We start from the raw sequence: 144,179 nt of genomic DNA, 5'->3' as shown, positions 1-144,179 counted from the left end.
TAAATGTACAGATTAAAGGGAAACTTCGCAAAAAAATCAAAAATTGATATTATGTCCATTCTGTATAAAAATGCTCAAATTTATAGATATTAAAGTTTTATTCCGCTAAATAAGAGATCACCATCGATTTTAAATTTTGAGTATCAGTTCTCTACTCTCCGCCATCTTGTCACCTTCTCCGATGAAAAATCCCGATATGTCAATAAACCACAAAGGAACAAAACTACAGTAAACGATGTAGTCGTAATTGCGTGTCGATATCTTGTCAATCGTACGGTTGTTTTATCTGACTGACTAACTTGATACGGAAAATGGTCTTATATTTTTAAATAACCATATAGTCTGTTATTTTTAAACTGATAATATAGTAATTAGTTAAAAAGTCAAAGTTCAAATCATAAAATGATAAATAAGTGTTCCGTGGAAATTGTTTTCGAAAATCTAATTCGTTCATAATTCTTTCAAGTAATAAACTTTATTTAAATAAATTCGGATCTTCCCTTATCTGATCACCAGCATGGCTAAAGGTATTACTCCCAAAGGTATTGGAAGGGGTGTAAGGTGACACGTCAAGGTATTCAATCGATTTCCTATCCGGCGGGCTTGCAAGTTCATGCATCGTTTCACTTCTGTAGGTATTGATCAGTGTACACGACCGTTACTTATAACTTTCCATTTTGAACTATCAGGTGCATGTATAATATACATTTTTGTCTTGCGTGTCCGAAAGTGATATAATATACTAGTCATTACTCATACGCTTGTTTATAAATAACATTTCTGGTGTAAAGAATATTATTTATAAAAAAAAAATAATACAAAAAAAAATAATTGAAGAAATACAAATCTATTTACATATTTTTCCAAGGGTTAATTTGGGAAAATGTAATATATACTCGTTGTCAATAGTTTAGGACAGATTGGAACATACCAGAATTATTGGTAAAAAAATGTGCACTTGTCGACGATTCGTGTATACATACGCCTGGTAGAAAGTTACGGAACTATAGTCAGTAGCGCAATTTAAAATATGTATACATGTATACATTGCACATAAGAAAGAAACATACATTTTGTGTAAATTGTGGTAAAAGTTTTGTAAATAGACTAGTCCATGTATGCCAACAGTATGTAATCAACGAATTCGATAGACTATTGTATACCAAAAGAAGAAGAAGAAAAAAAAAGAAACAATTTGATTTAAATACAGGTCAATTTATAACTTGCCTTGGTTCATCGAAGTTAAGAACAAAGTAAACTCACAGATTTATATATCAATTAAATTGTTCTCGAATAAAGGACGAAATTCGTCATCATCACAATTGTTCCAACATTCATGTAAAATATATGCAACTGGACGTACACTAATAATCCCCAAGGAATGTGAATATTTTCTAGGAAAACTATTGAGTATCAATTTCGGGATTTATTTTCTTTCTTGATATTCAATGACAGCAATTTAAAGAATAAACTGCTTGTCGGATATTTGTCCGCTTTAGGGGTATTCTTGCAAGTTGAACAGACTTATAATAACATTCAAAAATAGGGAAAGATAACATTAAATTCGTTGTCTTTTAATTTTAAACCTCGTTGATCAAATAGTTATTTAAGTATATATATACGTTGGGAGACGACGATTATTATAGTTGTCTCAGATTTTAATAAGGACGTTCCCCATTATGAATAAATTTGGTTGACGTTTATCACACTTGAAAAGAATATCTATTCGTAATTTTTCGATTCCATTACAAAAATATTTTTTCTTTATTCGTACATATTATATTCCGCTTCGGTAGAGTTATCTTCAGATAGTTTCATATATGAATTAATACATGGCTTTCAAAAGTCTAAATGTAAGTGTTCTCGTACATTTTTTCGCCTAATAAAGACAAATAAAAATGATTTAGTAAAGCTATTTCTAATTTCTAAGTCCCCCTTTTTTTATGAGACATAAATCAAGGACAAGACTTGTATATCATTTCATTCTGACATATGAATTAAGTTTCCCGTCTTTAACCGAAAATTGTGTATTTCTTAGTAAATTAACTTATTTGAATTCAAATAAATAATAGCACCAAATATAATTAAATAATTCCACGGCGACCAATTTTTATTTGTCACCAACTTGAATATGTATTTTTAATGTGTGTATTAAATGCTACCACTGATCCGAATAGACAGTCACACCTGGCAAGGTGTGCCCTAGAGGCGTGGTTAAATACCGAAGTGCAAATAACAATTTACCTTTCAACAAGCCATCTACGAGTATTGCCACAGAACCGTGAATACACACATCGTATAAACCTAGCCATAGCAGAGATAGTAAAAGGTCAATAATAGTACACCAACATATTGTCTTTACAGATTATTGTACTTTAATTTGTTCACCTTATCAGTCCGAAAATGCATTTATTAAAAATAAATTTATAACTTTTTGTGTTGTCTACAAAAATAATTCGAATATATACGTTTAACATAGATAATTTATCTCACGAATGAGTACAATTGAACGTCTGTGCGTTTTATCTTCGTATTATCGGATGGTTATTAGATAAAGCATAAGTCATCGGCGCGCTTACGATTACGTTAAAATATGATTAAAAACCAAGACTTTTAATGATTGTATTTTAAATCCCGGCATGCAAAAATCAGGAGAAAACGTCACGACCTACAGGAAGTAGTTAATATTTTTTCATTAATTATTGAATTTCTCCTTTATTACTGCACATATAGCGATAAAACTTTGTGAATATATATATTATGTCATAATAAACATATTTAAACCATAAGTAAAATATCGTGAATTTTCCCTTTAATATCTTGGTCTCGATGTTATGCTTTTTTTCTAACAGTCAGTCGAATATTCCTGTCTAAAAAAGTCGCCGAAATGTTTGCTGTTAATGATATGAGATTATTTTATAAGTTTTCAAATTCTAGTAAAATAATAGTAGCAAATAGTCAATAATTGTATATTAAAGAAATAGTACACAGTGATCACTATATTTGTTAAACATCATAAGGTCTTTTTTCAGAAAAATAATCAGTAAGCTCAAATATAGACATCTGTGTTCGAATGCGTGTACGAGTAATTGTCTGAAATACGACGTTACCAATGTTATGTTAATTATACATATCTTTTTATAGAAATGCTTTTTTGTGTTTATTGCACAACTGTCACTAGTTTTTTTCTTTTTTAAAACTCTCCTAACAATAGAAAAACGTCATTTGTATTCGTAATTTCTTATAAATAATACTGTCTTACGTGGCTACTTTTTTAAGTTAATATGTTTATCAGAATTCAACCATATAACAGTGTGCCGTTATATAAGTTAACATAAATGTACAGTTAAATATCTTCATCTTAGTGTAATGTCGTTGTTCTAACAGTCAGTCGAATATTCATGTCTGAAAAACTCGCAGAAATTTTTGCGCTTTATCTTTTGAGAGTATTCTTCAAGTTTTTGGCATAATTTGTCAACAGCCTTGATGTGTTGTAAACTTCCCATGCAAGTGAAAAACGTCATTTTATTCGCAATTTCTTATAAATAAGAATGTCTTACGTGGCTTAATGTCTGGGTCAATGTGTTTATCAAAATTAAACCACATTACACTGGGCTGCTATATATAATGACATAAATGTACAGTTAAATATCATGATCTCAATGTAATGCTTTTTTTTCTAACAGTCAGTCGAATATTCTTGTCTAATAAAGTTGCCGAAATGTTTGCTGTTATTGTTATGAGATTATTTGACAAGTTTTCAAATTCTAGTAAAATTAATAATAGCAAATAGACAATAATTGTATAGTAAAGAAATATTACACAGTGATCACTAAATTTGTTAAAGTTCATAAAGTCTGTTTTACAAAAATATTCAGTAAGCTCAAATGTAGACATATGTGTTCGAATGCGTGTACGTCTAATTGTCTGAAATACGACGTTACCAATGTTATGTTAATTATAAACATCTTTTTATAAAAATGCTTATTTGTGTTTTATTGCACAATTGTCACTAGCTTTTTCTTTTGTAAAACTCTCCTCACAATAGAAACACGTCATTTTATTCGTAATTTCTTATAAATAATACTGTCTTACGTGGCTACTTTTTTGGTCAATATGTTTATTATAATTCTACCATATAACATTGTATTGTTATATAAGATAACTTAAATGTACAGTTAAATATCTTGATCTTGATGTAATGCTGTTTTGCTAACAGTCAGTCGAATATACATGTCTGAAAAAGTCGCCGAAATTTTTCGTCTTATTTTTTGAGAGTATTCCTCAAGTTTTGAAATTCTAGTGAAATTAGTAATTACAAATCGTAAATAATTGTTTATTAATGAAGTAAGGTATCAATGTACAATAGAAAATCGTGTATACTAAATTTGTTTGAGATCAATCTTATGTTTACAAAAATAATCAATATCCACGAATGCAGATACATGTGTTCGAATGCGTTTACGACTAAATGTCTAAAATATTACGTTACCAATTGTATGTTGATTTAAAGCATCTATTGATAGCAGTGCCTATTTATTTTTTGGCATTATTTGTCACCAGCTTTGATGTGTTGAAATCTTCCCTTGCAATTGAAAAACGTCATTTTATTCGCAATTTCTTATAAATAAGACTGTCTTACGTGGTTTAATGTTTTGGTCAATATGTTTATCAAAATTAAACCAGATTACACTGGGCCGTTATATAAGATAACATAAATGTACAGTTAAATATCTTCATCTTGATGTAATGCTGTTTTTGTAACAGTCAGTCGAATATTCATGTCTGAAAATGTCGCCGATATTTTTGCGTCTTGTCTTTTGAGAGAATTCCTCAAGTTTGAAATTCAAGTGAAATTAATAATTACAAATCGTAAATAATTCGATTTAAAGGGCTCGACCATTAAATCGCGTTATCAGAGGAAGACCAGCAATAGTTCATTAGCAGGTCAAAGCAGACGCGCATGTCTAAATTTATTACACTACATATAAATTAACTGCTCTTGCATTCTCATCACAAATATTGCAAACGCTATCTTCAAGGATTTATATTGATCTAAGGTCAGACGATTGTTTTAATTTATTATACACATGATTACTTGATATTAATTTTAATACATTCAATCGATTTTATTTGTTTATGTTTATTATATGTCTATATAACGAATTATGATGTTTAATTTAATTTAATTTTAGTTTCATTCACATTATTGCTTTGTCTTTTATTGAGGCATCTAATGTTGATGCTATCCATGCTAATTGCATTTTGTTATGAAGATTATTTTGGCAACTTCCTATGAGGTATGTAATTCATATTTAATATTCGATTCACACCGGGAGTCATCTAATATGGCTAGACAATACAATTATACATGGTACACCTAATTGCTATTTGATGTTGCAAATTATTTAAGAGAATTATAATTAACTAGGCTTACGTTAAGAAATATTTGGTAAATGCTTTAAATTGACATTTGATTTATTGATTTATCATCAATTCTTTTCCGTCACAGATATCGCGTTGTTTATTTCATGTTTAATTTTATATTTAGTTCAACATATATTTTAGGATTGGTAACTATTTTTTATTTTACACTGTGTTTATTTATTGGAAGGTTAGTGATGCGTAGGGGAAAAACTGTCGCGAGGGGAAAAGGAGTTAAAAGAAGGAGAACAGCCCGTGTTACTGATAATGGCAGGACAGCTGCACTGTCTCAAACAGAACATGATGTAGTGCCGCCACGGACGCAAATTACAACATCTAATGCATCAGGACCATCTACCACGTTTAACAGTTCAGTGGATTTACCGAAAAATGAAGAGTCGTATTCACAAACCATCAATGAACAAGGTACATTTCAAAATTTTGAATCTAATGTTAATTCTGTACATGAAATTGCCAGCATCAGCAATGATTTGGGTAATAATGTTCCTTGCAATATCAGACAAAAAATCTTAAATGGTGAATATATTGATCTGGGTTGTTTATTGTCGAACCCAGTACCTATTGATGATAATTCTAATACTTTAATAATTAAAGATGGTGTTCTACAATCTAAATTAAAAGCATCAACAGTCAAGATTAATAGTATTAGTCAGTGGACTGATGCATTTCTGATTTTCATTGATATTTACCTGTCAAGTCATTTGGGAGAGGCAAGAGGGCTTCTGAAATACATGAGTAACATACGACTGGGAGCTAGTAGGGTTCCCGGTTTAGGCTGGAAGAGGTATGACGAGCAATTCCGTTTAAAAAAATAAGAATGCCGTCTTGTAACTGGGGAACAGTTGATTTAGAGCTTTGGTTACTCTTCATGTATGATGATAACACACAATTTAATCCAAACCCTGTAACTAATGCGTATAAATGTTATGATTATTACAATGGATCCTGTACTAGGCCTAACTGTCATTATTCACATAGTTGTTTACGTTGTTCAGGTATTCACCCATCGGTAAACTGTACACGATATGGTGCTCAGACAAATTTTAATTTTAGGCGTGGTCCTAGATTCGCTGCTGGACAACCAAACAACAGTTCGCAACGAGGCTCGAGTGCTAATCCAAGGGCAGCTGTCAGATTCCAGCGACCACCTTTCCACGGTTCATTCAATCGCTAATACGCCAATTAAATTTGATGTTCTTTGCAAGTTTCTGGAAAATTATAGTAATAAAACAGTTGCTTCAGAATTATATTTGGGATTTTTGGAAGGTTTTCGTCTAAATTATACTGGACCTAGGATGACTACTGATTGTAGAAATCTAGTTTCTGTTTTTGGCAATGAAGTTGAAGTTGCAAAAAAATTATTGAAAGAAATTAATTTGGGAAGAATAGCTGGTCCATTTAACAATATACCACTTTTTAATCTAAGATTGTCTCCGATTGGCTTATGTCCTAAAAAGGATGGTTCTTGGAGGCTTATACAGCATTTATCATACCCACACGGTTTAAGCGTAAATGATTATATTGATAAGGGCTTGTGTTCTGTGACTTATACGCCTTTTGACCATGCACTAGATATGGTGGGTAGCCAAGGAAAGTTCGCCCTAATTGGAAAAAAAGATATCAGCTCGGCATTTAGGCTTTTACCAGTAAACCCGGATGATTTCGAGTTATTGGGTTTCAAATTTTTGGACTTTTACTTCGTGGACCGCTGTTTGCCTCAAGGTTGTAGTCTGTCTTGCACAACGTTTGGGAAATTCTCAACATTTCTAGAATGTATCTTTAAGGACAAAACGGGATCGGAAAGTGTTATACACTACTTATATGATTTTTTGTTTGCAGGCCCGGGGACTGATTCAACTTGCCTTAACCTGATGAGTGAATTTGATTGTTTATGTGATCGCTTAGGAGTTCCTTTGGCACATGACAAGACCGTCGGTCCAACTCATGTTCTTACTTTTTTGGGGCTTGAAATTAATACAATTGAAATGTCTGTAAAAATTCCCAAAGAGAAATTGCTGAAATTGAAAACAATAATTTCAAATTTGTTAGGCAAAAAAAGAACAACATTACGTGTTCTCCAGTCTTTTACAGGCATTTTGAATTTTTGTTCGAGAGTGATCCCTATGGGTAGGGCATTCAACAGACGTTTTTATGATGCAATGTCAGGAATATCAAATCCTCGGCACCATATAAGGCTCACTGCGTCAATTAAGGAAGTCATGAGGTTGTGGTCGTTATTTTTAGATTGTTTTAATGGCAAATTTTATTTTCCCGATTCCGATTGGATATCGAATGTTGATATGGAGTTATTTACTGATAGTGCTGGGAGTGCGTTTGGTGGTTGTGCTTCGTATTTACATCCTAATTGGGCTTTCTTTCCTTGGCCGTCATATTGGTTAGGTTGCGATGTATTAAAGGACATTACATTTTTATTGCCTATTGTTTTAGCCTTTCATTTGTGGTATGCGATCTTTGTGAATAAGAAAATTATCCTACACGTTGACAATAAAGCACTTGTTCATATCTTGAATTCTAAAACGTCTAGATCAAGAAGGGTAATGCATATTCTTCGTCCTTTAGTCTTAAAAGCTATGGTTTATAATATTCAGTTCAAGCAATGCAAATTACATCAAACAAAAACTGTATTGCGGATGCAATTTCTCGTCAACAGTGGCCACGGTTTCGTCGCATGTCACCAGAGGCGCTACAGGAACCAGAAAAGGTCCCACAGTCTTTTCTTCAAGTGATCTCAAATTTGAATCCAACAAGTTGTTAACGGCGTCAATCTCACCAAACACAAGTGACACTTATGAAACTGCTGTCAGGTCATTTGATCAATTTAGATCTTCACACGGACATGCCATTGTTTGGCCACCCTCACTTAATGTTATCTGTAACTTTATAGCATATTTATCTGTGCGAGGTTATGCTCCGTCTACTGTCAAGTCTTATATTTTTGGTATAGCCTTTAAATGTAAAATGTTAAATATTACTGATAACACTCACAATTTTATAATTAAGAAAATGTTAATTGGAATGGAAAGGCTTGACAAACGAGTGGATTCAAGATTGCCAATTACACCACAGATTTTAGATAAATTGATTTCACTATTACCATCTGTATGTCTCTCACAGTATGAGTCCTTATTGTTTTCGGGGTTGTTTAGTTTGGCGTATTTTGTTTTTTTCAGGATAAGGGAATTAGTAGTCAATAAATCACTGGCACATTCTCATTTTTACCCTTTCCCCCGCGATATTAACAAAGACTGTTCCTAAAAGGAAACCTGTTTGTCTTATCAAAGCGATATAGAAATATAGAGTATTTCCGAAAACCAGTAGGTTATTTCTAATAACTGAACCCAGTCGAATAGCTATGTTTTCAATCCGGAGTCACGATGTTGCATATAAATACCTTCTCTCTTTCCGCATGTTTTCTTAGTTCTGCTAAATTTTCTACGATAGTTTCATTATTGATCATTGTTTTCTATTTTACTGTTCAATAAGCATCGTGAAAGGGATGTTTTCTTATTGTCCTGTGAGTCATTACAAGCCTGTGTTAGACGGTAACTTGTCCCTGAATCGCTTTTTACAAAAATATTTAATAAGAAAACGAAATTTAAAATCTCGTAAATAAAAATCCCAATATCTAGTTTGATATCCTACCTTCATTAAAAACTTATTGAAAAATATATTTTGATCAACACTATAAGAGGATGGCTTGGATTGAGATAATATTTAATGTTCAAAGAAAGAGCCATATTGTCTAAAGGTCAACAGGAAGTTGAAAATTTGAAGGGAGATAATTTTGTTAGGAAATAACCTAAAATAAATATTGTCAAATCTTATGATACATTTCTGGTGGCAATAATTCAAATATTATAATGGTTACCACAGAAAACATTTTTAAGACTACAAGTAGGATTTCAAAATAAGGCTTCATTAGAAAAACTCTTTTGTTTCATACCATGAACATACATTTAAAGAAGAATCAAAGAAGTTTGTATTTGAACATATATGAAGACTACTTCCTGTTTTACTTCTTGTATTAATGATCCTCCTTACGTGGGAGCACTTAACAAATGTACAAGTTTGTTAACATAAACATCAAAATGATATGCTTTGCTTCATGGTATGATAATTTGATAAAAAAAATCTGACTGGAACCAACATCAAGAACATATTAATTTCTGAATAAGGTTTAAATACAGCTAATGTTCTCCAGCTGAGCCTATAGCTAGCAATATTCAAGGTAATTTATACAAAGTATCCTTACAATCCGGGTTATTGCGCTAAAGTGCCCTTTCAGAAAACTAGCACCCTTCTGCCCTGAGATTTAAGCTGGAACACTGTTAGTAAGTATATACTAAGTACTTTTCAGTTTTGTTTTATTTTAGTATAAAGATTAGTGGGCTCCTAAAATTTTAAGCGGGCCCCTGAAAAAAATATCTTAGGGGCCCAGCTGGCCCCTAGAGAAAAACAGTTAAGTTTAGTCCCTGCAAATACATGTGTTCGAATGCGTTTACGACTAAATGTCTAAAATATAACATTACCAATTGTATGTTGATTTAAAGCATCTATTGATAGCAGTGCCTTTGATGTGTTGAAAACTTCCCTTGCTATTGAAAAACGTCATTTTATTCGCAATTTCTTATAAATAAGACTATCTTACGTGGCTTAATGTTTTGGTCATTATATTTATCAAAATTAAACCATATTACACTGGGCCGTTATATAAGATAACATAAATGTACAGTTAAATATCTCGAGCTTGATGTTATGGTTTTTTTTCTAACAGTCAGTCGAGTATTCCTGTCTAAAAAAGTCGCCGAAATATTTGATGTTAATATTATGAAACTATTTTACAAGTTTTCGAATTTTAGTAAAATTAATAGTAGCAAATAGTCAATAATTGTATATATAAGAAATATTATACAGTGATCACTAAATTTGATCAAGTTCATTAATCCTTTTTTTACAAAAATAATCAGTAACCTCAAATGTAGACATATGTGTTCGAATGCGTGTACGTCTAATTGTCTGAAATACGACGTTACCAATGTTATGTTTATCATAAACATCTTTTTATAGAAATGCTTATTTGTGTTTTATTGCACAATTGTCACTAGCTTCTTGTTTTTTATAAACCCTCCTAATCATAGAAAAACGTCATTTTATTCGTAATTTCTTATAAATAATACTGTCTTACGTGGCTACTTTTTTTTGGTCAATATGTTTATTGAAATTCTACCATATAACATTGTATCTTTATATCAGATAACTTAAATGTACAGTTCAATATCTTGATTTTTATGTAATGCTGTTTGGCTAACAGTCAGTCGAATATACATGTCTGAAAAAGTCGCCGAAAATTTTCGTCTTATTTTTTAAGAGTATTCCTCAAGTTTTGAAATTCTAGTGAAATTAATAATTACAAATCGTAAATAATTGTATATTAATGAAGTAAGGTATCAATGTACAATAGAAAACCGTGTATACTAAATTTGTTTGAGATCAATCTTATGTTTACAAAAATAATCAATATCCACGAATGCAGATACATGTGTTCGAATGCGTTTACGACTAAATGTCTAAATTATTACGTTACCAATTGTATGTTGATTTAAAGCATCTATTGATAGCAGTGCCTATTTATTTTTTGGCATTATTTGTCACCAGCTTTGATGTGTTGAAATCTTCCCTTGCAATTGAAAAACGTCATTTTATTCGTAATTTCTTATAAATAATACTGTCTTACGTGGCTACTTTTTTTGGTCAATATGTTTATTGAAATTCTACCATATAACATTGTATCGTTATATAAGATAACTTAAATGTACAGGTAAATATCTTGATTTTGATGTAATGCTGTTTTGCTAACAGTCGAATATACATGTCTGAAAAAGTCGCCGAAAATTTTCGTCTTATTTTTTAAGAGTATTCCTCAAGTTTTGAAATTCTAGTGAAATTAATAATTACAAATCGTAAATAATTGTATATTAATGAAGTAAGGTATCAATGTACAATAGAAAACCGTGTATACTAAATTTGTTTGAGATCAATCTTATGTTGACAAAAATAATCAATATCCACGAATGCAGATACATGTGTTCGAATGCGTTTACGACTAAATGTCTAAATTATTACGTTACCAATTGTATGTTGATTTAAAACATCTATTGATAGCAGTGCCTATTTATTTTTTGGCATTATTTGTCACCAGCTTTGATGTGTTGAAATCTTCCCTTGCAATTGAAAAACGTCATTTTATTCGCAATTTATTATAAATAAGACTGTCTTACGTGGCTTAATGTTTTGGTCAATATGTTTATCAAAATTAAACCAGATTACACTGGGCCGTTATATAAGATAATATAAATGTACAGTTAAATATCTCGATCTTGATGTTATGCTTTTTTTCTAACAGTCAGTCGAATATTCCTGTGTACAAAAGTCGCCGAAATGTTTGATGTTTATACTATGAGATTATTTTACAAGTTTTCAAATTTTAGTCAAATTAATAGTAGCAAATAGTCAATAATTGTATATATAAAAAATATTATACAGTGATCACTAAATTTGATAAAGTTCATTAATCCTGTTTTTACAAAAATAGTCAGTAAGCTCAAATGTAGACATATGTGTTCGAATGCGTGTACGTCTAATTGTCTGAAACACGACGTTACCAATGTTCTGTTAATTATAAACATCTTTTTATAGAAATGCTTATTTGTGTTTTATTGCACAATTGTCACTAGCTTCTTGTTTTTTAAAACTCTCCTAATCATAGAAAAACGCCATTTTATTCGTAATTTCTTATAAATAATACTGTCTTACGTGGCTACTTTTTTTGGTCAATATGTTTATTGAAATTCTACCATATAACATTGTATCGTTATATAAGATAACTTAAATGTACAGTTCAATATCTTGATTTTTATGTAATGCTGTTTGGCTAACAGTCAGTCGAATATACATGTCTGAAAAAGTCGCCGAAATTTTTCGTCTTATTTTTTAAGAGTATTCCTCAAGTTTTGAAATTATAGTGAAATTAATAATTACAAATCGTAAATAATTGTATATTAATGAAGTAAGGTATCAATGTACAATAGAAAACCGTTTACACTAAATTTGTTTGAGATCAATCTTATGTTTACAAAAATAATCAATATACACGAATGCAGATACATGTGTTCGAATGCGTTGACGACTAAATGTCTGAAATATTACGTTACCAATTGTATGTTGATTTAAAGCATCTATTGATAGTAGTGCCTATTAATATTTTGGCATTATTTGTCACCAGCTTTGATGTGTTGAAATCTTCCCTTGCAATTGAAAAACGTCATTTTATTCGTAATTTCTTATAAATAATACTGTCTTACGTGGCTACATTTTTTGGTCAATATGTTTATTGAAATTCTACCATATAACATTGTATCGTTATATAAGATAACTTTAATGTACAGTTAAATATCTTGATTTTGATGTAATGCTGTTTTGCTAACAGTCAGTCGAATATACATGTCTGAAAAAGTCGCCGAAAATTTTCGTCTTATTTTTTAAGAGTATTCCTCAAGTTTTGAAATTCTAGTGAAATTAATAATTACAAATCGTAAATAATTGTATATTAATGAAGTAAGGTATCAATGTACAATAAAAAACCGTGTATACTAAATTTGTTTGAGATCAATCTTATGTTTACAAAAATAATCAATATCCACGAATGCAGATACATGTGTTCGAATGTGTTTACGACTAAATGTCTAAAATATTACGTTACCAATTGTATGTTGATTAAAAGCATCTATTGATAGCAGTGCCTATTTATTTTTTGGCATTATTTGTCACCAGCTTTGATGTATTGAAATCTTCCCTTGCAATTGAAAAACGTTATTTTATTCGCAATTTCTTATAAATAAGACTGTCTTACGTGGCTTAATGTTTTGGTCAATATGTTTATTAAAATTACACCAGATTACACTGGGCCGCTATATAAGATAACATAAATGTACAGTTAAATATCTGGAGCTTGATGTTATGCTTTTTTTCTAACAGTCAGTCGAATATTCCTGTCTAAAAAAATCGCCGAAATGTTTGATGTTAATACTTTGAGATTATTTTACAAGTTTTTAAACTTTAGTAAAATTAATAGTAGCAAATAGTCAATAATTGTATATATAAGAAATATTACACAGTGATCACTAAATTTGATAAAGTTCATTTATCCTTCTTTTACAAAAATAAACAGTAAGCTCAACTGTAGACAATTGGGTTCGAATGCGTGTACGACTAATTGTCTGAAATACGACGTTACCAATGTTATGTTAATTATAAACATCTTTTTATAGAAATGCTTATTTGTGTTTTATTGCACAATTGTCACTAGATTTTTTTTTTTAAAACTCCCCTAACAATAGAAAAACGTCATTTTATTCGTAATTTCTTATAAATAATACTGTCTTACGTGGCTACTTTTTTTGGTCAATATGTTTATTAAAATTCTACCATATAACATTGTATCGTTATATAAGATAACTTAAATGTACAGTTAAATATATTGATCTTGATGTAATGCTGTTTTGCTAACAGTCAGTCGAATAAACATGTCTGAAAAAGTCGCAGAAATTTTTCGTCTTAATTTTTGGGAGTATTCCTCAAGTTTTGAAATTCTAGTGAAATTAATAATTACAAATCGTAAATAATTGTTTATTAATGAAGTAAGGTATCAATGTACAATAGAAAACCGTGTATACTAAATTTGTTTGAAATCAATCTTATGTTTACAAAAATAATCAATATCCACGAATGCAGATACATGATTGTGTTCGAATGCGTTTACGACTAAATGTCTAAAATATTACGTTACCAATTGTATGTTGATTTAAAGCATCTATTGATAGCAGTGCCTATTTATTTTTTGGCATTATTTGTCACCAGCTTTGATGTGTTGAAATCTTCCCTTGCAATTGAAAAACGTCATTTTGTTCGCAATTTCTTATAAATAAGACTGTCTTACGTGGTTTAATGTTTTGGTCAATATGTTTATCAAAATTAAACCAGATTACACTGGGCCGTTATATAAGATAACATAAATGTACAGTTAAATATCTTGATCTTGATGTTATGCTTTTTTTCTAACAGTCAGTCGAATATTCCTGTGTACAAAAGTCGCCGAAATATTTGATGTTTATACTATGAGATTATTTTACAAGTTTTCAAATTTTAGTAAAATTGATAGTAGCAAATAGTCAATAATTGTATATATAAAAAATATTATACAGTGATCACTAAATTTGATAAAGTTCATTAATCCTCTTTTTACAAAAATAGTCAGTAAGCTCAAATGTAGACATATGTGTTCGAATGCGTGTACGTCTAATTGTCTGAAACACGACGCTATTAATGTTATGTTAATTATAAACATCTTTTTATAGAAATGCTTATTTGTGTTTTATTGCACAATTGTCACTAGCTTCTTGTTTTTTAAAACTCTCCTAATCATAGAAAAACGTCATTTTATTCGTAATTTCTTATAAATAATACTGTCTCACGTGGCTACTTATTTTGGTCAATATGTTTATTGAAATTCTACCATATAACATTGTATCGTTATATAAGATAACTTAAATGTACAGTTAAATATCTTGATTTTGATGTAATGCTGTTTTGCTAACAGTCAGTCGAATATACATGTCTGAAGAAGTCGCCGAAATTTTTCGTCTTATTTTTTAAGAGTATTCCTCAAGTTTTGAAATTTTAATGAAATTAATAATTACAAATCGTAAATAATTGTATATTAATGAAGTAAGGTATCAATGTACAATAGAAAACCGTGTATACTAAATTTGTTTGAAATCAATCTTATGTTTACAAAAATAATCAATATCCACGAATGCAGATACATGTGTTCGAATGTGTTTACGACTAAATGTCTAAATTATTACGTTACCAATTGTATGTTGATTTAAAGCATCTATTGATAGCAGTGCCTATTTATTTTTTGGCATTATTTGTCACCAGCTTTGATGTGTTGAATTCTTCTCTTGCAATTGAAAAACGTCATTTTATTTGCAATTTCTTATAAATAAGACTGTCTTACGTGGTTTAATGTTTTGGTCAATATGTTTATCAAAATTAAACCAGATTACACCGGGCATTTATATAAGATAACATAAATGTACAGTTAAATATCTTGATCTTGATGTTATGCTTTTATTCTAAGAGTCAGTCGAATATTCCTGTCTAAAAAAGTCGACGAAATATTTGATGTTAATACAATGAAACTATTTTACAAGTTTTCGAATTTTAGTAAAATTAATAGTAGCAAATAGTCAATAATTGTATATATAAGAAATATTATACAGTGATCACTAAATTTGATCAAGTTCATTAATCCTTTTTTTACAAAAATAATCAGTAACCTCAAATGTAGACATATGTGTTCGAATGCGTGTACGACTAATTGTCTGAAATACGACGTTACCAATGTTATGTTTATTATAAACATCTTTTTATAGAAATGCTTATTTGTGTTTTATTGCACAATTGTCACTAGCTTTTTGTTTTTTAAAACCCTCCTAATCATAGAAAAACGTCATTTTCTTCGTAATTTCTTATAAATAATACTGTCTTACGTGGCTACTTTTTTTTGTCAACATGTTTATTAAAATTCTACCATATAACATTGTATCGTTATATGAGATAACATAAATGTACAGTTAAATATCTTGATCTTGATGTAATGCTGTTTTGCTAACAGTCAGTCGAATATACATGTCTGAAAAAGTCGCCGAAATTTTTCGTCTTATTTTTTTAGAGTATTCCTCAAGTTTTAAAATTCTAGTGAAATTAATAATTACAAATCGTAAATAATTGTATATTAATGAAGTAAGGTATCAATGTACAATAGAAAACCGTGTATACTAAATTTGTTTGAGATCAATCTTATGTTTACAAAAATAATCAATATCCACGAATGCAGATACATGTGTTCGAATGTGTTTACGACTAAATGTCTAAAATATTACGTTACCAATTGTATGTTGATTAAAAGCATCTATTGATAGCAGTGCCTATTTATTTTTTGGCATTATTTGTCACCAGCTTTGATGTATTGAAATCTTCCCTTGCAATTGAAAAACGTTATTTTATTCGCAATTTCTTATAAATAAGACTGTCTTACGTGGCTTAATGTTTTGGTCAATATGTTTATCAAAATTAAACCAGATTACACTGGGCCGCTATATAAGATAACATAAATGTACAGTTAAATATCTCGAGCTTGATGTTATGTTTTTTTTTCTAACAGTCAGTCGAATATTCCTGTCTAAAAAAGTCGCCGAAATGTTTGATGTTAATACTTTGAGATTATTTTACAAGTTTTCAAATTTTAGTAAAATCAATAGTAGCAAATAGTCAATAATTGTATGTATATGAAATATTACACAGTGATCACTAAATTTGATAAAGTTCATTTATCCTTCTTTTACAAAAATAAACAGTAAGCTCAAATGTAGACAATTGGGTTCGAATGCGTGTACGACTAATTGTCTGAAATACGACGTTACCAATGTTATTTTAATTATAAACATCTTTTTATAGAAATGCTTATTTGTGTTTTATTACACAATTGTCACTAGCTTCTTGTTTTTTAAAACTCTCCTAACAATAGAAAAACGTCATTTTATTCGTAATTTCTTAAAAAAAATACTGTCTTACGTGGCTACTTTTTTTGGTCAATATGTTTATTGAAATTCTACCATATAACATTGTATCGTTATATAAGATAACTTAAATGTACAGTTAAATATCTTGATTTTGATGTAATGCTGTTTTGCTAACAGTCAGTCGAATATACATGTCTGAAAAAGCTCGCCGAAATTTTTCGTCTTATTTTTTAAGAGTATTCCTCAAGTTTTGAAATTCTAGTGAAATTTATAATTACAAATCGTAAATAATTGTATATTAATGAAGTAAGGTATCAATGTACAATAGAAAACCGTGTATACTAAATTTGTTTGAGATCAATCTTATGTTTACAAAAATAATCAATATCCACGAATGCAGATACATGTGTTCGAATGTGTTTACGACTAAATGTCTAAATTATTACGTTACCAATTGTATGTTGATTTAAAGCATCTATTGATAGCAGTGCCTATTTATTTTTTGGCATTATTTGTCACCAGCTTTGATGTGTTGAAATCTTCTCTTGCAATTGAAAAACGTCATTTTATTTGCAATTTCTTATAAATAAGACTGTCTTACGTGGTTTAATGTTTTGGTCAATATGTTTATCAAAATTAAACCAGATTACACTGGGCATTTATATAAGATAACATAAATGTACAGTTAAATATCTTGATCTTGATGTTATGCTTTTATTCTAAGAGTCAGTCGAATATTCCTGTCTAAAAAAGTCGCCGAAATATTTGATGTTAATACTATGAAACTATTTTACAAGTTTTCGAATTTTAGTAAAATTAATAGTAGCAAATAGTCAATAATTGTATATATAAGAAATATTATACAGTGATCACTAAATTTGATCAAGTTCATTAATCCTTTTTTTACAAAAATAATCAGTAACCTCAAATGTAGACATATGTGTTCGAATGCGTGTACGACTAATTGTCTGAAATACGACGTTACCAATGTTATGTTAATTATAAACATCTTTTTATAGAAATGCTTATTTGTGTTTTATTACACAATTGTCACTAGCTTTTTGTTTTTTAAAACCCTCCTAATCATAGAAAAACGTCATTTTATTCGTAATTTCTTATAAATAATACTGTCTTACGTGGCTACTTTTTTTGGTCAATATGTTTATTAAAATTCTACCATATAACATTGTATCGTTATATGAGATAACATAAATTTACAGTTAAATATCTTGATCTTGATGTAATGCTGTTTTGCTAACAGTCAGTCGAATATACATGTCTGAAAAAGTCGCCGAAATTTTTCGTCTTATTTTTTGAGAGTATTCCTTAAGTTTTGAAATTCTAGTGAAATTAATAATTACAAATCGTAAATAATTGTATATTAATATATCAACTTGTACGATTCGCTCGTGTATGTAACAATGTATTAGATTTTAGCGAGAGAAATTTATGTATTACTGAAAAATTATTACACCAGGGTTTTCGATATCACAAACTGGTCAAAACATTTACTAAATTTTATCACCGGTATAAGGAAATAATTCGTAAATATAACTCAACATGCAGACATCTTATACGTTCAGGTATTTCACATCCAAAATTTTATGGAAATATTCTTTATAAAGCACAAAAATGTCAGTATTCTCCTCAGAAACTAACAAAACCTTTAAATAGACTTATTAAAAGGGGATATAGTTACGATACTGTTGTCAGGTCATTAAAGATTGCATATTTTGGCTTTAACATTGATTCACTGATAGGGTCTTTGCATCGGAACTAAACACATTTACTTCTAAAAAAACAGTTGTTGGCATGACACGGGTTATGTTCTTCTCATATATTTTATGATAGTATGATACTAAACCCCTAACGGGAGGGATTGTACCTGATATTCATATGATGAAGATGTGTTGAAATCTTCCCTTGCAATTGAAAAACGTCATTTTATTCGCAATTTCTTATAAATAAGACTGTCTTACGTGGTTTAATGTTTTGGTCAATATGTTTATCAAAATTAAACCAGATTACACTGGGCCGTTATATAAGATAACATAAATGTACAGTTAAATATCTCGATCTTGATGTTATGCTTTTTTTCTTACAGTCAGTCGAATATTCCTGTGTAAAAAAGTCGCCGAAATGTTTGATGTTTATACTATGAGATTATTTTACAAGTTTTCAAATTTTAGTAAAATTAATAGTAGCAAATAGTCAATAATTGTATATATAAGAAATATTATACAGTGATCACTAAATTTGATAACGTTCATTAATCCTGTTTTTACAAAAATAGTCAGTAAGCTCAAATGTAGACATATGTGTTTGAATGCGTGTACGAGTAATTGTCTAAAATACGACGTTACCAATGTTATGTTAATTATAAACATCTTTTTATAGAAATGCTTATTTGTGTTTTATTGCACAATTGTCACTAGCTTTTTCTTTTTTATAAACCCTCCTAACAATAGAAAAACGTCATTTTATTCGTAATTTCTTATAAATAATACTGTCTTACGTGGCTACTTTTTTTGGTCAATATGTTTATTAAAATTCTACCATATAACATTGTATCGTTATATAAGATAACTTAAATGTACAGTTAAATATCTTGATCTTGATGTAATGCTGTTTTGCTAACAGTCAGTCGAATATACATGTCTGAAAAAGTCGCCGAAATTTTTCGTTTTATTTTTTGAGAGTATTCCTCGAGTTTTGAAATTCTAGTGAAATTAATAATTACAAATCGTCAATAATTGTTTATTAATGAAGTAAGGTATCAATGTACAATGGAAAACCGTGTATACTAAATTTGTTTGAGATCAATCTTATGTTTACAAAAATAATCAATATCCACGAATGCAGATACATGTGTTCGAATGCGTTTACGACTAAATGTCTAAAAAATTACGTTAGCAATTGTATATTGATTTAAAGCATCTATTGATAGCAGTGCCTATTTACTTTTTGGCATTATTTGTCACCAGCTTTGATGTGTTGAAATCTTCCCTTGCAATTGAAAAACGTCATTTTATTCGCAATTTCTTATAAATAAGACTGTTTTACGTGGCTTAATGTTTCGGTCAATATGTTTATCAAAATTAAAACAGATTACACTTGGCCGTTATACAAGATAACATAAATGTACCGTTAAATATCTCGATCTTGATGTAATGCTTTTTTTCTAACAGTTAGTCGAATATTCTTGTATAAAAAAGACGCCGAAATGTTTGATGTTAATATTATGAGATTATTTTACAAGTTTTCAAATTTTAGTAAAATTAATAGCAGCAAATAGTCATTAATTTTATATATAAGACATATTACACAGTGATCACTAAATTTGATAAAGTTCATTAATCTTTTCTTACAAAAATAATCAGTAAGAACAAATGTAGACATATGAGTTCGAATGCGTGTACGACTAATTGTCTGAAATACGACGTTACCAATGCTATGTTAATTATAAACATCTTTTTATAAAAATGCTTATTTGTGTTTTATTGCACAATTGTCACTAGCTTTTTGTTTTTTTAAACTCTCCTCACAATAGAAAAACGTCATTTTATTCGTAATTTCTTATAAATAATACTGTCTTACGTAGCTACTTTTTTTGGTCAATATATTTATTAAAATTCACCATATAACATTGTATCGTTATATAAGATAACATAAATGCACAGTTAAATATCTTGATCATGATGTAATGCTGTTTTGCTTACAGTCAGTCGAATATTAATGTCTGAAAAAGTCGCCGAAATTTCTTATCAATAAGACTTTCTTACGTGGCTTAATGTCTGGGTCAATATGTTTTTCAAAATTAAACCGCATTACACTGGGCCGTTATATATGATGTAATAAATGTACAGTTAAATATCTTGATCTCGATGTTATACTTTTTTTCTAACAGTAAGTCGAATATTCCTGTATAAAAAAGACGCCGAAATGTTTGTTGTTAATGTTATGAGATTATTTGACAATTTTTCTAAATCAAAATTAATAGAGCAAATAGTCAATAAATGTATATGAAAGAAATATTTAGGTTTATTATACACATTTTTTTATAGAAATGCCTATTTGTGTTTTATTGCAAAATTGTAACGAGCTTTTTCGTTTTTTAAACTCTCCAAACAATAGAAAAACGTCATTTTATTCGTAATTTCTTATAAATAATACTGTTTTACGTGGCTACTTTTTTAGGTTCATATGTTTATCAAAATTAAACCATATAACAGAGTGCCGTTATATAAGATAACATAAATGTACAGTTAAATATCTCTATCTTGGTGTAATGCTGTTTTTCTAACAGTCAGTCGAATATTCATGTCTAAAAAAGATGCCGAAATTTTTGCGTCTTATCTTTTGAGAGTATTTTTCAAGTTTTGAAATTCCAGTGAAATTAATAATTACAAATCGTAAATAATTGTATATTAATGAAGTAATTTATCAATGTACAATAGAAAACAGTGTATTTTAAATTTGTTTGAGATCAATCATATGTTTACAAAAATAATCAATATCCACGAATGCAAATACATGTGTTCGAATGCGTTTACGACTAATTGTCTAAAATATTACGTTAACAATTGTATGTTCATTTAAACCATCTATGTATGGCATAATGTGTCAACAGCTTTGATGTATTGAAAACTTCCCATGCAATTAGAAAAACGTCATTTTATTTGCAATTTCTTATAAATAAGACTGTCTTAAGTGGCTTAATGTCTGGGTCAATATGTTCATCAAAATTAAACCATATTACACTGGGCCGTTATATATGATGACATAAATGTACAGTTAAATATCTTGATCTCGATGTTATGCTTTTTTTCTAACAGTCAGTCGTATATTCATGTCTAACAAAGTCGCCGAAATTTTTGTGTCTTTTCTTTTGAGTGTATTCTTCAAGTGTTGAAATTCTAGTGAAATTAATAATTACAAATCGTAAATAGTTGTATATTTTTTAAGTAAGTTATCAATGTACAATAGAAAACAGTGTATACTAATTTTGTTTGAGATCAATCATATGTTTACAAAAATAATCAATATCCACGAATGCAGATACATGTGTTCGAATGCGTTTTCGACTAATTATCTAAAATATTACGTTACCAATTGTATGTTCATTTAAACCATCTATCGATATCAGTGCCTATTTATTTTTTGGCATAATGTGTCAACAGCTTTCATGTGATAAAAACTACCCATGCAATTGAAAAACGTCATTTTATTCGCAATTTCTTATTAATAAGACTGTCTTAGGTGGCTTAATGTCTTGGTCAATATGTTCATCTAAATCAAACCACATTACACTGGGCCGTTATATATTCTTACATAAATGTACAGTTAAATATCTGGGTCTCGATGTTATGCTTTTTTATTAACAGTCAGTCGAATATTCCTGTCTAAAAAAGTCGCAGAAATGTTTGCTGTTAATGTTATGAGATTATTTGACAAGTTCTCAAATTCTAGTGAAATAATAGTACCATTTGTCAATAACTGTATATGAAAGACATATTACACATTGATCACTAAATTTGTTAAAGTTCATAAAGTCTTTTTTTACAAAAAGAATCAGTCAGCTCAAATGTAGACATCTTTGTTCGAATGCGTGTACGAGTGATTGTCTGAAATACGACGTTACCAATGTTATGTTTATCATAAACATCTTTTTATAAAAATACCTATTTGTGTTTTACTGCACGATTGTCACTAGCTTTTTCTTTTTTGAAACTCTCCAAACAATAGAAAAACGTCATTTTATTCGTAATTTCTTATAAATAATACTGTTTTACGTGGCTACTTTTTTAGGTTCGTATGTTTATCAAAATTAAACCATATAACAGTGTGCCGTTATATAAGATAACATAAATGCACAGTTAAATATCTTCATCTTGGTGTAATGCTGTTTTTCTAACAGTCAGTCGAATATTCATGTCTGAAAAAGTCGCCAAAATGTTGCTGTTAATTTTTGAAATTATTTGCAAGTACTTATCAAAAAAGCTGTCTTAAGTGAGTTTTTTTTTTAGTAAATATTATTTACAAAACTAAACTACATACAAGAGCGCCGTTATAATAGGAAGAATAAATGTTCACTTGATTGTCATGGCCGTGGTGTTTTGCATGTTTACTAACAGTTATTCAAATATACCTGTTTACAAAAACTCGTCCAAAATGTATGCTTCTAATTTGAAGAAACTAACCCAAGAAATCAGAAAGTCTCCTGAAAATATAAATAAAAAATAGTCAATACTTGTATATTTATGTAGGAAGTAATAATTGTACAAAAGAAACAGTGTACATTAAAAAAAAATTGACGGAAAAAATCAGTTACTTTGGGTGCAGATATATGTTTTCGAATGTTTCTACGAATGATTGTCTGAACTGTTAAGTTACCATTGTTATTTGTTTTGAAAGCATTTTTTTATATATAAGAGAGCTTATTTGTATTTAATTGCACTCTATGTCACTAACTTTTTCTTTTTTAAAACTCTCCTAACAATAGAAAAACGTCATTTTATTCGTAATTTCTTATAAATAATACTGTCTTACGTGGATACTTTTTTGGGTCAATATGTTTATCGAAATTAAACCACATTAAACGGTGCCGTTATATAAGATGACATAGATGTACAGTTAAATATCTTGATCTTGATGTAAAGCTTTTTTTCTAACAGTCAGTCGAATATTACAGCCTAAAAAAATCGCAAGTGTTTGCTGTTTCTGTTGTGAGATTATTTCGCAAGTTTTTAAATTCTGGTGACATAAATAGTAACAAATGCTCAATAGTTTTTTACAACAATTATCAGTAAGCGGTAACACATATATGCGTTCGAGTGTATTTACGACTAATTATCTGAAATATTATGTAATTAATGTAATGTTCATTAAAAACATCTCTTTATAAAAGTGCTTATTTAAACTAGTGTTTAGTTTTCTGTAATTAGTTAATACTTCAGTTTCATTATCATGATTATGTATATCTCTTTCATATTCATTTGATAAAATTTACTGTTTGCAATAGCATGAATTGTTCTATATAATAAGAATGTTCTTATCCCGGGCATACAAACAATGCCGTATTTGGCAAAACCTTTTCAACTTTTGATCTTCAGTGCTGTACAACTTTGTACTTTTTTCACTTTCGATCTTTTATATCTGGGCGTCACTATTGAGTCTTGTGTGGACAAGACGCGTTTTTGGCGTATTGAATTTTAAACTTGATGCTTTTGTTGTCTATTAATCATGCTTTTCTTTGTCTAATATGGTCTCCTTTTTGTTTGTATTGTAGTCCTGTAATATTATGTTGTCATTTCAATGTTATATTTAACTTTGTCATTAAAGTGCGAGGTTTGGCATGCCATAAAACCAGGTTCAACCCACCACTTTTATTCCCCTTTAAAAGTGTCCTGTACCAAGTCAGGAAGATGGCCATTGTTATAATATTGTTCGTTTCTGTGTGTGTTGCATTTTAACGTTGAGTCGTTTGTGTTTTCTCTTATTTTTTAGATAAGACGTGGCACGGTACTTATCTATCCCAAATTTTTGTATTTGGTTTTATATTTGTTATTCTCGTGGTGTTTTGTCTGTTGCTTGGTCTGTTTCTGTGTGTGTTGCGTTTCGGTGTTGTGTCGTTGTTCTCCTCTTATATTTAATGCGTTTCCCTCGGTTTTAGTTTGTTACCCCGATTTTGTTTTTTGTCCATGGATTTATGAGTTTTGAACAGCGGTATACTACTGTTGCCTTTATTTATTTGTGTTTTTAATGCATATTTGTCATTAGTTTTGTCTTTTTGAAAACTCTCCTTACAATAGAAGTATGTCATTTTATTTGTAAATTCTTATAAATAATACTGTCTTACGTGGCTACTTTTCGGTCAATATGTTTATCAAAAATAAACCTCTTTACACGGTGCCGCGATATACGATAACATAATGTACAGTTAGATATCTTGATCTTGATGTTATGCTTTTTTTCTAACAGTCAGTCGAATTTTCCTGTCAAAAAAAGTCGCCGCAATTTTTGGGTCTTATCTTGTAAGAGTATTTATTAAGTTTTGAAATTCTAGTGAAACTAATAATTACAAATCGTCAATATTTGTATATTAATGAAATATTTAACAGTGATCACTAATCTTGTTTAAAGTTCATAAAGTTATTTTCTACCAAAACAAATGAACAAGCTCAAATTCAGATCTATGTGTCCGAAATGCGTTTACGACTAACTGTCTGAAATATGACATTACCAATATTATATTCATAAAAAGCATCTTTCTATAAAAGTGCTGATTAGTTTTTTTTATTGCAGATTATGTCACTAGCTTTGTCTTTTTTAGAAAAGAGTCATTTTATTCGAAATTTCTGATAAATGATACTGTCTTACGTGGCTTAATGTCTGGGTTAATATGTTTATCAAATCAAACCACATTACACTCTGTCGTTATATAAGATAACATAAATTTAAAGTTAGTTATCTGGATCTTGATGTTGTGCTTTTTTACTAATAATTATAAATAGTCAATAATTGAATATTAATGAAGTAAGTTATCAATGTACAATAGAAAACCGTATCTTCTGAATTTGTTTGAGATCAATAATTTTTTTATAAAAATAGTTAATATCCACGATTGCAGATACATGTGTTCGAATGCGATTACGACTTATTGTCTTGAATATTACGTAGCCAATTGTATGTTCATTTAGAGCATCTATTGATAGCAGTGCCTATTTTTTTCGGTATAATTTATCACCATCTTTGATGCGTTTAAGACTTCCCTTACAATTAAAAAAACGTATTATTATTTGCAATTACTTACAAATAAAGATGTTTTACGTGAGTTTTGTTTAGTAAATATTATTTACGGAACTAAACTACATGCAAGAGCGCCGTTATAATAGGTAGAATAAATGTTCAGTTGATTGTCTTGATCGTGGTGTTTTGCATGTTTAACAGCACTTATTTTAATATACCTGTTTACAAAAACTCGTCCAAAATGTATGCCTCTGATTGCAAGAAACTATTCGAAATAATCGGATAATCTCCTGAAAATATAAATAGAAAAAGTCAATACTTGTATATCTATGTAGTAAGTAATAATTGTACAAAAGAAAACAGTGTACACTGAAAAAAAATAAGTTCTTTTTTTTACAGAAATAATCAGTTACCTCGAGTGCAGATATATGTGTTCGAATGCGCTTACGACTGATTATCTGAACTGTTAAGTTACCATTGTTATGTGTTTTGAAAGCATCTTTTTATAATTGTGTTTTATTGCACACTATGTCACTAGCTTCGTCTTTTTAAAAACTCTTCTAACATAAAAAAAAAAAAGATGTCATTTTATTAGCTATTTCTTATAAATAAGACAGTCTTACACGGCTAAATGTATTACATGTATTTGTCAAAATATTGATGCCCTTGCGAACTTCATATTTTATCAAAATACCTAGGCCCCCATTGTATAGAATTACCTGATTGTGGTCTACAAATAGGACAATAGTTTAAACCCTTAATATCGACTGTAGTGTTATAACCTACATGGGACTCAGTTAATAGTACAACATCATAATTTCTTATCTATTGAAAAAAAGTGGATCTGTTATTTTATCATGGTTCTTTGAAATAAACCCACCTATGTTCCAGACACAAAATGTTATGTTGTGGAAAAACACATTCTCTTTTGACTGGTCATAATGGCTCTTTCAGTAAATCTGTTAAAATTCCTTCTGACCACTTAATTTGTTAGTTGTACAACAATCCATTATCATGATTGATAGGGTATTAGGCTTGATTATTCACAATGTCACTAATATATCACTATTCAACATACCTACGACACTTTATTACACAATTTCACCAATGGATTGCTATGCAATATGCATCATGAAATATCACACAAAATGTATGAACACGTTAGCATATATATACAACATATATTTACAATATCCACCAATTTATAATATCACCTTGAGATGTTCAATTATCCACAATAACACAATTACACAATGATGCGTGTACAATGCTTCAATGCACGATGAATTTATATAAACACAGCTAAACGCACTCACTATCCCTTCGTTTGATAGGTTTGAGCTCTTGATTTTGCCACTGTTTGTGGATTTATATATATAAATTGACTATGAGGGTCGGTTGGAAACAAAGTTTTACGACAAAAGAGTTGGTTTCAGCTTCCCAATAGTGAAGCATTGGGAAGCTGTAATCATCACTTCGTAATTTTAACGGACGTCATCACGAGTTAGTTGACCGTTATGAAATATTTGTTATATTAATGATATCGGATATGTTCCTTACATGTCGTAACTCCAATCCCGTTCTCTTTTCAGGAATGCGACCTTTCGAATGAGAGTTTTTACCTGTAATGTCTGTTTGTTAAGTTCACACATCATTATCAATATCATTAAATTTGATCCGACTGTCGTACAAGTTGGGGGTTTATCGCTTTAAAACAGGTTCAGTCCACCATTTTCAACATTTGTAAATTGCTTTACCAAGTCAGCAATATGATATTTGTTTTCCATTCGATTGATGTGTTTTAATTTTTGATTTTGTCATTTGATAAGGGACTTTCCGTTTTGAATTTTCCTCGGAGTTCATTAGTTATGTGATTTTACTTTACACTGATTATCACTATGAATCCGAACAAAATGAATATATTCCAAACTGGTAAGATTAAACACAGCTCACTTTCACTTATACACTTCCACAATATAACGACTTGCAACACCAGCAAGTATACAACATGTATTCTGACAAATACACTTCTATGAAGAATTCATATTTCCCCAATAGTACAATTTGCAACACCAGGAAGTATACACCTTGTATTATCACTAGTATACTACCACAATAGCAAAACTTGCAATAGCAGCAAGTATTACTTGATTTCTTTAACTTGACTGGGCAGAGTTTTATCGGTTCGCTCATCATAGACTATTTCATCTATATATTGGTGTTTTTGGATAAACTCATCAATGGACTGTCCACATCATAGACTCATTTTTTTGTAAATTCGTTTTAGTGATACGATAGATAAATAGAGATCAATAATAATTGTTACAACAATCATCCTTATCACACACATCTTCAAATAGACTGTCCTTATGCAAATCAAAACGTAAGCTCCGCCCAATCAGTTGAATTAACATTGGTAATATACACCTTGTATTCTCACTATTACAATAACTTAATATATAAGTTTCACTTTGTATCACACTCACTTTTGCAATATTCACATATAAATCCACACACTATATATATCATTTGGAATCACTCTACTTACCAGTTGGAAAATAATCCCTGATGTTATCACTTCAACGGTCCACATGAAACTTTGTCTATCTTAAGCTGGTTTGTATAAAAACCATCTGGATAAGTCTATTATACTTAAAGGGGTGAAAATCCAAACTATACCAATTTTAGACACTACAAACCAGTAACAGTCTGAAATGGCTTATGTTCGTACTCGACTGTACTGATTTCTACTCGACTAGTCTGAATTGGTCTGAATTTCACTAGACATTACTCGACCACAGTCTTAACCGTACTCGACTGTGCTGATTTGTACTTGACCCTTATCTTTGACATTGAAAATAGTCTGAACTATTACTCGACTAGTCTGAAACAGTCTTAACTCGTTCTCAACCTGTACTCGATCTATCTTTTTCAGTCTCAACCATACTCGACCAAGGGTCTGAACAACACTCTACCTGTCTGAACCATACTTGACCAAAAAAAAACTCTCCTTTTTTAATTTTAATTGTTTAAATAACTTTCTTTTTTTAAATGATATGACCACCGCCACAATAGAATAAAGATATAATATTAAATCAGATTTTTACATACTTACATGATTTTCAGATTTATCAAATAGAGCAGGTTAAATCAGATTATCGTATAAAATCATTTTATTTTTCTAATTTTAAAGTTTGAGAGTTTAGAAATATAAAAGAGTGTCTTTTACCTAAAACTACACTTATACTGAGGGTAACACAATCCTATTGAGGCGCTTCTTATTTGGCATGTATTTTTTTAATCTTAATGTTCAAAAATATATGATAAAAACTACATACTAGGTTTCATGGTTCCATACTATAGTAATATAATTATCTGTTTATTGAGGTACATGAAGCAACAGCCAACAAAATCACTTAAAATGTTCAACCTTATATTAGAAATATATATCTTTAAGGATGTTTGCTTGTCATGTTTTTGGGTTTTTGTCAGATTATTCGAAATCCTCTAGTTTTATCCATTTCAATGCCTAAAAAATTTTTGCCCATGAACCCCCGTATTTCTTTTTATAAATCTCTTCCATTTATAATTATCAGCAATTTGTAAAAGTTTTATAAATTTTTATTTATTTTTTGATAATTTTTGAGAACTTTAACTGGTCAATGATAAAGATATGAAAAGTCAAGAGAGAACATTTTCCCGCCAAAATTTCAATGGCTAATATCTCAAAAACAAGCACATTGACCCTTATATTTTTTTTTGCTTTTTTTATTCTTCAATTAATCCCCTATCAATATATATGGAAAGTTATTTATTATGAAACTGAGCAGCAAACATCCTTAATTATAATTTGGAATATATTATATGTGATACGACATGCATGTATAAATGAAATTGAAAAAAGAATGAAAAATTAAAATATATTAATAAAATTGTTCTTCTGATTAATGTATATATTAAAACCTCCTTCCTGGGGCAATCTCATTAAATAGATCACATCTGGTCAGAGAGTATTAAATTTTAAATAAATTCATTCAAACTTGCAACATCCTGTACAACTTAAATCGCAAGGCCTTTTGAATTCACTAGATAAGTAATACACGAGTTTAAGAAAAGTAGGGTTTCTTTTTACCTGTAAAACACACAAGTATTGAATTAATTAAATATGTTAAGTGCTTCCTGTATGCAATGTCTTTAAAATATTTAAATTAAAATGAACTAAACATATTTTTGTTTAATTACTCCAACTTTGGAACATATTTTCTTTTTTAAAAGGTAATCAATGATTGATAAGTTTATTTATAATAATTTTACAAATTCATGGTTTTACAAAAACAAAAGTGTCAATATTAAAAGTTGCTTTATATACTATTTTACAAGAATAATATGTATGTTATTATAAAAACGAAAATTAATTGCATTATTTACTTTACTTAGCTGACACCCTAAATCTATACTAGGCGAATTAAGTTTAAATGATTAAAATTGTCAAGTATTAAACCATAAAATATATCTGAAAGATTCAAATTTTGAATAACATTGAAAATATTAGCCACAACTCAGTTTTGAGATATTTTGATAAGCTTTTTTAATCATTATTTTAAAGATCATATATGATTGTGTAACTGTTAGTGTGAAATTGTGATATTAATGTGATCATGAATACATTTATAATTTGCAATTGTTGTTTAAATTTCCTTTTCCTGAATAGATAAAATACAATGTAAAGATACAACAAATAGGTCTAGGTTGGTTAAGACATGGTCGAGTATGGTTCAGACTTGTTTGAGTATGGTTCAGGCTAGCTGCTCGAGTAGGGTTTATACAAGGTCGAACATGGTTCGGACACATTTAAACAGGTTAAGTACAAGTTCCGACTATTAAGTATGGTTCAGCCTACAGTCGAGTAATATCTAGTAAATTTCAAACCAATTCAGACTGGTCAAATAAAATATAGTACAGTCGAATACAGATATAGGCCATTTCAGACTTTTACTGGTTTGTAGTGAGAGGTGTTTTAAGTGACATATGGTGCTCCGACTATGAAGAAATTTATAAACATATAGAAACCCAATTGATAAGAAAAGACAACTGGTAGTTTACATAAAAAAACAATGACCGATTTCCGTTACAATATGTTTAAATAAACAAATCCCGATTTTAAATTCCTACACGATTTGTGTGAATGATTTTTATAATGAGTAAAGGATATCCCTGCTTCTACATAGTTCGGCATTCAATGACGTCACTAGGTTGGATATATTTACAATTTTTTGTTATACTGAGGTTCGGTTGAAAACAAAACTTTACGACAAAAGAGATGATTTCAGCTTTCCAATTGTGAACTTTCCATTTCTAAGTAGCAACATTCCAGCAGCACCTGCATACGGGGTATATATCTCCCAATTGATACGATATTCCCGTGCTTGCATTTCCTATCAAGATTTTCTTGATAGAGGGTTACTGCTCACAAGGAAGCTATTAAACCAAGAGTTCCAAATGGTGAAGTTGAAATCATCCCTTCGTAAGTTTTACGGACGCCATCACGAGTTGGTTGACCGTTATGGAATAACCGTTTCAAAAATGATATCGGATATGTTCCTTACGTCGTAACTACAATCCCCTTCCCTTTCATGAATGTGACCTACCGAATTAGACTATTTACCGGATTTGTAATCACATAAGCAACACGACGGGTGGCACATGTGGAGCAGGATCTGCTTACCCTTCCGGAGCACCTGAGATCACCCATAGTTTTTGGTGGGGTTCGTGTTGTTTATTCTTTAGTTTTCTATGTTGTGTCATGTGTACTATTGTTTTTCTGTTTGTCTTTTTCATTTTTAGCCATGGCGTTGTCAGTTTGTTTTAGATTTATGAGTTTGACTGTCCCTTTGGTATCTTTCGTCCCTCTGTTAAGGGCCTAGTCACTTCCGTTCCCATGTTTAGCGATTGGTTGGAATCTATGATGCTATAGTGCACGATTTAAATTTGTTTTTGCTACTTAATTCTACACAATAACGATCCATAAGACGCTTGCTAAACGTTAATAGTGCAGTGATACATGTACAGGCGAGCTTCTCTCTCTGGTAAATGACGTCATGCAGGCGTATTATTGACGATTATTTTCCGGTGACAGAGGAACCCGAAATTGGTCTATCATTTTATCTTTATAGAAAAAACACCTTAAAATTTCATACTGAATTGATGAGGAAATATACGAATGAACAGATTGATTTTATACACTTTTTTACACATTTCGCTTCTATTTCTTGTGAAGTTATCGTAGCTTCAGCTCTCCCACACTCTATTTACGTTTCTTTTACAATCCGGAAAAATTGTAAATATATCCAACCTAGTGACGTCATGGAATGCCGAACTATGTAGAAGCAGGGATATCCTTTACTCATTATAAAAATCATTCACACAAATCGTGTAGGAATTTAAAATCGGGATTTGTTTATTTAAACATATTGTAACGGAAATCGGTCATTGTTTTTTTATGTAAACTACCAGTTGTCTTTTCTTATCAATTGGGTTTCTATATGTTTATAAGTTTCTTCATAGTCGGAGCACCATATGTCACTTAAAACACCTCTCACTACAAACCAGTAAAAGTCTGAAATTGCCTATATCTGTATTCGACTGTACTATATTTTATTTGACCAGTCTGAATTGGTTTGAAATTTACTAGATATTACTCGACTGTAGGCTGAACCATACTTAATAGTCGGAACTTGTACTTAACCTGTTTAAATGTGTCCGAACCATGCTCGACCTAGTATGAACCCTACTCGAGCTAGTCTGAACCATACTCAAACAAGTCTGAACCATACTCTAGTATAGATTTAGGGTACTAAGTAAAGTAATATAATGCAATTAATTTTCGTTTTTATATTAAATACATATTATTCATGTAAAATAGTATATAAAGCAACTTTTAATATTGACACTTTTGTTTTTGTAAAACCATGAATTTGTAAAATCATTATAAATAAACTTATCAATCATTGATTACCTTTTAAAAAAGAAAATATGTTCCAAAGTTGGAGTAATTAAACAAAAATATGTTTAGTTCATTTTAATTTAAATATTTTAAATACATTGCATACAGGAAGCACTTAACATATTTAATTAATTCAATACTTGTGTGTTTTACAGGTAAAAAGAAACCCTACTTTTCTTAAACTCGTGTATTACTTATCTAGGGAATTCAAAAGGCCTTGCGATTTAAGTTGTACAGGATGTTGCAAGTTTGAATGAATTTATTTAAAATTTAATACTCTCTGACCAGATGTGATCTGTTTAATGAGTTTGCCCCGTTTATATATACATTAATCAGAAGAACAATTTTATTAATATATTTAAATTTTTCATTCTTTTTTCAATTCATTTATACATGCATGTCGTATCACATAAACGCACAACTGATATTCACTAAAACTAAAGTATTTAACGGAAATGCATCGAACTCGAAAGTTGTCCATTGACGTGAGAGGCTTGGAAATCTGGCTAACTCTATATAAGGAATTGACGGCTTGAAGCCGTCCTGTCTCAAAAACGAACAATATGAACAAAAGTAACTTTTAAATTTCAACATTCTTTTCATTCCCGGGTGTCAAATGTGAAAATTGATCTGTTCACATTCTTGATCAACTGAGATCACCCACAATATTTTTCAAAGCGCTTCGAGTTGCTCAGCTTTAGTTTATATGTTGTGTTTTGTGTACTATTGTTTGTCTGATGTCTGTTTGTCTTTTGGTCATTTTGCTTCTTTTTAGTAAAAGCGTTGGCAGCATACTAACTTAGTGCCATTATTTGCAATCGTGAAATTATGAAATGATTTGATTTTGAGATATCACTTAAGGCAAGCGGCATGATATTTAAATCAGTATGGACAAATAGATTTTGACAACCCTTCACTAAGACATGACTACGACTAACTTGTTTAAGGCACTGTGTATATCGTATATCCCTTGTAGTCTACAAATATTACCAAACAATGTATTTCAGTATAGTAATCGGGTTAGATTGTTTTGTATAGTAAGTGATTTTGTCAATTTTGACATTAATATAAAGAGTATTCTGTTAGCCCTCCATTAGAAAAAATCATTATTTAAAAAAAAGAAGTCACTTTACTTATGTATCTAAGTGAATTAATCGACAAAGTTGACATTTTCTTATTGTTGACCCTTATTTTTCTTCAATATTCCGTTGCACTCCGATTTAAAGTACCAATGTGATAAATTATTTAGAAATTGGAAGATATATCATTCAGTATCGTATTAGTTCCTAAATACCAAACAGCGTACATGAGTATTGTATCGGGTGAGAAAGGCTTTGTATAGTGAGGGATTTTGTCAATTTTTATATAAAAATAAAGTGCATTCAAGTTTCTATTTCAATTCCCTGTTTTCTTCATCTGGTTGTCCATATATCATTTTCCCATTACGTAACCTAACGTCTTCCTTTCATTATACAAAACAAAGATACAACAAAAATCACCAATGAGAACAACGTAGCAAAATACACCAGGTCACTAATCTTGATTCACGGCAAGTAAAAAAGAATCAAAGAAAAAACGAGGAAAAACATTTCCTCTGACAAATTTTTATTACGAAACAGCCTATCTATAGATTTAAAGCCAATGTCCAGACTATACTGAATCGCATAAATGACATACGCATGAGCATTACCTTATCAAATATATTAAGAATATAGTCTCATCGTGTCACGGTACTACTAATTATTTAAATTTGTTAGGGGGAGCGTTGGGATTCAGCTAACATGTTCATTCCCGGCACATTCTGTATGTACATGCCAATCATGGTCAAAAGCCTGTAATTCAGTGGTTGTCGTTTGTTGATGTGTTACCTATTTGTTTTTCGTTCTTTTTTTTTGTAAATAAATTAAGCCGTTAAATTTCACGTTTGAATTTTTTAACATTTATCATTTCGGGGTCTTTTATAGCTGACTATGCAATATGGGTTTAGCTTATTGTTGACGGCGGTACGGTGATCTATAGTTGCAATTTAATGCCTGTGTCAGTTGGTCTCTTGTGTAAGGTTGTCTAATTTGCAATCATACCAAATCTTCTTGTTTTATATCTATGCTTTAAAATCATTGATTTCAAATGTATTCCTCTGTTTTTCTTCCATGTAAACATGGGTTATACATTATAAAACATCCCTTTGTAGATAAAAAGAAAAGATGTTAACTCTTTCTGTTCCACTTTCCGTTTCCCTGCCGTGTTTCGTTTAGTTTACCGTCTCCACCGGTAAGCAACATCCCATCCAAAATTTGGTACACACTAAATAAACAGCGAATAAACCAAGAAAACTCGTTACATTCAAAATTGAATTATTTCCCAGTAGATTGAGAAAAAATATTACAGTTGTTCCATTCATATCAAAATCTCAAACACATCAATGATAATAAAATAAACCATAAAGGACTCCATCGGGTATTTAAACAGAATGTAAAATGAAAAGCTTTCGGATTCCAATAAGAACATTTCTAACATGCGGAGTCTTTATTTCGATCAGATTGTATGATCCCTTTCAATCTTAAAGACAGTTTTTTTGAGAAAACGGAAGGATTAACAGTTCATTATTCTTTATTTTTAATATTCTGTGTTTGCTATTAACATACTGCAATCAATGATAAGTTGCAAATACACTGATTTCATGACGTGTATTAAAAGATAAAAAAAAACATGATGACATCTTTCTTTTATGTTGCTTTTTAAATAGCGTCTTTTTCAACTGATTTTTATAGTTCGTTCTTATGTTGAACTGTTATACCAATGTCCCAGGTTAGGGGATGGTTTGAATCCCGCTAACATGTTTAACCCCGTCCTATTATTTATGTATGTGCCTGTCCCAAGTCAGGAGCCTGTAATTCAGTGGTTGTCGTTTGTTTATGTGTTACATATTTGTTTTTCGTTCATTTTTTTAAACAAATAAGGCCGTTAGTTTTCTCGTTTAAATTGTTTTACATTGTCATATCGTGGCCTTTTATAGCTGACTATGTGGTATGGGCTTTGCTCATTGTTGAAGGCCGTTCTGTGACCTAAAGTTGTTAATGTCTGTGTCATTTTGGTTTCTTGTGGATAGTTGTATCATTGGCAATCATACCACGTCTTCTTTTTTATATGAAATAGTATAAAACATATACCTTGTAGTTTTAATCAAGTTATTTAGTTATAAAAACATTAAACTTTTATATTCTACAATGTTCAGTCGCAATTAATGGCATCATGTAACGTCTTTAAAAGCATGCAAAGTGTTTTGATTACCTTCATTTTTTGAATAACTTTAATGATTTTCTGGCGGTGGCGCTTTTTCTTCGTAAGTGACCTAAAAGCGATGTCGGCGTTTTAAAGTGTCTTCCACAACCACACATGACACCTTCCACAGGAAAATTATCGGGTAACCACTTTGTGAACGTAACTGTATTTGTTGGAGCAAACATTCCCTTTTTCCTAGTCCTTTTCTTCTTTTTCATAAAAGTATCTTTTAGTATGTTGATAGCCTCCTTCCATACTGCAATTAAAGTTTTTTGTTCATAGATAGTTCAATGGTGTAAATTTCTGTTTTCAGTCTTTTTTTTAATTTAGGTTATATCATGTATATTGTGCTATTTCTTATTATAAAAAAATATATTATTCTCAGGTCTTGTTCACCAAATGTATAATATGTATGTCTGAAATAAACAGAGTCCCTGGATCAATGGAATATTTTTTATTTCTACATAGCAAAACACCATCGTCTTCGAACCTAACCAATGGTATCAACAGTTGTAGTTGATTTTTTCCTACTCTATGGAGGAGATTAACATTTTTTTCATAATATGCCAAATCTATCTAATTTTGCATGTTTGGTGTTTGTTGAAAGAAAGCATATGATGGTACGTTAAGGGTGGACATGCAAATGCTTGTGTTTATTTCACGAACGCTAATTGAACACATGTGATCGTTTAAAACGATTATCGCTATTTCATTACATTGGTTTTTGTAGCCTAATCCTGCTCTGTGACTAACGTAGAATAAAAGACCCACTTCGTTTTTTAAAATCAGGTTGAAAAACAAATAATCTGATATTTTTAAAACATTGAACAGCCGTAAATATAATAAAACACGAAATTTTTAATATCAAAATGAAAAGTCCTTAACATGAATTGCATACTACTCTCTAAATTTGCACATTTCATTAAAGATTTAGACCGATTGATATCTGCTTTTTCAAAATCCAAGATGGAGTAGGACACCCTATCTACCATAAGAGAATATGACCACTTATAAACCAAGCTACAAAAAGATCTCAGAGAACAAACTTGTATTGGATAGACATGTTTGTGATATTGATCAGTAAAATGTCACGTATTTAAGTAGCCTTTTTTATCTAAATTGGGGTTTTTAATGTAAAATTAGAATAATAGGTGAGAAAGCCTTTGTGAGACCTTGAAATTGAAAGTATTATCATTATCCTTTATTTAACTATTGTTAATCAATAAAATAATCACAAAACAAATAAGTGTGCTTTGGTATTGGCTGTTATCAAAGGCAGACAATTCAATCTCAATCTCTATGTGTTTAAATCACAAGAGAGATAAATCTTGTTACACAAGGGGGCAGCTCATCAACTATAGTCTATTGTTAAAACATCTTCTACGATTAGATATTTATTTTGCTTACACATGTTTTATAATTAATTCCTAACTTTGGGCTCACAGAGTAAACTTTAATAAAACAACCCCTTTATATGTATTTGCTATGTAATCTTTGTGGTTTTGTGATAAGATAGTATGTATTGTGTGCGTTGAAGCTATATAGTTGATAGTAAAAAATACGCATGGGAGTTATAAACGAGATGTGTGAACAAAATGGCCTTTATTAAATCAAACAAATCTGACTCGTTATTTTGGCATATAGGTAACAAATCAGGTAGTATCATATAATTTGTCGCCTAATGATGGGTTGTTAATGGGTGCAAGTCATTCTGACACTGATTAAGGGGTAGACAGAATTTCAATTCCCCCTGTCCAACAAAAATCTGAAAGTCATTAAAGAAATAAGGAAATGGGGTCTGAAATGTATGTAAAAGGATCAATTATGCAGGGGATGCAGACCACACATTGGTCTAATTTGAAAACTGATAAACAAGAAAACGAATGTAATAGCGCTATCTAAATAAAAACAAATTAAAACAATATATAATTTATTCAATAGTACATGTTTTATAATGTAGACCAAAAGCAGAGAAATGTAGCATTGAATGACTTAAAAATTAAGAATGCATCAGAGGATTTGTTTTTGGTCGGTTATTTATTTTTGTAAACTAAGAGGACAGATTATTCATTTTCTGCACTATTGAAGCAAGATTCTTCATTTTCATTTTCATTAAAGCAAGGGACTTAATTTTCATTCTAGACTTGTTAAACTTCTTGATTGGTAACATTTTGATTTGTAACTTGTAGTTTTTTCGTTAGAAACGGAACTTCTCATTGGCTGGCAGCGGTAACAATTATACAGAGGCGATCTCACCAAACGTGACTCAAACAAAGTTTACAAATTAAAAAGTTTAGAATTTCATGTAACGAATGACGAAAATACGTGAACAAATTAAAAAATTGTAATTACCACATTAAGAATTTACATTTCACAAATCAAGAAATGTAAAAATTCATGTAACGGATGGAAAAAATACATGTTACAAATTAAGAAATAACATTTTACAAATTAACCCTCCATAATAATTGTTCCCATCTTATCTAATTCATTTTTATTCTTGGTCAATCAATATTGAGTAAAGGCACACAGTGTAATACTTATAGATAAATGATCAGTTAAAGTTTTCTAGCGTTAACTGGTCAAATGAGTTCAGTAATTATTTTAGTATTTTCAATAAAAAATAGACATACGATGTTTATGTTTCAATTTCATTTAACTTCTAAAACAATACCTGGTAGTCCTGGACTGTATACCTCATCCGCTACTGCGAGCTAAAACAAAACGATGAACCAAACTTATTTTCTATTAGGAAATTGCAAACACCTGATAATTTTTGTTTGAAGTGCAATAAAAAAAATAACAAACACAGATAAAATAAACAAATTAAAAGACTATCCATTTGAGTAAACTTGGTCACCAAAAATAGATTCCGAATATGGTACATAAAATTGTGAAGAGTCGTTCAGATCCGATCACAATGACTTTTTTGTAGTTTGAATAGCTATTTGTATTTATTACAATTATACGTCAAGCTCATATTGGTGCTTTTTTCAAAAATATAGTTTTCAACCAAAAAGCTAAATGTATTCCTATTTTTTTTTTTTCCTTCTTATTTCAATATCTGTCAATGTGGAAAACTTGCTATTGATTAAGTCAATTGTGATTAATATAGTAAAATGCATGACTTTGCTCATTGTTGAAGGCCGTACGGTGACCTATAGTTGTTAATGTCTGTGTCATTTTGGTCTTTTGTGGATAGTTGTCTCATTGGCAATCATACCACATCTTCTTTTTTAAACTTTGTCTCGATTCTTAAAAATACGTCTTTTCAAATTAAATACCACAGTGGGATAAAAAATAGATCGAGCGACATATAGAATACAAAAATGGAAGAATAATTGAAATAAGACAACTTGACTAACAAAGTAAAAAACATGGTACTGTTGAAGGATGCGCTCGTTATAAATAAAGTTTTCGTTTTTAAGTTCAGAAAGAGATGTACGAGCTCAATACATTAAACATATTTTTTCGAATCTGTGCCAATATTACTTGCACTAATAACTGCACGCTATTAACAAGATAGAAATAATGTTATGGCTTTCTGTTTATCTTGAAAAAAAGGGTGAGACATGTTAACCGTGCTCAGAAGTTCAATCTCGTAAGATACTTCTGTGAATATGTTTTAAAGTCATAGATGATTTCATATACTCAAGAAGGACGTTCAATATTTCACTAGTTACGTCTTATGCAACAACATAATCACTTTTTATAATGTAACCGTTATGAATATTTAAACAGCATAAATTATGCATATGCATATTTAGGAGGAATTACTCTTTTTAAACATTTTTGGTGATATATTTGTAAACTGTTGTTTATCTGTTGGGCCTTTTCTGTTATCATAACAGATCATAACATAATATACATGTATGTTCCTATGAATTGCATAATCTTTAATTGAGGTCAATATCTTGCATTCAAGTAATTGCAAGTAGTCCTTTGTTAATGTATGTACCATTGTCATTTTGCTAAGTTTCTTTTGTGACCTAATATGATGACTTCACTGCTTTCGACGAAACACAAGGAAGGCATTGAACGTTACAGACACATTCTCAGCCAAATCATCGACGTATTAATTTTTTGTGGTCGTCAGAAAATTGTCAGCAGGGGGAAAACTCCAGAAAAAATTTTATAGCAATTTTGAGCCATACAGCCTAACAAGACGAAATATTGAAATCTCATTTAGACAACTAATTTGCGAAAGTCAGGTACACTTCTCAGAACATACAAAATGAGATACTGGCCATGTGTGGCGAGATCGTACGAAATCGTATTGTTCGCGATTGTAATAAAGCAAATTTCTTTGCTTTGATTTGGGATGAGGAAACCGATGTTTCCACCCCCAAGAACAGTTGTCTGTTTGTGTAAGGTTTGTTGATAATATTGATAGTAAAATTTTGATGAAAGATGATTTTTATGGGTTTTTTTAGGGCATCAGCAACAACAGGCGAGGTTCTAGCGGATATTTTTATTTCCACGCTCAAACAGTATGGCATAAAATTGGAAATTGGAGGGCACAAGGGTATGACGGCGCGGTCAATTTGTCCGGCATACACAAAGGAGTACAAGCCAGGATTAAAGAAATCGTCCCGACGGCAAATTATGTTCACTGTAAAGCACACGTGTTGAACATTGCAATTTGCACATGCTTCTAAAGACCCCTTTGTCAGAAGGATGAAGGCTAAATACATGTAATAGCGTTCTCATTTCACTATTCTGCTAAAATAAGTTGAGAAAACCTCAAGACGAACTAGAATAGAACCATAATGTGAAAGATAAATTTGACGGAAAAAACAAAATTCAAACACTTTGTGAAACACGCTGGTTTAGTCGTGCCTCTACTATATCCACTTTAAAAGCCGAATTTCCTGTGATCGTAAGGTCGCTTGAGTATTTGCCAAAAAAGGGTGATGGAAAATCTGGTGTCAAACTTTCGGCTATTCAGTGATTTGAATTTATTCTTCCTCTAGTAATGTCAATCACATTTTAGAAGGTATTGTTCCGCTTACATCAATGGTTCAGGGCTGTTGTGATTTGGTGGAAGCGGTAAATGAACGTCAAACTTTCATCCGTGTTTTTGAAAATGAGAGAAACAAAACACCGGTATTTAATTTAACAAATTCGTTGAGTTAGTCGAACAATTTGAAATCCTTCTTAAAACAAACACTAACTTCCGGTCGTCAACGTAATCGGTCGAATCCCACTGTTGTTGGTATGCAGGATTACACACGCGTCACTGTTTTCTACAATTTTTAGACCATCTACAAACTACGAGATTGTCTTGTCAATTCGGAAGAACATGTTCTTGCCCAGATGAGTCTTCTGAACAATCTGAAAAATTTGAATCAAAACCATCTAATCCACATATTTCGCGCCTACGAGTTCGATCTTTAATCAGAAGATTAGTTTCTTCTCGAAATTGAAAGGTGGGTTGCGAGATGGGATATTTATCCATCTAAGAAACTAGACCAAGTCCGTGCAACATTGGAGATGACGCCGAAAGAACTTTACCCAAATATATTCTGTATTCTACAAATACTTCTCACCATGCTACCCTCATCCGCTACTGCTGAACTGTCTTTAAGCGCTCTGAAACGCAAAAAACGTATCTGAGATCGACCACGGGACAAGAAAGACTTTCTTCACTTGCACTGCTGCACGTTCATTCTAACTTTGACATTGATACTAAAGCAGTTGTTGACAAGCTTAACAATGCTAGACGAAGGTAAATGTTACTCTCCTAAAGGACATAAGATGTTTACTTCAGTCTTACATACGAACGTCACATTCATATATCACCAAATAAAAAATTGATTGTTCGAATTGCTTTGTTTTCGTATGTTAACTTATATATGTCATGGGATGACCCAGTTCTCTAGTCCTTTCTTTCTCTTAAGCATGATAAATTGGGGACATTGCAAAGTTTTTAGAATATTTATTCAGTTTTAGGTCTTTGATTTGATATATAGCAAAACACTAAACTATGCATACATCACTTCAAAATTAACCATATTACATCGAAAAATATACATTTTCTGCAAAAAAAGGATCCATAATCTGTTTTGCCTCGCTCCGCTCAGCATCTTCTGCATGCAACTCATTATAAGTCTAGCTACGCCATCTGGTTTCAAAAGGGGTACATCTAGTATTGGCTTACGAAAGGCTGAATTATTCAACAAATGAAGCTTAAAATAATTGTTTTTTATCATAACACATAAGAGAGATACAACCACAAACGGTTACTGAAGATCACACAGGCTATATCAGAACAGATGTATAAGTTTTAGTTTGCGGTAGATATAGGACACTATTGATTAGCGTATTTACAATTAATTAGGGTAATGTATTTTTTTGGCCGATTTTACCTAGCCTTTGAATCATTGGAATTGGATTTTATGTGAATCATCTTGAAATTGTGTGTATTTATAAAATGGATACAAACACGTACATTTTGTTTCAAATTTGTGTTAATAATGCTACCAGATGGATTTAAAAAGTATTTTGAAACTCAAGAGGACTAAGGTTAGGGTAGTCCTTAACAGCTCCAGTTCTTATTTTATCTGCGAAAATCACGGCTTATTACTTTAAAGAAAAACAAAGATATCAAGGGGTAGTAGTTAAATTAGGTAAACGAAATCATAATTTGAATTTTCAAATAAGCTGATTTTACGGCTTTTATTTTTTCAGTCATAGGAAAGAATTAAAAGTTGCAATGAACCAAATAACATTTTTTGTTAATTTCGAATAAAACAAAAGAGGAGGTATTTTTATGGAAAGCCTCAGCTGTCATATATTAGAGATTTACATAACGTTATGCTGAAGCTTCCAATGTAAAGTTAATACAGCGGGTTGATGAATTAAATCACCAAAATGAAAACTTTAGATAATAAAATGCTAAGTTGAATCTGCGTAGTGTTGACTTGCAATTTCAAGTGTTAATGTTGTTATAGCATCGTGGTAAGCGACGGCGTTATGGTGATATGCTTATAACACGTTACGTTGAGTTGAAACTACATATTGTTAAGTTGACATTACACGATGTTAACTTGATACTGGATAATATGGAAGCTTATAATAGTCACGAGTTGATCAGTTCTCAGCTCAATTTGTTGACATTAATAAGTGGTAAAGTTGCGTTATAACCAAGCTTGTGAACTTGATTTTGTGTACTTGTTTAGTTATTTTCTAAACTTTCACACTTTCAGATAGTGTACTTGTTAGCTTCTTCTGAACAAGTAGACTTTGACAAAGTGAACAAAAAGTAGACTCGCCTTGTGTACATGGTCTTTGTTCACTTGTAACATACAACTAGTCTGATAGTAGCATTGCAACACATCATGTTTACTTCATTTTGTGTAAGTGTTTCGTTGTTTTCTAAACTTTCCGACTTTCCGAAAGTGCACTTGTTAACTTCTTCTGAACAAGTTTATATTAACAAAGCGAACAAAATGTTTATTCTCATCTTGTGGTGTTGTTTTTATTCACTTTCCTTGCTAATAATGTTTACTTGTCGAGTTGTTTTTCACCTTTATCATTTACTGAAAGTATACTTGTATTGTTTGTATCTAACTAAGTGTATATTTCACAAATGCACTTGCTTTGGAAATGTTGCAAGTTAACTTGTTCAAAGTCAACTTGGTCTGAAATCTGTCGGCAGGGCTTGATATTTTAACCACGTGGTCTCAGTGGATATTTTGCGTACAACTCTATCCTGTCTGGAAGCATGGCACATAATTATATTTTAAATATAAATATTCAAATTTCTCTATTTTATTACACCTTATTTAGGTGATGCATGAATGTTACGTCCATCATCTGTCATCTTTTACATTCAATTTTTTAAATCAGAGCAATTGCTGAATAAATAGGGACAGAAATCATAGCCGATGTGCTTGTCAACGAAAACCTGGCGGCCATTGCTAAGCCACGTTCTACTTCTACTTCTACCGGATAATGGCCACAATCAACTTACTGAATATTCTGCCATGACTTCGGAGCGCATACAGACCCCTCCACCTCCCCCATATTGTTGAATTTAGTTCAACTTTTTATCTTTAGTCGTTAAATAAAACTTATTGTACAGCCGCTTTGCAAGGAAGACGGTATATATGGTTCACTTTCTAAATCCGTCCATATTCTAGTCCGGCTAACTTGTGAGAAAAATACGGCTGTATCATTATTTGAATTTTGCTGTCCTGCATATTGAAATGTAGATGTGTACATTCTACTACTTGCCGCTATGAAAAATAAGAAAATGGTACCCGGAGTTTCATGATAGTCGAGCTCAAAGCTGTAAAATAACCATATGGACAACATGTACCAAAAATACTAAACACTGTATCAAACAGACATCTTTTTAATCATTACAAACTCAAACAACTTTCTGTTTAAACAAATATGTCGAATGATATTAGGATCCTTTTCATAACAGCGTGGGCAAGACCAATTCTTGGCGCGCTCAGATTATCAATTTACTGGGTCGGATTAGGTGCACGTTCTTCTGTAACGCCCACTTGTCATATCGTTCGTATTGTAGACATTTAAATTGTAGGGTCACCAAAGGTTCTAAACGCGTAAATGAAAGAATGCGAATAACAAGTAGGGGACCAAACCTTGTGGGTTGATTTAAATGTTGAATACTTAAACTTTCCTTTTGTCTTCTCGCGCACCTGCATGTACTTTACTTTTTTTTTATTCTATTCAAATTCCCATTGGAAGTTCCGAACGACTCTGACAGACTGAGTAAGCGTAACATCACTATTATCGATAGCCGATGACAAACAAGTTAAAGGTAGTAAAAAGTATTAGCTACACCACGAGGATGTTAGCCCGAGTAAGTGTATCAAATTTACACCCCAAGATATATTTTTTTATGTAAAATGATAGGTTTCTCTAATTCAGTAGGGGGTCTTCAAGCAATTTTATCTTAATTCATGGGAAAGCATGATAAATACAGGGTATCAAACTACATTTAACGACATTCTGGTGTTAGTATTGTTGTTGTCGAGCCACGCTGTTATTGAAATGATTATATAAAGGCATTGCATAATAGTTGGCTATTGTTTCTGATTTATTTTATATGTTCAACTTGATAAGTGTCTTTGGTATTTTGTCAACTACATGTGAAATGAATACGTATTAGCTTACCAAATATACTTCTAATACCCCTTTTTTTAACCAGAAAGTGCCTCAGCATTCACTCTACATAACATGATTATAATATAAGCATAAAAAGATAACTCTTTTAAGTAAGTAAAGAGGTAGCCCCGTATATTTGTTTTTAACTTAGAATAAAGAATGAAAACGAAGAATGTATCAAATAGACAAATCCTCCAAAAGTACAAAACTACACAAGGCCATCAATGGGCCTTCAACACAGAGAGAAATTCCGCACCCAGAGACGGGATTGAATAGGCCCCGAAACACTAATAAATACTAGATCGGGAATATGAACGCCAATCTAAACTACGAAACATATAGATGAACTGAAATAAAAAAAGACATTGTACAAGTCTAGCAAAGAATATAGGGTCCTCACTTACGACAGGCTAAAAATATCCGGTAGGATTAAACATGTCCAAAGTCAGGAGCCTCTGGCCTTCGTTAGTCTTGTGTTATTTTTAATTTTAGTGTCTAGGGTATAATTTGGAGTTAAGTATGACGTCCATTATCACTGAACTAATATATATATATATAAATGGGCCAGCTGAAGGACGCCTCCGGGTGCGAGAATTTCACGCTGCATTGAAGACCTATTGGTGACCTTCTGCTGTTACCTGTTCTATGGTCGGGTTGTTGTTTCTTTGACACATTCCCCTTTTCCATTTTCAATTTTATTTGTTGGGTTCCACTTGGTTAAGGGAGTCGAAAGATACCAAAAGGACAATTAAACTCAAATGTGGGAACAAACTGAAAAAGGCTTGGCAAGAAATGGCAAACGACGTAAAGACAAACAGCAACACAAAATATCAAAATGGAAACTGAGCAACACGAATCCCACAAAAAACAGGGTTATCTCATGTTCTAAGGAAGGGTAAGGAGATCCTGCTCCTCAAGCAGAAACCGTCGTATTGCTGAACATACATAGCTACTTTTGCATAGGTACTATTTCTGTACTAAAAATTTGTAGTACTGGAAATCTACTTTTAATATTCACTACTATTTTGTTACTCTAAAATTATTGTAATATTTAGGTACCTGTATTTTACAGTACTTTATTTGTGTAAACAAGTTTCAGCAGATGTGGAAATTATAACAACGAGTTTTGAAAAATTATGACCCACTGATATATCACAATTGGTCAATTACTACCTATTGATATATTTACTCAGTAAAATTTCACCCCATTGATGTATTTGACGTATCAAAAAAGAGACACATTCCAGTGGCACATCTGTGCACATATTATACCTCATATCGGACCGGACCCCCTTTGTGCTTCGGTCAAATTATAAAATGAAACGCTCGACACAGTAATTGTTTGACTATTAAAATTGAGAACGGAAATGGGGAATGTGTCAAAGCGACAACAACCCGACCATAGAGCAGACAACAGCCGAAGGCCACCAATGGGTCTTTAATGTAGCGAGAAACTCCCGCACCCGTAGGCGTCCTTCAGCTGCCCCCTTAAAAATATATCTACTAGTATAGTCATAAAACTAAACTCCGAATTATACATGAGAAACTAATATTAAAAATAATACAAGACTAATAAAGGCCAGAGGCTCCTGACTTGGGACAGGCGCAAAATTGCGGCAGGGTTAAACATGTTTATGAGATCTCAACCCTCCCCCGATACCTCTAGCCAATGTAAAAAAGTATGCGCATAACAAAACGCACATTAAAATTCAGTTCAAGAGAAGTCCGAGTCCGATATCAGAAGATGTAATAAAAGAAAATAAATAAAATGACAATACTACATAAATAATAACACACTACTAGCAGTTACTAGTACATTTTGTAACTGACATGCCAGCTCCAGACCTCAATTAAACTGATTGAAAGATTATGTCTTCATCATATGAATATCAGGCACAATCCCTCTCGTTAGGGGTTTAGTATCATACTATTATAAAATATATGAGAAGAACATAACCCGTGTCATGCCAACAACTGCTTTTTTTGTGTTTAGTTCCGATGCAAAGACGCTATAAGTGAATCAATATTAAAGCCAAAATATGCAATCTTTAATGACCTGACAACAGTATCGTAACTATATCCCTTCTTAATAAGTCTGTTTAAAGGTTTTGTAAGCTTTTGAGGTGAATACTGACATTTTTGTGCTTTGTAAAGAATATTACCATAAAAGATTGGATGTTAAATACCTGAACGTATAAGATGTCTGTAGGCAGTAGGTCTACCGGATATTTTTAGCCTGTCGTAAGTGAGGACCCTATATTCTTTGCTAGACTTGTACAATGTCTTTTTTTATTTCAGTTCATCTATATGTTTCGTAGTGTAGATTGGCGTTCATATTCCCGTGTATGGAAGGACTGTAAGGTGTACATGTCTAGTTGGCAGGTATCATCTGACCTTGACCTCATTTTCATGGTTCTGAGGTTATAGTTAATTTTTGTGTTGAAATACATTGTCAAGTATGTTGAAATACATTGTCAAAACAAGGTCAGATGAACCATGCTAGACTGACATGTACAGCTAACAATTCTTCCACACAACAAATATAGTTGACCTATTGCTTATAAATTAAGAAAAAACAGACCAAAACACAATTAATTAACACTTAGCAATGAACCGTGAAAATAAGGTCATGGTCAAATAAAACCTGTGCGACTGACATATAAATCATAAAATATTTCCACACTCCAAATATAGTTGACCTAAATGTATTGCATATAGTATTAAATAAATAGACCAAAACTCAAAAACTTAACTTTGACCTCTGAACCGTGAAAATGGGGTCAAGGTAAGATGACACATGTCAGCTAGACATGTACACCTTACAACAATTTTATACACCACATACAGTAGACCTATTGCATATAGTATAAGAACAACAGACCAAAAACACAAAAATTAACTATAACCACAGAACCATGAAAATGAGGTCAAGGTCAGATGATACCTGCCAACTAGACATGTACACCTTACAGTCTTTCCATACACCGAATATACTAGACCTACTGCTTACAGTATCTGAGATATAGACTTGACCACAAAAATTTAACCTTGTTCACTGATCCATGAAATGGGGTCAAGGTCAAGTGAAAATTGTCTGACGGACTTGAGGACCTTACAAGGTACGCACATACCAAATATAGTTATCCTATTACTTATAAGAAGAGAGAATTTAACATTATGAAAAATCTTCACTTTTTATTCAAGTAATCACTGAACCATAAAATGAGGTCAAGGACATTGGACATGTGACTGACGGAAATTTCGTAACATGAGGCATCTATATACAAAGTATGAAGCATCCATGTCTTCCACCTTCTAAAATATAAAGCTTTTAAGAAGTTAGCTACCGCCGCCGCTGCCGCCGCCGGGTCACTATTCCTATGTTGCTGCAACGAAAGTTGCAGGCTCCACAAAAACACAGATCAAGTTCTAAATTGTGGGCTCTAACTTTTATTGTATTGAGTTATGCTCGTTTATACACATAATTGCTAAATCTGTTGTTTCCTTTCTCTAACTTCAGTTTGCTTCAGCCAAATTAATACATGTATTATGAAACTTGTATTCAATACTTATTACCATGAAAAAATATCAAGTTCGAAATTGGGGAGTGTCACTTTTACCGTTCCGGAGTTATGCCCCTTTTTAAACATTAAACCTTATTCAGACTGATTTTTATCTAATTTATACCCAATTATTATGATCAATGTAAAGGATATATTTCTATAATTCATGAGGGGGCCGGTCTTTCGCTAATTTTGTCCTTATTTTATTGAAAAACATGATAAATGCAGGATATCCAATTACATTTAACGACATTCTGTTGTCAGTAGTATAATAATGACATAAAAAATCATAACACTATGATATATACAATAAATTATTTCCAAACACAATTTCCCTGCCAGGTCGGAAAAATGTCGTGAGAATGAAATAAGTTTCTAAGGTATATCATGATAGCGTATTGTCTAACCAATGGTAAATTGGGTTAGGAAAACAATGATTTGTGTTATTGGGAAAAAACTCTAAAGTAAAAGGTTACCACATGTATTGCAAAAACAAGGTGCTTTATTATACCGTCTTATCATAATGAAAGGATACAATGTTTTAACTGTTGTGTCAAAAAATGATATAAAGATAAGAAGATGTGATATGATTGCCAATGAGAAAGTCCTCCATTCAAGACCTAAATTAGTAAGTATAAGCAATTATAGGCTACACCTGACGGTTTTCTAAGTGGCGCATGGACTCACACCGCAAAGTCATCTAAAATGACACTAAATGACTAGAGTAAAACAATTGAGACGGGAAAAACCAACGACCAGATTTATATTAACAAGAGTACATACACTGACATGTCTCGCCTTCTTTACTAGCCGTTGACATTATGTTGATAGCCCTAACTAGAAAGCTTTACTACAACTATTACATAAACTTATAATAACATGATCCAAGAAAATGAGGTCAAGGCCATAGAAACCAATATACATGCATGGACACCTTACAATCATTCAATACACTAAATATAGTTGACCTATTGTTTATAGTTTCTTAGAAACAGACTTAACCAAGAAAACTAAACATTGACCAATGAACCATGAAAATGAGGCCTAAAAGAACCAGACAGACATGCACAGCTTAAAATTCTTCCATAAACCACATTTCTTTGACCTATTGCATATAGTATTAGAAAAGAGACCAAAACCCAAAAACTTAACTTTGACCACTGAACCACGAAAATGGGATCATGGTCAGTTGACACCTGCTAGTTGGACATGCACACCTTACAATCAGTCCATACACAAAATATAATAGACCTACTGCTTATAGTATCTGAGATATGGACTTCACCACCAAAACTTAACCTTGTTCACTGATCCATGAAATCAGATCGAAGTCTAAAGAAAATTGTATGACGGGCATGAGGACCTTGCAAGGTACGCACATACCAAATATAGTTACCCTATTGCTAATAACAAAAGAGAAATTAACATTACAAAAAATCTGAACTTTTTTTTTGGCACCTGTCCTAAGTCAGGAATCTGATGTACAGTAGTTGTCGTTTGTTTATGTAATTTGTACGTGTTTCTCGTTTCTCGTTTTTTTTTATAGATTAGACTTAGTTGGTTTTCCCGTTTGAATGGTTTTACACTAGTAATTTTGGGGGCCCTTTATAGCTTGTTGTTCGGTGTGAGCCAAGGCTCCGTGTTGAAGGCCGTATATTGACCTATAATGGTTTACTTTTATAAATTGTTATTTGGATGGAGAGTTGTCTCATTGGCACTCACACCACATCTTCCTATATCTAAGTAATCACTGAACATTGAAAATGAGGTAAAGGACAATGGACATGTGACAGACGGAATCTTCGTTACATAAGGCATCTATATACAAGGTATGAAGCTTTCAGATCGTCCACCTTCTAAAATATAAAACTTCTAAGAAGTTTGATAACAAAGCCGCCGCCGTAGCAGCCGCCGACGCCGGATCACTTTCCCTATGTCGAGCTTTAAGCGACAAAAGGCGCAGACTCGAAACAAAAAACAAAAATGAAAAACCGGTGCAAGTCGAGGCTCACCGTTAAGATGTACTTTTACCTATATTTGCTTATATTTAATAATTTAGCCGTTTAGGTCTTGGATGCATGGAGTGTTGTCTCATTGGCATTCATACCAACTTTACACTGATGCATATTCTTTAAATAGTAACATCGATTTGTTGCGTGAACCCCTGAGGGTTCACGCATATTTATAAGTTAGAAATATGGTCTATGGAGGAATATTCGGAACCTTAATTATTGTTCATTCGGAACATTTATTCTTCTTATCTGTTTTAGCTTCCTGCAATTAAGAGCACCTCCATACGGAGCATTTAAGATATCTAAAACATGACAATAAAGAACTTTAGACAGATCTCTAACTCAGTTAAATGCTATATTTTCGATATCACAAACTAGTCAAAACATTTACTAAATTTTATCATTGGTATAAGGACATCATTCGTAAATATAGCTCAACATGCAGACTTCTTATACGTTCAGGTATTTCACATCCAATTTTTTATGGAAATATTCTTTATAAAGCACAAAGGTGTCAGTGTCAGTTTTATAAATTGTTACTCGGATTGAGAGTTGTCTAATTGACACTCGTAGCACATCCTCCTATATCTATTTATAAGCAGCAAAATGAATTATTTAACTGGATCCAAACCTATTTCTAATGTGGGACAGGATATTACGGCACAAAATAGAATGATAATCAAGTAGATTTTGTCTTATTTGTATTAACAAAACTTCCACATTTTATGAAACAAAATATCGTAATTGCTCTGAAATATGTATTTTGAAAAGAATAATAATTATATAAATTACTGAGGTATTCTAGGTGAAATATTACCTCTACCAATATTTACCATAGATGTTTCATGTATTGGTAGTAGTTTGACTATTCAAACTGGTAAAAATGAATGCTAACACCATCCAGAAAGAACTATTAAAAGAAAAACATTCCTTATCTCCCTACTTTATGTGTAACACCCCTCTCAACATGTCATATATAATTGTCCTGATTTACAATAAACAGAAAATATTATTCTCCACAAACATGGTAATGAAAATACTGAGATATAATTTACAGGAAATTTAAGAGAATATAGTACCACAGTGGCATAATCTAAAAATTCATCTGGAAAAATATTAGAACACAGTTCAATATTTGACCAGAGGGGCGACGAAAGACGATCAATCTTGATATTTCCAGGTACCAAGTGGGTAATTTTGAAGTACAGCACAAAATCTGATCGTTTGTCAGTACGTGTTCTCATAGAAAAACGAAGGCATCTATATACAAGGTATGAAGCTTTCAGATCGTCCACCTTCTAAAATATAAAACTTCTAAGAAGTTTGATAACAAAGCCGCCGCCGTAGCAGCCGCCGACGCCGGATCACTTTCCCTATGTCGAGCTTTAAGCGACAAAAGGCGCAGACTCGAAACAAAAAACAAAAAACAAAAACCGGTGCAAGTCGAGGCTCACCGTTAAGATGTACTTTTACCTATATTTGCTTATATTTAATAATTTAGCCGTTTAGGTCTTGGATGCATGGAGTGTTGTCTCATTGGCATTCATGCCAACTTTACACTGATGCATATTCTTTAAATAGTAACATCAATTTGTTGCGTGAACCCCTGAGGGTTCACGCATATTTATAAGTTAGAAATATGGTCTATGGAGGAATATTCGGAACCTTAATTATTGTTCATTCGGAACATTTATTCTTCTTATCTGTTTTAGCTTCCTGCAATTAAGAGCACCTCCATACGGAGCATTTAAGATATCTAAAACATGACAATAAAGAACTTTAGACAGATCTCTAACTCAGTTAAATGCTATATTTTCGATATCACAAACTAGTCAAAACATTTACTAAATTTTATCATTGGTATAAGGACATCATTCGTAAATATAGCTCAACATGCAGACTTCTTATACGTTCAGGTATTTCACATCCAATTTTTTATGGAAATATTCTTTATAAAGCACAAAGGTGTCAGTATTCACCTCAAAAACTAACAAAACCTTTGAATAGACTTATTAAGAAGGGATATAGTTACGATACTGTTTTCAGGTCATTAAAGATTGCATATTTTGGCGTTAATATTGATTCACTTCTAGGGTCTTTGCATCGGAACTAAACACATTTATTCAAAAACCAGTTGTTGGCATGACACGGGTTATGTTCTTCTCATATATGTTATGATGATATGATACTAAACCCCTAACGGGAAGGATTGTGCCTGATGTTCATTTGATGAAATCATAATCTTTCAGTCAGTTTAAAGTCTGGAGCTGGCATGTCAGTTAACTGCTAGTAGTCAGTTGTTATTTATGTATTATTGTCATTTTGTTTATTTTCTTTGGTTACATCTTCCGACATCAGACTCGGACTTCTCTTGAACTGAATTTTAATGTGCGTATTGTTATGCGTTTACTTTTCTATATTGGCTAGAGGTATAGGGGGAGGGTTGAGATCTCACAAACATGTTTAACCCCGCCGCATTTTTGCGCCTGTCCCAAGTCAGGAGCCTCTGGCCTTTGTTAGTCTTGTATTATTTCAATTTTAGTTTCTTGTGTACAATTTGGAAATTAGTATGGCGTTCATTATCACTGAACTAGTATATATTTGTTTAGGGGCCAGTTGAAGGACGCCTCCGGGTGCGGGAATTTCTCGCTACATTGAAGACCTGTTGGTGACCTTCTGCTGTTGTTTTTTTCTGTGGTCGGGTTGTTGTCTCTTTGGCACATTCCCCATTTCCATTCTCAATTTTATATAGTTATGAAAGATAAAGCTGATAATCTATATAGAAAAAAAAAGAAAAAGATTCCTATACGTATAATTTTTAAAGAATAATAATGATTCAAAACATGGACACTTGTACCTCAGTCTTTCAAAATTTCACAAAATGGTCAACTAGTAGGAGACATTAATTGATGTTCCTTACGACTGATCATCCAAATAAGCGTAACTCTCCCATGATACAAAAGGTTTCATTAACAAAACACACGAGTAAATAGGGAATGCATTCTAATTGCCTATGATCATGATGATAAAACGTTAATGTACACAAATATGATCATTGATAAATTAAAAGAAACGGTTATCAATGCAGAAGAATTAATTGACTCAAAAGAAAATATTTTAACGATTCTGAACAAAAAAAAAAGAGATTAAACTGCATTTGTTTAATCAATTCTAAAAAAACAATCAATTTGAGTTTAATGGAAAGTAATACAAAATATAGACCCGAGCGTCTCCTCCATATGTGGTATATTTTCACCATCATGCACATATCTGCATCTGTCTGTCTTACTAATAAATGTCTCAGATAAGTTCAAATGGAAAGAAAACATCAAATAATACCCAAACAACAACGAAAAACAGACACTAATCAAACCAAAAAAAGGCTCCGGATTTGGACAGATATTTTAAGTATAATAATTTATTGTGTGTTAATTTGCGTTTTTTGATTAAGTTAAGCCTTCCAATTGATATTTGATAGTGTGTCTCTCTGTGTTGTGATGTTATACTATTGTTTCAGAAAAGGTTTGGTACTATTATAACGTTAATCCCGCTGCAAATGTTTGCACCTGTCCTAAGTCAGGAATCTGATGTACAGTGGTTGCCGTCTGTTTATGTAGTTCATATACGTGTTTCTCGTTTTTATATAGATCATCCCGTTTTTCCCATTTGAATGGTTTTCACTAGTAAGTTTTGGGACTCTTTATAGCTTGCTGCTCGATGAGAGCCTAATCTCCGTGTTGAAGGCCGTACCTTGACCTATAATGGTTTACAGTTTTATAAATTGTTACTCGGATTGAGAGTTGTCTAATTGACACTCGTAGCACATCCTCCTATATCTATTTATAAGCAGCAAAATGAATTATTTAACTGGATCCAAACCCATTTCTAATGTGGGACAGGATATTACGGCACAAAATAGAATGATAATCAAGTAGATTTTGTCTTATTTGTATTAACACAAAACTTCCACATTTTATGAAACAAAATATCGTAATTGCTCTGAAATATGTATTTTGAAAAGAATAATAATTATATAAATTACTGAGGTATTCTAGGTGAAATATTACCTCTACCAATATTTACCATAGATGTTTCATGTATTGGTAGTAGTTTGACTATTCAAACTGGTAAAAATGAATGCTAACACCATCCAGAAAGAACTATTAAAAGAAAAACATTCCTTATCTCCCTACTTTATGTGTAACACCCCTCTCAACATGTCATATATAATTGTCCTGATTTACAATAAACAGAAAATATTATTCTCCACAAACATTTTAATGAAAATACTGAGATATAATTTACAGGAAATTTAAGAGAATATAGTACCACAGTGGCATAATCTAAAAATTCATCTGGAGAAATATTAGAACACAGTTCAATATTTGACCAGAGGGGCGACGAAAGACGATCAATCTTGATATTTCCAGGTACCAAGTGGGTAATTTTGAAGTACAGCACAAAATCTGATCGTTTGTCAGTACGTGTTCTCATAGAAAAACGAAGCTATTTACATCAGTAAACCATTCGATAAGTGTTAACCTCATCAAATTGACAGAAGTGGTTCAAATAAAGGAAAGTACAACTTTTAAAATTTATTTCATCCGCATAACATGCAATGGATGGTCTTGGATATATTGTTCAAATCATATCTGATATTGATACCTTTCAACTTTTCACAATAAACTTAAATGACATTCAACTCTCATAATAAGGTAATATGAATTCCAACGATGATCATTATGAGAAATGATTTACTCAGTATTGCGTAGCAGCACGTCATTGCGCAACCTCATGATTTTAGCGCAATTGCAAGAAATCTTTAAAAAAATTGAAAAAGAATACAAATCTATAAAGCAAATTTCAATGGGGATAAAACATTTTGATAAACTTCAATTATTGGGGTTCTTACCGTTTAGGAATTAGGGACAAACAGCTATACTACTGTCTCGCGTTAGGTTGAAGATTGGCGCGCCCGTCAAAAAGTTTAAACCCGCTGCATATATTTATGCCCTGTCCTATCCTAATTAGTCGAGGATTCATGCATGGTCACCTTTGAACTTATTTCAAACAAAATCGTTGACGTCAGCTATGCTTGTATTTTATACGTTTATGTTTTTTCAAAGATGCAAAAAGCCTATCTTTTTAAAATTTGTTTGTCTCAATTCTCATTTTGGGACATTTATACTTGAAATGATATATTTTATGTTTATTTGCGTCATTATACCTGTTTATTCGTTGGTTGATTACTTTATGTTACCAGAGACATATAATATGTTTTATATGTCTATGATGTTACATGGTACAGGTCTTATGAGTTAAACCTATCTTAAAAGAGTATGTTTAAATTTATTCTTTATTTGTGATGCAACACTGTCACAGGTTACAGTTAGGGTTTGGATCCAGCAAATAATTTTAGCCTCGCTTCATATCTACTAAATTTGCCAGTCCAAAAGTCAGGAGCCTGTAATTTTAGTGGCTGTCGATTATTGTTGTGTGTTTTATTTGTTTTTCGTTTATTGTGTTTTGAATAAATCTGGCTGTTGGTTTCTCACGTCTGAATATTTTACACTAATCAAATGCAGTCATGTATAGTTTCTTTTGCCGAGCGAGTCAAGGCTCCATGTTGAAAGTCGCACTGTGACCTATAGTTGCTAATATATTTCTATTGGTAAACGGACAGAAAGTCACAGGACAAAAAGTCACAGGACATAAAGTCACAAACTTGATAGGACAAAAAGTCACAATATATTCATTTTTAGGTCTAGGAAATTGTTCACAAATCTAGATAAATGACAATTTATTACATCTTTATCATTCAAAAGATACATTTCTTGGTACAATTGAGCCATTTAAGTACCAAGCCACTTTAAAATTTTTGTTTTCATAATATTTGATAATTTATAATATTTATTGAATACATTTAAATAACTAATTAAGTTGCTTTGTATATAATAGTTCAAGCACATTTTTTGTTTTCTTGTTCAAAGAAAAAAATCTCAACATTGAATTGTGACTTTTTGTCTGACTTTTTGTCCTACATTCGTACTATCGTGGGTCTTGGATGGAGAGATGTCTCATTGGCAATGTGTCACATCTTATTTTAGAATGGGTATACTGTCACTTGAATTTCTATCCGAAAATGACTTTACATATATATATGTTCATCTATATTTCGACCCCAAATTAAATTGCATGGCCTTTCAATTACCGTTTTGATCCCTAACATCACTTAAAGAGACATTATTTGTCGAAATCCGGATATAATGTACCAAACTTTTGCACATTATATTTGCGGAATATATCATATTTTCCGCACGTTATTGTTTCTGTTTGGTATTAGATCGATTTTGTTCCATTGGATGATCTGTTTATTTTGTAATAACCATGGCAGTCAGCAGTGTTAAAAAATATCAGTTGTTCGAACTGCTAGTCAAATGCGTTTTGTTGAAATATATTCTTTCACTTTTTAATATTTTGGAAAATGTTGTTTGTGTTGTATTTAGACCCCTCTCCAAATAAATATGTTTTGCATGCACACGTATAAAAACTGACAGATTTTATCCAACCCCCTGTTAGGTTTGAACGTTGTCTTCAAATTGGACTTGTTTACATATCCTAGGAAATAGGCTAACGCCTTGGCATTTAGTTATTGCCTGAAATTTTAAAATTTAATTATTTGCAATGCTTCCAGACAGGCTAGAGTTGTACGCAAAATATCCACTGGGACCACGTGGTTAACGTATCAAGCCCTGACATAAGATTTCAGACCAAGTTGACTTTCAACAAGTAAACTTGCAATATTTCCAAAGCAAGTGTATTTGTGAAAAGTTCACTTAGTTAGATGCAAACAATACAAGTATACTTTTAGTAAATGAGAAAGGTGAAAAACAACTCGACAAGTAAACATTATTAGCATGGAAAGTCAATAAAAACAACACCACAAGATGAGAATAAACATTTTGTTCACTTTGTTGATATAAACTTGTTCAGAAGAAGTTTACAAGTGCACTTTCGAAAAGTCGGAAAGTTTAGAAAACAACTAAACAAGTACACAAAATGAAGTATACAAGATGTGTTGCAATGCTACTATCAGACTAGTAGTATGTTACAAGTGAACAAAGACCATGTACATAAGGCGAGCTCATACTTTTTGCTCACTTTGTCAAAGTGTTCAGAAGAAGTTACCAAGTACACTATCTGAAAGTCGGAAAGTTTAGAAAATAACTAAACAAATAAACACAATCAAGTTCACAAGGTTGGATATAACGCAACTTTACCACTTATTTATGTTAACAAGTTGAGCTGAGAACTGATCAACTCGTGACTATTATAAGCTTCCATAGTATTATGCTAAGACGTACTCTTCGATTGCTAGGATAACAAAAGAAACGAAAAGTTGAACTTCATGATGTTGACTTATTATTAATAAATGTAAAGCTTAGATATCACAACGTTATACCATTATAATGTCACGATAGGTTTATCATACTGTATGTGGACTTTAAACTACACGATGTAAAGCTTAACTAGCATAATGTTATATAACTATAATGCCACGATAAGCTAACCATACAATATGCTCACTAGAAATAACACGACGGAAAGTTGAAAGTACGTGTTGTTGATCTAGGATTGCACAATGTTATATCATTATAATGTCATGATAAGCTAACCATACAATATGCTCACTAGAAATTACACGACGGAAAGTTGAAAGTACGTGTTGTTGAGCTAGGATTGCACAATATTATATCATTATAATGTCATGATAAGCTAACCATACAATATGCTCACTAGAAATTACACGATGTAAAGTTGAAAGTACGTGTTGTTGAGCTAGGATTGCACAATATTATACCACTATAATGTCATGATAAGCTAACCATACAATATGCTCAATAGAACAGAGGAACGAAAGATACCAAAGGGACAGTCAAACTCATAAATCTAAAACAACGCTCACTAGAAATAACACGACGGAAAGTTGAAAGTACGTGTTGTTGATCTAGGATTGCACAATGTTATATCATTATAATATCATGATAAGCTAACCATACAATATGCTTACTAGAAATTACACGACGTACAGTTGAAAGTCCGTGTTGTTGAGCTAGGATTGCACGATGATATATCATTATAATGTTCCGATAGGTTTACCATTAATATGGTCACATTGAATTACAAGACGTTCTGTTAAAACTACATGAAGTTAAGTCTGAATAGCACGATGTTATGTCATCATAATGTTACGGAGGGATAATCATATATTTGGATGACATAAAACGACAGGGCGTACAGTTGAAAGTTTTGAACGTTAAGTCTAGATAGCACGATGTCATATCATTAAAATGTATCGATAGGCTTTTTATAAATGAGTTGACTTATAACAGAATATACAGTTGAAAGTAGACGATGTTAAGTTAAGATATCATGATGTTCTATAATTTTTATGTCACGATAGGCTTATCAAGCACTATTTTGACACGAAACGACACGAAGTTGGAAGAAAGGTCCGCTGATGTAGGACATGAGGTATCTTGCAAATAGTGCCCCAAATGCGTAGTAATAATATGATTGACAAATAGAAAAAATACATTATTCTTCTTTCTATTTACACTGTAACAGTACGGTCCATGTAATATTTGAAATTTTGAAATTTTCACAAAATAATTAAAATTCTAAACATCGTTTTTATATTTGATTGTTTAGATATTTGACCAAACTCTTTTTCTAAATGCTTTTTGAAAGTTTGATTTTTTTTTCAAGTTTTTTATGAAGATATCAGAATTAGAAAAGGGGCAAAAACAAGAATACTGTGGATTCATTTATTTTCGTGGGTACCAATTTTCGTGGTTTGAGGAAAACTTACATATTCGTGGATATTTAATTTCGTGGTTTTTGGCAAAGTCTACACTCATTCCTTTACAAAATGTGTATTTCGTTGAACATTTGAATTCGTGGTTCTCCTGTACCCACGAAATCCACGAAAATTGGTATCCAACGAATATTAATGAATTCACAGTACCTGTAAACTGCGAAACGGAATAAAAGCGGAACGAAACGAAACAAAATGAAATGCACAGCTACGGTTACTTTTAACTTAATGTACAAAATAAGTCAAAAGGAAGGCAGTTGTAAGCCATGAAAAATTGAATAACATAATAGATATTTCTCAAAAGCAGATAATTCGTGTAAAACAAGAAGCACGGCTCTGATTATGATCATTCTTAATTAGGAATAAAACGCACGAAATATATCAAATAATTTTCAATTGCATAATAAATGATTTAAAGAAGAAGTGTTTTCAATCAAATTGGACATCACATGAGATAACAGTATCCTGAAATTTTTTAATGTTTTGCATCTATGGATTTTTTTTTTATTTGAACCGTTATCAAACAAGTAGATATACTTTAAAATAAAAGGTCAGACCTATTTTGTTTCCCCAGCGCCCAACATTTAGGAGTAACAGTGAAAACTCGCAGTAGACCAAACAGCTAGGGTTAATTATGCATGTTATATTTTCTTCACTTTAGACATTTAAAGAAAATTCCCTCAAATTTGATTTCATTTTGTTTTGCTCTACGACTTTTTCAACTGTAGTCGCTATACCGGATAGCACGAACAGACGCCTAACGGATAGAAAAAAGTTTTACGTTGACAAAACTGCTGTTATCCGTTGGGAGTCCATTCATGCACTGACAAAATAAAACGGATAGTGTATGGATCTTTCTGAAAATGTACCACAAGGTTCCATATCGCAAAGGAAAGGCAGGGATAAAGTGTGGGGGTAATTGCCTCAAAAGTTCAGGAATTAGCGGCCAAAAACAAGCATTGTTGTGTCCAGACAATTACTTAAAGTCAAGTGTATAGATCTTTTTGAAATTGTACAGTAAGTAACCATACCACAAAGGGGAATTTGGGATTGAGTCTGTGGGTAATTACTGAAGAGGAGGTAAAAGTGGGGAAGGGGGGGTTATTTTTTTCATATTTTTTTTCTTAAATTTTTCTATTGATTTATATTTCGTTTTTGTATATTAAAGCATACAATACTGATATATATCAGGAGATACACACCGAATTGCGCAATAGCAAGACATCTTCGTTTTCAGACTATCGTGTAATATTGGACCAGGAAGAAATCTTCGATTGCACATTATTGCGCAATAGCAAATAATTTCAATTGAAAATAAATACAAATATTTCAATTGAAAATGAATACAAATATTTCAATTTCAAATTTTAAAGATCTTTCACCACATTTATTATGTGTCAGAAACCTATATTATGTCATAAATTTGATTACAATCCAAATTCAGTCTGAATCAAGCTTAAATAATGTGTCGAAACTTGCACCAACTGTTCATGGTTCCACCACTGCGGTCGAATCAGGCTGCACTCAGCGAAGCATTTTATTTAGTTATTGTACGACAATCAACCTTGAGCAACCGATCTCTGCACGATGGATTTTGCCATTGTGGCCACATCAATACTGCCCGCGAAAAACCAGGACAATGTAAGAATTTTGAGTAAAGCATTTACCTGCGAAACGCTGAAAATATTCGAATATTTGAAAGTCAAGTAAATATAAGAACCGCGAAATACGAAATTTCCAACCTGGTGTCTATCTATGAAAAGTTTATTTACATATATTATAACAGTTTCCTGACTCCAAGCTACTAATATTTGATCTGACTCTCAGCGGCTAGTAGTGTAAAACAGATATCAACAACCACCAACATTCGCGGCTAGCACAACGTTCATAGCGACACCATAAATTAAAAATTTCTTCCGGATCAATTCTTTGAACTAAAATCAATGATAAAAGGCAATATTTTATCAATATGCAATCGATAAAAATTGAAAACAAAACGTTGAAAATTGCATGAGACCGAAGCAATTTTTCTGGATTTACCTTCTTCAGGCACGTCAAAGGCCGAATATTTGAAAGCGAACAGTTTAGTAAGAACCAAAATAGTTGATTAAAGTTAATCATTCAAAATGTACTTGAATTTTGATGATTTCATTTGCCGACATGATTGCAAGCTGAACCTATTTAAAGTAAAAAGTCATAAAGCAACAAAAAAAAAAATTGAAATCAAGTATAGAGCAATTTTATTGGTTAAAGTTCAGTTGAAAATATATATACATACTACTCGGCCTAATGAGAGTTGCCCCAGTTTTCACTGTTTTTCGTAAATGATGAGCGAATAGTTTTAAATTATACTAGAACACACCCGCGAAATCGCGGACATTCAGAGCGTAGTTTAAAGTATGGAAAGTGTTGTTGGAAGAATTTTGTAAATTACTGAATGACTGGAGATTTCAGCAAAAGTATCATAAGTCATAGGTTATTGGGGATATTAAAATGTTTTTTTTTTATCCCTCCACCTTAATTTCCAAAGTTCCCAAATTTTGGTTTTCTATCAATTTCAATATGAACATACACTTAGTATGTTATGATCATTAAAGTAAGGAGCCTGCAATTCAGTGGTTGTCGTTTGTTTATGTGTTACATATTTGTTTTTCGTTCATTTTTTGTACATAAATAAGGCCGCTAGTTTTCTCGTTTGCTTTGTTTTACATTGTCATTTCGGGGCCTTTTGAAGCTGAGTATGCGGTATGGGCTTTGCTCTTTGTTGAAGGCCGTACGGTGACCTATAGTTGTTAATTTCTGTGTCATTTTGGTCTGTTATGGAGAGTTGTCTCAACATGGCAATCATACCACATCTTCTTTTTTATTGTAATCAATGAATTTTGTAAAAGATTTAATGACTGGAGAATTTCAGAAAAGGTATTAAAAGTTCACATGAATAATTTTAGGATTATCTGTATATTATGAACATTCATTACTATATAAATAAAGTGTATTTACCTTCAATTCTAAGTTTACTAATCGATCCATGGTGGTCATTGATATAGTATACAGACCCTCTCTATTTAATAAACTCTGTGACCGCCGTAGACAGTAAACTTGAAAATGATAGCAGATAAAATTCTGAAAATACACTTTATTCATAGCATATGTTCAAAGTATACAGAAAAAGGCAAACCGGAAGTCTAATCTGACTTAAAATTTCGTCCAATGACGGGACAATATCTGGATGCCTTTTTTCTCGTTTTTCTCCCAAAATAACTCAATCTGAATAATCATATGAATGGATGACAAATGCGGCTATGCACTGTACCTATAGGACACAGAGGCGTGTTGATTAATTTATTGTGGAAAGAAGAGAAGCGACACACAAAATGAGGTCTTCTCGTTTAATAGTATAGATATCTGAAACGCTAAACTTATTGAGATTTTTTAAAACGTAAATACACTTTTTCGATGCAGTTTAACTGCCTGCCTCTGGTTTCATTCTTCACACAAACTTTTAAGTAACAGTAACTGTTAATTTCATTTTGTTTCGTTTTGTTCCGCTAGTATTTCGTTTCGCAGTTAACAGGTGCGCCTCTTTGCGGCCCTTTTCTAAATTTGGTATCTTCATCAATTACTTTCAAAAATCAAACTTTCAAAACAGCGAAATAATCAAAACTGTACGTTAAGTTTAGTACTTTTAAAGTTTGATCAAACATCTAAACTATAAAATCTAAAAACGATATTGATAATTCTACAATTTCAATTATTTGGTGAAAATTTTGAAAATCAAAACTTTTTAAAAATTCAGAATTTTTAAAATTTTGAAACTCTGATCAAAATTCCAAAATTCTAAAATTGGAAAACATTTCTAAATTTTGAATTGATATACGGACCGTACTGTAACATTGTAAATAGAAAGTAGAATAAAGTATTTTTAATTTATTCTGTTTAGATCATATTATTACTACGCATATGCGGCACTATTTGCAAGATACCTTAGGTCCTACATCATTGGACATTTTTCCACCTTCGTGTCGTTTCGTTTGATAAGCCTATCGTGACATAAAAATGATATAACATCGTGATATCTAAGCTAAACACCGTCTACTTTGCACTAGTACTGCATATTCTGTCGACATAAGTCAACTCATTATATAAAAAGCCTATCGATACATGTTAATGATATGACATCGTGCTATCTAGACTTAACGTTCAAAACTTTCAACTGTACGCCTTGTCGTTTTATGTCATCCAAATATATGATAATCCCTCCGTAACATTATGATGACATAACATCGTGCTATTCAGACTTAACTTCATGTAGTTTTAACAGAACGTCTTGTAATTCCATGTGACCATATTAAATGGTAAGCGTATCGGGACATAATAATGATATACCATCGTGCAATCCTAGCTCAACAACACGGACTTTCAACTTTACGTCGTGTAATTTCTAGTGGGCATATTGTATGGTTAGCTTATCATGACATTATAATGATATAATAGTGTGCAATCCTAGCTCAACAACACGTACTTTCAACTTTACGTCGTGTAATTTCTAGTGAGCATTTTGTATGATAAGGCTATCGGGACATTATAATGATATACCATCGTGCAATCTTAGCTCAACAACACGTACTTTCAACTTTACCTCGTGTAATTTCTATTTAGCATATTGTATGATAAGCCTATCGGGACATTATAATGATATACCATCGTGCAATCCTTGCTCAACACCACGGACTTTCAACTGTACGTCGTGTAATTTCTATTTAGCATATTGTATGATAAGCCTATCGGGACATTATAATGATATACCATCGTGCAATCTTAGCTCAACAACACGTACTTTCAACTTTACGTCGTGTAATTTCTATTTAGCATGTTGTATGATAAGCCTATCCGGACATTATAATGATATAACATTGTGCAATCCTAGCTCAACAACACGTACTTTCAATTTTACGTCGTGTTATTTCTAGTAAGCATATTGAATGGTGAGCTTATCATGACATTATAATGATATAACATTGTGCAATCCTAGCTCAACAACACGTACTTTCATCTTTACTTCGTGTAATTTCTAGTGAGCATATTGTATGGTTAGCTAATCATGACATTATAATGATATAATATTGTGCAATCCTAGCTCAACAACACGTACTTTCAACTTTCCGTCGTGTAATTTCTAGTGAGAATATTGTATGGTTAGCTTATCATGACATTATAATGATATAACATTGTGCAATCCCAGATCAACAACACGTACTTTCAACTTTCCGTCGTGTTATTTCTAGTGAGCATATTGTATGGTTAGCTTATCGTGGCATTATAGTTATATAACATTATGCTAGTTAAGCTTTACATCGTGTAGTTTAAAGTCCACATACAGTATGATAAACCTATCGTGACATTATACTGGTATAACGTTGTGATATCTAAGCTTTACATTTATTAATAATAAGTCAACATCATGAAGTTCAACTTTTCGTTTCTTTTGTTATCCTAGCAATCGAAGAGTACGTCTAAGCATAATCCAGTATCAAGTTAACATCGTGTAATGTCAACTTAACAATATGTAGTTTCAACTCAACGTTACGTGTTATAAGCATATCATCATAACGCCGTCGCGTACCACGATGCTGTAACAACATCAACACTTGAAGTTGCAAGTCAACACTAAGCAGATTCAACTTAGCATTTTATTATCTAAAGTTTTCATTTTGATGATTTAATTCCTCAACCCGCTGTATTAACTTTACATTGGAAGCTTCAGCATAACGTTTTGTAAATCTCTAATATATGACAGCTGAGGCTTTCCATATATTTTGATAGGGAATCTAAATTATAGATGTCGCAGGTTATAAATTGCAATGGCGAAACTATGTCTTGGGGAATGAATGTATATCAATCAAAGCTGTGCAAAAGACTGGCTTCAGATGATGAAGTCTGAAGGTTCGAGGAAGATTATTTCAAATATTCATAGATATAAATTGTTTGGAAGACTAAATACAATGAGACATCCAATTTTTAACATACCCCTCAATCAATATGTAAAGTTACAACTGAATCCTGAATTGGTGTAAGCTGAGGGATACATATTTTACAAATTAATGGAAACTTAAGTGTAAGTTACTAAGATAACAATCCTTTTAAAAGACAACTCAAAGATACTTTCAAATACAAAACTGTATATATTGAAAATGACCTTCCACGACAATAACGAACGGGCAACTACAATAACAGAACACTTCTTAAAGCCCTAGGTAGGGAAAAAGATTTTAAAACAATTGGAGGACGAATACAAATATTTTGAAGCTATAAGAGCAAGTGTTTTATTCAATAAAAGTGAAATCCCAGGTATACTCAACCCACAACACATACCTGATCCTTCCATGTTATGCTGGTAATAAGAAACTATTTGTTTCTCATATAGTGAAAATAAAGCTTCTTAATGTAGTGTCAATAGTAAAATTCAAAATCAGAAAAGGTCAGTATCATCTAATGTGAAAAATATTCCAAATAATTGGGTGTCTGATAAATGAATGTGTACACAATATAGAATGCTCGAATGGTTTACAAAAAGATTTTGATGATTTATATAATAGTTGTGTTGATATTATGCATGAAGAAATGAACAATAAACCTAAACCAAGAGTAAAAGTTTGGAATGGTACCAACAATAAAAGACGGCGATTTAAAAAAAACTGGTGAAAAAACGAACTGACTGAAAAATGGAACAATGTATGTGAAGCTGCAAAAAAGGGCATACGATACAGTTACAGGGCAGGTAATGACGTTGTTAACGTTAAATATAATGATTGCGACGTCAAACTATGACCTATCGGGAAAAGATGCATTTTTCGACTGCATTTTATCATTCAAAGTGATTTAATTTGAAAACGAGTTCATGGACCACTCATTTCTAAAATGACATTTGTTTTGATTACTTATGAAGAATTTAGTTGTACCAATTTGCAAGAAGTGTCAATAATGCAATTGTTTTAAATTTGATAAATATTTAGCATAATATGACGTGTTTTTCTACATTTATGAACATTTGATAAATATGAGTTATTTGTGAAAATAAAATGCATAAATTTAAAGGACATCATTAAAACAAAATCCAGAGGCTCCTGACCTGAAATGTTGCGGTGTTTATCATGCTCAAACATTCCCCAAATACCATTAGAAAATGTAGAATAAACACACACAAAACAATATCAGAGTAAACTCAGTTTATAAGAAGTACGTATCAAAATAAGTAACTAAAGAAACTAGGCAAAATGACAATGATACATAAATTAACTTTGGTCTACTGACAATAACTCCCATGCCAGCTTCAGACCTCAACTAAACTAATTCAAAGAATATGTCTTCACCATATGAAAATCAAGCACAGCCTCAGTTGATCACGGTAAACTATTATGTGAGCCTGAACATTTCTTAGATGAGCTTAGATAATACATAAAGTGTAGCCTAAGAATCCTTGATATATTTTTCTTTGACAAATTTTTACGATACTGTAGATACTTTACTTTTTATTCAACCAAATGAATCGCAGTCTTGTTCTTGCGCGTAGGAATCATGTGTCCTCATCATATAAAAATCAGATTTCTAAGTAATAATTTAGTGTTTACTAAAAGGATGACAATAATATTTTGTTTTTGGAATAAGGAAGAGGGAGGTCACGGTGAGAGTTGTTAAGCTTGGACTAGTTTTGAAATTCTAAAATTGGTGATAAAGCCCAATTTGATGCAGATGATCCAGAACGATTTCATTACTGCAGTTGATAATTTTACCATACACACCTTTCCTAAGAGGGGAAGGAAGGTTCCCGTAAGATTTAAAAGTATGACTGGAAAAGAAAAATTATCCATTAACTATTCAGCAATCAATTGCTATACATTTAAGCCTCTGGACAACTTCACAAAAATCACCAGCACCGTATCAGGACCCACCAGCACAGAATTAACACATGTCTAAACTGAGAAAATGTACAATTTTAAAAAATTGCACTGGTTTGGTGACCAAAAAAAAATTCGTGTTCATTTGGTTAAAGAAAGCAGGCTGCAGGAGTATTTTTGTTTTATTTTTTCAGTTCCTGTTTTTTTTAAAAGTGAGCACTTTTTTAGTTACTCTTACTGAAACAGTTTAAAGAGTCAAATTTTTAATTTCATATGAATACATTAGAAACAAAATTAAAACATTTGAACTGTTTCCTTCCTTCTGTTATACTATAAAAGGTCAAAAATCATCTTTGTTTTCATATTCTCAATGATCACCAGCACCAGTCAGGACCGAATCATCAGCACGGAACGTTTTACTAGCAGGATAACCTCACCCACCGTGAGCTACATACTTGTACCTATGAAGAGTTTTTTACATATGCTTAATGTCTTGATCAGTCTTCAGCATGTTCAGATAGGTTAAAAAAAACTTAATTTTGGAGTTGAATTTTGCACTTGTAGTCTTTTTTAGCTTAATTTAAATGTAAATTATTAAAAATTATTCAGTATAAATGATGCAATTTTTCATCATGTCATTTTCATTCTTCATACACTTCTTCAGATGTATGTATGATTTAACTAGATAACAGCAATCAAGCAGATCATCAAATTACCTCCGATTCTTACATTATGGAGTTAGTTTTAAAAATTCAATTCGCACGGAACAAAAAATCAAACATATATAAGTCATTTACATAAAATCGTAAAAAGGAAAGTTAAGCATGTACTGTACACGGAAGATACATACAAACGAAATTTTGTTTTCTTCATTTAGGTGCAACTATATCGAGACATACACAGTGACGAAACAACACCATACATATATATATATGTTCTACCACTGCATCGAGTGTCATACGATATTTATCCACTCGAGACAATTAAATTTTCAAATTTAAAAGTTAGGCTCACCGAGCGTTTTAAAAATTTAAAATTTAACTGTCGAGAGTGGATAAATATCGTATTACACGATATTTGGTGGTAGAATATGTTTCTCTATTGAAATTCAAACAATATGCAGGGAAACGTATTTCATCTTTTCAAATGATCTGCAAAAAGATGTCTTCTTTTTATGTGACGTCATCAGGCATGATCGCCTTTTTTCATGCCGTCACAGTCGGAAATTTAGAGGAAAGCAAGAAAATTCGACGTCATAATCGGATGTTAACGAATGAAGAACTGAGATCAAACACACGTTGATTAAATTTTGTTATACAATGAGTGCAGAAAGGGATAAATTGGCAAAGAATTAGAGAACCAGTTTTATTAGTTCTTAGCACCATAAAGATACCTCATTTATAAGAATTATCTTAGTATGCAGCAGAAAAATATGTCTTATCCACTTAACACAAAAGGTATTCAAGAAACAATTATAAGTGCAAAGAATATATTGTAAAAGCTCAAATGACGAATGCAGACACTTCGTTTTTATATCAATTTTACAGTCACGAAAATAAAAGAGGGACGAAAGATACCAAAGGGACAGTCAAACTCATAAATCTAAAACAAACTGACAACGCCATGGCTAAAAATGAAAAAGACAAACAGAAAAGCAATAGTACACATGACACAACATAGAAAACTAAAGAATAAACAACAAGAACCCCACCAAAAACTAGGGGTGATCTCAGGTGCTCCGGAAGGGTAAGCAGATCCTGCTCCACATGTGGCACCCGTCGTGTTGCTTATGTGATTACAAATCCGGTAAATAGTCTAATTCGGTAGGTCACATTCATGAAAGGGAAGGGGATTGTAGTTACGACGTAAAGAAAATATCTGATGTCATTTGTGAAACGGTTATTCCATAACGGTCAACCAACTCGTGATGGCGTCCGTAAAATTTACGAAGGGATGATTTCAACTTCACCATTTGGAACTCTTGGTTTAATAGCTTTCTTGTGACCAGTAACCCTCTATCAAGAAAATCATGATAGGCAATGCAAGCACGGGAATATCGTATCAATTGGGAGATATCTACCCCGTATGCAGGTGCTGCTGGAATGTTGCTACTTAGAAATGGAAAGTTCACAATTGGAAAGCTGAAATCATCTCTTTTGTCGTAAGGTTTTGTTTTCAACCGACCCTCATTGTCAATTTCTGGATGTAAGTCAAGATATGAAGCCGACTTAACTGTATCTGTAGTATCCTTTATCTCCAATTCGATGGGATAGATGCGTTCCACATAGTCACCAAATTTTGAATTGTTTAGTGAAAGAACGTCATCTATATAGCGGAAAGTAGAGTTAAATGATATTGCTAACTTCTTATCTTTCTTCCCAAATGACTAGTGAACGTTAACTTACCGAGGAAAACAACACTTATTGATAAAAGTGATACAAAACATGTTTCTTAATACTCACAAGACAGAGATCAGCCGAAAGCCCCAAATGGGTCTTCAACACAGTGAGAACATGACGTACTCTTAGGCGGGCTTCAGTGCAAATATACGTCATACTTAACTCCAAAACATAAATAAACTAAAATCAAAAACATCCTACAAGACTGAGAAAGGACAGGGGCTCCTCACTTGAGACAGACACACACATACGGAGGGGGACAAACATGTTTTGTAAGATCTCATCCCTTCCCCTATACATCTAGCCAATGCAAAAAAACACACAGCAATACGCAAACCAAAACTCAATTCAGAAAGAGTCCGAATTCAATGTCAGAAATGTAACAAAATGACAATGATACATAAATCAACAAAGGACAACTAGCGGTTACTGACATGCCTGCTTCAGACCTCAATTAAACTGATTTCAGATTATGTCTTCATCTTATGATAATCAAGTACAATCCCTCTTGATAGGGAGTATAGTATCATACCATCATAAAATGGATGATAAGAATATAACATAAACATTCCGACAACTGATTTTATTTCTTATGCAACGACCGTATTACTGAATCTATACTATCCCTCTAAGCAAGTATCTAAGCATGTATTTAACCATACTGGTTTAAAACGATCTGTATGAAACAGTGTATTTATGTTACTAAGTAGGGTACAAAAATGTCGTACCTCATGCTCTGTAATTGCTCCTACTAATTCGTCTCCATCTTGAACACCATTTTGGCTTATTATAGCTTTGTTCTTTCCATAATCTAGTATTTCTTCGTTTTTCCTATCCGAACCAACCCATTGGATTTGCTTCCCAAAAAAAAGGAAAAAATAGTAACAATTTTAAAACACATTTGAATAAATATCATGAATATCAATTTCAGTTACAATTGGTTTGGTATAATATAAGAATGATTGGTACAGACGATTCATCAAAATAAATATGTATTTTCGGTTGAACTAATTTATGATGAAGGCTATTACCAGAGTTAACGGCATCGAGACCTTTGTTGGCAAATGCAAGTTTGAGAAACGATCTGTTTTCTCTCTTATCATCTTTTCCAATTCGAACTGGTTTAAAAAGTCTGTGACTAGCAATATCCGAAATGATAGCTGTTAGTTTGTATTGGTTTGAATGAGGGTTTGTAACAGTGGTTTCCAAACCGAGTTGTTCAGAGAATGTTGTTTTCTAAGAGGTAATGAAAATATCTTTATGCAAAAGTTATGAATGCCAATGGTTTTTGTATAATAGAAAATATGCCTTAAACAGAGATATCATGGAATACAGTTGATAATGTTCATTACATTTATCGAGCTTTATAGGAAGATACCGTAACCATTATTTTTGTCATTGCAATCATATGATGTCGCAATTTCCAATTGCCGATTCCAATGGTCTTCTTTGTGTCTACGGAGAGGCGTTGCAAGAAGGGGATTGTTAGTCCTGTGGTATATTTTCATACACTTCACGACTGTTACATTCTACATTCTTTATATAGAAATAAAATTGAAGGCAGTTGACTAACTGTGTCAGTTTTACTCTTTCTGAATGAATAAGTATAAACATAAGGAGATGAGGTGTGATAACAACGATATAACTTTCCACAGAAATTCAAATAAAGTGAATATAAGCAATTAGAGTACGTCCTTCAACAGCTAACAAACAAAAACTGCATAGTCGGCTGTAAAAAACTCCGACATGAAAAATATGATCAAATTGAATTTAGAAACCTCTAACAAAGAGCAAAACAGCTCACAACTAACAAACAGACATAAACCAACGACAAACACTGAACTGCTTGCTCCTGCGTTTATACTGGATCATAACGAATGTGACAGGGTTTAACATGTTTTTGAGCACTCTATCATCCCCTTAACCTGGTGTAGTTAAGAACACACTATGATCAATTAGGACAGCACATGTTACAAAATGTCTATCTTGAACTGTAACATTTTCTCCAGACTTAACGTTCCGCAAAACAAATCAACTAATAAATTATTCATCTAAATAGTTTGGGCTGGAAAAGAAAACGTCTAGTGTTAAAATAAATACACCTTACTTTAAATACATACCTTATTAACTACAAATGTATGATCCTATTATTCTAATTAAGTCATTAGAAAACGGAAATTATGCAATTTACTTATTCACGGAGGGAACACATATAGATTGCCAGTCTAACCTATTTTGATAAGGATTATTACAAGACAATGGTTAACCTCCATGTTTATTGATTTTTCATCTCCAATAAAAATCACAGACGTATGGAATAGTTGTTGAACAACAACCATTCTTATGTGAGGCTCCGAAAGTATCTTCTTCCAATTCAAAAATAAAGGCAACAGTAGTTTACCGCTGTTCAAAACTTATAAATCCATGGGGAAAAAAACAAAATCGGGGTAACAAACTAAAACCGAGGGAAACGCATTAAATATAAGAGGAGAACAACGACACAACACAAAATGTAACACACACAGAAACGGACCAAGCATCAGACAAAATCCTACGAGAATAACAAATATAACATCAAAACCAAATACATGAATTTGGGATAGACGAGTACCGTGACACGTTTTATCGCAATGTGAAATAACACTCAAAAATAAGAGAAAACAAACGACGCAACGTTAAGATGTAACACACACAGAAACGAACAATAATATAACTATGGCCATATTCCTGACTTGGTACAGGACATTTTTAAAGGAAAAAATGGTGGGTTGAACCTGGTTTTGTGGCATGCAAAACCTCGCACTTTAATGGCAATGTTAAATATAACATTGAAATGACAACATAATATTACAGGACTACAATATAAATAAATAGGAGAACGTATTAGACAAAGAAACACATGCTCAAACATTGACTCATTAATCATGAAACATTAGACCATAAGAAATTATATTCAAAAACACATCAATGATTCATTTCTGAAAATCAAACTACCCTACTACTCAGGTTTTTTATTTATTTTAAAAGTAAGGTCTGTTGATTAAAAATAACAAATACTTTTCATCTTTTGTGACATAATGGACATGATGAGATTTGCTGATTTAAATCAATGTACACTTTTGTGAGACATTTTTACCATTATTTCGTTTTAAAGTCAAAATATGTGTAAAGTGGACTACTTTTCTACTTATTATAAATATAATGATACAGAATCCTACCTGTACAATTTCTTTTGTGTATACTTGAGTCTTTTCATGATGATTTTCATCCCTACAATGTTAAATGTTTTACTTTGAAAACATGTTTGTAGCATACTCAATATTTCTTAAAAGTGTTTTAACATCTAAACACACGTGAATAAATATATAATAAAATTGATCATGTTAATTGGGAATGTGTTAAAGAGAAAACAATCCGGCCATAGGATGTGAAACAGCCGATGACCATGAATGAGTCTTCCCGTACTTTGAGGTTCAAATCAAATACATTGCCACAAACTCGAGCGAATGTTGTACACTAAGTTTATTTAATATAATACTCACAATTGACAACAACACTTCGAATGTTAATTGTTTTAAAACAGCAATATGTACAATAAAGAATAAAAAAAAATGTGATAAAGAAACAAAAGTGCACACGCTGAAATATCTTGTCTTCTTTACTTATCATTGATATTATGTTGATAGTCTTAAATATATTTACTTTATTACAACTGTCACACAAAGTTAACATCAACCAAGAAAACAAAACATTGGCCAATGAACAATGAAAATGACGTCTGGATCAGATGAACTATGCCAAGCAGACATGTACAGCTAACAATTCTTCCATACACCAAATAAAGTTGACCTATTGTTTATAGTTTAAGAAAAAACAGATCAAAACACAAAAACCTAACACTGAGCATTGAACTGTGAAAATTAAGTCAAGGTCAAATAAAACCTGCACAACTGACATATAGATCATCAAATATTTCAATACACCAAATATAGTTGACCTATTGCATAAAACATCAGAAAAAAAGACCAACTAAACATGTACACCCTACAATCATTCCATACACCAAATATAGTAGACCTATTGGATACAGTATAAGAAAAACAGACCAAAACATAAAACTTAAGTATAACCAATGAACCATAAAAATAATGTCAAGGTCAGATGACATTTGCCAGTTGGACATGTACACCTTACAATCACTTACAAAGCACTATCCCTATGTCGAGCTTTCTGCGACAAAAGTCGCAGGCTAGACGAAATTTATTAAGTTTAGATGACAAAACTACGAAAGCCTATTAGGGTCACAATTTTTTTTAATTTATCTTCTAATTACGATATAATAACTCGTAATTACGAGAAAACCATCGCGTAATTAAGAGATAATTATCGCTTTATTACGAGAAAACTATCGCGTAAAAATCATTTTTAACTCGTAATTACGACAAAATCATCAAGTAATTACGAGAAAACTATCGCCTAATTAAGATTTAAGATTTTTCCTATCTCGCAATTATGACAGAATTATCTCGTAATTACCAGAAAACTATCACGTAATAACGAGATAATTATCTCGTAATTATGAGAAAACTATCGCGTAATTACCAGTTAAGATTTTTTTAATTTATACTTTGGCAAAGACCCCACCTAGAGAAGAAACTGTCATTATCTCGTTCTCTTTCATAACCCCATTGATCGACAGCCCATCATGACTCTTGGTCGACAGATCTGTTTTTTTTTCGAGAGGACTTCTTCCTCCAGAATTCAAAGAGGCAACGAGGAAACCTTTCATGTACCTTCTTGTTGACCTATAAGCTAGAACGCCAAAAGCATCCAGATTGCACACAAAGCTTATGCAGATCGGTCAAAGAGAGACACATCACGAAAAAAGGGAGGACGACCGTCCCTCTGATACTTTTGATGACGATAGTTCGGTTTCGTCAGACGAAAACATTGCCCGCGAGACAACAAATAGTTCGTCGGAAGATTCTGAGAGACGAGAAGATCTCATCGCCTGTCGGGATTATTTTGTTGTTGAATGATGTTTGCTCACCTTCGTGGATAAGAAGCTCATAGTCAGCAAGGGTGTGGGAAGAAAAATGGCATTGCTCTCCCAATGACCGGAAAAGATGTAGAGGATGCTTTTAGTGGATTGCCCTCGACTGTGTGCTGTGCAGAATACTTGCTTAGCTATGTGAGCGACAGGCCTAGAATGTGTGTGGTAAATACGGACAACTGTGACCAAAAGGGGTCATTGGGTTGCTTTTCATTTCTCCGCATCGGGTCAACCCGAATTTTTCGACTCCTTAGGACGATTATTGAAAAACGTACCGACGCTATTTAAGAAATGTTCTCATCGTGAATGGACCGAACTATGTGGTTGGCATTCAAATTTAACCCGATGATTCAAATACCTGTGGCCTGTATTGCATTTATTACGCTAAATTGAGATATCGGGGACTTGAGATGAAGGACATTATCAACAACTTTTCATCCACTGACTTGATTCAGAATAACAGCCAACTCGTAACCATATTTGGTAACAAAAAAAATAATGAAACAAAATAAAAAGAAAAAAAAGAAGAGAAAAAAAACATCTTAAACCACCTACATGGATGTGTAGCAGGTCTCTAGTCCTGAACCAGATCTTCTATCTTGTACTATAAGAGAGATTTATCCGAAAACCAAATTCTAGGGTCACTAATAGTGTCCACATTGGAGGGTGGCCTGGTTCAAGGTTTATGCCCTAATATGGCTTCGGCGTCCGAGTCACATTGTCCAACTCCAAGATAGCGTCCCGATTTCAAGGTCTTATATGGGGCAATATGCGCAATTGTTTCTCCATAGGCCGTAATGGTAACGTTTTCTTCTGTTGCTCAGCCAATATCGTAAACTTGTATATGTATGATGGCTTGTTTCGAAGCTGAGACATTTTTACATATGTGGTTAAATTTTCGGGATACGAAGTGTGATTCATTTTTCCGTAATTGAGCAAACCCCGAGTATCCTTTTGCGATGTGGCTCCTCATGGTAAAAAATCCCATTTTTAACACAATAAGTTCTTTGAAATTTTAATACTTTGAACACATTTAATAGCTCCATTGTTTTTACACATTTATTCTGTGTTCCCTTACTTTCTAAATTAACACTAATGGTTCAGCTCAGTCATTTGTTTATCATAGAAATGTGTCAAATATCACTACACAGAGATTTTTTGTTTACACGTGACTTTTGTGTTCCTCATTTCAAGGCGCATTAGGGGTATTGTCCCATATGGCGTTGGCGTCCGTGCCTAGACCCAAATATGGTGTTGGCGTCCAGCGTCTGAGATTTAAGGGTCGTAGTGTCAGACAAACCCTACTGACATTGAAACTCTTAAGTCGAAAATAAACTAAACATGCCAAAGACAAAGACCAACAGACAATTAATTATGATTAAAGCACAGCATGAAAAACTAAAAACTAAGCAACATGAACCCTTACAAAACCTTGGGTTGTTCTCAGGTGCTCTGGGAGTGTAAGCAGATCTTTCAATTTGCATCACTGACACCTTTCAATATAAATTAAAATGTTATATACGTATCGTACTTTTATGTGTACGAAGCATTCATAGTTTAAGGCAGATATGACATTGTGTAGTCAACTTTAATGTATTTCAATGGCTTAATTTCCTACAAACCTTAGGTATTCATTGCCTTTATCTTCTTCATTAGAATTGAAACTAGGTCGTTGAGTATAAACAATGTTATCTGAATTTAGGAACGTCGACTTCATGTGCTGTAGATGTATAAGTCGTTTGGAAGTTGATAAAGTATCTTCTAAATTAGGAATTTTTCTTGTAAAACTGGCGTTATGTCTTCTAGATTTTTCCCATTCTAGTCTGACAGGACATGACACATCACAATTCATTACATTAAATACTGGCCGTTTGAATTATTCATCTGATTGGTATTGACTCCTTTCAAATCCAATTCACTTGCAGGATTTTCGTCGTCAGAAGAATTATTCACATTTTGTGCTAAGATGTATTTCATGTAACACGATTTGTTTTCAACGGGATCTTCCACACTTTCATAATCTGTATCGACCATGTCATTGGTTTTCTCCAAATATTCGCCTTCTTCGCTACTTGTTAAACTGTTTTCATCCTCTGAACTGTCTGTAAATTCGGAATCGGATTCTATTTCAGTTTCCATTTCTATTAATTTTTTTCTACAAATGTTTTCGTCTTTTTCAACAAACTTGTTGGTGATAAAACCTGAATGCTTATGTCTCATATGATATCCTAATTGACTATGATGCATAAATGTTGACGTACACAAACCACAGAAAACTCGTGGTTGTTTTGAATGAAGTTTTAGATGAGCGATTAATCTCAATTCATTGTTAAAAGGGATAAAACAAAATGAACACCAATGTTTTCGTTCCATGTTGAAATTCGAATCGTTGATATGTTTGTTTCTTATAATACCTGAAACAGAAAATTATATTATTGTAATGTACTGTAAATTTCTGATATAAAGTAATATAAAGGGCCTATATAATTCACTGGTTATTTTTATAATCTTTAAATATAAGAAATACTTGATCTTCAACTTATATAATTAATAATAAAAATATCAATTCCTGATTCTTTAACACTTTTGAATAATCATTGATGATACATAATTGAATTAGACTCACGTCGGTATACTGTTGTTCATAGTTAAGATACTTACCACACTCGATTTCACAAAATGATAAATGTTAGCTATTCCTAACATTACTTTTTTTTTACTTAAGAGGAGACAAAAATGTATGATTTTTTTTCTCTCCCAAAAACAGGTATATGTGTATAAATGATCATTAATATTCTTTGCCCATCACAACAAACAAAAAATAATCAGACAAATGTTCGAGCTCACAAGACATATTAATAGAATATAGTACACGTTTCTGGGAGCATTCGATTTGCGAGCAATTGGGGATCATTTCTTATTACGCTTGCACCGCATCCGTTGCCTACAATTGCAGATATTTCATAGTAAATAGTATTCTGTTTGAATGGAAATTTAATGAATAATTTAATGCAGTTTGTAAAAGTGCACCAATGTGTCAGCCATAAAAATGGGAATGGGGTTGGGATGTGTTGATTTGTGTACGATGGATTTAATATCCGTATGGTTAAAAAAACTTAAGTTGGTGAATATTTCATAGAGATGCATCGTAAATAATTGCAAAGTTATTCCGCCAGACTCCGATTTTCCAGTAAGTTTGTAGGCATCCAACTGAATCCAAGCGTTCTACGTGGGTTTTTTTTTAGTACGCTACAACTTATGAAGTAAGTACTTTATTATGTTTTGCATTTTCTTTCTGTATATATTAAGAGCTATCACGAATTGTTTTTATATCCAAACTCTTTTTGCAGTTCACTGTCAAACATTGTCTCAGAAAAGGAAAATGAATTCAGGCAAAACCTCTTCAAACGAAAGAACCTATCACTTACAGCCGATATGATTGTTAAACAATTTAACATGTATCATGATAACACATATATAACCTGTCCAACTAGAGTTTACTTAGTATGTTATTATGGATTATGCTTGATGTTTTTAGATAAAAAGACCTCTCGCGTATAAGAATGAGTGATATCAGTTTTCACAAAACACACGTTGAATAATAAATAGTTCACAATATCTAGACCGATACTTACAGACAATGTAGTATAGTTACATGTATGATAGCAAATACGGATATGCCGTCTTGTCCTGTTATTTTTTTAAAACATTATTGTAACTTGACAAGGCTTATGCCCGTGTCACACTGTCCCGATTTTTACGCCGATGGCAACACGATTATGGAAATTTTCAAAATCTGGACTGATCGTATCCAGATCGGGCTATTCGTAGTGCCATCTTTAACCATCGTAGAACCATCGGCCACTTTTTCTAGCCTTCGGGGACAACTTCGGGAAGGGTTCTAAATCTTTTAACATGTTAAAAAATCCCCGAAGGTGCGTCCGATGTTGAGGGTTCGTATTGAGTTCGTATCACCATCCTCACCATCGTAACCGGGAATACGTCTTTGAACATCGTATTGCATTCGTGTTTCCATCGTTTCCATCGGGCAGTTTTGACATTACGATGTCTACACGAATGAATCACGAAGCTACCCGAAGGTCTTACGATGGCAACACGACTTCGTGAAGACGTCGTAATCCCGTCGTGTTGCCTTCTAATAAAAGTACGAAGGCGACAAGATGGAAATACGACGGCAATAAATCCAGCTAAATGTAAGTTAATTTTCGCGCTATAATACATTTAAAGTGACATGCGCGATATGCACTGGTCAGTCTAATACGACAGTTAAGAAAGACGTTCACAAAACATGGAGCTTATATCATATGATTCTATGAGAACAAGAAAGGCGACATCGTTGTTTCTATTAATTCAAATGGAACAAGAAGAGCTGCTATTACAGGCTCAGGATTTACTTTTACAAGTAAAATATTATTTTTTGTCAATTTTTCATATCAAGTAACATAATGAAAATCATAAACGCGCCTCGTACACCAACACTGCAGGTACACGTATACAGGGAAACCAACTTTTTCTTCATAATTCTGATTTTTTATGTATCGTCTGAGTTGTTGTCACACGAATGTTTACTCCATAACCATTTTGTTTTCTATATGTCATATTTTGCCGTATTTGTTGCTTTCCCCACATCTTTCCTTTTGTCTATATTATTATGATATTCTCCTGGAAAGAGCTCTTTTTGAATAAAAGGGATCAACGAACCCATTACTTTACCTTTAAGATAGATCAGGAAACATGGGCATAATTATGGGTGATTATTCAGACTAGTGCAAACATTTTACAGTTCAAACAAGGCAATGCCGAGCGTGGCATCCCCTCGTATGTAATATATTGGGGACAAATAGACACTATATTTGTATATGACACATGCAGAAATGGTAAATTGAATATTTATATTTGATATATAAACTGTTTTTTTAGAAATCAACCAAAACATTCAGTAACTGGAAATACCTTTAATATTGTCTTTAGAACCAGCAGGTAAAAAAATGAGCAACCAATTTCCTGTGTATTATGCTATTTCAAGAAGAAAAAACAAGTCCATCTGCATGACCTTGACCTTGGCCTTGAACGTAAAAAATTTCAGATCATTACAAGGAGAAACAATATACCAAATGTGGTTAAAATCTTTTAAAGCATATTGGTTTTAGAGTGTTCACAAGGATAATATTGCCTTGTATTACAACTGCCACTGTGACCGCGTGATGCCTTCGGCATATAATTTAAATGCATCGTAAGCTGTACACGACGTCTTTTAGACATCGTATGGCCATCACTCCATCATCGTAATCCATCGTTTAGCCTTCGTAATCCATCGTGTAGTCTTCGTGATCCATCGTGAAGGCTTCGGCTGAGATAGAAGCTTAAATACCCGTCTTCGGTTAACCTTCGTATGTCCATCTTTTGCTATCGTATATAATTTCGGCACCATCATATAGACTTCGTTATTGATCGTACTTGCTTCGGTCACTTTTTGGTATTTTAATGAGATCGGGACCAACTTCGTACGAACTTACAATTTTCGCATTCGGGTGTCCATTGTATATAAAAATCGGGACAGTGTGACGCGGGCATTAAGATTAAATTAACTGAATACATTTTTGTTCTTTAGAGTCCAAAAGAATTACTATGGGATTGAGTTGATCAAAAAGACCCTTTTTATTTCGGCCAGAGAACATCTTCTATGAGCTATAAACGCAATAGATTCAGCCAGATAGCAATTTTGTTTGCATAGTTTACGATTTGGAGGCGATACTCTTGCCGCAAATTACTATCATATAGCCTTTTCAAAATTCATGTTCGTTGGCGATCCGAAAATGCTAGCGACGGATATGTGAAAGACAGTATTGCGAAAAGACTTTCAGTTTCTTAACACCCTGGCATCTGAGATGTCTCGACTGAATTCTGCAAACCTACATCCCATAGAAATTATTTTTGTCATTGAGCCTTGTGTAGAAAAGATGTGATTTATGTTCGGTGGAACCCGTGACAAAAACATCAATATATTTCTATACAAGGCATATCGAGTACCGTTATGCGTAGTTATGTTGTGCAAATGTGAAATCAACCGTGACACTAAGCTAATTTGATTGCTGCTGAGGTGTTGTTGAATTTTATTTTTTTGAAAAACAATTTTGATTTAAATGAACTGTCTTTCACACGATTGCAACTATTTTAATTGAATTATGCAATTCAATAGATGCGCATCTACTGTAAGTTTACCGCATGAATTTTACTTTCTTTTTCATTCATATAGTTGTGTATTGTTTCTAATATTTTGAAATTGTATTTTATAGAGTGAGCAGGCTGTTGATTCCGCTCCTAGTGAAGATAATGTGACTATTTTTTGGGGCGTTACACTTGCCTTTTCATGTTGCTGTTATGTTTAGATGTACTCTTAATCAAACCTACATGCCATATACTATTTGTGTTTTGTGTCGTTAGGCCTTGTATATATTACTGGCATTATCTTAATTTAGGCAGTTTCGAAAATGACTGCAAGATTCAGTTATTATATATAACTTACAAATTGCCGGAAATTACTTTAAAGAATGCAATGTTAAAAAAACTCTGAAAGCTTTGAACACCGGAACGGTTTTATTCATAATCAAGAATGAATTTGACTAACTTATTTTAAATTCACACAAGCACATAACTCGACATTTATTAGCTTTGTCTCAAAATGTTTTGATGACAGAACTGTTACACAATAATTCCCCTGACTTTTTATCAAATGCATTGTTTGGCGTAAAATCTTGTTTTAGCAATTCGACCACTTTGGAGAAACATGGATTATCATACATTTAGCTCTTTTATTACAGTTGCTGATAACATTCGGCAACTGTTGGTGTCACAAAACCAGTGGATACAGGTGATCAACACAGGCTCTTGTTCAAGATCTTAATAACATTCAACTAATGTATCATTTATCCAGTGAAAATTAAGATACTAATATTGTTTGCATCACAAAAAACACGGCCTTGTATGTCGACACACATGCTATAGAGCGTAAATTGATTGGATGTGGAGATTTTCATTCTCATTATTGCTGAATTGGAACATTAAATACATTGCCTTATGTAAGTAAAGTGCAACACTTTATCTGCGTTAACACCTTTATGTCAATTGCTAGTGGCAGTCCGAATGTATGCCCTTTATCCAGATCTATCCACTACAGAAACAACGTAAACCATACGAGTTTTTTTAACCACATTTTTCACATCTGAAAAATGCAAAAACTCCATTCTCAATGACATGTTCGCGACAGAATTCAAACAAGCAACAAACAGTCAATTAAAAACAAACTTCATTTTCACTGCTTAACATGTTCCATTTTCTGTTGTGATATTTTCTAAAAATTCGAGTTTAAATTTTGTTCGTATGAGAAACCAATTTTTCCTTCTGCCATTTTGACAAAATAATCATAAATTCGCTTCCGGTATCTGAAAAACAGAGTATGTACGTACGTATCCGTTGTTTCTCTAAAAAGAACTTATAATATGTCATATCAAAAGAGGGACGAAAGATACCAAAGGGGCAGTCAAACTCATAAATTTAAAACAAACTGACAACGCCATGGCTAAAAATGAAAAAGACAAACAGAAAAACAATAGTACACATGACACAACATAGAAAACTAAAGAATAAACAACACGAACCCCACCAAAAACTAGGGGTGATCTCAGGTGCTCCGGAAGGGTAAGCAGATCCTGCTCCCCATGTGGCACCCGTCGTGTTGCTTATGTGATTACAAATCCGGTAAAAAGTCTAATTCGGTAGGTCACATTCACGAAAGGGAAGGGGATTGTAGTTACGACGTAAGGAACATATCCGATATCATTTGTGAAACGGTTATTCCATAACGGTCAACCAACTCGTGATGGCGTCCGTAAAATTTACGAAGGGATGATTTCAACCTTCCATGTTGGTTTGACGGAATCATTAATTTGCTATTATGACATAAGGATTTCGTTATTACGACGAAATCTATGTTATTAGCAATTAAAGTCATAATTCTTTTAATGACTCATAGGCTTCCGAATTATTACTCAAAAGTACCGCAATGAGTAATGTAAGTATAACAACGACATGTTACTAGTTCTGAGTGCACGTGCGGGAAACATTTTTTCTGGTCAATATAATTGAAATGATGTAGATATAAGTGTTCATTTCACTAACTCATTTGATTGAAACAGACCAATTTCTATTCGTTTTCATGTCGTTAACATACAAAACATGCATGTACCTAAAATGTTTGTCAAAGACTGTCATTTATGTATCATCCAGACTTGATTATACATTAAGGTTTTTAAACTTCCTACTTGTATAATAATGTATATCAACTTTCTACGTTATTTGGCCTTTAAACATTTTTTGATTTGAGCGTCACAGATGAGTCTTTTGTAGACGAAACGTTAACACGCGTCTGGTGTAAATATAAATTTATAATCCTGGTATCTATGATGAGTTTATTCTTTACACATAAAATATTTACACTATAAGACAGTTCCGGCGTTCTATACATATTGTTGGTCTCCTTCGATGAATTTTAAAACTCTTTGACTCGATATTTATCCTTAACATGTTTTGCCAGCATGACCCTTTTCTCAGCTCAATAGCTAACACTACTTGTTTGGATATTATATATGACATTAGCGGATGACTTTTAACTGTATGTTGAATCATCTAATATCTTTCTACAACTGATTCAACCCTCAGTTTGTACAAGTTTGCTAAGTTGATATTGTATTTGTTGATCCAGATACATTAACGACGAAGGGTACACAAAAGAGCAACCTAAATTTCGGAATTCTAATACTTCCGCGCCAACTTTAAACAGACATCACAAACTAGAAACCAGTCAAGACACATATGATGTATAAACGTCTTTCTATGAAACATATAACAATAATTAATTAAAAGTTTTTACTTATTTCAATTCCAAAATATAAAAAAAATACCCTCAGCTGGCAGATTTCACTTTTTCCTGTTTTGACACTATTCCTGAAGGGGTGCCACCTAAGTTTATACTATATCTTTATAATAGTTATCTTAATATTGGATTATCAGATATATCCTGGCCATCCATGTTGATGTGAAATCATGACAGAACCAATATTTCAGTTTATTAACGTCGGCATGTGGGCAGTATTGAAGTACTGACATCAACAAATAACAAGTTAATTGTTTGATAGATAAAGACAACAGTAGTATACCTCTGTTTCAGCTCATAAATCCATGGACAAAAAACAAAATCGGGGTAACAAATTAAAACTGAGGGAAACGCATTGATAGAATTTTTTTATAGGAATATATCTTCCACATGTCTAGTTATAATTCCTTGTACGTAACTGGCTATACTATGATTCTTTATACTTTGATTCGCTCTTCAACATTTGTTTTATATTTTGATATTAAAATATGTTGGCCTTAAGGGCATACGATACAGTTTTGAACCTGTATTTACAAGTTGATGAAAATTTGCATATAGGCTATTGTTTACCTCATTAAATCAAATATGTAATAAAAAATATACCTTCATGTGCTACTTTTTGAGTAAAATGAGCTCGAAATTTTGTATATTTGCTCAAAATTCAGATTTGTGTCCGTATTTTCTTTTTCGAAAGAAAGACATAACTTTTTTTGTTTTTAAAGATAAACACAAATTTAAATGGTTTTTGTTAAATAATCGGTAATTTCTGTATTTTATAAGTATCATTAAAAATTATGCAATGTTTATTCCGAAATAACTCTATATTTATCAAACATTCATGAATAGAGGAAAAAACGTCATTTTTTGCTGCATGTTTATCAAAATTTTAAAAAATCCGCTATTTACAGTTTTATAAAATTTGGGTCACATAATCTCCTTGCAAAATGAAACAAATTGCTGTTTTAAAAAAAAGGGGTCCATGCACTCGTTTTCAAATTAAATCAGTTTGAATGATAAAAATCAGTCGAAAAATGCATCTTTTCCCGATATGTCAGAGTTTGACGTCGCGAAAATAACATTTTACGTTAGCAACGTCATTACCTTCCCTGTAACTGTATCGTATGCCCTTAAAAGTTAAAACATTTAAAAAAGATTGACCCCCTTTTCTAAACACGCCAAACACTTTTTTTTTTTTTTTTAGAGTCACTATTTTTAGAAATGCGCATCGGATGCATTAAAAATGGTAGGGTTTTTGCTATTTCGATTAGGAATTTTCATCCGATCTAACTGAATAATTAAAGTAGTTAAATAGAAGGGGATATTTAAAGCCTTAATCGTCTTGTTCGTGTCAACTATACATTCATTGGTGCAAAATAATCAAAACTGATATTAATAACAGTGTGTGGGTAACGTAGAAAGATATCTAATTTCCCTTCATATATTTGTTTAAATGATAGTGTACTTTTGCAAGGGATAATCAACGTTTTATATTTACTTTAATTATTATTTATGGTTAGATAGAATACTACTAAAATATGACCTGCAGATGTCGAACAAAGTAACACTACTCAAGCTTGATTTTTCAATATTTAATGAACTGTTTTCTCCTTCTTGCTGTTTGTTTACCTTCTTTCTGATAATAATTAGTAGGAAGTACACATAATTATAACCAAAAGACCACCTTAACAAACTCACCTCTGTCGATCAGTGCAGAAACACCCCTGTAATAATTTACTTTCAGGCTGAACTAGTACAGAATTGATAATGAGCATCTTAATGAGGGTCTTAAAAACCAGGAGTGTAAGAAAACAGGATCCATTTTCCTAAATAAAATAGATTTACAAGTTGTTGGGTTTTTTTTTTAGAAACTCACATTGGATATAAGTTCAATATTCATTCAATAGGTTCTCGTAATTATTACAATGTTTGTCGACGGAAACATATAAAAAAAAGATTTGTTGGTGGGTTAGCAGTCTTGGTTATTGAATATCAAATCTTATGTAAAAAAACCTGATATACATGTAATGACCCAGTAGTGAAAGGTCACTAAAAAAGCGTAACAAGCAGTACTCAAAACTAAGAAAATTTAAATTTAAAGAATACAAAAAATCAAAATTTGTTATAGATTGTCCTCCATTTACATGTAATCATAGATAGCTCGACGTACGTGAATCAGTCATCATGAAATATGCATGGACGTACAGTCTATAGTTCAATATATTAGAATAATAACCATGCTGGGGTTTAATAAATGTTTACTTGATTAGTACTAAATTAGATGAAGTGAGCATATTTTAGCTTTGACTACAAATAGAATATATAAAAAAGAAGATGTGGTATGATTGCCAATGAGACAACTATCCACAAAAGACCAAAATGACACAGACATTAACAACTATAGGTCACCGTACGGCCTTCAACAATGAGTAAAACCCATACCGCATAGTCAGCTATATGCTCATTTCAAATAACTATCTACAATGTTTGACGACAATCAATATAGCTAAACTTGAAGTGGGAATAAAAGAAGAAAAATATGTTTTATGTTCAAAGGAATGATAGTTCAAATGAGTTTAACTACTGTGTAATTGTATCGAAAACAACCCTTTCACATCGGTACAAGTAAGATGTAAACATTTAATTAAAGATCTTTATCACCTTTGCGAAACAGGCTGCTAGATCATGAAAAAAGGTATCCAAGTCGATAGATAAAAAGAGTAAGCGCAAATGTGCTGTTAATATCTTAAATTACAAGCTGAGTACGCTTTATATGATTTGTTAAATGATAGTTTAGTTTTGGACAAGATAATCCTATCATTTGTATCATTGTTACTTATAAATTATCTTCAGAATGTTGATAAATAGTCATGTACATCTCGCTACCAAATACAGGTTCATACAATGAATGAAGCACAAGTATCATTCCTGTGAGCTTAATAAATTATATCGCCGTTAAAAAGCACTAACTGTCAAATTTATACAGATTAATCTCACTTCCAAAATCAATATTAAATGGACATTGGTATCAAAATTAACATTGATATCATTAATAGAGAGACGAGGCGGGTCAGTTTAAATTATATTTAAGGCCATTCTTAAACAATGAATACAGAAAAAAAGAAAGAAAAGTTATTTCAGGTTCAAAGGGTTGATAGAAATTGACAACATTGGTATCGAAAAATATCAGTACGTATTTGACGATGTTCTTATCTTAAATATATTACCAAATTTGTAAGTCAATATGATCCTGATGATACCTCTAATTATGTTGATCTATTCCTGGTTACAAAAAAAACTCGTGTTCATTACAAGTTGTAAATAAAAGAAAGTGTTTAAGTTGTTTTTTTTCATTTTATACAATACACGTTAAGGAGTCTCGCGGATACAAAATTTTCAGCAAAAAGTTAAACATATTTTTTTCTTCACCAATTGTATTTATTATTAGTTATAACTTTATGATATGGTACAAAATCAACCCTATAAAACCGATTTGGTTTGACCCCAGAAACTTTTAAAATGTTGTTTTCATGAATTTATTTATGAGAAAAAATAGCAAAATCCTACATAGAAAAAAAGATTTCTACCCGCGAGTCCCCTTAAACATTGTTTGGTCCATATAAACTACCGTTGCGATATGTAAAGGATTACTGAAGGAATCATTAAAACATAACCAGTCAATTACTCAATAGGGAGAAGGACACAATCTTTAAATTTAGAGTCAAGACGATTAGTACGAAAACATTAGACCTCAAAATAAGATGTTGCTAGAAGGATCCTTTGCATACAGTTCTTATTTCACGACCATTTCATTATAGCAAAATGAGACCACCCTGATATATACTTGATAATATCAGATTATTACATGGCATCTTTCATATCGCATGTATTATCAGCCCTAGGTTCAATATCAGCCCAAGAGCCGCATGGCTCGAGGGCTGATATTGACCGAGGGCTGATAATAAATGCGATATGAAAAATGACATGTTATGATCTTTTTGTCATATGCTTCAACAGTAGAGAAAAATGACAGATTCATATATTGATCCTTTTACGTGGTTCCCGAAATTTAAAGAGTAAAAAAGTTCACGGCCGTCGGGCCAAAAAAAATTTGATACATTCAATATGAAAATCTTTCAATCATATGCCTCAACAGAGAGAGAAAAAAACACATTTTAATATGGACGAATCGACAAAAAAGTAATTCAACAATATACATAATGATCATTGTTTGGAAAAGTCAACTTTTTAAAGAAACTTTCTAAATTATGTTTCAGAAACACTTAAAAAATGCATTTATTAAATAATTGTTTGGGTTTTTTTTTTTTTTTTTTTATTATTTTAAACAATATACTTTCCAGTATCCAAATAATTGTTTTGTACACTACTTTGTAATGTTTTTCACTGAAAACGTAGCATTGAGGTGTATTTTCCGGAATTAGCCGAGTATTACCGGAATGCCATGTGATAACGTTACGGAAAGGCATGTGATAACAATCGAAGCATGTGATAAACTTTTCATATCAGCCCGCTAAGCACCAATTCGAAAAATATGGAATTTACGTCAATTTAATGCTATTATCATACGGTAAAATTTATATGTTATTTAGTCTAAGTATATGATAAAAAGTTTTATTTGATATATTGAGTCAATATATCAGTTAAAACTGTTTATCAAGTATATATCAGGGTGTAGACTTGACTCTAACTATAAAGATTGTGTCCTTCTCCCTATTGAGTAATTGACTGATTATGTTTTAATGATTTCTTCAGTAATCCTTAACATATCGTCTCAATCATTTAGAAGATAGTACTAAACCCTTAAAACAAGTGGTAACAAAGTCCAATGTTTGACCAAGGTCTCCATGTTTACTTATATATTGGATAGAACAACTGTATTTACGAATAAAAACTTTGAATTGTGTGCACGAGGTTTGATAAGTTATTAGATATCTTAATTAATTTATATTGTCAAATTGATATTTTTTATTAATATAGGAAATGAAATTGTTATTTCATTTAACTGAGAAATTATTGTTTACTTAAAATTGATCTAAGAAATAACTAAAATCAATTTCGCATATATATAATTGTGGAATCAATTTAGGAATGCTAAAAAATGAATAACATGACATAAGTGTGTTCAAACAATGCTATCATATAAACCACTTCCTATTATGAATCATAACAGTACAAAATTTGCACCGAGTACACAAACATGCTGGTGTAATCATTGGAAAAAGGAAACAGACGGAATGTAGCCATGCGACTTCCACTCATACTGTTCTTTTAAGAATGTGCATAAAAATATGCTACAAGCATCAATTTCTTACAGAAATGAAAAGTAAGCATGAATTGATGTCAAATTGGTTTTATTTTCAAATATTTGATGGAATAAGACATTTTTTCGACTATCAGTGATGTGAATTAAAGTATAGAATTTTTGGGTACTCCTCGTGACAGAATCGTGGATCGTTTTGGGGTCGGTTCAAACTTATTTTTCTATGATTTAGAATGAATTCAAAATTAAGCTGATGTAAAGTTATAGTACAATATAAATTCAGGATGTATCTTCAAAATGAACATAAATTTGATACTTATGTTTGGGTTATACGTAAACGTAGGTAAAATAAAACTTTTGATTAAGTGCAATTTGCGTATCCTCGTGTTATGTTGTTCTTTTTCTCAAGAATTGTCTATCAGAAATTACAGATTGATACATCCATTGTACTTTTTAATGTTTTCCCACAGTATGTTTATTGGTGTAGCTTGACTTACAGGTACACTAATGCCCGCGTCACACTGTCCCGATTTTTATATACGATAGACACCCGAATGCGAAAATTGTAAGTTCGTACGAAGTTGGTCCCGATCTCGTTAAAATACCAAAAAGTGACCGAAGCAAGTACGATTAATAACGAAGTCTATACGATGGTGCCGAAATTATATACGATAGCAAAAGATGGACATACAAAGGTTAACCGAAGGCGGGTATTTAAGCTTCATATCTCAGACGAAGCCTACACGATGGGTCACGATGGCTACACGATGGATTACGAAGGCTACACGATGGATTACGATGATGGTGCGATGGCCATACGAGGTCTAAAAGACGTCGTGTACAGCTTACGATGTATTTAAATTATATGCCGAAGGCATCCCGCGTTTTAAATTGTTTGATCAATATTGAATATATATTATATTGTACATTTATGTGTTGCGTGTAGATAAAATTGTTATGGACACTCTAGAACCAAAATGCTCAAAACTTGGGATGGTGTTACTCGTTAAGAATATCTTAAGCGCTATTGACTTTAAAGTTCAAAGGTCAAGGTCACAGTGGCAGTTGTAATACAAGGCAATATCACCCTTGTGGACACTCTAAAACCAATATGCTTCAAAAGATTTTAACCACATTTGGTATATTGTTCCTCCTTGTAATGATCTGACATTTTTTACGTTCAAGGCCAAAGGCCAAGGTCATGCAGATGGACTTGTTTTTTCTCCTTGAAATAGCATAATACACAGGAAATTGGTTGCTCATTTTTTTACCTGCTGGTTCTAAAGACAATATTAAAGGTATTTCCAGTTACTGAATGTTTTGGTTGATTTCTAAAAAAATAGTTTATGTATCAAATATGCATATTCAATTTACCATTTTCTGCATGTGCCATATACAAATATAGTGTCCATATTTGTCACCAATATGTTATATATGAGGGGATGCCACGATCGGCATTGTCTTGCTTGAACTGTAAAATGTGTGCACTAGTCTAAATAATCACCCATAATTATGCCCATGTTTACTGATCTATCTTAAAGGTAAGGTAATGGGTTCGTTGATCCCTTTTATTCAAAAAGAGCTCTTTCCAGGAGAATATCATAATAATATAGACAAAAGGAAGGATGTGGGGAAAGCAACAAATGCGGCAAAATATGACATATAGAAAACAAAACGGTTATGGAGTAAACATTCGTGTGACAACAACTCAGACGATACATAAAAAATCAGAATTATGAAGAAAAAGTTGGGTTCCCTATATACGTGTACCTGCAGTGTTGGTGTACGAGGCGCGTTTATGATTTTCATTATGTTACTTGATATGAAAAATTGACAAAAAATAATATTTTACTTGTAAAAGTAAGTCATGAGCCTGAAATAGCTGCTCTTCTTGTTCCATTTGAATTAATAAAAACAACGCTGTCGCCTTTTTTGTTCTCATAGAATCATATGATATGAGCTCCATGTTTTGTGAACGTCTTTCTTAACTGTCGTATTGAATGACTAGTGCATATCGCGCATGGCACTTTAAATGTATTTTAGCGCGAAAATTAACTTACATTTAGTTGGATTTATTGCCGTCGTAGTTCCATCTTGTCGCCTTCGTACTTTTATTCGATGGCAACACGACGGGATTATGAGGTCTTCACGAAGTCGTGTTGCCATCGTAAGACCTTCGGGTAGCTTCGTGATTTATTCGTGAAGACATCGTAATGTCAAAACTGCCTGATGGAAACGATGGAAACACGAATGCAATACGATGTTCAAAGATGCATTCCCGGTAACATTACGATGGTGAGGATGGTGATACGAACTCAATACGAACCCTCAACATCGGACGCACCTTCGGGGATTTTTTAACATGTTAAAAAATTTAGAACCCTTCCCGAAGTTGTCCCCGAAGGCTAGAAAAAGTGGCCGATGGTTCTACGATGGTAAAGATGGCACTACGAATAGCCCGATCTGAATACGATCAGTTCCGATTTTGAAAATTTCCATAATCGTGTTGCCATCGGCGAAAAAATCGGGACAGTGTGACACGGGCATTACAAAAAGCCTCTGTATTTCAAAAAATCAAAGTTTTGTTAACAGTAAATTTATGTGTACTATAAAGAAAATGATAAAGATATTGTGAATATACATAATTCAAATTATGGAGGACAATGTTTGACATCCAATATCAAAGCTTAAATGTATTGTTTGTTGATGTAAAAATCATCAGATGTTCCTATAAAAATATTGTCTAATATCAATCCACATTTAACTTGAAAAATAAAATATAGCATTTTCCGTATTGGTTAAAATATAGTTACTTGTATCAATAAACATAGATGCTTTCGTGTACTCGCGAATGTAACTGGTCTAATAACACGCCTGGTAAACCATCTAATCTCAACCAAAATGTTGAGACGGAAAAAAGTATTCTGGCACTTCCTGTTGAGTCTTTCTGGTTCAAAATATCCAAAATAAACACAGGGTAGGTCGATTTTTCGTCAATTTACTGAAAATCAATGACTTTTTTGTAAAATAGGAGAATGTCATGCCATAGATAAATGATAATTGTAGCTAATATGTCTCTGTTTGGTTCAAAATATCTGAAATTGAAGTCACAATCACTTTTCTCCTACGGATTATCATGTTTACTTTCTTTGAATCCGATAAAACTGCTATGATATTAATGACCTAGCAAGAAAATATGTCAATTATTTGTGTTTTTTTTATGCTTTACGATAACCACGTCTGTAAATTGCAAAAACATTTTTTGTCAAGCCTATTCTAAGCAGAAAAATGAAAAATTCTTAATGGTTGAGATATAAAGGTACTGGTTGAGTCTTTCTGTCACAATGTTGAGACTTTCTGGTAACTTTGTGTCATAAAGTATATTATTGTTAAAATATTGGCGCTGAGGTTTCAAAGTTCAAATTAAGTACGACTAGCAATCCTAAACGCATGCAATATTACTATATAAAGACAAAAACTGCTAAAATAGCTATGCTAAAGTTTAATTTAAATGATTAAATGTAATTTCTGTTGCAAAAATAAAGTTATTTCCCCAAATGAACAACGAAACTTTATCAGTGAGCGGTACTATTCAAGTTTACCTTTTTGCGGTTAACGTGATATATATGCTTTCTGTCTGTGGTAAGTTAAAATCTAAATACTGATACAATTTCAAGAATTGCCGATAGAAAAATGCATGCTTTACAAGTATAAATAAGATTATTTTACAATATTTATTTATTATTATGTTTTAGATGATTTCGATTCCTAAAAGACTTTATTTAATGTCGAAAATGCTTACATTTATAAAGAAATAAAATAGTTAAAAACTATTCAATCGAACAGACCCCCTTTTCTAGGTTTAATTTTTCATACAGGATGACTTCTTAATGGTGGTGATAATCTATTTGTTAGTAAAATATGTCATTTTTGTCATTATATTACTTATCACAAAAAAAATTATCGATTTTGAAACTGCCGCTTTATGCAGCATCAGAAACTTTAGTATTAAAAAAGAAAAGTTCTCGTCCATCTAATAAGAGAAAAAGAGCTAAACCAAAAAAAGCATGGATGTCCAATGATTGTCTTTTGATGAGGAAAGAAGTAAGGTCTCTTGGTAAAAGACCCCAAAAGGATAAAAATAATGCTAACCTGCGCCAAACATATTCTAATTGTGTAAAACATTATAATAAACAAAAAAAGAGCTTAAAAGCAGAGTTTTATAGGACATTTATCAGTAAATTGAATAGCCTAGAAAACAAAGACTCTAAGTCCTTTTGGAAATCTATTAACAGTCTAAAAAATAACCACCAACAGGCACCCAGTCCATTTTCAAAGCAGGAATGGGTAGAACATTACAAATCCTTATTAAACTCTGATTCAGAACTTAATTTTCCTGATGATCTTGAAACATCAAAGGACAATCATTGCTCTCTGGATTACCCGTTTACTTGTAATGAAGTTAAAAAGGGTATCACTAGACTTAAATCTGGTAAGTCTGGTGGTCCTGATTTGATATTGAATGAGTTTATTAAATGTAGTGCCTCATCCATGGTACTAGTTATAGTAAAACTTTTTGATAAAATACTACAATGTGGAAAATTTCCAAAATCATGGAATCTGTCATATATTTCTTCAATTTTTAAATCAGGTGATCCAAATGATTGCAATAACTATAGAGGTATATGTGTCTCTAGCTGTTTAGGTAAATTATTTACATCATTACTGCAAAACAAATTAACTGTGTTCATAGAGTCTAAAGACTTGTTGAGTGCCAAGCAGGGTGGTTTTCGTGAAGGATATAGAACAAGTGACCATATATTCATAATGAAAACTTTAATTAATGAATATTTAAATAAGTGTAAGAAAAATCTTTACATTTGTTTTGTGGACTTTAAAAAGGCATTCGACAGTGTTGTAAGAAAGGCATTACTACATAAATTGCTCAAAAAGGGAATAGGTGGGAAATTTTATGACTTGTTAAAACATATGTATAGTATTACATTATATTGTTGTAAAACAGATGGATTTATTAGTGAATCATTCCATGCTAATTTAGGGGTGAAACAGGGGGACAGTCTTAGCCCCACCCTTTTTAATATTTTTGTTGATGACATCGATTCCTATTTCAACCCCGTTTTGTCTGATCCAGTTAATTTAAATCAGAATAACTTTAGTCATCTGCTTTATGCAGATGATTTAATCTTAATTTCAGAAACACCTAATGGCTTGCAGCACTGTGTGGATGCCTTACAATCTTTTTGTATTGATTGGGGCCTAAATGTGAACACCAAGAAAACCCAAACTATGATTTTATCAAATAGTAAAAATAGATCTTTATTAGATAAACATTATTTTTATTTTGGTCCCCAACCATTAGAATCTGCTACAGAATATAAATACTTAGGTATAGTCTTCAACAATAGAGGTAAACTTAATATAGCAGCTGAAAATCTTGCTGATAAAGCACGTAAGGCATATTTCGCATTGAAATCAAAATTACCATATTCTAATTGTATTGCAGTGGAAAAATGGGCTTTTCAACTCATTAATTTCACCAATTATGACTTATGGATCTGAAATTTGGATCTCAGATTTTAATATAAATCTTGACACTGCTGATAAACTGCCATTTGAAAAGGTCCAGAATATGATTATGAAAAATATTCTTGGTGTTCATGGTAAGGCTTCCAATTTAGATTTACGTACAGAACTTGAGCTATATCCAGTGTGTTTTATATCATATAAACTAATGTTTAAATACTATGCTAGATTAACTGACATTGAAGTTGGAAACAACCCAAAATTTGATTTATTAAAATCTGCATTCATTGAAGATAAAAAATTGTATACACAAAAGAGCTCTTGCTGGGTACAATCATTACATAAACTAAAAAAGTTAATCAACTTTGATTCACTTCAAATATCACATAATGTGTTTGAGGACTCACTCAAAAACTTTTATAAATGCAAGATTTTGGGTCAACTTGAGCATATCAAATCTAATAACACAGGTAAACTAAGATTTTATAGTAAAATGAGCTCATCTTTTGACTTAAAAGCTTACTTAAGATTTGATATTAAGAAATATGATAGATCACTGCTTACAAAAATTAGAATTAGTGCACATTCACTTGCAATTGAAACTGGGAGGTATAGCAAACCAAAAATTTTAGCAAGTGAAAGATACTGCAAACTTTGTAAAGATAAAGTGGAAGATGAAGTTCATTTTCTTTTATATTGTCCTTTATATAAAGACCTTCGAGAGAAGTTTGATATTTTCAATAACCTTAATAATGATGATGATATTAAATCAACGATTTATTTACTTAACCCAGTAATTCTGGTTGACACCAGACAAATATGTAATTATTTAAGTCAAGCTTTTGAACTTCGTAATAAAAATCTAATGTCAGTTGGTCTACCATAAGTATAATACTGTGTAATACTGTGATATTATATATATAATTAGTACTTGAAATGTTTCTTTCTGTTGTATTTGCATAAATTGTCATGTTTAATGTGTTTGTATCTTGGAATACGCATTGTATCATATGTGCTTTGTCCAATAAAATATTTATTTATTTATTTATGCAGTCCAACTTAGCGTAATAACATGTGTTGTATTGAAATGATTATAACTTAGATTGTTTGTTTACAACTGTATTCAGGGCACATCCTTAATATTTGGTAATATTCAGCAACATTTATAGTATACCCCAGGCCCCGTCACACTAGGCCATGATCGCACTACGATCTCTAGACTATAAAAAATAATGCTTTTGACGATTGTACTACGATTGTGTAGATCGCAGTATTGTCGTGGTACGGTCTTGAGGTCTAGAAGATCGTATTGAGAGTAGCCAACATGTTCAAAACAATCGTGATATGTCGTTGCGAAATCATGTCTAAGTAGGAGCGCGTAAAGGTCGTAGTCCACAAAGATCGCTGTGCCATCGTATCTTGAGCGCGATTCAAGTCGCAGATGCATTTACTGCGCTATACGATCTAACGTCGATGTTACTGCTACCTTAATACAACCACAGGCGCGGATCCAGAGGCCGATCAATGCATTTGAATGGGAGCATATAGCTGGAACCCCCCCCCTTTTACTCTGGGTTGGGACCCCCCCCCTTTTAAAATGGCTGGATCCGCCCCTGAACCACTAGACTATACCGTATTAATGCGACCCAACCACTACGACTATTCTACGGTTATGCTTAGCAGTTCCGAAGACCGTATCCTTTACAAAAGTCGATTCTAGTACGATCAAGCCCGGTGTCCTCATCACGCTATTCTTAAGACCTGACTACGATCATATTACTACGACGATTTCCAGCTCTATAGTCGTTCTCATTGTCATTTTCACATAAAGGTATAAAAGCTCTCTAGGTTTTGTATGTATGTATTTTGGACCTCATGTCTCTTTTTTCCAACGGGCCCAACCATGAATGACACATTTCATTGTGTCATTTCCACTATCTTTCATTTAAGAATTGAATGCTCTTTTTTGTAAATTTATTGGGGTGTAAAAGCGTTGACCGAAGTACATTTTGTATGAAGCGCGGAAGCGCTTCATACTTAAAATGTGCGCACGGTCAACGCTTTTACAACCCTATAAAGTTACAAAAAAAGCATTCAATACTTATAATTACATTTTTACCTATAGGATCATGAAAACACGCCTTTTATCAAGTTTTTATTTCATTTACCTGTGCACTTTATTGTGGGACCTCGTGTCATCATGAATGAGAAGTTTTAATGAGTGATACAACAGCTTAAGGAATAACACATGATGTGCCGTTAGCCAATCAGAATAACGTATAGTAATGAAACATACATCTAATGTAATTATTAAAACATCGTTATTTGATCTACATTGACCAGCAATATGTTGTGATTCAGGTTGGATTGGTCGGTCCAACATTTTTACTGGATCAGGATAACGCCCGAGGACCTCTGTCTCTACCACTATATTACTACTACTTCTACTAGTATGTTTTTGTTCCAATGAAACAGAAAAACGATAAAATTATTGAAATCAATACAAAACGAAAAAAATACCGGATTTTGGTTGAAAAAAGGGGGGCCTGTCCACAAGAACTTATGCGCAGAGTAAAGGTGGTGAGAAGAGAACGTGGTATAATCGTAGCAGGATCGTTGTATAGAAGCGTAATGAGGATGTTGTAGCAGAAAAAAAACATGAAAATAACGAATTTTCCGTGACACTTATACCACGACCTCAACACGATTTGAATTTATTTTAGATCGCCGTGAGCGTTGTGCGATCGTGGTCTAGTGTGCCGAGGGTATTCTCAATACCCGCCCGACATTTATTAAAAAAAGGGAACTAACAGCTAGGAAATTTAAGAGTAACTCAAAACGATTTTAAGGTGGTATGGGTGTCTTCCTCCATCTTGGATCGTAAAAAAAGCAGAGAACCAAAGGTCCAGACTTTCTATTAAGTCAGCAAAATTTGATGCAGGAATGCAGATATTTAATGTGAATTTTCATTTTATGTCCGTTATGTAATGAACAAATAAAACGGACTTGTAGTATGCCGAGAGATGGTAGGGGTTGAATAGAATTAGAAAACAAATATCAGAATAAAAAGCCAATAACTTTGCCTGATCATGATTTAGAAGATCATATAAAAAAGAAGATGTGGTATGATTGCTAATGAGATAACTCTCCACATGAGACCAACATGACACAGAAATTAACAACTATAGGTAACCATACGGCCTTCATTAATGATCAAAGCCCATACCGCATACATGTAGTCAGCTATATAAAGCCGTAAATATGCATGATACTAAAGAAAACCAACATACCAATAAAAAAAATTTCCTGACGCGATTTTCAATTGGTGTGTATCCGTTTTATAATCAATTGTCGTTCTGTTATCCTTCTGTTCATGTCCGTCTCGCATCCGTTTTATGCTTTATATGTCCGGTAAAGATCGTTAGTGAACCTGTCTACCGGACCTCCAACGGATGTTTAACGGACGAGTAACAGATACAAAACGAACACAGAACGGACGAGTATTGTAAACAAAAAACAGACGCCTACTGGACACTTCATCCGTTGAACGTCCGTTCAAAGGTTTTTAATATGCTAAAATTTTTCCACCGGACCAACCAGACGTCGACTGATAAAGTTGATACTGAACGGAATGAAACAGATATGTACGGTCGTCTATAACGGATAACAACACTTGTTTCACGGAACGAACGAATTGAAAAAAAAATTATCCGTGCGGCGTCCGTTCGCGCTATCTGGTAAGGTGTGACCGGAGATTTAAGCACATGTTACACCTTTTTTTTTTTTTTTTTTTAACGATAACAAATTTTGTATTGCATGTTACACCTTAACGGATAGCGCAAACGGATTATACTTTTTACAATCCGTTCATGTCCGTAAGACGTCCGTTAATTTCCGTTTCATGTCCGTTCAACATCCGTGATATCCATCAATGTCCCTTCTGTCCGGTGGACAATTTTTTATATGTCAAAATGCACTGTTTTTATGTTATTTATATGTTTTTATATTCGGTCAAAAGCTCCTTAGAGCTTGTGTTGCTTATTTGTATCTATGCCGAATCAAAATAAAGTTTTCTTATCTTATCTTATCTTATCTTGGAGAATTTCGAGCATGTTCAATACTTTGAATTAACGGACATTCAACTGATGAAGTGTCCGTTGTACATCCGGTAGTCGTCCGTTTTTTTTTACGGATGTGCATGCGTTCTTAAAGAGTGACAAATCTTAGCTGCGGGATAATACCTTGTATACTATAAATATATATATAAATAGAGTATGATTGCCGATGAGACAACTCTTCACAAGAGACCAAAATGACACAGAGATTAACAACTATAGGTCAACGTACGGCCTTCAACAATGAGCAAAGCCCATACTGCATAGTCAGCTATAAAAGGCCCCGAAATGACAATAGTAACGAGAAAACTAACGACCTTATTTATATAAAAAAAAATGAACGAAAAACAAATATGTAACACATAAACAAACGACAACCACTGAATTACAGGCTCTTAACTTGGTACAGACACATACATACATAATATTGCGGGGTTAAACATTTTAGCGGGATTCCAACCCTCCCCTAACATTGGACAGTAGAATAACAGTACAACATAGGAACGAACTATAAAAATCAGTTGGAAAATGCTTAATTCATCAGATGGACAAAAATACAAGTGGACGTGTATATCAATTTCATTTTCAAAAGCACACACGGCGTGTCAATCTAGTACAAAGGAGGGTTTATGTTCATATAACATTCATGTTTACATTTCATGTACTCGTCCTGAACATGCATTTAGTTAGAAAATGAGTATTTTAATGACTCATTAAAACATCAATACTACAATCTGCGCAGTTTTACTCCTGTTCATGTTGATTAAAAACATAGAAAAAAACGTAATAGAAAAGTAACTGACCCACTGACATTTTACTTTGTGAAATTGCTAGAAACAGTACCTATGCAAAAGTAGCTGTGTATAGTTAAAGTTTAGTGCTGATGTTAACCCCCAGCACTGCAAATGTAAAGTATAGCGATGTAGATTTCGAAAAGCTAGCTATTACGATGTCAAGTTAAGCGATGTAGGAATAAATTTTAGCGCTGTAGATATGAAGTACAACATTATTGACTTTATAGCTTCTGTGCAAAACTGCTTCTCAAACGCTAGACTATTAATCTCCAGCGCCAGAAAAAAACACAGCTATTCACTATTAACTATTCACTTTAGTACAACCAAAGGTCTCTTTAGAAGCTGCCTGTCATAACTATACAGACACGAATAAAATGACAGTTGAAAAAGATAAGATTAAAATGACAGTTGAAATGTCAAACAATATACGGCAAGTTTATGAATTTTGGCGGTTGTACATTTGTATGTATAATTGATACTAAGCTAGTTGAAAATTTCAATCACCAGAAGATCTCAACATTGTTCCAGAATATCTCAACCGATACCAGAAAATCTCAACATGATCTACTTCATAACATATTTAGCTTAATTAAATTATATTAGTAAAGAAAAGGAGCAAACTGTAATTTTATGATTATACGGTTTTAGAAAAATACTAATTTACTGATATATACGTAGTTTATCAATGATTTCACTGTAATTTTGTCAATAGCCGACTGCACTGGCCACATTTACCTGCAGGAGAAAAGTCATTCCAATGTCATTTTAAATCATATTGGTCCGTGTTATACACGAAACAAATCCTAATTCAATTATCTATGGCATGACATTCTCCTATTTTACAAAAAAGTCATTGATTTTCAGTAAATTGACGAAAAGTCGACCTACAATGTGTTTATTTTGGATATTTTGAACCAGAAAGACTCAACAGGAAGTGCCAGAATACTTTTTTCCGTCTCAACATTTTGATTGAGATTAGATGGTTTACCAGGCGTGAATAATCAATCGTGTAATACAAAGTCATATATCATAACTTAAACTATTATACTTCACTTTAAAATGCCATATTTTGATTCGTTAATACGAGGGCGTTAATTTATTTTATCACATGGCAGAGCGGGCGATTTTTTTTTAATGTCACTCTCTCGTCCAGACCAATCAAAATCAATAATTAAAAGAAATTTGAATGAATTGAATTTACATAAAGTAATTTAACACAATGCTTAGGCTTTACGTTTTGGCTCAGAGTCTGTCAAAATAATAAAAAAAAAAACCATCTTGCTTCACTTCTGTATATTTTACTTATACCTGTAACGTTGTTATGTACGCGTGACGTCATAGAAAATATTTTGAAAAATTTAATCTGTGAAGGACAATAATGATAGGACATTCAGTATAACAAATTTTAAAACACATAGCTCAGAGGTGATAGAGCAGATTGGTACTTCTCGAAAAAGCATTGTCAACCTTGGCACGCAACGGTTGACAATGTTTTCTTAGGGTAACAATCTACTCTATCACCAACTCAGCTATGTCAGTATGTGCTATTTATATAATGATAACAAAAACAATAAAATTGTTAGGACATGTTTTTTTTTATTGATAACCATTATGTGCAGCACAATCAATACAGACGCTTGCAGAAAGAACGCTCTTTTTTTTTTTTTTTTTAGATACATACAAATATGTTGCAATTTTCAGATATTTCCTTCTCGCATATACATAAGACAGAGAACATTCAATATTTTATAAAACCTTCTTCATACAACTGCAGCATTTGTGACTGACTCATTATATTGTATCAATATTTATTTATTATAATTTTATCTATTACCAGAGTAAATGAAAAATTGGTATTATGGAAGATGTCCCTCACAAGACAGCAAAGACCAAACTAACAACGATTTAAAACGTTTCTTAACATAAACAGACAGTTTGTCACTTTTCTATATACGTGTTAATGTAAGATAAATTTGTGCATTTGCTTGTACTTTGAATGTATGTGTATACATGCTTGTACTTTGGATATAATTCAAATCATATCTTCTGGGGTTTGATCGAGTTATTCAAAAGAAACAGAACACACATGTATATATAGCAAACCACTTGTATTTGACACATTATAACTTCATTGATTCATATATTCTTTTGGCTCAAATAATCTCTACCCTGGTTTTCCAAGAATTGTTATAATATTGCCAAGTCACATCATCAAACTCCTAGGATTATGTGTAAGAAGCTGTTACAAGTTAACACAATATGTATTATTGTCATCCAATATGAACGAAAACGTATCAATCCTCCAATAACGCATATTTCGGGAAAATTATAAAACCACTTAACAAGAGACTCTAAAGACTCTGTATGCATATCAAACAAAGGACATTCTCCAAAATTGTAGACGAGAATATAAGTCATGACCAAAATCTATTTTAAGTTGATCTTCTATTACTGATCTGTTAGTCTGTTTGGTTTCTCTGGCGTATTGAAAATTAAAATACTAATATCTTTTGCAGCACACAAAACACGGCCTAGTATGGCGAAACACATGATATAGAGCGTATCTTGCTTAGATGTGGATGTATTTATTCTCATTATTCCTGAATGGGAACATATATATATATATATATATATATATATATATATATATATATATATATATATATATATATATAGCCTTATGAAAGTAGAGTGCAACATTCTGTATGTTAAGAGGTATGTACCAGTCCAAAACACCTTCATTTCAATTGCTAGTGTCAGTCTGGATGTCTTCTATCCAGGTCAATCCACTGCAGAAACAACGGTAAACCCATTCGATTTTTTATTCAAATAATCATAAACCTGCTACCGGTATCTGAAAAACAGAGTGTGTACGTACGTTTCATTGTTTCTCTAAACTTATAATATGTCATATTAACCTTCCATGTTGGTTTGAGGGAATGATTCAATTCTACCGAACCATAAGTTGTTTGTTCATTTGTGTCTTATGCATCTCAATGATATTCGTCTTCTACAAACTGCCTTAAACTTAACAGACAATTTGTTGATTTTTGTTTCAAAATTTAGGCATTTTACAAAAGGACGTGACTGTTGTACAATTGAGAGGATTAGCGCTATAAAGCCAGGTTCAATACACGATTTTCTACATTTGAAAATGCCTGTACAAGGTCAGGAATATGACAGTTGTTGTCCATCACTACTTTGTCATTTCACAAGTTTCGATTATACTGCCTTGTACTTGTTGCCAAATCAGGACGTCAATTTAGTCGTGCCAAAGTCGTAACTCGCACGCGATAACAAATTTAAAAACTATCTCGTAATTTTAAATGTGTCGAAACGACAAATATATATATATTGTTATTACAACATAAGGATTTCGTTATTACGACAAAAGTGATGTCGTTATTGGGGTGTACCCATTTAAGACATAGTTCTTTTAATGACTCATAAAGGCTTCCGAAGTATTACTCAATATTACGCAATGAATCATTTAAGTAAAACAACGACATGTTACTGATTCTGAGTGTACGTGCGGCAAATATTTCTTCTTGTCAATATTATTTAAATGATGTAGATATTAGTGTCCATTTCACTAATTCATTAAATTAAAACAGACCAATTTCTATTCGTTTTCATGTCGTTAAGCAACGGTCACACCTTAACGGATAGCTCGAACGGATGCCTAACGGATAACTTTTTTTCAAACCGTTCATGTCCGTTAGACGTCCGTTCTTATCCGTTAGACGTCCGTCCATTTCCGTTGCATGTCCGTTTAGCGTACGTTTTATCCGTCGACGTCCGTTCTGTCCAGTGGAAATTTTTGAGCATGTTCAAAACTTTGACTGGACGTCCCACGGATGAAATGTCCGTTGAACGTCCGGTAGGCGTCCGTTTTGTACGGTACTCGTCCGTTTCGTTTCCGTTTTATATCCGTTACGTGTCCTTTATACATCTGTTGGAGGTCTGGAAGATAAATTCACCAACGGACTTCTACCGGACGTTTAACGGATAAAACGGATGTTGAACGAATGAGAAACGGACTTCTACCGGACATATAACGGATGAAACGGATGCCAAACGGATCTGAAACGGATAAATTTCAATTGAAAATTTCGCGTCAGAAATGCCAATTATTGGTATGTCAGATTTCTTAATGTTCATGAATTCTTATTATTCATAATCGATCTTAGAGTAAGGGCACGTCTACAAAATCAAGCAGCTCTTATTCAGGCCAGACACTGCCCTTTGGCGGCATTTTGTAGAACAAACCAAAACCAGTTACACAGAAACATTTTGAATATTTATGCGATTTACATGTATTATTATTGTCGCCTTTAATTTTTCCGTATATCTTGTTCAATCGTTTTATCCGTTAGGTGTCCGTTTTATGCGGTACTCGTCCGCTAGATGTACGTTCGACATACGTTCTGTCCGGTACGTTTCCGTTTCTCATACGTTGCATATCCGGTGTGTGTACGTGATGCATTCGTTACACGTCCGTTTTATTCGGTCAGTACATCAACGGACTCCCAACGGATAACAATTTTGTCAATGGACAACTTTTATTTTTATCCGTTAGGCGTCCGTTTGTGCTATCTGGTAAGGTGTGACCGAGGCTTAATTAACATACAGAGCAAGCATGTGCCTAAAATGTTTGTCAAAGACTGCAATTAATGTATCACCCAGACTTGATTATACATAAAGATTTGTTAAACATTTCCTAAATCTATGTTGTTCCTGTTGTATATCTAATGTATATCCTCACACATTAAATATTTACACTATAAGACAGTTCTGGCGTTCCATATATATTGGTGGTCTCATCCAGACTTGATTATACATAAAGGTTTGTCAAACTTTTCCCATTTCTATGTTCTTCCTACTTGTATAGCAAGCAAATGTATATCCTCACACATTAAATATTTACACTATAAGACAGTTCAAGCGTTCCATTTATATTGTAGGTCTCCTTCGATGAAACTCAAAACACTTTGACTCGATATATGTCCTTAACATGTTTGGCCGACATGACCTTTTTCTCAACTCAATATCTAACACTGCATATATGACATTAGCGGATGACTTTTAACTGTATGTTAAATCATTTAATATTTTTCTACACCTGTTTCAACCCTCAGTTTGGACAAGTATGATAATATAATACTGTTTTGTTGCTCCAGATACATTGACGACTTAGTAGGGTACACAAAAGAGAAACCTAATTCTCTGAATTCTAATACTTCCGTCCCACCTTAACACAGACATCACAAACTAGACACCAATCTAGACACCTATGATGCATTCACGTCTTTCTATGAAACATATTACAATAATGAATACAAGTTTCCACTTATTTCAAACCAAAAATAGAAAAGATTATACCCAGCTGTCAGATTTCACTTTTTCCTGTTTTGCCACTTTTACTGAAGGGGTGAAAAAAACGAATACATGAGTTTTTTAAATCATCAAAGAAGTTAATCATGGTAAATCAAGAGTGACTATAGGGAAAGCAACTCTGTTTCTACTTTATCTGACTGAAATTAACAATATAGGTACCACATTATGAACATAAGAACAACTACAAAATCAGTTGAAAAAGGCTTAACTCATCAGTAAAGTCCATTCCTCATTTTACAGCATGCCTTCCATTCCATTAAGCATTAACAGATTATGTAGACAACGTTACAATATACCTTATAAAAAAGAAGATGTGGTATGATTGCCAATGCGACAACCATCCACAAGAGACCAAAATGAAACAGAAATTAACAACTATAGATCACTTAGTTGGCAGTTAACTATTATTCTAAAATCTTTCAGAAAATATATATGCTAGAATATATCTATAAGTTTTTCTCATGTATGCATTAGGTTGAATTATGTCCCCTTACGTTTTTGTGCTTTTCAGGGTAAAAAAAACATTTTAAAAAATGTGCATGGAAAAGGAATATACTATTTATTCTATCTGACATACAATCATAATTACATTCTTACCCTAGAAAATTGTTACTCAATGAAAGGAAAATCATAATACTATCTCTATGCCTGCTTAAATATGAGGGCTTATTTAGTTAATGTTAAAAGGTTAGGTACCTTTAACCACTTATTGGTTTCCAAAAATGCACATATACTGGTGTCATGTTACCACAGAACTACAAATTAAACCTGAAGAAAACTAGTAAAGCTTTGCTTGTGTGAAAAAAAAGAAATTATGCACTTTATTTATTTCTGTTAAAATTATAAGACGTACAGGCAACTTAATTATGCCTCAAATTCCAATTGTTGCATATGTGTCATACAATTGGAAAAGTTAATGCAAGCATTGATTATAATACAAGTTACTGCATATTACCTAATAACTATAACGTTCTACTTTCTATGTAAATTTCAACATTATTACCTATAGATCAACCAATATTTGCTGAATCAGCAAGTTTCACTCTCAGAAGATAAATGTAAGGGCTGGTTTTTTTTTCTAGTTGCTCTAAATACACTTTTCAATTAATAGGTAAAAAATACGTTTGTTAATTTAGTGTAATTAAATATATATATGTATAGATTCATATCCCAGTTAAGGTGGCACGGCAGTATTTCCTGGTCCGTATGAATAATGATAGGCTTTGTACAATTTTCATCTTTTTCTAACACTGCCCAAAATTCTACATCAACATTTAACTAAAGTACTTTTATTATAATGATCAGAAATGAAATTGTATATGTATCACGAACTGTTTAATTTTTTTGTTGTTGCTATCTTTCAAAAACTAAGGACCTTTTAGGTCTTTTATCATGCAGTGAATACAATTTTTTAATTAAAAAATCTCAAAAGTTCATTTTCACCTGTATGTTAAATCATAACATATTTTTTTACACCTTATTCATCCCTCAGTTTGCAAAAGTATGTTCAGCTGATATGTATTTTTTGTCCAACCACACTGTCCTGAAGTAAAGTACACAAAAGAGCAACATAAACAGCTGAATCCAAATACTACCGTGCCACCTATATCTAAACTATATGTTAATAATAGTTATCTAAATATTGGATAATCAGATATATCGTGGTCATCAATGTTGATGTTTTGATAACAAAACAAATATTTTAGATTATTACAGGCAACTAAAGTATGTGGCGCTTCGAATTCCAATTGTTGCACATGTGTCATACAATTGGAAAAGTTAGAGTGGGTATTTATCATAATAAAAATTATGGCAAATTACCTAATAATTATAAAGTTCTTGTTTATATGCAAATTTTAACATTATTACCTACAGATCAACCAATATTTGCTGAATCAGCAACTTTAACTCCCACAAGTTAAATGTGAGGGCTGTTTTTATTCTAGATGCTCTAAATAAACTTTTCATGTAATAGGTAAAATAATACTTTTATTAATTTAGTTTAATTATATATACATATGTTACAGTGAATTTGTATAATCAGGGATTATGTAGAATCCCCGATTTTTCAGGGAATATATAAATTCACTAAAATCATTAGTTATTATATATAATCCCTGAAAATGACCAGTGATTTTACATAATCACTGAACATGTAAATAGTCAATCTAAAAAAATAAAAATCCAATATGATTTAAGGGATTTCCAATAATTTAAGGATGCTTTGTTTGATAAAAACAAATTATTATACACAAATTATCATTTTTTTTCTTTCATATTCCTTGCCAGATGAAATAATTTTACTTTTAAACACAAAGTATGATCTTAAAGATATAATCAACACAGGGTTTAGAGATAATGTTGAAGACTTCAAAATTAATAATATCAACATTACATCTATGCAGCGATAACTTTAATTGTATTGTTTACTTATTAAAAGCCAGCGTCAAATGGATATTAATGTTTTATTTGTAAATCCACAGAGCATGTTATTTGTGGTACGTGTAAAATAAATACTGAAGAAGATAATGGAACATCTGTTTTGTGTCTTTGTGGTTTTTGTTTGTTTATCTTTTTTGTTCAAATGAAAAAGAAATACAAGCTGAAAGAACTTATGCATTTAAATGTATAAAAAAAAACAGTCAGAACTAAAGGATTGACAAATAGAACAAAAATTTAGAAGTAGCTGACATTTGTTGTAATTTTGTCATAGCAATTCAATAGTATAAAAAAGGAAAGGGGAACCCAAAACAACATTATGGCAATTGTTCACCAAAAGTCTGAAAAGGATATCGCCTGGCCACAAAACATGGTTTCAAACTCAAACCAGTTCGAGCTGGATAATTCCCTTTTTTGGAGGTACCTTCAGATGTTTTCTACTATACTCTATATTTCTCTAAGGCGTGGTGTAAAATCTGTTCCGATATGTGAAGGAAAAGATTTTTTTAAATGTGGATTTTGTGGTAAAAACAGATGTTAAGCATATTATTTTAATAAATTGTGCCTAAAATTTAAAAAAAAATGGGGTTATCATTTTGATATATTGTGCTTAACATTTCACAATTTATGTTGATAATGATGTTTTAATATAATTTATTTCTTTATAAATAAAACTCTTTCTTCATTTCAGTTATTATGTATAATTCCTGACGATATTTCTAGTGATTAAACATAATCCCTGAACATCTCAGGGATTCTTCATAATCACTGATTATACAAATTCACTGTAACATATATATATGAAGCCCATGTGGTCGTGTGGTCTAGGGGTTCGGTTACAGTGCAGGCGATTTGGTGTCACGATATCTCAATAGCAGTGGGTCGAATACCATATATGTTCAAAGGAATGATAGTTCAACTGAGTCTAACTACTGTGTAATTGTATTGAAAACACCCTTTCAACTCGGTACAAGTAAGATGTTAAAAGATATTTAATCTAAGTTAGTTATCACCTTGGCGAATCAGGCTACTAGATCATGACGACAGGTATCCAATTCGATTGATAGAAAGAGTGTAACTTAGCGCAAATATACTATTAAGATCTTAAATTACAAGTTGCGGACACTTTATATAATTTGTTAAATGATAGTTCAGTTTTGGACAGGATAATCCTTTAATTATTTGTTGTATCGTTACCTATAAGTTATCTTCAATTAATAGTCATGTACATCTCGCTACAGTCAGGATTCTACTTCGTCAAAATTATCTCCCCATTACGCCAGTTCATTTTCACAATCGTAGATTGGAAGCCATTGTAGGGATGACGCGCTGCCAAGTTAGCAAATTTATCAACATTGCACCATTACGATTCTTATATGTCAGTTGTATTTTAAAAGACAAATGTATCAACTAGCTAATGAACATCAGTTAATGAACTTGTCTGCATTGATTCAACTTAAAACTATTGTCTGATCGGTTGTCAGGTGGAATTTTCAAAAATTCATAAATATTTAAAAAAAAATCTAATTAAATATTTCATGAAAAGGCAAACTAGATTTTTTTAGTGGTTGAAAACTATAAACCCTAGTTATCACATTCAAAAAATTATAATTTTTCGAAGATATACTTTCATCATCAAACTTGAAAGACTGTCGTCAATTACTTTTAGTAAAAAAATAGCTATTCGAACACACCTACTCTGTTTTTGTGATTCATTAGATAGGTATGTGACTTGACCCATATATTTCATCTTTTAGTACTGTGATTTTTTTTATGTTATAAAGTCAACCTGTAGCTTTGATATATAAAAGTGATAGAATCTGAAGCGAGACGTTGTATAAAAATATTCATGCTTTGTGCGATATCAAGACAAAATATTCAACTCAAACACGCCGTAACATAAAAAGGTGCACCCGATTTTCTCTTTTCGATACAATTGTTACCCATTTTTTGGATTTTTTTCTTGAGTCACATAATGAAAGGGCAGACACGAAAATTATTGAACTAATAGATTGATATGTTTTTCGTCTGTGGTAATTGTTTTTTAAAATCGGAGGTTATGCATTTTCTACATCCAACTTGAAAGATACCATGTCGTCAACTTAATATCTAATTGTTCTGCTTAACTATGTACTAGATGAATTGAAAACGTATGCAAATGGTGTTTTTAAAATAAAACACTATGTAATTGAGAAGAAAATTGTCATTTTATTTGTTTCTATTAACTTTTAAAATTTTTGTCACTATAATAAACATTACAGTAGGCATTTATCGCCTTCTCTAACAGAGCTTCGATTCTTTTGTTCTATTTCAACCGGGTTTCCGCCTGAATAAAGGTTCATACAATGAATGAAGCACAAGTATCATTCCTGTGAGATTAATAAATTATATCGCCGTTAAAAAAAAAGCAGTAACTGTCAAATTTATATAGATTAATCTCAATTCCAAAATCTCTCTTTTTGTTTGAATCTTTTAGAAAAAACATAAAGGAGAGAAACATGATCGTGTTGTTTTTATAAATTATTGTGTTAGTTATAAAAAAAAACTTGTAATGATAAGGTCTTTAATGGACATTGGTATCAAAATTAACATTGATATCAGTAATAGCGATCTGTTTGAATTGTATTTAAGGCCATTCTAAAACAATGAATTAAAAAAGAAAGAAAATGTATTTTAGGTTCAAAGGGTTGATAGATAGAATAAAGTTGACATCATTGGTATCTCAAAAAAAGAAAATTATTACGTATTTGACGATGTTCTCAAATATACTACAAGATTTGTAAGTCAATCTGATGTAACTTTGTTGGTTTATTCATGGTTACAAAAAGCTGGTGTTCATTACAAGTTGTAAATTAAAGAACGTGTTTATTTTTGTTTCATTGTATACAAAATCCGTTAATGTGGCTCGCGGGTACAAAAAATTCAGCAAAAAGTTTAACTTTTTTTTTCATTAAATTTTTTTATTTATTATACTATTAGTTATTACTTTATGATAAAGTACAAAAATCAACCCAATTAAATCGTTTCTGTTTGTCCCCAGAAGACTTTTAAAATGTTTATTTCAATGAAAAAGCTCCAAATTATCTCCTTTTGGCGCAAACTCATCGGTGACCTATATTTTTTATTATTGTTTTCAAATAAGCTGTACATAAACTAAATAATTGTAGAATTTAAGCGATTTCTATATTTAAGTATGACTCCACCTAAGAATCATGAAATATAAAGAAAAAGTGATTTACCCTATGTAACCAATATGCTCGATATTTAGTTATGTGACACTATTTGAGTAAAAATTAACATATTTTCAACCATAATTGTGTTTGCCTACTATTAATGTCATTTATACCCTAATAAAAATTTAGAACGCATGTTTTTCTCACTATATAAGTATTGGAAATATGATGGATGCTGTAACACATATCTGCCGTGAACAGGCGAGTTGTAGTTAACCATTTAGCATAACAGAAAATATGGAATCTCCCAAACAACATTTAAAAAAATTATATTTATTATCAATAAAAAGTTATTTTCATTTTAAATCAACCGCTTTTTCTTACTATTTATTTCAAGAAAAACAACTCGTGTTGAACTTCGAAACAAGTAAAAAAAAAATCCTAATGTATTCTGCATTTTTTATAAAACTGCAATTAACAGTGTTGAGAAATTAATAATTTAGAAATTTATACCCGAATATTTGTATTGCCGAAACCAATTTTTTGTTTTTCCTTTGATTTGCATAGAAGAATAGTGGAATACAATGTATCTTTTTTATTGATTATTGTTAACAAAAAGTATTCAGTCAGTTTATGCAGTATAAGTGACATGACTACTGAGACTAGTTAACTTGTAAATCATTTCATGATATACGTGTTCAATTCGTACATCATTGTTTTTGTTGAGTCCAAGCTGACCAGTTTATCAAAAAAGTTATTTTCATTAATAATCCTTCAGAGATAAGTATCACAACAATCAATGAGAATTGTTATGTCATTTATCAATAATTGATCCAAAACAAGCCATCAACTTTTTAAAAATATTTCCATGTTACAGTTTTCATAAATTTCAAGAATAATATCTTTATTTAACTTCAATGCCCTCAATATTATTTTTTTTAGTAGGGCGAACAGACTCTATGGGCGAATAAACCCGGGGCGAACGAACCAAGGGCGAACATTTTATTAGGGCGAACGGACCCGACAGCGATGAAAGCATTCTTTATTACCATGATAACAGGTAGATATGCTAGAGATCGAGCTCAATTGACAGTCACATAGATATTTACTTTCTATGTAACTGTTATTAACACTACTTTACATCCTTCAACAATGAGTTAAGTCATACTGTATAGTAAGCTCTAAATAACCCAGAAATAACAAATGTAAACCATTCCAAACAGAAAAATATTTAAAAACGGTCTGATTTATATCCATTTTTTTTTTATATAAAAAAAACAAATGCCGGTATGATATATACAACATTTAGTTAGTTCATGTACATAAACAAAGGATAATCACATGCACCGCATAAAATGTATTACAGACTTTTAAGGCTGCTTTTAAAGGATTTATAATTGTGTAATTTGTGTGCTTTCTTGTTACCTTTTATGTTATATTTTTTTGCCATTTACATGTAGTTTTTATGGATGCAATGCACAATGTACATGTACAAATGTATATCTCAAACAATGATATATGCAACTCCACAAAGACCAGGACTTGGATTGCGTGAAACTTTCAGAAATCTTCAATATCTTGATTACTATGTCATGATGCCTTTGCATTGTGAAACTATTTTTCTTAATATGTCAGAGTGAGCAACTGAAATACATACATTGTTTTTACTGTATTTTTGTTTGTTATATATCACATTGGACATCACTGACTATATTACTCTTTATAATTACTGTTGCCAGACTCACTTTTAGGAATCTTGGAATTGCATTTATATTTCACTCTTCAATGCAGCTAAAGATTCCCGTACCCGGAGGGTCCTTCAACTGGCCCCTAAACAAATATATATACTAGTTCAGTGATAATGAAAGCCATACTAAACTCCATATTCTATATTTTCTTATTTTTTTAGCTGAATTTATAAAATCTTATTAATATTTATTATTAATCTTTTTTTAAGGTACACTACGCCCAGAGAGTTTGTAATCGCGAACTATAATCACCGATTTCGGAGTGTAGCGGTGTGACACCGCGAATCACGGATTATACTCCCACTTTTCCCCAAATATTCTCTCCCAACACCGCGTGGCTGTTAATTGGTTTATTGAAAATTAATGACGCGGGACAACATAATCGGATTAGCCAGATTTATTACCTATGTATATTTAATCGATCTTGATTGCACCTGTGTGCTTTAAAACACGGTATTAAAACGTCCTTTCTTTGACAGATAAAAATGTGACATTGTCATTCAAAATAAGATAATTATTCTTGTATGTTTTTGTCCCATGTGATTGTCATTTGAAATAAAAACGTACCAACGAATAAAAGTAAACATGAAACACTTATTTTGTATTTTTATTATAGTCCGGTCAGGTCATAATTTGTGTTTTTTCAACAATAAAAAAACGATTTTACCACAATTAGTATCTGTTATGACCTACTCAGTGAGCAATATCCGGTTCATTAATTGTTCAACATATAAAAATCAACTGGCTTAAAACAAAATGTTGTTTTAATGGTAATTTGTCCAATCTTAACCCAAGAATTAATTTATCGGATCAACAAGTGAACTCTGTTACTTTCAATTTATTTTGCAATGTAAAATATTATGTTTCACTACCTTCGGTACATTACCGACTTGAGTTATTTGAATTCAGAAAAAGAAACTGTAAAGTGGCAACTCTGTTGAATGAAGGGAAAACGGTTTGTATGCAATGTGCCTTGTATTCATAAAAACACATTCCCCGCCCAGTCACAACACAATAATCACAACCTAATTATTTATATGAAGAAAAAAAATCATGTGTTGTTTGTCTCTGTTATGATCTGTTATTGATCCTTTATTATTTAAAATAAAATTGGATGGGAGTAATCCGTATTTTACTCCTCGTTAAAAGTCCTTGGCGAAATAAAAAATAAAAAAAGATATATTTCAACAATCACTATAGAGTATTAAAATGAAAGTATATCACACCAGGAATAATTTCGGTGTATGGAGTTTGGGGATAAAAACTCTCTATGCGTACTGTACATGTACCTTCTACCAGTCATCCAGTGTCATTTAAAGTTACTTGAGCAGAAATTTAAATTATGAAGAAAGTGATACATTGTACGCATGGTAATTAACCTATAGAATATTTTTTAAAGATATTCTTATATCAGACAACTTAGTTGTCAAAACAAATAGAGAACTGTTAGTAGATTGTGCCACTTTTGTTCTCTTGTTCACATTTTTTAAAGCCATTTTTCAACTGCACTGATCCTATTGATTTCAATACACGCATTATGTAAAAGTACATTAGATTACAACTAGGCTGAAAAAGTTTAATTTCATTGATATGAATCTTTGACCAATATATATATAGCGTTTGTAACTCTATACTATATATGTAGAAGGTGAATCAACTTTGTAACTTTGGATAGAGTCTCATGAAATGGTGAAAATCACTGTTTCCCGGTACACAGGTACACAGGGTTGTCAATAAATGCAAACTTAAAATTAGCAGAACTTAAAATACTAATACATATTACAACAACACTTTAAAGAGTCATTTGTTTTTAAACTTATCTTGGATCAGATAAATATAGAAAAATAGATTTACTATTCATCAAATCTATTCATAACTGCTGACTGTCTTCTTTCACTTTTTCCTCTCCCAAAGCAAGACACAAGTTCATGCAAAAATATAATGTAGGAAGATGTGTACTTCAATTTTAATAAAACAAATTTTAACGTCACATGCTTGTTGAGTAAAAATGCGTTTATGCGCATAGCAGATTGGAACTTCTCGAAAAAGCATTGTCAGCATTGACTTCGCAGCGGTTGACAATGTTTTTTCAGGGTAACAATTTGCTCTATCACCCTCTCAGCTTTGTCAATATGTGCTATATATATAATGATAGGAATAACATTAAAATTGTCAAGACATTTTTTTTTTTATTGATAACCATTATATGCAGCACAATTATTACAGACGCTTGCAGAAAGGGCACTACTTTTTGGGGGCATATACAGATATGTTGCGATTTTTCAGTTATTTTCTTTTCGCATATGCATACGACAGAGAACATTTAATTTTTTTGATTTATTTTCTACAAAACCTTCTTCATACAACTGCAGTATTTATGACTGACTCATTATATTGTATCAATATTTCTCTATTATGATTTTATCTATTACCAACACTTCAAACCAGTAAAAGTCTGAAATGGTCTATATCCAAACTCAACTATATTGATTGTCACTCGACCAGTCTGAATTGGTCTGAACTGTACTTGACATCACTCGACACCAGTCTTAACCATACTCGACTGTACTGATTTGTACTTGACCCTTATCTTTGACATTGAAAAAACTCATATGAATCGGAGTTCCTTCAGACACTTGTCAAAAACAAGAAGATCAAAGAAGCCAGGTTATTTAATTTCACTTTCAGATATATTGATGATGTTCTTTCCATTAACAATCCGAACTTTTCTGATTGGATTCCATTAATATACCCACCAGAACTAGAAATTAAAGAGACCACAGACACGGCTTCCTCTGCCTCATTTTTAGACTTATACCTCGAATTTGACATACACAGTCATCTCAGTACCAGAATCTATGACAAACGAGACGATTTTAATTTTGAAATTATCAATTTCCCCCACCTTAGTAGTAATATACCAACTTCACCTGCATATGGAATATACATTTCCCAACTTATTAGCTTTTCAAGAGCTTGCAGCTCCTATTCAGACTTTGTAAAACGTCACCAGTGTCTGAGCAGAAAATTGATGAACCAGGGGTATGTCAAAGAACGTCTCGTCCTTTTTCTTAAAAAGTTCATCGGAAGATACCCAGAACTTGTTGATAAATATTCCGTATCAACTTCACAAATAATACAAGATGGTCTTGAAGTATAGATTTTGCGTACTGACGTTTGTTAGCATCTTAATTACGTATTATAGTATTCTTTTATATGTCTTTTTTAGATATTCATTTGAAGTGACTCTGTGGTTATGTAAAACCACATACATCGAACGGCAAAATTATTTCATTTATTGATATTACTTTTACTTAAGGATCTTGACATACTATGAATGACTAAACTATTTTATTCAATAAGACTACTTTTTCTGTTTAGTCTGTTTTTTTATGATATACATTTGACGTGAAACTGTACTTATGTATCCCGTCATACTTTGAACCACACCATTATTTTATTTATTATTATTACTTTTACTGTTAAATCTGGTTTTTGTTATATCTACTTTACGTGAGTCTGCATTTATGTATGCCGTCATACGACAAAATTATTTTTATGTCTACCTGTGCGAATTTCAAACGCGCAATTTTACACCAGTAATGAAAACCTTCTATCATTTATGGGTAGACTTTACATAGATAAATTTAGCCGTATTTGACGTGAAACTGTACTTATGTGTCCCGTCATACTTTGAACCACACCATTATTTTATTTATTATTTTTACTGTAAGTCTGTTTTTTGTTATATCTACTTTACGTGAGTCTGCATTTATGTATGCCGTCATACGACAAAAGTATTTTTATGTCTACCTGTGCGAATTTCAAACGCGCAATTTTACACCAGTAATGAAAACCTTCTTTCATTTATGGGTAGACTTTACATAGATAAATTCAGCCGTATAAGAGAAGCAAAATGAGAATGTTAAATTTGATGTATGCCTTTTTGTGCTACTTTGTTACATTTGTTGTTTATGTAGTGATATTAAGATGATAACACAATATTGACTGTTGTACCCCTATTTTTGACATTTTTACTCTTTGAGTATGTTTGTTTTGTTCATGCATCGTTGACAATGTAATGGAATTTGATGCAACTGTCATACAAGTGAGAGGTATAGCTAGCTATAAAACCAGGTTCAATCCACCATTTTCTACATTAGAAAATGCCTGTACCAAGTCAGGAATATGACAGTTGTTATCCATTCGTTTGATGTGTTTGGACTTTTGATTTTGCCTTTTGATTTTTGATTTTCCTTTTTGAATTTTCCTCGGAGTTCAGTATTTTTGTGTTTTTACTTTTAAGTTTTACTCGACAAGTCTGGAACAGTCTTAACCAGCTCTCGACCTGTACTCGACCTATTTTTTTTTCTTCAGTCTTAACTATACTCGACCAAAGTTACCTGTTTGAACTATACTTCTACAAATATCCTCTACTTTTTTTTTATTTGAGCTGTTAAAATAAATTTCTTTTAAAATGACATGACAACAGCCATAATAAAATAAAGATAATATATATATATATATATATATATATATATATATATATATATATATATATATATATATATGTATAATCAGATTTATTTTTAAATTTATCATATTTTATTGAAATCTGTACATTTGTTAGTTGAAAAACATCAAGTACCGATACCTTATCCCGGCCTCGTTAACGTTAGTAAATAGCATATGTATACAGTTGTTAGTTTGTGTAAGTATTATGTATACATACAGCTTTCCGTATTTGAAAAAAAATATATACTATGTCAGTAATATCAAAAAAAAAGAAGTAAACCATTAAGATTTTCAAACATAATTATCTAGTAAAACAAATGCACAGGTTTTGAAATAATATATTTATATATTTTATTTTTATAATGATATTTTTTTATTTGCACATGAACATAATAATTATACACATTTGTATGCATAATAGATATATAATATATTTGATAGACACAGCTGTTTTAGTTTCCAGAAAATGATTTTTAAGACAAAGGCTGTTTGGATATGAAATATATACACATAGTTATCAAAGGTACCAGGATTATAATTTATTACGCCAGACGCGCGTTTCGTCTACATAAGACTCATCAGTGACGCTCATATCAAAATATTTAGTAAGCCAAACTAGTAAAAAGTTGAAGAGCATTGATGATCCAAAATTCCAAAACGTTGTGCCAAATACGACTAAGGTAATATATGCCTTATATGTGGAGTCTTATTGGTTTTGTGTTCTGTTTTTTATGATAGTAAAGGAGTTCAGGGGTTCCAGCAGATCTCTGCCCTACTGAGTAATTCATTTTTATAAAATATAGTTTTTTCTATTAATAAGAAGTAAAATCACCAAAAATACTAAACTCAGAGGAAAATCAAATCGGAAAGTCCATAATCTCATGACAAAATCGAATGACAAAACACATCAAAAACGAATGGACAAGAACTGTCATTTATAAGTTTTCTTTTGAATAGTTTTTAGTGCTATTATATTGGTTTGTTCCATAGATAATTTGCTTCTATAAATGTAGAATTTTGTTAACAGAAGTATATGATTCATATATCATTTTTATCTAGTTGGAATACCAAATAAAACCAAATCAATGTTTAAAGTTAGTTCTATTTCTGTCTTCTCAAATATCCAGGAGTTAAGGTCTTCCAATAGTTTTGATATATATGAACACGTCCAGAATATTCTAGAATTTTCTATTGTTTCGACCCCTCCGCACCCAAAACTATAACTATTTGTAACTTAAATTTTTATTTTAAGGAGAAGTTCATTCGTGCCACAAATTCGATGTATTATTCTGTATTGAAACCACTGCAATTTTGATTTTTTGTAATATAAAAGGGCAATACATGGTTATTTTTCAAATTGAAGTTTGCATTGAGAATTAATGACCACTTTTGTTCACATTTTTGTTTAGGATTTGACTTTTTACCATTCAAAATTTTACACATATCTTTTGAACCTCTCTGGGATCATCCAAACCTCTTTTTTTGTCCAATCTTTATATAAAACTGAATGGTTACCAATCTTTATTCCAACATTCGTCCATATAGGGCATGTCTTAATTTGAGAGTTATTGTGTACATTTTAAAGATCTTGCCAAGCATCAAATACTTCTTTCCAAAATGGATTATTTAACTTTTTATAAGGACCAAGAAATTGCATTTCCAAAAAATTAAAATTTTCTGAAAAGAGGAATAGTTTCACTAGTTTTGAATTATTTCTATTATTAATTCTTCTTATCCAGGTTAATTCTAGACCTTTTATGCAGTTTTCAATATTTATCATTTTTGGTCCTCCTAACAGTGTGGTTTGGATAAGGTGTCTCTATTAACTTTATATGGTTTGTTATCCAAGACAAAGGAAAATATTCAGATTTTTACATCCTTACAAGATTCTCAGATTTATCAAATAGAGAAGTATAATCAAATTATAATAATTCAATTCAATTAATTTTGAAGTTTGAGAGTTTAGCTAAATAAAATATCTTCGTTTATCTAAAAACTACACTTATACTGAGGTGCTTCTTGTTTGGCATTTAATCTTAATTTTCCAAAATATCTAAATAAAAACTACATGATAGGTTTCATGGTTTCATACCATAGTAATATAATTATCTTTTTAGAATGGTGCATGTAGCAAGAGCCAACAAAATCACTTAAAATGTTCAACCTTATATTAGAAATATATATTTTATCATAATTTGGGATATATTATATATACCTTTATCAAATTAAAAAAAGAATAAAAAATTATAGAAATTAATAAAATTGATAAAATTGTACTTTTGATTGGTGTATGAATTAATACTTCATGATTTGGGCAAATTCATTAAACAGATCACACTCGGTCAGAGAGTATTAAATTCTAAATAACATACATCCAAAATTGCAATTTCCTGTACAACTTAAATCGCAAGGCCTTTTGAATCTACTAGATAAGTAATACACCAGTTTAAGAAATGTAGGGTTTTCTTTATACCTGTAAAATACACAAGTTCTGATGTAATTAAATCTTATAAAGTGTTTTAATTTTGACAAAAAATATTTGATTTTAAAATAAAGTCAATAACTTTATTAAAATTATTACAACTTAGAAACACATTTCCTTTTTCAAAATGGCATCACGGATTGCTATCAAGGTTTAATTATGATGATTTTATAGGTTCATGGTTTTACAAAACAAAGATGTCATTTTTTAAAATTGATAAAGTTGCTTTATGTACTATTTTACATGTTTATGTATTTTATTAAAAACCAAAACTCACTGCCTTATTACCTTTACTCAATTGACACCCTACATTTATACTAGGTTTAAGTCTAAATGTAACCATAAAATACAACTGAAAGATTAAAAATGTTTGAAAAATATTAAAAATATTAGTCACAATTCAGTTTTGAAATAATCAATTTTTGATCAGCTTGTTTTATCTTTATTCTAAAGGTTATATAAATGTGTAGCTGTTGAAAAATATGGCGTTGAAGTTATATTATTTTTGTTCTGAAATTTTGGTTTAAATGCTATAAATTATAATGATTACATTTATAATTTAGAATTTATAGATTTCCTGTTCCTGAATTGATAAAATACAATGTATTTATACAAAAAAATAGGTCTAGGTTGGTTTAGACTTGGTCGAGTATGGTTAAGACTTGGTCGAGTATGGTTCAGATTAGGTCAAGTGTGGTCCAGACTAGGTTGAGTATGGTCCAGACTAGGTCGAGTATGGTTCAGACCAGGTCAAGCATGGTTTAGACATATTGTAAAATTGTTAAATACAATTTCAGACTATTAAGTATGGTTCAGACTACGGTCGAGTATTATAAAGTAAATTTCAGACCAATTCAGACTGGTCGAGTAAAAATCAGTATAGTCGAGTACACATAAAGGCCATTAAAGACTTTTACTGGTTTCTTGTGCAAATTATATGAAAAATTGGTGTTTCTCTTTAATGGAAGATTTTTCTCAAATACGAGTTCCCTCACAAGACAACAAAGTCCAAACCAACAATGATAATTTTCTATGTACGTGTTAATGTAAGATAAATTTGTGCATTTGCTTATACTTGACTGTATGTGTATTTTCGCTGGTACTTTGGATATCATTCAGATCAGAGCATATCTTCTAGGCTGAAATCATGCCTAATCTTGTTTTCCAATAATTGTTATAATATTGTCAAGATACATCATCAAACTCCTAAGATTATGTTTAAGAAGAAGTTACAAGTGAAAACAATATGTATGATTTTTGCCTTCCTAAATGAATGAAAACATTACAATCTTCCAGTAACACATATTTCGGGAAAATTATAAAACCACTTATATAGAGGCTCTAAAGACTCTGTATGCATATAAAAAAATGGTATTCTCTAACATTGTAGACGGGAATATAAGTCATTTAATGTGATCTTGTATTACTGATCTGTTAGTCTGTTTAGTTTCTCTGACTTAGTAATAGATCTTGTCTCGCTGATCATTTTTCAATATTCATTTGTACACGAACAAAAAACATTGCAAAACATATGTGCAATTCAACTATATGCAGACAAACTGTTCATACAACCAGAGAATTGGCATATTGGCATTTATATTCAAAGGGTTGTGTATAGTATTTTTTGAAATGGCTTTCGTCATGTTAAGGCTTAATGACCGCAATGCAAATTATGAAAGTGTCCCATACTTTGCCATATGTTAAGTCAAACATGGAGTGGAGACGATTTTTGTAAAAGTTAACGGACGACAAAAACGGACGACGACTGATGACGGACTCCAAGTGATGAGAAAATCTTACTCGTTACTTTTGGAGCAATTAATACTTAATAAGTTGTCAAAGGTACTAGGATCATAATTTGAAAGACGATCTGTTATTCATTATCAATCAACATTTATTGAAATGCATGATGATAAACTAAAAACAATAATTCAAATTTATCAAACTGTTTATCAAAGAAATTCTAGATTGTAAATGATCAAGTATTTTTTTCAGATCTGCTAAACGTTTATATTGATGACAAAAAACACTTACCTTATCGCTAATGTAAATATCCAGTATGACAATCTAGGCCTTATTTCAAATTAAATCTTCTATTTTGACAATGACCTGAGTTACCTGTGTCACAGCTATAACTATACCAATACGTTGTGTTTCCGTCATTCTATATTTCTTTCTTTTCATGTATCATTAGCCTTATTCGCGTTTACATCTTGAATTCACCATTTTCTACATAAGTAAATGCCTGTACTAAGTCAATTTGACATCAGTTACAAATGTCATACAAAATAACATGAAAAGGCAAAAATATTTGACAATTTTCACATATTTCAAATTTGCACTAATCCTTTCAGTAAACATAAGGAATCACGACAGTGTTAAACAACCTGATTTTGTGATTTATGTCTATTAAAACGTAGTCAAGATGAATGAAAAAAATGTTTTGTTTTAAAAGCAACGGATAAACACTACAACTGCTTTGAAAATTACGGAAGCCCATTTAGGACCTCCCAAAAATATAATTTGAATTTCGAAATCATGAATTTAAATCGGTTTCACGAATTTGATAATTCGTTATTACAGATAAAATTTGTGAAAACAAATTGGTTGAAATCGATATTACAGAATTTGTTATTAGTTATCACAATTTTTTTGTAATTTGTAATAACTAATTTAAATCGTTGTAACGAATTGTATAATTGGTTTATCCTCCAAAAAATATATTCATGTTGCAAATTTTAAAAAAATGTGTAAAATAATAATAAACCCTAAAAACGGATATTATATCATTATCTTGTCCAGTAAATTTTAATTATTGTGACTATGTTCTAATTGAAACTAGAATAGATGCTACAATAGTATAGAGTTGATCAAGATGAAAAAAGAACAAGCCTTGTTGTTAACCTTGGAGTTAGAGTTGTAAGATAGATTGTACTGAGTTTTTGATATTGATGGCCCTGGACTTCTTTGTGCACTATCATATATACCTTTGCTGACATTTTCTTATTCAGAAGCCAAATTCTAATAATTGACTACATTTGTACCAAACAGTAACAAGTTTGATGAAGCATGATATGCTTAAAACAACATTTGGTAAAATTCATAACTACTAAGAAGAAAAAATAAACTTTGTGTCTGTATTTGAAATTAAAATTACTTCACTTTTAAACTGTAATACTTTGCAAGTTTTATGAATTAGATGATGATATAAAAGACATTTTAACATATGATAATGACAAGAAAAAAATATACTCAATTAATGTAAGAAAATATCATTTGATTCAAGTTTTCATTTTTACTATGCCGATTTTTATCATTTATTGTGTCTTAGTGATATAAGAGAAAACAAACCTACTTAAAAAAGACAAGAATATATAGTTCTTTTTTGCTGTTAGTCTTTAACATTGGATATGAACTCGAAATTAAAAAATATATTTCATTTAACTTTACCCAAGGTCAATTGGCTTTATGTGTTTACAACCTAATTCACCCTTATAATCCCATGTTTGTTCAAGCATTCCTCTTTTTCCTACATAGATTTCCTACATTTTATATACCTGATTAACAAATGTAGTATTAGCAGGAATAAGCCGATAATCATCATAGTGTATAAGTTAGATTTATAACATTTGGTTGAGGCAAGCGGAAACCAGTTCTGGGAATGTACGCGACTTAAAGACTGGATTGAAGGAAAAGGACTAGACTAAATGCCCACATTGCCTACCGGCGGGGGCATAAAAATGTGTTATTTCGTACCCTTTGCTTTTCTATTCGTTATATCTTTTTCAATTCTCCTTTAAGACTGGCGACTCCCTTCATGTGCATCGCCAATGAATATATTTAACACAGAAGCAACATAAGAAATTTCGGCAACATGGTTTATCGAAGTGTAAAACCTAAGCATCTAATAAGACAAATCAAGTTCAAGTATTTGTTTATATGCTTATGATTTAAGAAATATTTGGTAATGACGAAAGATAATAGTAGTGGATGTAATTCGAAAACAGAAAATAGATACAAAGGAGAAGATCATAGAATATAATGTGTATAATGTGTGCAATGAGCCCGCCTGCGGGACAACATGACAAAAAATTAAGATTAGGGTAAAAAGAGTCAATTGTCGCTTTCAATCATATGAAATAATTTGCAGATCTTTGCTTTCTAATTTTAGCTTTCATAATTGATTGCAAAATTCTCCCTTTCTGTTTTAATTTTCAAAATAATAGACCAAACACAAAATAATAAACAACTCAATAAAGGAAAATAACATCTTACATTTTTGATGTAAAGAGACAATAAGTAAATCTTGTGATTCTAATTAAAAATTCTTAATCTATAGCGGTTTGCAAGATAACAAAAAAAGACTTGTGTTTTACGCCCTGTGTTGTATGTAACGTTAGGCCATGTAGGTCATGTTCGTATGCAGGCCGGTTCATTGCACAGATTCTCAAACCTAATGTATTTCTCTCACCTTACTTTCCTCCAGGATAGCCTTATCTTCCTGTGCACTTATATTATCTTTTTCCCCTCTTTTCATCTTGTACTTTTGTTATATAAATTCCGTGTATCTTTACTTTTATTGTCATTATTTAATATTTGGTAAATATTATGAGCATATCAACAAATACTTGTATGTGATTGGTCTGTTAGATTATCGTTCCTAGGTTTTATACTTAGATAAACCATTTTGGCGAAACTACTCTCTGGCCTTTGTGTAAAATGTATACAGGCGTGATACACACTAATGATTTTTATCGCTCTAAAAGACTTTCAATTAAAAATAAGGAATAAAATGATATCGGACAAGAAGTATGAGGATTAGACACATTTTTTATCCAGATAGTTTTGGTGTGTAGTAAACTGGGTCGCAGGCTGATAAACTTATATATCAGTTTAACATATTTTTAACATATTGTTACATCAAATTAATTATCTGTTTATGCAAATTATTTATCTGTTAAATCAAATTAATAATCCGTTTTATCAAATTATTAATCTATTATATAAAACTAAAAAGTTGTATCAAATTTGAAAAGTAAATAAACATGGCCCTAAAACTCTTCCGTAGAAGATTTAGCTATTTGATATATTTGACTGAAACGAAATATTTCTTAATTAAATTTTACTATCTACTATCTACAATGGTGGCGTAAATATGGCTGAAATTGAAGTGGAAAAAAAGAAAGAAAACATGTGTTATGTTTTATAAAACCCATTTATAACAATAAAAAAGGAAAGAATCGTATAAATTATCATATGGTATGAATTTAGCAAAATTGTAATAATGAGGTCTTAAATGGACATTGGTATCAAAATTAGTATCGCTATCAGTAATAGCGAGGCGATATGAATCAGTATAAATGGTATTTTATGCAATATTAAAACAATGACTACCTAAGCCTTATTACCGAAATAAGATATCGCCAGAGAGTTCCTACACTATTCCATCAATAAGTGCACACCCTGATATTGTAAGTGTTACTGAGCAGGAGCGAAACATATTGTTTGAGATACAACAAACGATAAAACCAGATTGCAAGTTTCTGCCTATAAAATTTGTAGATGACTGCATTTAAGTTAACTGAATTTGATGATCAGAACCAATATATACTTGATTATAAGTATTTTGAACTTATATATCAAATGAATCATAAAGCATTTAACACAAAAACTACTAAACCCTAGAAACAAACCATGATGACGAATTAAGTCGACTGTTTGACCAAGGTCTCCATGTATTATAATGTAGATTAGATAAACAACTATTGTTTATGAATATAAACTTTTGAATCATTTGTACGAGTTCTCGATTAATAGATTCGAGACCTTTAATCAAATTGTCAAATTGATAATTTTTCGAGTTGTTATTACGTAAAACTGAGATTTTTTTGTTAACTAAATAGTGATCTAAAAATGTTCATTATGGTGGTCTTTATCACTATTTCATAAATAAACAAAAAATGGTGTGAAATATCACTTTTTATCTGCAGAAGAAATTATAGAAAAAAACTAGCCTTAAGTGTAGGATAAAGTTTGGTAATTTATCAACTAACAAAAAGTTCATTTTTCGTAAGTCCGAAACGCTCATATTGAAAAACTTGGTCGTGTTTTTTTTCGAAATTCATAGTAAAAGCGACATTTTTATCCGTAAATGGGTTATATTCATCTATGGAATATTTCCCTTAAACACGAATTTACAGTTGACATATACCAGATATAAGGTTTGTTTCCGTTTCCATAACAGCAAAGTCTCAACCAATAACGATTGAAATGGTTCACAACATATACATACAGTATATAACTTTTCAATCTACAAGCATATGTGAGATATATGAGTTCACTCGCTTGTACTTTAAATATTATTTAGACCATATCATAAAGGATATGGTCGTGGTTATTTGAAAGAAATAAGACACACAGTTATTACAGCCAACCTCTTTTATTTTACGCATTACATCTTCGTAGATTTAGGTACTATTTCGTTCAAATGATCCCCATAGTTTTCCAAGAATTGTCAAAATATTACTAAGAGGCATCATCAAATTCCTAAGAAGTAGTTGCAAGTGAGGGGAATATGCAGGATTAGTGGCTTTCCATATCAACATAGAAAACGAAAACGTTAAATGTCCCAATTACATACATTTCGGAAAAAATAAGGAAACACTAACTAGAGGCTCCAATGAGCCTGTGTAGCTCATCTGATATTTTTATTTACAATTGATGCATGAAATAATGCAACCAATATATTTTTTATAGTTTAAGAGATTTAAGTCAAAAACTGCATGTTCACCCTAAGTTCTGTATTTAGCCATCATGTCTGCCAGGCAGGGCTATCAGACACATTTTTAAAACTAAATACCCCAATGCTGATTGTGAATGGGTTTGGTTAAATTTGTCTAAATTATAACTTTTGTTAAAGATTACAAAAATTTACGAAAAATTATTAAATTTGACTTTAAAGGGGAATAACTCCTTATGTGGTCATTTGACGATTTTGGCCTCTTATATAGTAATTTTAAGGACATTTTGCAGTGTTTTGTTATCATTTTGAATATTATTATAGATAGAGATAAACTGTAAACAGCAATAATGATCAGCAAAGTAAAATCTACAAAAAGTCAACATGACCAAAATGGTTAATTCACCCCTTAAGGTTCACACATCGTTGTAAATATAACGGAATTTGATGAGACGGTTGAAAAAGGTAGAGGTTTAGCGTTATGAAAATCAGGTTTAATCCACCATTGTCTACATTTGAAAATGTCTGAACCAAGTCAGGAATATGACAGTTGTTGTCCATTCGTTTGATGTGTTTTGTCATTTGATTTTGCCATGTATTTAGGGACTTTCCGATTGAATTTTCCTCGAAGTTCAGTATTTTTGTGATTTTACTTTTTCCTTTATAGTAAATTTTTGTAGTCTTACAAAAATCTTTTCACCTGAAACTACTGAGGTCAAAATAATATTTAGGTATCTAGTTTAACAAAGGTGTCCGATGAACCCACCTGCCAACCAACATGGCCGACATAGCTAAAAATAGAAAAAGGGGTAAAATGCAGTGTTTGGCTTATATACATTTCTCTGAAACTAAAGCATTTAGAGCAAATTGGACAAGATAAAAATGTTCATCAGGTTAAGCTATATTTGTTCTGAAATTTTCAGACGAATTAGACAAATTGTTAATAGATTTAGTAATTTGAAGGAAATTTTGTTGTTTTTGGTTAATATTTCAAATATTATTTTGATAGAGATAACTTATAAACAACAATTATGTTCAGCAAAGTAAGGTTTACGAATAATTCAACATGACCAAAATGGTCAAATGACCCCATAAGGAGTTATTGCCCTTTAAGGTCAAATTTATCAATTTTTCGTAAATTTTTGTAATCTTTTACAAAAGTCTTCTCCTGAACTATTGAGACAAATTTAACCAAACTTGACCACAAGTAAGCATTTGGGTATTTCTTTTTTAAAATGTTTCCGATGACCCTGTCTCCCAACCAACATGGCAGACATGGCTAAAAATAGAACATAGGGGGAAAATGTAGTTTTTGACTTGTATCTCTGAAACTAGAGCAAAAGTATAACGATTGCATTATTTCATGCATCAATTGTAAATAAAAATATCAAGTGAGCGGCACAGGATCCTTGGAGTCTATAGTTATATACATTAACGATTCCAGGCGACGTTGGCGACAAGCGTTTGCAATATCACTCGTTACGAGAGGTGTTGCTCAAAGGCTAAAAACGAAAAACGGAACGGAATACGGAATTGAAATAGAAAACGGAAACAGACAGAATTTACATCTGTTTTTTTGTAATTTTATTTACATAGGCATGTATTGTTCAAAACACATGTTTACAAAAAAGAAAAAAATGTGGAATACATTTAAGATAAAATATGTTATGGCATAAAGTATTGAAATGATTGACATGAGATGATTATGTTTCTTAAATATTTTATTAGGTTATAGTGTACGTAGTTTTATTTTTGTAAGCGCTTGCAATGGCTTCAGTGGTTCATTTATTTTATATTCTGCTTAAACCAATAAACGTACGTCGTAACGTCGTTACTGCGATTTACTATAGGTTGCACTTTGTAAATACAGCTGTTTCTGACAACACGCCTCTTTTGGGGAGAAATAGAATATTCATAGAAAATTAATTTTGTTTACATACTGGTTCCCAGTTATGCTCTCTGTGTTCCATATCGCAGAGACAGAACTGGGGAATGTTACCAGTAAATAAACACGTGCATATTGTTTACATTGAAATCTGTGGTAACCTTTCATTCGAGGTAGGGGTAGTTAAGAAAATTAGTGTAAGTTTCAACTCTGAGAAGTTCGGGGCATATAAACGTTGAAAATATGCCGCACAGCCCTATATTTTGACCTTTGAAAAAAATTGTGGTGCAAATGAACTTTCAATTCTAGGATAAGATTTTTTTCAAAACTTCATAGTGAAAGTGGTACAGTTTTAGCCGTAAAAGGAGTTCCTATGGGAAATCGCATTGTCAATATTTACAGAAATGCAACCTATAGTCTGTTGACTTTTCTTTTTTTTTCTTAAATACAGATATTGGATATACGTCAATAATGCAGTAACTCAACGCCAAAATAAATCTGCATGAGACCTAAAAAGCTGGACATTCGCGGTTGTGGTGTAATACATTTTTGGGGGAAAATACTTCATTATTGTTTGCTTGTTTCTTCTTTAATTGGTTTAAATTATGATTATTTAGTGATGTGTTGAAAATCTTGTTTTTGATTCTGCATTGGTGATTTCCCTTCTATCTTTTCTTTTATAATGGACAGAAATGAACGAGAAACTAGATGGGACAGTAAAGAAGGAACAACAACCAATAAGGAAACATGGGAACTAGACATTGAAACTTAAATACACATTTTTAAAGTAAATCTTCACGTAGTCATGTACTAGGTTTTCAAAAAATCAAATTGTCCATAGTGATTTGATATCATGTCATTCTTCTTTGAACATTCAATCCCAATATTAAAGTCGTGAATTTTATTTTATAACAGTACAATTGAAAAAGTTGTCACTTATTCAGTATCAGAAGAATTTCTATAATTGAAAACATTAACATAGACATAGAATTTATATCCTTCGTTTTTGTTAATCTTTATAAAATTCTTGTCCTCGGCAACTACTATGCCCAGTTTTACCGAAGACATATCCTTTAAAATTTGTCTGACAGTCAAGTATTAAACTACATCGGTGTATTAAGTTAATCAAAGTACTGAAGTAATGAACATCGGATGACCGCAAGTCCTTGTGGATGGTCAAAAGCACTTGTCACAGAAATAAATCACATCTAAACCTGAAACTGAGGTTAATGTACAGAAATATATTTTTTCTGTGATAAGTTCGTGCGTGGATGTTGAATAGACGACAGGAAATGCAACCTCACCGTAATAACTATTACTTTGTAGTGATACAAATCAGTAAACACTGGGTTGTTGTTATATATTATATTAATATAACAGTTACATGTAAATATAGTTTTCATCCATCTGTATATCATTCTATTCTACTGTTCTCATAAAAGTGCAGTGTAAGTGCATGGTGGACACTTTTCTGTAAAAATTAGATGTTTCTAAAAGATTAGATATGAGTAGGCATTCATATTGCCCGCAAAAACGATTACAGAGTTACCGGTCCTTGCCGGGATTGTCGCAAAACGTTATTGAGATATGCTTCCGCGTGCTATAACATAATTTTTCGGTACGTGTGCATAGATATTATCAATGATAGTTTACTTATATATGTATACATCTAACGACAAAACGTTTTCATACTATTAATTTATGTTCTAAACAAAAATATTTTTATCAGTAATCATTGAAGTGATGTATTTATAACAAACAATAAGGAATGTAAGCTTGAACTAGTTAATATCTGCGTAGTTACGTGTGCAAATATATGCGAGAGCAATACATCGGAATGACCTCGAGGTCATCTCGATATAAAAATGTGTCCGATAATCCATGTTTGATTTGTCTAACACTTATCATTTTTGGGGTTATTTATAGCTTGCTGTTCAGTGTGAGCCAACACTCTGTGTCGAAGGCCGTATTTGTGACCTATAAATGTTAACTTGTTTTACATTGTGACTTTGGGAATAACTCTCATATGGAGTCTCCGGATAGCTTCGGTCCAAATAGCCATCCTAGTCCTGAAGATATAACAAGCAATTTGGTAAAATAAATGTGTGGTAATCTTTTACGGTTGTGAAGGAATAGTGGCTACAAGAAAAACAGTGTTTGGGGAGATAACTCCTACAACTTGAACTGTTTGGTTAAGCAGTGTTAGTTTCAGAATCGTATAAACTATACGATAACATATTACAAATATCTAAGCGACATCTTATAAAACAATAACACTACGCAATACAAAATTAGGCGGAAGAAAATAAAATAATAATCAGAAGAAGAAGAAAATCAATATAGAAATACCTAATAATCAGAACAAAATCAAGAGGTCTTTCCACGAAAAGGTGGAAAGACCTCATAATACATAACTTATCAAAGGACTGCAAACAGTTACTGACATGCCAGCTCCTGACCTCAATAAAACTGATTGAAAGATTATGTCTTCATCATATGAATATCAAGCTCAATTCCTCCCGTTAGGGGTTTAGTATTATACCATTATAAAATATATGAGCAGAATATTACCCGTGTCACGCCAATAACTGGTTTTAGAATAAACGTGTTTAATTCCGATGCAAAGACCCTATAACTTATTCAATATTAATGCCAAAATATGCAATCTTTAATGAACTGGCAACAGATTCGTTACTGTTGTTACGGTCAGAAATCACCTTTAAATTGTAGCCAACAAAAGACACAAATCAATAATAAAATTTAACAAGATTTATTATACAAAAGTTTAAAAGAAGTATTTCACAAATATTACTGTTAACTTAACTGTCAAAATATGAGTCCAATCTTTTATCTTTATCTGTATCCGGAAATCTTCTCGGAATTCAATCTGAATAATACGTCTACTACTAAGATCACAATCTAGTATAATGTTGTTTGTACAATGTAGAATAAAAGTGTCAATCCAACTGCTGAATATTAATGTCTATGTCTGAAAGTTTTACTTTAGTGTATGTATATATATATATATAGTTGTAACGGAAATTTCTAGAACACTGTGGAAAAGGAATGTCCTAGTAAACTACAACGGAAGTTTTTGGAAAAATGTAGAAGTTTAAATAACACATCTTTCATTAGGATATTTCTGGAATTGTTATGCAAGTCAAATGGAAAGTTCCAATCATTCCATCAGTATCTGTGATTGTTCCAGTGATTTCTAAACTAAACAGTTATAAGATTATTTTGTGAACAACTTAAAGGCCTCACAACACAAGTTAGGCCATCAAATAAATATGATAATTACAATATCATAACACTATATCCATTCTTAATAGTCTGTTTTTAAAAAGGTTTTGTTAGCACTTGAGGTGAATACTGACATTTTTGTGCTTTGTAAAGCATATTACCACAAAAGATTTGATGTGAAATACCTAAACATATAAGATGTCTGCAAGTTGAGTTATATTTACGAATGATTTCCTTTTACCGATGGTAAAATTTAGTAAATGTTTTGACTAGTTTGTGATATCGAAAACCCTGGTGTAATTATTTTTCAGTAAAACATAAATTTCTCTCGCTAAAATCTAAAACGTTGTTACATACACGAGCGAATCGTACAAGTTGAGATAGTAATGCTCCAGATCATACGAGTATTTGGACCGTACGCGTATGGTCCGGACTGTATACGTATACTCGTACGGTCCGACCATACGCGTACGGTCGGACCGTATGAGTATACGCATATGGTCCAGTACGAGCTGACCATACATGTTTTTGGATCATATGTGTTAAATTTAAACAAACATTAATCACAATCTTTATTCTTAATTTTACAAATTGTAGTTATTACAATTAGATGGATAAAATGAACAATAGAACAATAAAAGTTAAATATCTGTTTAATTATATTTGTTTATCCTATTCTGGTAATCTCGCCAAAGGTGACACTTGCTACCACAAGTAACGTAATATTTTTTACATTTGCAGTTCGTACATGTTCCTTTGCATTTGCATTTTTTTGTAAAGTTTAAATACTCTTAAACAATTGTCCTCCCACATTATGTTTACTTCCGATATCTTCAATGATCATAATTCAATTAATGTATTACTGATCTACATGCTAAATACAATAGATTAACATAAATTTAATTAGCATGAATTTTTTAAATAGTTAAAATATAAAGTTTTTATTTCATTTACAATTCAACTTTTATATCAATTTGAGTGTTAAGTTAATATGTTGATCTGTTATGTGTATTTTTCTCTAATTCTATGGAAATATATCCCTTTCCGAACCCATTGTATAAAAATTTAATCAACGTGTGGTTGCCGGTGATCTCAGAAGATGATTGTCTGAGTCAAAGGGTCATAACCTTTCTCAACTCCCTGAAATGACCAAAATGTTCTAACAGGTGTTAATGAAATTGACAACTTCGTGGAAAGTGGAAGGCACTCGAAGGTGATTTTGTTTAAGAAAAAAAGAAAATTTATCTTTTTATCATTAGAGGAACAGATTATTATAACATAGTAACGCGTTGATTTTCGGATTTATTCAATTTCGATAGTTAAGTTATAAATTTTAAAGTCCTCGCCGAGGCTCGGACTTTAAAATTGATAATTTAACTATCTCGATTGACCCCATTGGACAAAGTGCCAAAAATGATGCAATATCAACTATATAAATAGAAGTTATGAAACTTGCAAAGTCAATGCAAAACATGAAAATTTCAAATTGAGTTTTTGGTGTTTTTTTTCCATGGAATGTTTTTGGTATTTGGTCAATCATATAACTATGTTAACCTCTTCAATTTCTTAAACATTTTAAGTGGTAAGCTGTTGTTGATTCAGAAATACATGCCTTCGCTCGTAAAACTTCAAACTGCATTATCTCTAAAACGACAATAGATATCTCAAATCTGTTAAATGATAAATGATCTACAATTGAAGGACAACATTATAGAACAATTTCAAAGTTCATCAATGTCACAATGAATCATCAAATATATGATGCAATACCAAACTTGAGAACCGGAAGTCGTAGAGACATGGGACTACCACCATTCAACTCAGGACCACTTTACCTTTCAAATATCACAAGGTCAAGGTCAAAGTATACTGTGAAGGTCAAGGTGAAATTTCATCATGACCTTTTATTGACCTCAAATTGAAGGTCTTGACTTACTGATCATCTTTGCAGTTATAGTACGTTGATATATGTGACCTTTAAAAAGATATACACAAAATACTATACTTTTAAGAATCATCCCGTTGTAACTTTTGAACAGACGGTCGGACATTTTTGGGTTTATTGTATAAAATATAGAGCTTGTCGAGAGGAACATTTTATACACAGTATGTATGCAGCAAACTCTTATCATTTTCTTAATATGTAAGCTTGAAATTGCAGCGTGAATTTTTGTTGCACTAAGTGACCTCTGACCTTGGGTTAAGGTCCCAAGTGTCTACGACTTCCGGTTCTCGTAGTAGAATTTTTCAAAAAATGTGTAGAATTTTTAAAGAGAAATAACTCCTTATAAGGGTTGGTAACAAAATAATTGTTTATGTTTATTAACATTGCCATCTGTTCCTGTATATGTTGCCGTTTTCAATGTGATTCTATCTCTAATACTTTTTAGGAAAAATGCAATTAAAAGAAATTGCTTTAAGGGGATATAACTCTGAAAGGGGTTGATGAAATCCTATGCAGCCTCATATGGTAATACATCATGATGATATCTACCTATTGTCCATATAAAGTCATGATATCTTTTAAAACAATTAGGGGGACCATGTTGAATAAAAATCAATAAAAGGGAGATAACTTCTAAAAGGGGATGATGAAATCATACAAAAGTTCATCTGGTAAAAGTTCATGATAAGGTCTATCGATGGTTCAAATTTGGTATTGATAACTCCAATAGAAGCGGTAGGAGGGCGTGCCAAAAAAATGCTGGAAGGAAAAAAAAGGGAAAAAAACATTAGAAAAACAATAAGGTCTTTCCTCGCCTAGAGGAAAAACCTTAAAAAACAGGAGAAAAACAATAAGGTCTTTCCTCGCGGAGAGGAAAGACTTTAAAAAAACGGAAGAACAACAATAAGGTCTTTCCTCACGTAGTGGAAAGACCTGAAAAAGAAAACATGAGAAAAACAATAAGGGCTTTTCTCGCGTAGAGGAAAGACCTTAATAAACATGAGAAAAACAATAAGGTCTTTCCACGCGTAGAGGAAAGACCTTAAAAAGAAAATACTTAAGTATATAGAAAACGTTAACAAACTATATATCTAAGTTGAAACAGACTATACAATTGTATGATCATTAAACCTTTTGTCTTTTTTGTTTTCTTTACTGATAGATAATTGGTAGAATTAAAAGTGGGCAAACCAGGAGTAAACCATTATCTAAAACATAAAAGAACTTTTTTTCATTCTTAGTGTGAAATCATGTGTTAACATTTTAATTATCGTGTGTTGGTTTAAACAGTGAATCATCTTGTTCATTTCTAACCTTAAATCCCTAGAGGAAGCTCATACATAATATTTACTATTTAAATTCACAAACTAGACGCAATCGTCTAAAAATACTGTAGTAAGGTATCAAGTTACATGAAACTGATATTTGACATATTTTGTTCAAAGGATAATGTCTTTTACTAGAGGTCGGTCATTTAAAGACGTATCAACCGTATCGTTTACATTGACGTTTCCGCGTATGCAGGTTTATCAAAAAACAGTATGTGATCTCGAGCTTTAATTTTATGTACTTTCAATAATGCAAATGAGCAACTGATTAATTTCTAATGCAAAAATAAACAAAACAATTAGGTAATATCGAGTTTTTGTTGAACATGTAATCCGACTTTTAAAGATATTCCGGATAGTTGGAACAGTTTACAGGCATGATAGGAGTGAATACGGTAAAATCGTTTAATTGTGTGCTAACTTGTGCTCACGTAGAACCAAATTGTTATTTGACAAATAGAGTGATACTCGGTACTGTTTTATTAAATGTACATGTATTTTTAGAACATACTCACCTCTTCTCGTCCAATGAAAAGTCAGTTTTTCACCCTCTAATTTTCATAGTACATGGTTTTCCATGCACTATAAAATGCTATATATGAATGACTTTTCACTGTCAGTTAATTATGAACTCTTAACAACTGCACTAACGAAGTGTACAATTCCCTGAGGCATTTTCCGTGGAGGGAAAGTCTACTGATTAAAGGTGAAAGAGCAACGATTAAAACAAAACATTTTAAATTTTGAAAATTTTCATACATTTTCTAATGGTACACATATATAGAATAAACGAAAAAACAATTAGGGTAAGGATATAGGTAAAATAGTATTTGTTTAATGTACATACCTGACATTTGAGGGATTTTTTTTTCTTTCAAGAAAACAATGTCAGACTGCTGATATATAATACACAATACATGTAAATTTATCAATAAAAAGTAAGCATTTAATGTTGAATGGTCTGAATTTAAATATCTATACAGAGAATTTTATATTTATTAAAAAAATCAAATTTGAAAAAGGGAATTAATATAATATTGTGTTGCTTTTTAAAATAAAAAAATCTCAAGATAAATAAGTATTAAATTTTACCTGAAGCAGAAGAAAAACAATTTATCCATTTGGTCCTAACAAACTATGTCAGAGCCATTTCATTCCATCCATTGAAATGATGAATACCTATGTTTTACATTTAGTTCATTATAAAAAGTGAACTCCTATTTACATTGTATTTACTAGGTTTGAATATTACAATGGGAAAGGATAATTTTGTAAGGTCACTTGAAAGTGTGAATATGTTCTAAATTGGTAAGACAATACTTGGTCATGTTTTATGAAGATATAAGCCCTCGGCTTCGCCTTGGGCTTAAATCTTCATAAAACATGACCAAGTATAGTCTAACATATAAATAAACGTCTGAAGACAACTCGTGTTTCTATTATACCTCTTCTGATAACATCGAAAATGAACAATATTCAAAGTTCCTTACATGTATATAAGTAGTACATTTGATTTTGTGTGTGTGTTTATTCATGTAAGATCTTGAAATATTTTTAAACTAGATTATTAAAGGATTGTGTACGATATTCGTTTACCTGCCCTACATTGGCTCCTTTTTAAGGGCATGTAAAAGTATTTGATAGACCCCCTTATTATTATTTTTACAAAACACCACTATTGCAAATTTTGAAAGTGAATGTTTGATTGTTTCGAACGTCAAGTGTTCTTAGGCTCAGGATCACATAATATGTTTTGATAAATCTGCAGATGCGGATACGTCAACGTATACGATACGGTTGATACGTTTTTAAATGACCGACCTCTAATAGAGGTTTTCTCAACATCTTACGAACGGACGAAACTCTACGAACGTATCGTTATGGAGCAGTAATTTTGTTATAATAAAATCCATAATAAATGTCTACCGATACTGCAGTGTGTTTAAAAGACAACAGTTAACAACTTAATATCCTTTTTTGCAACCTTGCATTTTATTGTTGTCATTAAACATCCGTGTTCCAATTTATTTTCTGTTTTTGACTGTTTCGTTTTCTTACGTTGAGTTCCGTTTGTTGACATGTCGTATATATGCGTTCGATTTATCTCCCTTATCCATTCAAAAAGATTTTGTTTTTATAATGTCCTTGATTAAAAAATTCAACACATCTAGTTTGCAATTGGTTGATTGATTGTTTGGTGTTTAATGTTCAGTGGCAAATATTCCATTCATTTCATTGCGAAATTAGCGTTTTGTAAAGGATTGATAAGTGATCGAGATAACACAACTTTAATATATTTCATATATCCACACGTCCCTTCTATGGGTCCAATCTGTTTGAGTTGCTATGAGTTTCATTATTTCGTATCGGAGAGTATCTTGAATAGATATGTAGCAACATAGCTTTTTTATTTCTAATATTTATTGGGAATCAGTTAAAGAAATTCAAAGGTGCACTCGATCTATCGTTAGAAATAGAGTTTTGTGTGTTCTTGTTGAAAGTATGAGTGCTACAACCCTAACACAACTGGTAGTCACATAGTTATCAAAATATATATCTTATATATTACACCCCTAACTGAAAAGAAAAATGAGAAATGTGAAAAATAGAGGAAATATACACAGTATGCCATAGAAGCTAAACGGAAACAATAAATAAGAAGAAAAAAATATGTATATACTCATAATTATACTATAGAGGAAACATACACACATAGAATAAGAAAGGTCATGATAACAACAAAAAACACAATATATAAGTTTAAATATTTTCCTTTATTTTTCTTGTTAAGTCTACCAATTTATAACAATATATCAATAAGAAGAGATCATTTGGATTTTAGTGGTTGGGGCAAAGAAGTTATACCGGAACGTATTGTGATGTTTTCTTTTCAAATTTAAATCGAAAGGCGTTCAATCCTAGATTTATTTTACCTCGTGTCCACGAACGAACTTTTACCGTTAATCAGCATCTAGCTAAGATAAAAAAAAATCCTAGCCCTTTCGATCCATATACATGAATCTATATTTACCTTTTTCACATATACTAAATAGTGATGTTGTCATCATGTTTATTAAAATTTCTTGTACGATTACTGTCCTTTGATTAAATATTCTTCACTTAAATTTATAGATCAATAAAACTTTCAACTGTGTTGATTGAACAGTAAATTGTATATTATATATTATATAATATCAAATAAATATAATATGTATTTGTTTCAAAATAGTTTTAAAAAATCAAGCATGCATATTTTACATGTAAAAGACATTTCAAAGGGAAGAAGAGCACAGACGATAATCCAAAATTATAAGATAAATTACTGCTCCCTCTTTTCTCGTTACGGCAAGTTACGTCAAGTTAGGGCGATTTTCGTTCGTTCGTAAGATGTTGAGAAACCTCTATTAGGACAATTTAATATCATTTTAATGGATTGATGTGATGTGAATATCGGTAATCTGCTGCTGCATCTAATTAATTAAAATGACGTTGTCAATAATGATATGATCTTTTAAATTATATTTGCCTGCGTAATGCTACTCTGATAATTCATATCTAATTTGTGCTAAGGATATTTTAAGACCATAAAGAACTTGGAAATAGGAAGATATGAATGTGTAACTCATAAATATAAAATTTGGTATCAATAGATATAATAATATTGAATAAAAAGACTTTTTTATCAGCGCGTGCCACTCGGCACGTGACCAAAGGCTTATTGTAAATTCCCAAATATCATCTTCAATTAACCTTATCCATTAAACAATTGTCTTTTGGTCGTTACTAATTGATTACTTAATGATATAGTTGCTGAGTAAATGCAATAGTTTATATATAATTAGCGTGGTATATTTTCTACTTTATTAAAGAATATTAAATAAAAAAAATATTTAGGGTTTTTATTTTCTATTAATGGAAATTGTAAAATACACTCCCTTTTTTTAAAGAAGTCAATTTTGACTTATAATTTGAGTAAAAGTTGCTTCTGATAATTTATAATGTATATAATTCATAAGTTTACATTATGTTTACTTTGTCAGAACATGGAAGTATTATATAATACTCTATATAATACGTCCATGGTCGTACAATTATATCAGTTGATGAGAAGAACTGATTAAATTTACAGTATTTGCATATATTCTTTTGACAATATTGCGGTAACATGTTTTCCTTCCTGAACTAATACATTTACAGACTAGAATATAAAGGTTCTCTAGGCACATCTATTACAGTAACCTTAAACTTTATTAATATATTCATGGATCGTAATAGTATGGACAAATGGAAAAACCGTTACGTTAATCAATTATAATATTTTCACGTGGTTCGAAGTAAAGCGGGAAAATATCCTATTATAAGTGTTATATTGAACTACTTATGTGTTAAAATAGGATTCCAGTAACTATTTAAGTCCACCGCAAAACACTGTCCTGCAAAACTGTAAAACTTTACACCAAATCTCTATTTCCCTTAAAAAATTTGGTACCGATTTTTTAAAAATGGCGGCATAGTTGCCATTTTAGTTAATGTGATCAGCATAACATAGTAAAACATAGCAAAATCTTCGGTTTATCCTGCCTTTCTTCTCCATAAATTAAATATCCATCCATATATAAATAACAATTTTCAAATTTTCAAATATATTTATGTCAAGAAGACTGGCATAATACCCGTAAACTCTCGGCTACAACAAACTCCATGCTTCATGTCGGTAAAAAAAAGTGAAATTTCTCGGAAAACCTAAAATAGAGCAAGTCAGCTTAAGGACTCATACCCCTATTGTTCTTACTGATAGTAAGAGAAATTGGCTCAAAAGAAAGGCAGAACATAGATCCGAAAGGGATATCATCTGGTGGGCAAAGAGCTCCGACAAATTTAAAATTGTTTTGAGTGCCTAGGTGCACGAAATAAAAGACTAGGAAACATCTGGTTATACTTATGGCTAGATACTTGCGATCTGACAACCAAAAATAAGAAATTCATTTCGGTTACAAGTCCACCAGGCGATGAAAACAATAGACTACGTCTTGTCATACCACAGGAAAATTATAAAATTAATGAAAAATCACCTAAATAGCCGAATAACATTTCTGGAAATACCGCTTTATTCTATCTATGAGTACAATAAACAACAAAATCACACTGATTTAGACCAGTTTGCTGAACAGGATACTAAACTATCCAGACAGGTTTAAAAACTAAACCAGGAAATAAGGGAGATAAACAGAGCTGCCAACTCTCGTGCCCCATCATTTACTTCAGACATCATCTACAAAACAACTGTAAAAAAAAAGGGGTCACAGAAGAGCTTTCAACTACTAGTAGATGGGATTCATCCTACCAATCTTTTAGCTAAAACCTGGGTGAGGAGAATAGCCGAAAAATACAAGGACGATTGTTAAACAAAATCATAGGCTCAGTCTTTCGTGGACATGCTGTTTTAACTATAATTGTTTTTAAATTTTACATTCATCATTTACATTCTTGTGTTGTATATAAACACCATCATAGGTTTTAGATTTTAAAAGCGGCCGGAACTTTTATATTGAAATCCTAGTAAAAAACTTGATTTTACCTAACTGTTAGTCTTGTTTTAAAAGTAGTACTAGCAAAGCACAAACTATGGTGACAAGTGGCTCAAGCCCACCAAAATCATTACGAAGAAGCCAGCGATATAATACCAACCTTATGCGTCAAAGCCTATCGCCTCAAAAGATCCATGATAGCTTGGTTTATAAAAACTATAAACTTAACCCAGAAGTTGATATAAGCAAAAAGAAGATTAATTGTTTATCTGCACCAATCAGCAGTGGAATAAAATCCAAAAGCAATTTTATTGTCAAATGTAATACTACTTCCTTTGTGTTGGTGAAGTATAAATTAAACGACATCTTATTTAGCCATGCTTTCCAGACAGACTACGTATATACGTTGTTAGCTCAGAAAAAGGGAAAGACAAATCACAAAATGAAGTTGAGGTTAGATACAAAATACATATTAAAGGAAAAATGGAAGTTCAGGCACATACCACAAGTTCACAATCAATGTTTCCAACACTACTTCATCATTACTAATAAATGGCCCAAAAATTGATATTTGCAGAATCAATCCTCCCTAAGTATCATTGAGGATGATATCTTAACAACATATATCAAGTGAATGCGATGAATAATCATCTCAATACAGCAATGTCAACAGGGAATGCTCAAGAGGTTGAAATAAATGCAGAAAATCAACTTCATAGTTCAGATACTGGAGCAGACACCTTAATCAGCCATAGTATTGGTGAGGGCCGAAAAAATAACCTCTGCATCAGTAGATTTGATATACTATTGTCCTGTGTGCAACACAGAAGCTAATATGAACACAATAGCTTGAGAGAGTTGTGGCGAATGGTATTATTATACATGTGTGGGTCTGTCCAAGTCAGAAATCAACAAACTTGATTCATCTATATAGTTCATTTGCCGACCATGCAACAAAAATCAACTCTAAAATACCAAAAACTCATATCAAGAGAGTACTTTAAAAATCAAAACAACAACAACTCTTAGTGCTTCATGACTAAATACAATGCTTCTACTACTCTTATCAAAACGCCAGCAGATGCGCCATTCGTAGAATCACAATCTCAAGTCATAATCAACTCAGATACAACCCCGGAGATAAGTCCAGCCACAACTCCATCTGTACAAAATAACTTTCTTGCCAAAAAAGATAAACAGGGACCTAGAGATCTCGCAGGCGAACCTACACAATATTCATCTACACAAAAACCTTTTGTAGAAACTCCTAAATATCACGAATCCAAGGTTACCTCAGATCATCAGATGAGACCAAAACATTCGGCACGGCAAAGAACCAACATACAATAGCAAAATTGCTTAATTCGGCAAACTTTCCACCTTATATGGCGCCTCCATCTCATAATCAACCTCAACATTATAAATATATAACACCGTCATACTATCACCAAAATATGCAACCATTACGAATACCGTTGTCAGTCATATGCTTCCACCAAATATTCATGAATGTGTTCATGAATCATCCTCCGCTTCGCCAATTAAACTATAATATGGCAGCACACTCACAAATGAACATGAGTACAACCCATCAAAATCATTCAAACAGGGAATTTTCATTACCACCACAACCCTCAACTGCGCAGCCAATTATTAGTAATGCAAATGTTCAAACTCCTCATACTCCAAATCAACATCTTCGTGATTTAACTTAAAGCCATGATTGGAATAAAAGGCCAAGTGAACAAGATGTCAAATTAAGTACAATCATTAACAGATCCCAAAATGAGATACATCAAAATAATCAGAAAATGAAAATAAAAATTCTAATAGGGGAAAAAAACTGCAAATACAAGTCAGCAAAGTGCAAAAGAAGAACGACCAGATCTGTTAGACCAGTCAGCATGGATGTTACTAGCTAAACTGGCTGACAGGTCTTGAAACAAAGACTGTACCGCTAATACCACCCATATACATCAAAAGAAGCAAAATCAAAGGAATGAATTATCAGACCAGTCAGCATGAATGTTTCAGACTGGCAACTGATCATGTTAACAATAACACATAGAGAGATCAACTGAACGGAAAACAAAACCTTGGACACAATTTTTCATACCTTCCGCCCCGGGAAAAGGCACCAATAATTGGTCAAGATCAATTGACTTACATCCAAGATTAAAAATTATAACTTTTAATATTGAGGAGGAAACAACTAATATCAACTACTTAAAAGATTTTGCAAAATATCCTACACTTATTATCTGTCTTCAGGAACATTGGCTGTGGGGTTTCGAAAAGGACTTTTAACAAAAAAAAATCCATTACGTTCTACATTTATTGCTCAAAAGAAGAAAATGATCCAATTTTCAATTTCAAGGCCCCAAGAGGTCATGCAGGAATGGCAATTAGATGTCCACAATCAATGAAAAACTTATGTGCCTGTCCCAAGTCAGGAGCTTGTACATTGTAAGTCAGGGGTTGTCGTTTGTTTTTTTTGTTATTTTTTTTATATAAATAAGGCCGTTAGTTTCTCGTTTGAATTGTTTTACGTTATGATTTCGGGGCCTTTTGTAGCTGACTATGCGGTATGGGCTTTGCTCATTGTTGAAGGCCGTACGGTGACCTATAGTTGTTAATTTCTGTGTCATTTTGGTCTCTTGCGTAGAGTTGTCTCATTAGCAATCATACCACATCTTTTTTTTAATATTTATACAAAAACTCCCAGATGGAAATGACCATATAATGGCTTCCAAGGTCGAACTTAGAAATTAAAAAAAATATGCCTTATTAACACAAATATGCCTACAACAACTTCAAACTCCGAGGTCAAATATAACGAATTTCTGGATATCATATACTGACTTGACAACAATTCTGTGTGGCGATATAAATGGGCCATTAAAAACCTAACGATCAAACCAACATGATAAGATCATACAAAGATAATTTTATACTAGTACACAAAACTGGACAAATAAATGCCACTCTCAAGATGACACTTTTTTCAAGCACAACGGTCGATCCCTTATTGATTATATTCTTACCAAGAACGAAGACATAATTGATATAATCACAATGACTGGCATAAACCTATCAACACATTTACCTGTTATCTGTACCATTGCTGCCAAAAAAAATTTGGAAAAAATCAATTCAAGAAACAATCTACTGTGAAATATAAAATAGAATGAGACCGTGGAAACAGTAATGTGTATAAAACAAATATAAAGGAATTATTCACACAACAGATATCTATTAATAACAACAGATATAGTTGTTATTATTAGATATCTGTTGTGTGAATAATTCCTTTATATTTGTTTAATAGTTGTTATTATTATTGACTGTTTGATAAAAGCAGAGAAACAATCAATTCCATCAAGGATCATAATGTTAAATGGGCCGAAAATTAAGGTGTCGCCAGAGGCAAAAAGGTTGCTAAATTTGGGTTATACAGAAATGACAAATCATACATTGAACGAAAGGAAGCAAAATATAATGCAAGGAAAATCCTTCGCAAAGAAAAGCCATAGAAAACGAAAATGTTTACCATCAACTCAAACAAAAACCTTCAAATTAAAACATTTTTCAAAAATGTCCATAGTGTTAAAGCAGGAGATTGATATGGCTTATTCTCAGAACATCTTAAATTGGCAAGTTCATAAATTACTCCGGTATTGCAGTTGCTCTTCAAAAGAATAATTAAGGAAAGGAGACCTCTCCAACAATTCAAAATAGGAATTATCATCCCGGTATGCAGAAAAAGGAAAAGACAGCAGTCTATTAGACAGCTATAGAGGAATAACCGTCTCCTCAATTTTAGGAAAAACATTTGAACATGCATTACTCAATAAAATTATAAACAAACTTGATAACCGCATCTCAACAATTTGGCTTCTCACTAGGATTATCTCCGACTATGGAAGCTCTACTAATTTCGGAAGCATAAATGAATATAAAACAGATGAAAGAAATATTATATATAACA

The 144,179-nt window shown here is 31.9% G+C and overlaps 1 protein-coding gene and 1 pseudogene across 1 annotated transcript; one reads left to right on the top strand and one right to left on the bottom strand.

Annotated features, from left to right (window-relative positions):
* The first annotated feature begins 5,620 nt into the window (after positions 1-5,620).
* LOC143047835 (uncharacterized) lies at positions 5,621-6,692 on the top strand (annotated as a pseudogene).
* A 29,337-nt stretch (positions 6,693-36,029) lies between these two features.
* On the bottom strand, positions 36,030-121,744 carry LOC143042528 (uncharacterized). Its single transcript, XM_076214903.1, has 6 exons — positions 121,558-121,744; positions 76,708-77,499; positions 73,251-73,302; positions 70,761-70,889; positions 38,819-38,858; positions 36,030-36,400 (listed from the first exon to the last, which is right to left on the bottom strand). The coding sequence occupies exons 2-6, from the start codon at positions 76,935-76,937 to the stop codon at positions 36,156-36,158; spliced, it is 696 nt and encodes a 231-aa protein (XP_076071018.1). The 5' UTR covers positions 76,938-77,499; positions 121,558-121,744; the 3' UTR covers positions 36,030-36,155.
* Between the last annotated feature and the right edge of the window lie 22,435 nt (positions 121,745-144,179).

This window comes from Mytilus galloprovincialis, chromosome 1, assembly GCF_965363235.1.
Source record: "Mytilus galloprovincialis chromosome 1, xbMytGall1.hap1.1, whole genome shotgun sequence".
Lineage (NCBI taxonomy): Eukaryota > Metazoa > Mollusca > Bivalvia > Mytilida > Mytilidae > Mytilus > Mytilus galloprovincialis.
This window is presented reverse-complemented; position numbering and strand designations above follow the sequence as displayed.

Coding starts and splice junctions, on each gene's coding strand:
- LOC143042528 (XM_076214903.1), bottom strand. CDS start 76,937: ATGAATTGTGATGTGTCATGTCCTGTCAGACTAGAATGGGAAAAATCT. Junction 73,303..76,707: donor AAAGGCAATGAATACCTAAG/GTTTGTAGGAAA, acceptor TTAACATTGTAG/GGATGAAAATCATCATGAAA. Junction 70,890..73,250: donor ACACAAAAGAAATTGTACAG/GTAGGATTCTGT, acceptor TTTTTTGGGAAG/CAAATCCAATGGGTTGGTTC.